The following is a 144,179-nucleotide window of genomic DNA, read 5'->3' as shown; positions in this document are numbered from 1 at the left end:
TCCATGTGTCCGCTGCAGCCTGTGATTGGCTGCAGCGGTCACATGGGCTGAACGTTCTCCCAGGAGGCCGGACTGGAGGAAGAAGCAGGGAGTTCTGGGTAAGTATTAACTTTTTTTTGTTATGGGTTTTTGAAGTAACCTTAGACATCTATATTGTGAGCGTCGCGCATGGTACTCACTGTCCAGGGTGCTGAAAGAGTTACTGCCAATCAGCGCAGCCCCTTCTCTCTGTCCCGCACTGATCGTTTAACTCTTTCAGCACCCTGGCCAGTGACTATTTCCTGACGTCGCCCAGCAACGCTCCCGTAATTACGGGTGCACACACGTAGCCACCCGTAATTGCGGGAGCCCCATAGACTAATATGCACCTGCCCGTGGCGTAATTACGGCCTGAAATAGGACATGTTCCATATTTTTTCAACGGCCCGGGCACATTCCCGTAAGCAAACGGGAAGGTAGTCGTGGCCAATAGAAGTCTATGGGCCCGTAATTATGGGCGTTTTTACGTTTATGTGCATGGGGCCTTAGAGGAAAGAACGGTAGAAAAACTGAAAAATTTACGTTCTCTTTATTAAAAGTGGTTGGGGCTTAACCGAAGGGACAGGGCCACTCATGGCCTGTCAAATTTGTTATAGTTTACATCAGGAATTGGCGTAAATGATAGTAAAAATCTACACCAGCTCGTAGCTGGCATAGATTTCCATTTTTGGTGCACGTACAGTCTAAAATGTAAGACGTTTGTTGCATCTTACTACAGCAGCCTCCAGTCTAAGGCTGACGTATGAAATTCCACTCTTAGTAAATCTGCTCCAAAGTGTATCTTACGACTCTTTCACAGCATACACTTAAAGGGTATGTCCACTTTTCATTTTTTCTCTTCATTTATTTATAGAATAGGAAGATATACAGATCTCTATTATGTATGCATTTAAAATATAGCTCACATACTTTCTTATATCAGTGCAGATGTCTCTGTCTACAAATAAAAAAAAATTGTATAGCCCACAGATTTGTCCACAAAAAAACACCCATACGATAACTAAATAGACAGTCATGTGACACACATCATCACATCATGCGACCACTGGCATTCAGGCAACACTATCCAGGTATATAACAGGTGAATAATAGGTTATTGAGGAGCAGAAGTTATAAAGATTTTCTACCTATAGCAACAGCTCATCATGTCGGTCAGTGTCTGTGAGGAGCAGCTCTTACATTCTTCTCCCTGTCCCCTCAGTGTGTTGTGTTTTTTGTTTTTTTTTATTCAACTTTATTAAGAACATGACAACATTCCCTAGAGAGAGGCCGTTATTTTATAAATCATCTACAGACCGTGAATACAGGCAGTGAATCCAATTGTTTATCATTATTCCACCATTAGTCCTATTCAGATAGCCCATGTTGCCCCAACTCATTGCGTGGTGGGTCGCATGACTGACGCCATGTTTGGTCGCATTCAGTTAGCCTGTGGATGCACTGCACAGGACTAATCCCTGGGTTGTACCATTCTACTGTGACAGGGGCCTCATTCACTATAATAAATGTATATTAGAAAACTGTATAAATAAAAACTGGACAACCCCTTTTAAGGTGATCCATCATCTGGTCCCTGGCGCAGCTATCACTCATTATTGTCCATGCAAAGTATTGCATCTCCAGCTGTTTTATAGAAACTAGTACCACCAAGTATGACAACACACATTTGAGAAGGATAGAGCACGGAGACGCAAGGACTGTTTTTTGTTTTTTTTTCCCCAACTGGTGGTAAGCGCTGAGTACCCACCAAAATCCTGAATAATACTCATAACTGAATTAAGGTTCTGATGTTATGCAGTTTTATTTCCAGGAATTGTGCTTGTCGCTTCTGCACATCGGAAGAATAATCCGCAAACAAGCTTGTGGCCATCCACTCTAAGATCCTGTCATTCCCTACCTTGACAGAGAAAATGTCCTTACCTCTGTAGTATAGCAATTTAATCAGCATGGAGGGCTGCCTGGAGGTAGATGTCTAGTGGGGGCACGATGCACCCTTTACGCCGCAAATAATGAAGTTCGCTTGTCAGAACCAACCGTAGCAATTTTCAAAGTATTTTTTTTTTCTTTTAAAGGTAATTTTTATTAAGACCTCCTAAAAAACAATGGTACAAATACAAAAGTGTAATATTCAGTGTTGCACATAGCAAGTAATATAGTAATAATACCAAGTATACAAGGTCCGTTATTAACAAAAACCACACGGATACATGTCTCACATATTGATATGCATAAGTTGACATACATAGTTACATAGTTACATAGTTAGTACGATGAAAAAAGACACATGTCCGTCAAGTTCAACCAAGGGAAGGGAAAAGGGAAGGAAAAATTTCTACACATAGGAGCTAATATTTTTTTGTTCTAGGAAATTATCTAACCCTTTATTAAAGCCATCTACTGTCCCTGCTGTGACCAGCTCCTGCGGTGACTATTCCATAGATTCACAGTTCTCACAGTAAAGAAGGCTTGTCGCCTCTACAGGTTGAACCTTTACCAAAACAAAACTCTAAGGCTATGTGCACACGATAACGACCATTACGTCTGAAATTACGGAGCCGTTTTCAGGAGAAAACGGCTCCGTAATTTCAGACGTAATTGCTCGTACTCTGCAATTACGGCCGTAATTTAGAGCTGTTCTTCCTTGGATTCAATGAAAAATGGCTCAAATGACATCCAAAGAAATGTCCTGCACTTCTTTGCCGAGGCTGTTATTTTACGCGCCGTCTTTTGACAGCGATGCGTAAAATTACAGGTCGTCGGCATAGTACGTCGGCAAACCCATTCAAATGAATGGGCAGATGTTTGCCGACGTATTGGAGCCGTATTTTCAGGTGTAAATCGAGGCATAATACGCCTCGTTTATGCCTGAAAATAGGTCGTGTGAACACAGCCTAACAAACAACCTTTCCTTATCAGCAGTATATATATATAAAATAAAATCTGGTGAGGATTAGTCAAAGGGAGAAGTTCGATGGAGGAATGGGAGACCAACCGGAGACGTCGGCACCTCCAGGTCCAGTTCAACTGTGCTATATCAAGCCTATGAGCTGGTATGAGGGTTGGCTATCCAGGAGCTCCACACCTTTTATAAATTTATCAGGACATCCACATAAGTAAGTTTTAAAGTGGCAGGGTAGAGATTACTAAGGTAATCCATGCTGAAAGTGTAGGAACCTTAGGGTGTTTCCAATGCAGGAGTATAGTTTTCTTGGCATAAAATAGGAGCATCATGAGAGACCTAACCGCCACAGTATGTATAAGGTCTTCCACAAGTAATAAAAGGCAAGTTCTGGGTTGAAGTATATGAGGGAGTCCTACTTTAAGCTCGAGAAATTCCAGTACTTCAGTCCAGAAGTTATTTATAAATGGACACTCCCAGAACATATGCAGAAAGGTGCCCTCAGTTCATTTACATTGTGGACAGACGGGAGTAGATATACGTCCCATCCTAAATAATTTGGAAGGTGTATAATAAATTTGGTTGAAAATTTTAATTGAATAAGTCCGGTCTCTTGTGGATAATAAAGGACCTGTTAGAGCGGATAGTATTTCTTTATGATCATCTGTACATACGGAAGAGTCTGAGACCAGCGGTCCAAGGCTCTGTCAAGTTTATTAGAAGATTAAGGGTATGTTCACACGTAGTCAACAAAAACGTCTGAAAATCCAGAGCTGTTTTCAAGGGAAAACAGACCCTGCTTTTCAGACGTTTTTTTACCAACTCGCATTTTTCGCGGTGTTTTCACGCCGTTTTCGCGGCGTTTTTTACGTCCGTTTTTGGAGCTGTTTTCATTGGAGTCTATGAGAAAACAGCTCCAAAAACGTCCAAAGAAGTGTCCTGCACTTCTTTTGACGAGGCTGTATTTTTACGCTTCGTCGTTTGACAGCTGTCAAACGACGACGCGTAAATAACAGGTCGTCTGCACAGTACGTCGGCAAACCCATTCAAATGAATGGGCAGATGTTTGCCGAGGTATTGTAGCCCTATTTTCAGACGTAAAACGAGGCAAAATACGCCTCGTATACGTCTGAAATTTGGCCGTGTGAACATACCCTTAGTTAACAGCTGTCTATAAAGTATGGGCAATGGTTTAGCAAACGTTTCCTGTGTCACACAATCCTCCTGTGCATAGTATGACATTATATCCAGCAATTTGTGACCAAAGAGCGTGTCTAAGCTGAAAAAAATGGAGCCTGAGATGGGTCGGGATCTGGTGTTTAGACCTAAGTTGTGTAAAAGTAGCTGCATTATCATCCACTACCACATCCTCCAAGGTCAATATACCCTGGGTTGCCCACTCACCGGGGTTAGGGAGTCTTCGGAACTGTGGCAGAAGCGGATTATACCAGAGCGGTGTCCTGGGCGACCAAGAGAGTTAAAGAGCAGCATTGATCTCTGCCAAACCTTCTGTTAGGGATCTGCCAGGTACTTCATCTAGGTATACTCCTGGGATTAATCAATCCACACCTGAGGCCAGACCTGTTCGACTGACACCATCTCCCACCAACCAGGGTGGCAGGCTCAGGAGTGGGAGAGCCTATCGCGGCCTGGTCTGTCGGAGTTAGCTCCGCCCCCTGTCCTTTATTACCTGCCCTGTTCTCTCCCTCAGTGCTTGTAATTCTTTTGGATTCCTGGCCCCACTGCTGCTTGCTCCAGCCTGCTTCTGCCGTGCTTCTGCCTTGCTGCAGTTCTGCTTGACCTGCCTTGCTTTGCCCCTGGCTTGCTTCTGTCTCCTTGCCCGCTTGGGTGTACTCACTTCGTCCTGGTCCTGACTGTCCGTTCGCCGTGGCGTTCCGTGGCTACTGCCCCTTCCCTTGCATGTTCCCTGTTTGTTTTCCTGTGCACTTAGACAGCGTAGGGACCGCCGCCCAGTTGTACCTCGTCGCCTAGGGCGGGTCGTTGCAAGTAGGCAGGGACAGGGCGGTGGGTAGATTAGGGCTCACTTTCCCTTCACCTCCTTCCGGCCATTACATAATTACAAGCCCTTACCTAGTCTACCATTTCTCCTACGCTGACGCTATCATGGACCCCCTTGAGACCCTGGCCCAGCAGATGCAGGGCCTCTCCCTACAGGTCCAGGCCCTGGCCCAAAGGGTCAATCAGGGTGACGCTGCTTTAGTAGTACCCCTCACCTCACCTCTAGAACCCGACCTCAAGTTACCTGACCGGTTCTCAGGGGACCGTAAGACGTTTCTCTCCTTCCGGGAGAGTTGCAGACTGTATTTCCGCCTAAGGCCCCACTCCTCAGGTTCCGAGAACCAGCGGGTGGGTATGATCATATCCCGACTCCAGGAAGGGCCCCAAGAGTGGGCCTTCTCCTTGGCTCCTGACGCCCCTGAACTTTCCTCTGTTGATCGTTTTTTCTCTGCCCTCGGACTCATTTACGACGAGACTGACAGGACTGCCTTAGCCGAGAGTCAGCTGGTGACCTTACGTCAGGGTAGGAGACCGGTTGAGGAATACTGTTCTGATTTTAGGAAGTGGTGCGTAGCTTCTCAGTGGAACGATCCGGCCCTAAGGTGCCAGTTTAGGTTAGGATTATCTGACGCCCTGAAGGATCTGCTGGTTAGCTACCCCTCGTCTGACTCCCTTGACCAGGTTATGGCCCTAGCAGTACGACTTGACCGACGTCTCAGGGAACGTCAGCTAGAACGCTTCAGTGTGCTCCCCTCTGACTTTTCTGCGATCCCCCCCGAGGTCCCGTCTCCTCGCCCCTCCACGGAGGACTCGGAGGTACCTATGCAACTCGGGGCCTCCATGTCCCCTCGACAACGTAGGGAGTTTCGCAGAATGAATGGTCTCTGCTTCTACTGTGGGGACGACAAGCATCTACTGAACACCTGTCCCAGGCGCAAGAATAAGAAGCCGGAAAACTTCCGCGCCTAAGTGATCATCGGGGAGGTCACTTGGGCGCACAGGTATTTCCCGTTAATGTGAAACGCAATAAAATTTTGCTTCCCTTTCAGGTCTCGTTTGCTGGCCGGGCTGCCACGGGCAGTGCTTTCGTGGATTCAGGGTCATCTGCTAATATCATGTCTGCGGATTTTGCTATGTCTCTAAAGATGCCTTGTATTGATTTACCTTATCCTATCCCTGTAGTAGGAATCGACTCAACTCCCCTTGCTAATGGTTATTTTACTCAGCATACTCCTGTTTTTGAACTCCTTGTTGGCTCCATGCATTTGGAGCAGTGCTCTGTACTGGTGATGCAGGGATTATCGTCTGATCTGGTTTTAGGCCTTCCCTGGTTGCAGTTGCATAATCCCACGTTTGATTGGAATACTGGGGATCTCACCAAATGGGGTAATGAATGTCTTATGTCATGTCTTTCTGTTAACTCTATTTCTCCCCGGGAGGAGGTAAACACGCTTCCTGAGTTTGTTCAGGACTTCGCCGATGTGTTTTCTAAGGAGGCCTCCGAGGTGTTGCCCCCCCATAGAGATTACGATTGCGCTATCGATTTGGTGCCTGGTGCCAAGCTTCCTAAGGGTAGGATATTTAATCTTTCATGTCCTGAACGTGAAGCCATGAGGGTGTATATCCAAGAATGCCTGGCCAAGGGTTTCATTCGCCCCTCGACTTCTCCTGTAGGTGCTGGCTTCTTCTTCGTGGGGAAGAAGGATGGTGGTCTTAGGCCGTGCATTGATTATCGTAACCTGAATAAGGTCACCGTAAGGAACCAGTACCCACTTCCTTTGATTCCGGATCTTTTTAATCAGGTTCAGGGAGCCCAATGGTTTTCTAAGTTCGATCTACGGGGGGCATATAACCTTATCCGCATCAAAGAGGGGGATGAGTGGAAAACTGCGTTCAACACACCCGAGGGTCATTTCGAATACCTGGTCATGCCCTTTGGGTTGTGTAATGCCCCTGCTGTCTTCCAGAATTTTATTAATGAAATCCTGAGAGAGTACCTGGGTAATTTTCTTGTTGTGTACCTTGATGACATACTGGTGTTTTCCAAGGACTGGTCCTCCCACGTGGAGCATGTCAGGAAGGTGCTCCAGGTCCTTCGGGAGAATAATCTGTTTGCTAAGACTGAAAAATGTGTCTTTGGGGTACAGGAGATACCATTTTTAGGGCAAATCCTCACTCCTCATGAATTCCGCATGGACCCTGCCAAGGTTCAGGCTGTGGCGGAATGGGTCCAACCTGCCTCCCTTAAGGCGTTACAGTGTTTTTTAGGGTTCGCCAACTATTACAGGAGATTTATTGCCAACTTCTCGGTCGTCGCTAAGCCTCTTACGGACCTTACCCGCAAGGGTGCTGATGTCCTCCATTGGCCCCCTGAGGCCGTCCAGGCCTTTGAGACCCTCAAGAAGTGCTTTATCTCGGCCCCCGTGCTGATTCAGCCCAACTAAGAGGAGCCATTTATTGTGGAGGTTGACGCTTCCGAGGTGGGAGTGGGGGCCGTCTTGTCCCAGGGTACCAGCTCCCTCACCCATCTCCGCCCCTGTGCTTCTCTAGGAAGTTTTCGCCCACGGAGAGTAACTATGATATTGGCAACCGCGAACTTCTAGCCATTAAATGGGCTTTTGAGGAGTGGCGGCACTTCCTGGAGGGGGCCAGACACCAGGTAACGGTCCTTACGGATCACAAGAATCTGGTTTTCCTAGAATCGGCCCGGAGGCTTAATCCTAGACAAGCTCGGTGGGCACTATTCTTTACCAGATTTAATTTCTTGGTTACCTATAGGGCTGGGTCCAAGAATATTAAGGCTGATGCTCTGTCACGTAGTTTCATGGCCAATCCTCCTTCTGAGAAGGATCCTGCTTGTATTTTACCCCCTGGTATAATCGTCTCTGCCACGGATTCTGATTTAGCTTCTGATATCGCGACTGATCAGGGTGCAGCTCCCGGGAACGTCCCTGGGGACAAACTGTTTGTTCCCCTGCAATACCGGCTGAGGGTACTCAGGGAAAACCATGACTCCGCTCTATCTGGTCATCCTGGCATCTTGGGCACCAAACACCTCATTACCAGAAACTATTGGTGGCCTGGGTTGCCTAAAGACGTTAGGGCTTACGTCGCCGCTTGTGAGGTTTGCGCTAGGTCCAAAACCCCTAGGTCCCGACCTGCGGGCCTACTACGTTCCTTGCCCATTCCCCAGAGACCTTGGACCCATATCTCCATGGATTTTATCACCGATTTGCCTCCATCTCAGGGCAAGTCGGTGGTGTGGGTGGTAGTCGACCGCTTCAGCAAGATGTGCCACTTTGTGCCCCTTAAGAAGCTACCTAACGCCAAGACGTTAGCTTCTTTGTTTTTGAAACACATCCTGCGTCTCCATAGGGCCCCAGTCAATATCGTTTCTGACAGAGGGGTACAATTTGTTTCCTTATTTTGGAGAGCTTTTTGTAAAAAGTTGGAGATTGATCTGTCCTTCTCCTCCGCCTTCCATCCCGAAACTAATGGCCAAACGGAAAGGACCAACCAATCCCTGGAACAATATTTAAGGTGTTTCATCTCTGACTGTCAATTCGATTGGGTCTCATTCCTTCCCCTTGCTGAATTTTCCTTGAATAACCGGATCAGTAACTCGTCAGGGGTCTCCCCGTTTTTCTGTAATTTCGGGTTTAACCCAAGATTCTCCTCCGTCTCCCCTGGTTGTTCCAATAATCCTGAGGTAGAGGATGTTCATCGGGAACTGTGCACTGTCTGGGCCCAGGTTCAGAAGAACCTAGAGGCGTCCCAGAGCGCACAAAAGATTCAGGCGGATAGTAGACGTTCTGCTAACCCCCGGTTTGTCGTCGGGGATTTGGTCTGGTTGTCGTCCAGGAACTTGCGCCTTAAGGTCCCGTCCAGGAAGTTTGCTCCCCGATTTATTGGACCTTATAAGATCATTGAAGTCCTCAACCCTGTATCCTTCCGTCTGGAGCTGCCCCCATCTTTTCGCATACATGACGTCTTCCATGCCTCCCTCCTTAAACGCTGCTCCCCGTCCTGGTCCCCCTCGAGGAAACCTCCTGTTCCCGTTCTCACCCCTGAGGGGGTGGAATTCGAGGTGGCCAAGATTATGGACAGTAGGATGGTCCAGGGCTCCCTCCAGTACCTGGTCCATTGGAGAGGATACGGGCCGGAGGAGAGGACTTGGGTACCTGCCCGTGATGTTCACGCTGGGGTATTGATCAGGAGGTTCCACCTTCTCTTCCCCACTAAACCGGGTCCCCTTAGTAAGGGTCCGGTGGCCCCTCATAAAAGGGGGAGTACTGTTAGGGATCTGCCAGGTACTTCATCTAGGTATACTCCTGGGATTAATCAATCCACACCTGAGGCCAGACCTGTTCGACTGACACCATCTCCCACCAACCAGGGTGGCAGGCTCAGGAGTGGGAGAGCCTATCGCGGCCTGGTCTGTCGGAGTTAGCTCCGCCCCCTGTCCTTTATTACCTGCCCTGTTCTCTCCCTCAGTGCTTGTAATTCTTTTGGATTCCTGGCCCCACTGCTGCTTGCTCCAGCCTGCTTCTGCCGTGCTTCTGCCTTGCTGCAGTTCTGCTTGACCTGCCTTGCTTTGCCCCTGGCTTGCTTCTGTCTCCTTGCTCGCTTGGGTGTACTCACTTCGTCCTGGTCCTGGCTGTCCGTTCGCCGTGGCGTTCCGTGGCTACTGCCCCTTCCCTTGCATGTTCCCTGTTTGTTTTCCTGTGCACTTAGACAGCGTAGGGACCGCCGCCCAGTTGTACCTCGTCGCCTAGGGCGGGTCGTTGCAAGTAGGCAGGGACAGGGCGGTGGGTAGATTAGGGCTCACTTTCCCTTCACCTCCTTCCGGCCATTACACCTTCAGAGTAGTCTGCATTGGGACTGTGCGTGTGTCCCGGGGGGTGGGGGCTGTCTATAAATACAGTTCACCAGGGCTTTATAGGAACAAAGAAGTGAAGCCTCCCGCTCAGTACAGGGGTTAAAGTGTCTATGGGTAAACCACCACCATACATATACCAGTTTGCTAGCAAGGAAGTAGAGATAAAGGTTCGGAAGGGCCAGTCCCCCCCTGGTCAGTGGGAAGCTGTAGTGTGCCCAGAACAATTCTATGAGTACCGCCTGCCCAAATAAAAGTTCTAAGGTCTTTGTCAATAGTAGAGTAGACGTGATAAGGGTAGCCATACTGGAGAATTGTGAAAGAGGTACAAAAATTTAGGAAGGGACTTCATTTTGAACAGATTAATTCTGCCTGTAACTGTGAGGGGGAGGTGTCTCCATCCATCAAGATCGATCTTGAGACGTTGTACCAGAGGAGTGACATTGTCCGGTATAAAAGTACAAGTATCTGAGCTAATCATTAAACCTAGATAAGTAATTTTGTCTGCCCATTGTATCGGGGAAGGCAGTATGACATTACTAGCTGCATTGTCTATCGCCATTACCAAAGATTTTGACCAGTTCACACGGAGCCCAGAGAAGGATGTAAATAAATCAAACAAAGACAATAGTGCCTGCAGAGATGGAACGGGATCATTGAGGAGTAGAAGTGTATCCTCTTCGTATAGAGAGACACCCACCTCCCTCTTCCCCCATCCTGAAGGCCTTTATATCAGGAGAGGCTCTTATAGCTATTGCTAGCCGCTCAATGGCCAGTGCAAAAAGGGTGGGAGACAGTGAGCAACCTTGCGTAGTCCCTCGGGCTAATGTAAATGAAGAGGAAATGTGACAATTGGTTTTAATACATGCTGTGGGTTCAATCCAAATTTGCCTAGAACAGACCAGAGGTAGGACCACTCCACCGAGTCGAATGCTTTCTCAAGGTCCAAAGAGACAACAACTCTGGTGCCATCTGACTCTATATTATGTTGGTAAAGAGCCTCCGAAGATTAACATCGGTGTCCTTCCCTGGCATGAAACCAGATTGGCCGGGATGAATGATATGCAATATGATCTTTTGCATACGTATCGCCAGAATTTTGGCTAATATTTTAATATCACAATTAAGGAGTGAAATAGGCCGGTAGGAGCTATAGTCTCTAGAATCCTTATGGGGCTTGGGGATCAACACCACAAGAGCCTCTCTCATAGAAGGGGGAGGGTAATAGCACCACTAGAGGAGTGAAAAATGGCAAGCAGATGAAGGGCAATTAAGTCAATATGTAATTTATACCGTTCTATTGGCAGACCGTCCAGACCCGGGGTTTTCCTGTTTGGAAAAGAGTTAATAGTCACAGTAATTTCCTCTAAGGTCAGATCAGCCTCCAAACTATCCAGGGTGGGGAACACAATAGTATCCAATTATGCCTCTAGTTCAGATGTATAATTTGCGACCTTAGAGGAGTATAGATCAGAATACAATTTTGCCAAAGACGTCATTGATGGCTATGGGGTTACTGACAGGCATCAAAGTAGACGAGGTGATTTCTAAAATAGGATTTGGTGTGGTGTCTTCTCTAGCAAATTTTAAAAGTATTTAGTGGGGCTTGACCGTTTCACTCGCTCAGGCATACAGATCAGCCATACATTATTGCGGTGATACCTGTTTTCCAGGTCATCTTCGTAGATTTTGTTTCAAGTATAAGAACTTGTACATATCCATGTGGCTGGTTTTTAACTTATTAAATTACTGGTGTGCTAATATATTGTGAGATTTGATAAATGAAGCGGCCTCTTTATTACGATACTGGAGAGGTCGCAAGTGATAAAAAAAAAAAAAATGGTAGTTGTGGTTCCCTAATCAGTATGAATCCCTTCTGTTTTTTTTTATATAATAAATCCTTTTTGAAAGTTTTTTTTTTTAAATCATATCGCTGAGTTTTATTTAGAATATTAAGGTGGGATCCTTTAATTAAATACTATAACAATGGGTGTCCGAAAGAATGCGGTTGGTTTCTGCTATATACGTCACCCTGTCTTTAATAACTGGTCTTTTTTTTTTTAATTCGTGGAAATCATTCGATACTAATGACATGAAAGTTTCTAATAGTGTCCTCTACTGGGTGTAGAAGAAGGATCCGGCTTTTACATCTATATGGCAGTATGTAATCTCAGGGTTAACTTCTGTTTCAGCAGATGTTTTATATTTTTGCAGTATGAAATGTCTTTCAAGTGTTTCCTAATGAAGTTGTTAAGATCCAGGAACAGTTTAAAGTCATTTTGGTTCAGATGTGGGACAAAATAACAATCCCCTGGATAAAACATCTATTTCTTTTTAGTGTCTCTTAAATTCCCTAATAAAGAGGTAAACTTTCAGATCACTCACATGGCCCTCGGCGTGGGTTTTGTTACTTTTTGTAAATCATGGTAAATCAAGGCAATATCAGACTTCATACTGCCCACCTGAACTTTCGCTTGTAGAAGTGTAGAATTGCACAGCATAACTGCTGCAAAAACATCAGCAATAGTGTGTTCAGGGTGAGCCTAGGGTGCAGGGGTGAGAGTAGGAGCACAGTCCAGGGAGGGTGACTAAAGTGAAACAGGGGAAATGAAGGTGGCATACCTATGTAATCCCAAGCCTCCATTCTCCGGCATAATGCTTTGGCTCCCTATAACTTACAGAGGACTCATGCAATCCCCCCTCCCCCCCCCCCCCCGACACCTCCGTTCTACCAGGAGAATGCAGGGCAAACTCATGCTGTCGGTCTAGGTGCTAGACGCCTGCCGCAACAAAAGTATCTTGGTCTTACCGATCCCCAGCACGCAGCCCTGGGTCTTCCTCGTCAAGGCCGCAGAGATAGATCTCAGCTTACAATAACAGTGGAGCGTGAAGAGCAGTACAGCAAACACCTTGGTTTGGATGAGTATAGTAGCAGGATGCAAGACTAACTAGCAAGATGTTAGATGTTACAAGAGTAACTAGCAAATGTTCATGGTTGGTACAAAAACTGTTTTGTTCTTCTATTATAGCCAATTGTGAGCTTCAAACACCTCCTCACAATCCATATGTACATACAGAAGAGATACATATGTTATTCAAATAATTAAAAATGAGCATTTATTATTTATACTGACAGGCAAATGTACATATGGTGTGATGATGCCTAAGGCCAGGTGTACAGTATATAACCTGGCATAACGTCAGAAGAGAAAGCCAGAGTGACAAGGGCACAATTTTCCCGGACATCACTCATTGTTCTACAAAAAAAAAAATAGACATTTAACAAATGGACTTTCTTTATTGCAACACAATTTCTGTGAATTAGAACCGTACACAAGTGACACTAAACTGGACATGGGACGTTGATCCAGGGATTTATTCTGATTGCATATTTGGAGTTGGGAAGAAAACTTTCCTTCTAATATGAGGAACTTGGAAACTGACTCATAGGAGTTTTTTTTGCCTTCCTCTGGACCAACACGGTAGGATTATGGGTTGAACTTGATGGACTTGTGTGTTTTTTTTCTATGTCCTCAACTATGTAACTATACGAGGACTTTAGTTTCAAAAACTAGTATATTGAGTGATCGTTGAGGGGCCATGTACTGATCACAGTCGGTAACTTGTAGGCCAAAGATATTCCATTCAGCACATTTTTGGTCATTCTTGGTTAAACTTTCTAGAAGCTGCACCTTTGTTATCCTATACCTATGTAACGTTGATAGTTTTTGACCACATTTAGCTTTACAAATTATAGAAAGCTCTGTAAATTCCAGTAAAACAAAATTGTAAAAGCCACCAGTAGAAGAGCCAAAACTGAAGAATCTGTCAGCCGTTGTTTTACTTGGTGCTCATTCCTGCATCAATATTATTTATTTAAAATATATTAATAAACCGTATATTAATTAAAAAATAAAAAAAACTGTCAGCCGTTGGAGAGTTTTTTTAAAGCCAGAACACATGAAAAGTATATTTTAGAATTGTGTCTATCTATTCGTTGTAATTTTAGCTAAGAAGTCTGTTTCATCCTTGGTATAAAATCACCCAGTTGCTGCCATTTCTCTGCAAAAGGTAAATGATGTAATTTGTGATCTCAATCTTCTAATCTCCAATACAGAATAAATTGACTGTCCATTAAACATGTTCAGCACGAAACAAAACAAGTGACACTGTCTTCTCTTTCAAACACAGGACCAGAACATTTCAGCTCCAAGAGCTTTGCGGTACAAGCTCAGAAGAAAATACTGAGCAAAATGGCAACAAAGACAATGGCAAACATGCTTATCGACGACATAAGCAGCGAAATTTTTGATGAGCTTTTCAAAGCAACTAAGGAACATGTGAGGAATAAGAAAGAGGCTCACAAAATCCTAAAAGACCTTATTAAGGTCGCTGTAAAAGTTGGTATTTTGTATAGGAATCACCAGTTCAGTCCTGAGGAACTGGTGATTGTGGAGAAATTCAGGAAAAAGCTCAACCAGACAGCTATGACAGCGGTTAGTTTCTATGAAGTGGAATATACATTTGAGAAAAGTGTTCTTTCTGGACTACTACACGAATGCAAAGCCCTACTTCATGAATTGGTACAGCGCCACTTGACGCCTAAATCCCATGGTCGAATCAACCGAGTCTTCAATCATTTTGCAGATGTTGAATTCCTTACTGCCATTTATAGCCTTGATGGAAGCTGCAGGCCGTACCTCAAAAGGATTTGTGAAGGCATCAATAAGCTGCTTGATGAAAGAGTTATTTAAACCCTTCTCTCCTTTTTGTTTCTTCTCTGGGTCTGATAATATGCTGAGAAATGCCTTTTTCGGGAACGCAGATTGCCAATGGCCAGCTTAAAGCACAGATGGCTGTATCAGGAATATTTATTTTGTTCTTGGGGACATGTTGTGTACTGTATACACTGAATGAGGCCTTCATTCACAACCAGTAAACTGTGTATCCTTACATGAATTCAGATAGATGGCATTCAATAAATCATTAACATTGAATTAGTGGAACTGCAACAAGACCGGAGAGGAGATAGAATTCTTACTTTGCTCTTCATTGATATTTGTCAGGTGTTGCCGGGCCTTTTTATTCTCGGAGATTTACTTGTGCTTCATACTATGGCCTCATTCATTGCTTTCATGCTCTTATGTTTTGGTTCACCGCCGTTTAATAGACAATGTAGAAGGCAGTCTGGCACTAGTTTATATGTAACGGTCTATTAAGGACTTCCAATGAAAACTGCATCAATAGCCTTAACTTAAAAGGAAAAATGATAGGGTACCTCTGATTTAAATCTACAGGACACCTAACACTCAACTATGTAGGCACCCCTTGATTTGACTCCATAAATAGCAAGTCACATCATGATGCCTATGACAGGTATTCCTTCAGCAGATCCAGCATGATGACACCCGCACAACTAGTAAGTCTTGTTAGGACCCAAAATTCTTCACTTACATGGCCCCTACGCAGACACGAGGTGTATAATCAATGTTGAGAGGACCCCTGCCCCCAGTATTTAAAGGTTTGAAAGGGGTTTTTATCAAACTTTAGCTATAACTAAATTTTCAGTCTTCGCATTCCTTTTTCAGTAAAATGTCTTAACCCCATTGTTGAGAGCAATTGTAAGTCACCTGCAAGGTCTCAAAAGCGTAGTGATAGATACTCCACCAATGCTGCCTATTCCCAAATTGCCGTTCTTGTCCTATTATCAAGAATCAAACTGTAAGGAGTTGGTAACTATCACCGAAATCACAAAGTGCTGCTGAATAGCTCCAGGTCCATCAACTATGACGGAAGAATGAAGGCTACACTCAAGTGGCCTTTGGAATTACCGGAGATTGCTATACAGCAGGCGTGCAAAGCCTGCTGCCTGCAGTGCCATTCTGTGCAGCCATGAAGACACAGACATGCTTGTACATGTCCTGATAGTTCCGAAAGACACAGCCGCATCCTACTGATAGCACAGTTATTGGCACGGTTAAGGCGGGCACTGTGGGGCCGTATGAAATCTATTTTAAGCAGCGTAAAAGGAGCAATCAGGTAAAACGCTTACCTTGTTTTGCCTTGTGCAGACCTTGATTATTAATGTCACCCAGATTTCTTATTTTATTCCTGTCTGAGACATTTATGGCATATCCACAAGCTATGCCATAAATGTCTGATAGGCTCAGCACTCCCGAGAGAAGGGGACAAGGTAGAGAGGTGACTATACATCATTTGTAGTTTTTGGGCGTAATGACATGGTCAGCTGTTTCCGTAATTACCATGAACTACAATAGAGACAGCCGCATGCATGTGCAGCCACATTGTCTTCTCTACTCTGAAGTGCAGATGACCTCCCTATTCTCCCGATACGTGAGAGTCCGAGAAGTCGATATGTCATAAGTGCGTCATCTGAGATTACTCCTTTGGATACGCTCACACGTAGCATAAACACTAAGGAAATTCTGGTGTATTACAGTAGCAGCAAAGTGGATGAGATTTATACAAAGTTTTGTGCAACTTTCTAAATACTTTAGTAAAAATAATTTTAACTTTTTGAGATACAGCTGCTTTGTATCCTGTATACAGAGCAACTGTATAGTTCGCTAAGACCTGTATTCGTCATGTCCGCGGTTCTGACGGGTTCCGTGTCAGCGGGTCCTGCGTGTCTCTGACATGCAGGATTCACCTGTTATCGATCACATCTAAGTTATGAACTTAGATGTGATTGGTAACAGTTCGATCCTGCGACCTGCTGACACTGAACCTGTCAGTGCTGCTGACCTGCTAGATTCAGATCTCCGCGCATGATACAGCTGCTCTGTATCCAGGATACAAAGCAGCTGTATCTCGAAAAGTAAAAATTATTTTTAATAAAAAGTATTTAGAAAGTTGCACAAAACTCTATATATATATATATATATATATATATATATATATATATATATATAAAGATTTCAAAGGTGTACATAGCCTTTAAGCTTTATTGCGGCCCTTGGGAGTGGTATAATCTTAAAATGTGGCCATCAGACCAATTCTAGGGACTTGATGAAAAAAAGACCTGTGGCCCCATTCATGGCAGATGGGGGGTTTTTAACTAGAGTGTGGGCCCGGAGCTGCCATAGAACTATTGACAAGTCACATGTTGTAATATGTTCCATTTCCAATTCAAAATAATTCATTAGAAAATCCAGTTCTTAGGCAATCAATACTCATTGTGAAAGAGGACTCGGTCATTTCACATATTTTTGTAACATGGTGTATATACTATTCCCAGTGCTGATATATATTTTGTATAGAGTATTTCTCGATTGTGTATTAACAATTGATATTCCTTTACTGTGCTTTAAAATGGACTTGTGAATTCTAAATGGAACCTATTTTCAGAACACGTGAACCCTATTTTATTTGTGTAGGATTTGTAAGAGAGAGAATATTTATGTTCGGGCTCATGCAAATGACCGCATGAAAAATACCATACAGAACGGTCTATGGTTGTGTAAAATGCACCACTGTAGCTCCGTGTAGTATCGTATTTGTTCAGTCTTATGACTCCCATTGACGCATCTGTAGTGCAGCACCTGTACAGGGATTTCTCACGGATTTGCCTAGATGGATCATATTTTTCAGACTTCATCTCCTTATAGGTCAATGAAGTACTGCCAATATGCCAACCAATATCACATGGAACGTTGTTGTTGTTGTTTTTATAATACACGTGGCATCACATTAACAATGTATTATGAATCCGTAACACACAGAACTGGTACGGATCCACAGTGCGTTTATGTGCATGATCTCTTGGGATGGAGCTTTGCGCTGTGAAAGTTCAAATAGAAGATGCAATTGTCGCACAAGAGTCATTTTCCATAGAAATATATTAATACTGTTACTGCAATGGGACGTATATTTAGGGCAAGAATTTTCTGTCACACAGCTTGATTTCCCTATACAATACCATTCATTTGCATACAAAGTTATATGAAAGTATTGCTATTTTCACTTTCTATGGAAAAAAAGAAATTAAACATCAATGATCTTAGGCTGAATATACAGAGATTTTTGGTTCAGCTGTCCATTTAATAATAAAAAATAAATCTAAAATAAAGTACAAATAGATTAAATAATATTTACACATAAGATACCCACACAAAAATAAATGTTGCCCAGGCCAATAATTGTCGTAATAATAGCCCTGACTCAATTATGCACCTGGTGCAGAAACCACTCCATTCACATATATGGAATGCAACAAATCTGCTGTGTGTAAACATATAGTAATGAAAGCCTTATCACCGTGGTGACGGAAGCTTCGCGTAAGCTGCTTTATCAGATAATACTATTAGAAAGGGCATAAAAACAACTTAAAGGGGTTGTCCACTTCAGAAAGCTACCACAGTGTAAGTGGCCTGTGTCTGTGCTTGTCTCCACAACGCACTGCATCCTCTATTGTAACAGAGTGACGTGTCTAGTCGCATGCTCCTCCATCCTCTGCCATATTATAGACAGTAGCCACGGCCATAAAGAAAATAACAAGGGGCGTGGCTTATGATCCCAAAAAAATGGTGCTTAACTGCAAATAAAATCAAAAAGTAAGTTTACCAAAAAATACTGTTTAGAATGCACTGCTCATAGATTTCAACTTTCTAAAGGCCCTATTACACCGGCCTGCAGCGAGCGCCGATCAACGAGACATCGTTGATCGGCGCTCGTTTGCACCTGTCACTTGGAGCTATGGATGGGGAGGAGTGGTCGTTACTCTGATCGTTCGTCCCCATACGTTATCGTGTCGGAACCATGTCTCCCTGTTTACACAGGGAGATGTGCTGCCGAAAACCATAATATTTGTAACTTTTTTAAAACTATACGATCAGCAGATGATAATGCTTTTGCTCGTTCATTTGCTGATCGCTGCCCTGTTTACACAGGGAAATTATCGGCAACGAGCGTACTATGCACACTCGACTGCCCGATAATCGTCCAGTGTAAAAACCCCGTAATATACATTAATTGAGTTAGTCTCCATTTTCACAACCTGTGTTTGCTATGAGTGGATGTAACACAAATGTTTCCATTCAGAGTCTGAAAACCTGTACTAATCCAAACAGCTAACAGTTTACTACAATTGTTTCTAGGCTAGACAATCCTATGTGCGCTAAATACATCAGCAGCACAAATCTGTAACCTGCCCTGATCGTTAGGCTGGGTTCACACAACCTATTTTCAGACGTAAACGAGGCGTATTATGCCTCGTTTTACGTCTGAAAATAGGGCTACAATACGTCGGCAAACATCTGCCCATTCATTTGAATGGGTTTGCCGACGTACTGTGCAGACGACCTGTCATTTACGCGTCAAAACTATGACGCATAAAAAAAAAAGCCTCGTCAAAAGAAGTGCAGGACACTTCTTTGGACGTTTTTGGAGCTGTTTTCGCATAGACTCCAATGAAAACAGCTCCAAAAACGGACGTGAAAAACGCCACGAAAAATACGAGTTGGTCAAAAAACGTCTGAAAAGCAGGGTCTGTTTTCCCTTGAAAACAGCTCTGGATTTTCAGACGTTTTTGGTCACTACGTGTGCACATACCCTTACATGTAGATAAAATGTATCAGTCTGCAGTCCATGCTGTTTGGCTCTCAGAGGATTGTTTAGAGCGGATTCAATTGTAGCAGACTATAGTTTTTTTGCCTTTGGGTGTAAACCGGAATGTCTCTGTTCATTCACAGCAACCAGAGATCGTGAAAATACTGAGAAATTGGAAGACAAGTTGATTTACTTTTCAGAGGACCTGTAACCTGTCCTCATATGTCCGTTTTAGTAAATATTTGTATTTCCCATAAACCAGCAATTGGAGCATCTTCTCTTAGGGTTTGTGCACACACAAAATCAAAAATGTCTGAAAACACGGAGCTGTTTTCAAGGGAAATCAGCTCCTGATGTTCAGGCGTTTTTTTTTAGCAACTCGCGTTTTTTACAGTCGTTTTTGGAGCTGTTTTTCTATAGAGTCAATGAAAAATGGCTCCAAAAATGTCCCAAGAAGTGACATGCACTTCTATTTCGCGGGCATCTTTTTACGTGCCATTTTTTGAAAATGAGGCGTTAAAAAACGGCCCCTCGTAACAGAACGCCGTATTTTCCATTGAAATCAATGGGAAGATGTCTGTAGGCGTTCTGCTTCCGATTTTTCAGCAGTTTTTCGAGACGTTTTGAAAAACGGCCGTGAAAAAGAAGTGCATGTCACACCTTGAGCCGTTTTTGGAGCAGTTTTTCATTGACTCTATAGAAAACAGCTCCAAAAACAGCCGTGAAAAACACGAATTGCTAAAAAGAAACGGCTGAAAATCAGGAGCTGTTTTCCCTTGAAAACAGCTCTGTATTTTCAGATGTTTTTGAGTTTGTCTCTGCACATACCCTAATACTCCATTACTACAGAGACACTTAATAAGGGGAACTGATCTGTCAACATAAGCTTGCTGATGGTTTCCCGATATTAAGGTTTGTTTTTTTATATGCTGTAAAAACGTAATACAACTTATTACCCTTTACAGTTTATACATAGAATTATTCTACATAACATTTTGAGTATCTTTGTGATAATGTTACATTACCTTTCCCATAACGATCACGAGTTACAGCCTGCCACGGTTCTGCTTACTTATACCTGAAATTTCCCAGCATTCTTGGTTGCGTCAATGTCTGTTAAGTGCCTGTATCTTTAAACAGAAATCTGACGTGTCAGACCACAGGCTTGTAGTCAGTTTCCAATGGCAATCAACAGAATTGTCCGTGCAGATCTGGATTAGAATACAGACTGTAACTTGAAAGCCATACAAGAGAATTAATGCAATTTATTGACACAGTTACTCCACTTTTTTATGTTGATTATTGCTATATATAAACTGGAAAATGGTGTTAACAAGTAGACATACTTTTTAGGGAGGCACAGTTTGTTAAAATACAAATATTCATAAGTTTCTTAAATGGATGACAAATATACATAGATATCTATGTACATGTGAAGTTTATATAATAAACAAACTTCTAATCACTACCCCTTACCCTAGTCATCACAGTCCTAAATCGCTCAAGTCTACTACCCTCCTGCAAAACCACTCACACCAAGTCTATGTCTAGTGATGTTTTGCCTACAGTAGCATTCTCCAACAGCGATTTAACCATGAGGCCACCAGAAGTCACTTCACTATGGCCACATCACTTGTGTATACAAGTCTGGTCTATTTCAGGTTTATGTCCATTTTTAGGACAACCCATTTAACATTGTTTACTAAAATTTTGGCCATATGTGCTCTGTAATTTTAGCTTTATTTACTTGAGCTTATAGAAACCCTTTAGTATAGGCTACTCTGTATAACTACAAATATACACACCTATAATTAATATGAAAATAATTCTAAGACTCAGAATTTGCATCTTTACAACCCAAGTATCTATGATCCAGGAAGCAAAATCACATGTCACATCATGTGAAGTCCTAAATCAACAAAGTTCTTTAAGGCATTAAAATCCTATAAAGACAACCCCTTTTTAAATGGAAGCAGGCACAGCAATAAGCTGATCACTGTGGGTCCTACTTTTTATCGCTGCATAAGCCTCCGTTCAACCACAATCAGCCCTGTTCGTTTTAGCAGCTGATATGCTAATACATAAACAAAATTGAAACGGATTAGGCTATTGCTTCCGGCAAAACGACGGATCCAGTGCACAAAAGAGATAAACGGAAACTACGGGCACCGGCTCCATCACCATTGAAATCAATGGTGATGGAAACTGAAACATCTGGTGTCCGTTCATGTCTGCTCAGGGTCCCGTTCTGACGGAAACCTCCAACGGAACGTCAGAACGGGACCCCAACGCAGATATGAACAGAGCCTTAGGCTCCGTTCCGTCTGAGCTTTCCATCGGAACTGAGCCCTGACAGACCCAAACGTCGACTACGCCAAAACAACGTAACCCTTCCACAAAGGAGACAAACGGAAACCATTTGCACCGGATCCGTCACCATTGAAATCAGTGTGACGGAAACCTATGGTTGCGTTTGTGTCAGTCAGGGTCCTGTTGTGATGGAAAGTTCTGTCGGAACGGGACCCTGGTGCAGATGTGAAGGAAGCCTTAGGCCGTATTCACATGACAGGGTTTCCCGGCCATTCAAAAAACGGCCGTCATACGGCTGCAGTAGGAACAATAGACCCCAAATGAGGCCATTCACACGACCGGCTTTCCCGGGCCGTCAAAAAAATCGGCCATCAAAAAAGGGGACATGCCCTATTTTCGGGCGGCCGCCAAGCTCCCATAGAAGTCTATGGGGCCGGGTAATACACAGCCATCACTGGTATGTGTCCCGAGTGACGCCGTGTCTTCCGTCGCTCTCTCTCCGCGAAGTGCATGTGAGGAGGATATTGTTTTGCTCCCTGTATGAGCGGAATCTCCAGCCACAGCTTCGGCAATGCCATTGCCGGGGATTCCGCTCCAGGAGAAGTCCGTGACTTCACTGTCCATATATGGACAGTGACATCAGGGACTTCTGAAGCGGAATTCCCGGCGCTGTGGCCTGTTTTTACGCTCCAGGAGAAGTCCCTGACTTCACTGTGCATATATGGACAGTGAAGGAAGGGACTTCTCATGGAACGGTGGCGCTCTCTAAAGAAAGGTAGGGGGGTGCCGTCTATGGGGGTGGGGTGCTGTGTAGAACTACAGGGGGCTGTGTGGCATTACCTACAGAGGGGCTGTGTGGCACTACCTACAGGGTGCTGTGGCAGTATCTACAGAGGGCCGTGTGTGGCAAAAAATTTACAAATGAAATTCATCCGTTTTTAAAACGGACAGGGAAAAAAACGGATGCAAAACGGGTCAAAATTGGCCGTTAAAAATGGAAACATGGAACGGAACCGGAACGGATGCAAAACAGATGAGAAAAATTTACCAAATTGGCCGTTTTACTCATATATTAGCATACCAGCCGCCCAAATGAACGAGACTGATTTCGGGGAAACGGGCTAAGGCTGGGTTCACACAACCTATTTTCAGACGTAAACGAGGCGTATTATGCCTCGTTTTACGTCTGAAAATAGGGCTAGAATACGTCGGCAAACATCTGCCCATTCATTTGAATGGGTTTGCCGACGTACTGTGCAGACGACCTGTCATTTACGCGTCGTCGTTTGACAGCTGTCAAACGACGACGCGTAAAAATACAGCCTCGTCAAAAGAAGTGCAGGACACTTCTTTGGACGTTTTTGGAGCTGTTTTCTCATAGACTCCAATGAAAACTGCTCCAAAAACGGACGTAAAAAACGCAGCGAAAAACGCGAGTTGCTCAAAAAACGTCTGAAAATCAGGGGCTGTTTTCCCTTGAAAACAGCTCTGTATTTTCAGACGTTTTTGGTCACTACGTGTGCACATACCCTAATAGAGCAGGAATAAAAGGTATGACTACGATTTAGCTTTTTTGGGGACCTGACAGGTCCTCTTTAAGGAAGCCTAAACAGTAACATATGTAAATCGCATGCAAACCATTGCCAAATGTTCTAATCTCTTTCAGATAAATACTGGATCTCTCTCCAGGTCTGTATGTGCAATGGTCAAAAATGGAGTCACGTGATAAATTATTTGCAAAGAACAAAACCTTTTCCCCAGATATTTCCCTTGTATGATTTGTATGTGACAATGTGTTTCTATTAAGTATAAATATTTATCATGTTGTTTGTTAAACACTGGCCATACAATGTTGTGATGTTGTCATTTTTGTTGCATAATGTAAACTTGTAGCTTCTACGCTGCAGATATCTTCGGAAGACCGGTGCTGGATGATGAGTTTGGCTACTTTAAAAGTAGCAAATTAACCCATCAACTATCACAACATCCTGAGAGGAGAGACCATCCTTCTTGGATCATGGCTACATTTACAGACCGGGCTATAGACAGAACTCTATTTGTCTTTGATATATGTGTACATTGTAGTTAGGTTTTATTATTTTTTTGTAATCACTCTATATAGTATAGTATTAATATGGCTTATGTAAGGAATGAGGTCATGTGACCTCTTAGATGTGATCCTCAAAGTAGAAACAGTGGAACAGCAGCACACATCTCTTGGTGTACAAAAAATATCTTTATTCGTCAAGCGTCACAAAGAATGACAACGTTTCAACCCGTAATACACAAAGGGTCTTTCTCAAGCCTAATACTAAGTCTAAAAACATCATCTTAAATAGGTAAGTACATAATATCACATGGTACAATTGCAATAATACCTCCCACAAGTAATCACTCCGGTGTCTTATCAATTAGTGGTTGTTACATAAGTTATCAATCCACTCTCCGTACAAAAGTGTACTGCTTCTGTAACTGCCATTCACTACTATGGGAGTTACGAAAACAGCGTAGCTCAGCCATGTATTGCGATGTATTGTACCAGCAATCTAATGATCGCTGGTTCAAGTCCCCTAGGGGAACTAGTAAAATGTGTAAAAAAAAAAAAAAAGCTCAGATAAATTTTCAGGAGTGTAAAAAATATTAAAAAAGTTTAAAAAAAACAAAACCACCTTTTCCCATTTTTCCCCAAGCACCAATGTAAAAATAAAAAAAATTGGTATCGCGGTGTCCGTAAAAGTCCGAAACTATTACAATATAGCATTATTTGAAATCGCACGGTGAACGGCATAAAAAAATATGTAAAACCCCAGAATTGTTTTTTCACCATAGCATTAAAAAGAATGAAATAAAAAAAGTGATAAAAAAAAAAATCGTATGTACCAAAAACTGGTGCTAATAAAAACTACAGGTCGTCCTGGAAAAAAATAAGCCCCGACACCGCAAAAACGATTTCAAAACATAAATGTTATGTCTCTCAGAATGTGATGAAACCGAACAAATTTTTTTTTTTTAACCAATAGTTTTTTCTTTGTAAAGGTAGGAAAAAAATTATCATATTTTACTATTTTCGGTTGTCTAAAACCCAGGTGAGTCTTATAGTTCGAAAAATACGATACCTATTTAAGATTATGTTTTTAGACTTTGTATTAGGCTTGAGAAAAACCCTTTGTATATTAAGGGTCGTAACGTTGCCATTCTTTACGTGATGCTTGACGAATAAAGATCTTTTTCTACACCGAGAGACGTGTGCTGCTGCTCCACTGTTTCTACTTTGAGGATTACATCATGTCAGACTGGGTTTATCTGACTTAACAGCGTGACACAGCTCTGGACACTGAGATCTGTGCTGCTTTAACACACTGAAATTTTGTACTTTTAGATGTGGTCACAAGGACAGCACAGTATGATGCTACCAGTGTTTACCACGGATGCAGTATTTGGACAGCAGTGAAAATAAAGAATCACAATTGGGGAGATATAATATTTTCCCAGAAAGCTCTGACTTGACACTGTTGAAATACAGTATTGTAAGCCTAATATATACATATATATATATATACACACATACGTATACACACACATACATACATATACACACACATACATACATACATACATACATAGACACATACATACATACATACGTGACCTATGGCAACCAGATGACTGCTTTAATTCTAGTCTGTACTGAAAAACCAACAGCTGGAATCTCATTGGTCCCAATGGACAAAACCTTTCTGCCGGCACTAGTTCTTATACACGAGAGCCGAGCTTCTATTGACCTTAGTGAAGATATAGAACACGTTTAGCTACTTTACAGGACCATTCTCTACAAGTTTTCTTTTTGTGAGTTCCGTTTTTAAAACCATTTCTTTTAATAATTGTCTTTTCATCAAAATTTGTAACGACTTTTAATTACATTTTTTTAATATTGAGTTTGACAAATAAGCAATGGTAGTGAACATGGGTGATCATATTACACTTTGTTTTTTTATTAACACTATAAACTTCAAGGAAAAAAGTTCTCAAACACTTCTATAGAATGATATACTCCTGTGTGCTCTGCCCCTCACCTTGAAGCACGTTAATTGATTGTTCCATGGCCTGTTCCCTCACTTTGTAAATAAAATACATTCACTTTTTTAGGGTTAGTGGCTTTCCGAATTATTTCTACACTGGCAAGTGGATTGCACACAGGTATGGAAATAAACAGCAAGTACTGTATGCGCCCATAGCTCTGATACATTTAATGAGGCGTGCACGTGTATCAGATCAAAACGGTCATTCAGCCGCTGGATGTGAAAAAAAACCAAAAAACTTTTCATGACAATAATTAAAGCAGAATTCCAGTTGAGGTGTAAAATGTAATCGAGTACGCCATGGGAGATGATCGCCTGCCATCTATTTTGTACAGTATTAGAGCAGTGCTGAAAACTATTAGGGCACCACAATGATCAGAAACTGTAGCTTGACTGTATCGTGCGCTTAACCACAAAGGAAGTCTGAGGTGGTCTCATCAGCGGCTGTGGCTTTGTCTCTCCCCCATACTTTACACTGCAGCGGTGTATAAGCACAACCCAACATCAGCTAACCAGAAAGTAACTGCATGTGGTGCAGACTTCCTTTACAAGGATAGAAAAACCAACCACTAAAGAGAAAAGATAAATCGGGTAACTGCTATACATACAGTGATATAAGTAATGGGGCAGCCTGGAGTTCCACTTTTATTATTTTCACAAAACCCCGTAAAAGTATGGTCACTTTTACGAAATTCCACCACATTGAAGATGATGGCATGCTACACCAATTAGAAAGCAGAGACTTGTATCGATCTACTTCCAACTCACCCACGTCCTCGCTTAGAAATTCTGGCTTCTGCCCACCACCACGGGTCTTCTCTGCTCATATTTTTGGTGCCTTCAGTCCACTCTCCTTTCCTGGTAAGTAGTCAGTTGTTGTCCCTCCACTATAGGCCATTAGCTGTTTGTATTCCACTCGCTCGCCTCTTCTTTCGGACTTCTATAATGCCAGGGTTATTCAAAGCCCTTCTTTCCCGTTTAGCCCCACTTTTTGTTTTATTTGCTAAAAACTTTCAATATTCATTGAATTTAAAAAAAAATACTTTTACGTGAACTTATTTAAGAAATACTCTCAACTACTCATCTTTACATCAATTCTCCCTATAAGTTACTTCATGGGTGGTTTTAACAAATAGAACAATTGTGATTAATACATGAACCTGCCCATTGGTGGATAGGGTATTTGCGGAAAGAAGCAAAACATGGTTAATAATTGATTATGTCGACAACATAGTTTTCAAATTTTACTTAGAATCTCATTTAAAAGCAAAGAAATGAGTAAAGAAGTTTCAAACAATTTAATAACATACAATTTGATATGCAGTCCAAGGAACTTATTTTATTGCTGGATGGAACCAATACTTCACTTAAACTACACCAGCCCCTTGTATATAAGCATTGTATTGTTTGTATTTTATGAAGCAGACAAGCATCATGCAGATTAAGTTGGATCTTGCGAATACGATCTACATTCATGTTTTTATTGGAAAATTTGTAAATCTTTGAAAGTTAAAATGCAGTAGAAGAGACACCATGCAAGCGTCAATAGAATGGAACCATGAGCTGGCGAGTTAGGCGTTCAGGATGCACCGGACATTGACCAGCATCAAACTGAGCTTCCAATCTAAAAGTACACAAAGTTATACATTAAGGAACTGAACAACATGAATTATATCAATTTCCTACTGTACTTTTAGAAGCTGAATACATTCTACTACTGATATCTTCAGTTAACCCTGGAACCATCAACATACTGTACACTGCCATTTGTGGCAGTCTATTTCTAGTCTATGGAATACAGGCTATAGACTGGCAAAGAGGCTAATCTGCCAAAAGTATTGGCATTGGCACTCCACCCATGTGCAGTAGTTCACAATGAACAGGAACGCTTGTGACTCATGCAGAACTTGCTCTGTACCATGTATTTTAAAGTTTGCGTTAAAGGGATTTTCCAGTTCTAAGAAATGGATGGCCTACCCTCAGGATAGGCCATCAATACCTGATTGGTGGGGGTCTGACTCTAGGCACCCCCAACCAGAAGGCTGTAATACGCTACAAATGTGTCGGCGACTCACAGTACGAGCAATAAAGGGAATGAAGGAGAAGCGGCGCCAGCATGAGCACTGCAGTCCCTTCAAAACAGCTGATCGGCGGGTTGTGCCTAGAGTCACCCCCTCCGATCAGCTATCAATGGCTTATCTGGAGGACACGCCATCAATTTCCTATGATTGGACAACCCCTTTAAATTGATACATTAATGTGCAGCTTGGACGTTTATGAACTTCAAATATTTTATGGGTTTCAGTATATAAAGTTTTATTCACAGAAAGAAGAAAACCTCAGAAAGCGACATGGTTTCGTCACTTGGCGGTTGCTTCTAAAAACTTTAAACAATGTGGTTTGGTAACCACGGGAGATGTTATTGCACGTAAGGTGGGCAGAACATCTTTGCTCTATTCTGGAAGCTTCTTTACTTGCTGATGTCTGTGAAAATATTATACAGTTCAGGGTGCATTACTCTCAACACAGAACTGGTAGACCAGGATCTCCTGACAAACCGGTCACTCACACGGCAGCAATCCCTCCCACATTCATCTGCTAAGCTCGTAAACACGGATGACTTCAATTGTACATTTGTGCTTTCATTATGCTATACTACTACATTTTTCATATTACATATTTCTGAATATATTATTCTCACACGGACATCTGCCATAGGGAGAATACACCAAAAAGAATATAAAAGTAACAAAGCTTGTGGAGCCAATAGATCAGCAATGTGATGAGCTAATGCAAATTTTACAATAATGGGGCAGAGCAAGTACAAGTTGGTGAGTTCTATAAATGATGGTCTGTAGCCCGGTGTGAAGGAAAGCATCCTCTAGCTGAAGGTCACTCCTTACCACAATTCCATATGAGCTTGTGTACCTTTAAATTCGAGGTGCACTTTAAAACAAAGTATAGCCGGATCTTTCATTGAGTTAAAAGAGCCGAGGTTAAAAAGAAAAATCAATCAGAATGTGATTGTTTATGCTGCAGACCTCAGATCCATTTCCTTCTGGATCACAAATTTCCAATCAATTAATAGAGGAGACCTTATAATACATATTGCATTACCTCATTTACTTATTATGGCTACTTGAGTTGATTTTCTTTAGATATAAGTAAACAGTGCATAGCTTTTTACACCACACTAAGGGCGCACAGTCATTTGTCATTTCAGTGAGACATCAAAATGTATAAACTTCATAGGAGGGGATAGAGATCAATATACAGGGCCTTTCGAAAGTATTTATTCCCTTGGCGTTTTCCTGTTTTGTTGCATTGCAAAAACTTAAATTAAAATAGGAGCTTAAATTAGATTTTATGTAATGGCCTGAAAAAATATAGTACAAATTGTTACAATGGAATAAGAAAAAAATACTTTGTTAAAAACTGAAAAGATTTGCGTGCATATGTATTCACCCCGTTTGCTATGAACCCCCTAAATAAGCTCTGGTTAAACCAATTAACTTGAAAAGTCACATAATTAGTTGAATTATTTTGTATACATTGAAAGTGTCACATGATCTGTCACATGGTGTCAGTATAAATACACCTGTTCTAAAAGGACACTGAGTCCGCAACACCACTAAGCAAGCAACATGAAGACCAAGGAGATCTCCAAACAGGTCAGAGACAAAGTTGTGGAGAAGTATAGATCAGGGTTGGGTTATAAAAATATCCCAAACTTTGAACATCCCACAAAGACACCATTAAATCCATTATTACAAAATGGAAAGAATATGTCACAACTACAAACCTGACAAGAGAAGGACGCCCACAAAAACGAACAGGCCGGGCGAAGACGGCATTAATCAGAGATTCAACACAGACACCAATGATAACACTGAAGGAGCTCCAAGATTTACAGCGGAGATGAAAGTATCTGTCCATAGGACCACCGTACACTCCACAGAGTGGGGCTTTATGGAAGAGTGGCCAGAAAAAAAGCCATTGCTTAAAGAAAAAAAAATAATAATTTTGAGTTCACCCAACAGCATATGGCAGACTCCCCAAACACATGGCAGAAAGTTATCTGGTTAGAGGAGACTAAAATGTAACTTTTTTGGCCATCATGAAGAACGCTATGTGTGGCACAAACATCACTTCCATCACCCTATAAACACCTTTCGCACAGTAACAGTGGTGGCAGCATCCTGCTGTGTGGATGCTTTTTATTGGCAGCAACTGGAAAACAGGTCAGGATTGAAGGAAAGATGGATGGCAGTAAATACAGGGCAATTCTTGAGGAAGGCTTGTTTTAGTCTGCCAGAGATTTAAGACTAGGATGGAGATTCACCTTCCATGTTTAGGACAATGACCCTAAGCATACTGCTAAAGCTACACTGGAGTGGTTTAAGGGGGAACATTGACTAGGCCATTCCGAGACATTTCAAAGTCCAGACCTCAATCCCATTGAGAAACTGCAGCATGACTTGAAGACCAATGCAACCCATCTAACTTCTGAATGAGATGGAGCAGTTTTGCCTGGAAGAATGGACACAAATCCCAGGAGTAGATTTATTACCATGGCTTTTCATACGGCAGTCTTAATAAATGATCTGTTGGAGTAGGATGTCTTTAAATGTGTCCCATCTTTCCACTGGCTGTGCGCATCCATCCCCTCCATCGAACATAACAAAGAATATGTATCCTTACCACACCTTCTCTCTCTGGGACCCCTCAGGCCGAGTAGCGTCAGGGCATGATATGCGACGCAGCACTCAACTTCCTGAGTAGTGACCCTGCCCCCTTTTGTTAAGGCCTCTTGTTTTCCAAAAGTGGCAACGGCGGCGTAAAATACGCAAAACTTTGGATCTTTTGCAACTTTTTTACGTCAGAAAACTGGCATAGAAAGGTTCATGAGTTCCCCCCTCCCAGTGTCTAGAGGTGCTAAGCTAATAGGGACGTACCCCAAGAGACTGGAATCTGTAATTGCAGCAAAAAGTGGCTCCACAGAGTACTGCATTTCAGGGGGTGAATACTTATGCACATTAAAAGTTCTCTGGTTTTTGTCTTCTTTATTGTTTTTTTTTCACAGTAAAAAATATTTTGCACCTTCCAAGTGGTAGAAATGCTGTGTAAATCAAAATGGTACAAAAAAAAAATAACAATTTGAATGCAAGGTTGTAATGCAACAAAACAGGAAAGGTGAATACTTTCGCAAGGCACTGTAAATTTAACATAAGCAAGTTTTGATTGAGGCCACACAAAGCCTGTATCTGCCGTCATATGTCCTTGGCGCAATCATTGTACCCTATTCACTAAATCTAACCATAGTCAGGAAGATCTGGCCTGATCTATCCAGTGTTCCAATAACTCGGGATGCTGGTTGTTAAAGGGGCATACACTGTTAGATATTTGTAATAATGGGATGATTTTCCAGGTGCAAAATTGTTCCCGCAGCTGCAGATATCGTTCATATTCTCGTCCACTAGACGATTATCATGATCATTCATGTGTTTAAAGGGTTTAGAGAATATAAAAAGAAAAAAAAAAAAGTCTGTTTTACTCGGAAACAGCGGTACTCTTGTTCATGGGCTCTGCTTGGTATTGCAGCTCAGTCCAATTCTCTGAATTGTGCAAGCGTTTTAATAAAGAACAGAAACATTTAAATAAAAAAAATAAGTTTCCTTCAGTTGAAATTGATCATTTTAATACCATAGGCACAAGAATTAGGGTATGTGCACACACACTAATTACGTCCTTATTTGACGGACGTATTTCGGCCGCAAGTCCCGGACCGAACACAGTGCAGGGAGCCGGGCTCCTAGCATCATACTTATGTACGATGCTAGGAGTCTCTGCCTCGCTGCAGGACAACTGTCCCGTACTGTAATCATGTTTTCAGTACGTGACAGTGGTCCTGCAGCGAGGCAGGGACTCCTAGCATCGTACATAAGTATGATGCTAGGAGCCCGGCTCCCTGCAGTGTGTTCGGTCCGGGACTTGCGGCCGAAATACGTCCGTCAATTACGGACGTAATTAGTGTGTGTGCACATACCCTTATTGTTAAGAATCATCATTTAAAGTAAAACTGCAACCTGCCCACAATATCATGGCCAGGAAGACCCAATTCAACGAGTGTACGACAGCTCCACCCACGGTCTCTGAACGCCACCAAGTAGATACTTGAGGCTCTGAGTCATGACCAGTATGCCGATTTTTATTTTTTTGTGGCTAGCCTTGACAGACTCCCATTGACAGCGCTGCAGACCGCACTATGGTGTCAAAATACCGGAAAGGGCGATGGAAACCAGTACGAAAGCTCGGAACGCAAATTTAAACAGAACCTTACAGTTCTCACTTCTGTGTAATGTCAAATATAACAAATATAATTCATCTTACTAGTAACCAGGAATATAAGAGAAATCCTGTAGCACTGAAAACCACCCATTGACGTTCTAGATGTTTGCAGAGATTTGTGAACAGTCCCACATTAATATTCCATCCAGCAACAGTTGCGGTCAGTAAGAGAATTGTACACTATACTGGATCTCTGGAAGACAGCAGCAGATAAATACTTTGCCGTATCCTCACACTCCTATGGTGTATACTGATGTCGCAGTGCAGCACATAAATAATAGACTTCTCTTCTGAAGGAAATAACAAAAATAAAACATCAAAGTGCAAGACAAATGATCAAGTATCAGCAACAAACTGTAGATATAAAAAGTTTATAATAAAATAAAGTAATATAAATCTGTTTCTCTCCAAAGTCCTTAGCGTCATGTCAGTCCTCTCTGATAGCATTGCTTTGGTACACAACAGATTGATACAACCATGTAAACCACAAGATCCGGAAGAGGAGGCACCACAATTCTCAGTGTTCTTTTAATGCGTTTTGGCAGAGGTGAAGTAAACAGTCTGATAGAGTAGATATAGACGATCGTATCCATACCACCAATATGCCCTTCTGAAGGCGGCAATGCAGCAGACATGGTTCAGAGGGCATCAGCTGGCATGCAGCAATCCCTTCATTACCTGAAAGATACAAGGACACCCTCATGATTAGAACAACACATACAGATATGACGACTATAAGGCTGGACTCACACGAGCATGTTCGGTCCGTAATGGACGGAACGTATTTCGGCCGCAAGTGCCGGACCGAACACACTGCAGGGAGCCGGGCTCCTAGCATCATAGTTATGTACGACGCTAGGAGTGAAAACATGATTACAGTACGGGACAGTTGTCCCACAGCGAGGCAGGGACTCCTAGTGTCATACATAACTATGATGCTAGGAGCCCGGCTCCCTGCAGTGTGTGGTTCGGGACTTGCGGCCGAAATACGTTCCGTCCTTTACGGACTGAACATGCTCGTGTGAATCCAGCCTAAGAGGCTAAAAAGCAAATTTACACTAATATATGAATTCTTTCATTCTGCACTTGTATTAGAAAGAATGAGAGAGCTAATACCATAGGAAACGTACACTACATGGACAAAGGTCTTGAGACACCTACACATAAGGGCCTGTTCACATCAGCGTTGGCTTTCCGTTTTGTAGGAGGTTTCCGTCGGATGAACCCCGCAACAGAAAGTCAAACTAAAACCACAGCTTCCGTTTCCGTCACCATATCAGTGGTGACGGAGACATTGCTAATGGTTTCATAGCGCAGTCGACTACACTATTGATTCCGTCATTAAAACGGAAACCTGCCGGAATGGTGAGGAACGAAAACCATTAGCAATGTTGCCGTCACCATTGATATCAATGGTGATGGAAACGGAAGCTGTTTCAGTTTGATTTTCCATTGCGGGGTTCACCTGACAGAAACCTCCTACAAAACGGAAAGCCAACGCTGATGTGAACAGGCCCTTACACCTACAGGAGCTTTTATGACATCCCATTCTAAATCCATAAGCATTAATATAGGAGTTCGTCCTCCCTCTACAGCTAAAACATCTTCCACTCTTCTGGGAAGGCTTTCTACATGATTTTGAAGTCTTTTTTATGTGGGATTTTTTGCCGAGATGAGAGGGCCTGGCTCACAATCTCAGCTCTAGTTCTCGGTTCAACCATGCCTTTATGGACCTCGCTTTGTGCACTGGGGCCCAGTCATGCTGGAACAGAAAAGGGCTTTCCCCAAGGTGTGCCCACAAATTTGGAATCATATAATTGTCCAAAATGTCTTGGTATGCTGAAGCATTAAGATTTCCCTTCACTGGAACTAAGGGGCCTAGGCTAACCCCTGAAAAACACCCATTATCCCTCCTCCACTCAACTTTACAGTTGGCACAATGCAGTCAGGCAGGTAATGTTCTCCTGGCATTTACCAAACCCAGACTCATCCCTCAGACTGCCAGATAGAGAAGCAGGATTGGTCACTCCACAGAACACGTTTTCACTTCTCCAGAGTCTAGTGGTGGCGGCTTTACACCACTCCATCCGACGCTTGGCATTGTGCTTGGTGATGTAAGGCTGGCATGCAGCTGCTCGGCCATGGAAACCCATGACATGAATCTTCCAGCGCACAGTTTTTGTGTAGATGTTAATTCCAAAAGAGGTTTGGAACTTTGCGGTTATTGAGTAAGGCTTAGTATGTGCTGCAAGAGTAGATTGGAAACTTATTTGTATTACATTTCGCTACTCTGAATAAGTAACTCAGCGAATGATTATATTGCATATTTCTATTCCTCTTAGTCTGGTGTGCTATTCTTTACACCCACACTCTCAATACCAAGCTACACATCCCATTTAGCCATCACTCATCTGAATTTTTTGGGGCCAATGACATAAGTGACACTGCAGCATGTGCAATATAGGGGAAGATTGGGCAGCAACCAAACAACTATTGTTACCCTTATGTAATAACCGCTATGTGTTTATGTCAGAATAGAAGAAACTCAGCAGCTTTCATTTACAACCAGACCACATACAGCTACCATAGCAACAACACTTACAACCTTTATTTTCTCCTGCAGAGCAACTGCCAGTATATTGCTGCACTATTCTGAAGGGATGGAGGACTAAGATAACAGTGTCTTCCCAGGGAGGAAGGCTCAAACAAAAGGTAGAAGTAACAACACACACACACACACACACACACACACACACACACACACACACACACACACACACACACACACACACACACACACACACACACTTTTTATTATTTCCACCTGTCAAGGGGTGAGATATATTAGGCAGCAAGTGAACAGTTGCTGAAAAAACTACAGCCGGCTACGATAGAAACACAGCAGTTCTGGCAGCATGAGGTGGTCCTAACACAATATTAGGAAGTATTTTCAATGTTATGGCTGAACGGTGTATTTATATACCATGATATATACACTATATGGACAAAAGTATTGAGACACCTACACATTACACCTAGAGGAGCTTTTATGACATCCCATTCTCAATCCAATAATATGGAGTTAATCCCCACAACTAAAACAACTTCCACCCTTCTTGGAAGGCCTTCTACAAGATTTTGGAGTGTGTCTGTGGGCATTTTTGACCATTCACCCAGAAGAGCATTTGTGAGGTCAGACACTGATGTTGGACAAGATGGCCCGGCTCAAACTCTGTTCCTGTTCATCCCAAAAGTATTCGATAGGGTTGAGGTCAGGGCTCTGTGCGGGCAAGTCGAGTCCTTCCACACCAAGTCTTTATGGACCTTGCTTTGTAACTTTATGTGGTCTGCCACCTCATGACTGAGTTGCTCTGGTTTCCAAACTCTTCCACTTTGCAATAATATCATTCATAGTTGATAGTGGAATATCTTGAACCAAAGACATTTCTCGAACAGACTTGTTGCACCTGTGACGTCCTATTACAGTACCAGGCTGGAATTCAGTGATCTCTTTAGAACGACCCATTCTTTCACAAATGTTTGTGCGGCAACTGCATGACTAGGTGCTGGTATTCATACACCTGTGGCAGGACGGACGAACTGAAACACCTAGATTCAATGATTAAGAGGTGTGTCCCAATACATATAGTGTGTGTGTATATAAATATATACACACATACTTGCTCGAACGGGCGAGATCGATATCAGTATCGATGCCGCTCGTTTAACCCCTCAGATTCGGCGCTCAATAGCGAGCACCACATCTGGTTGGTTTTGGAGGGAGGGGGCTCAATCTCTCACCCCACCAGTACCCTGCCATACGATCGCAGGGTGCCGCTGTCCTCTATGGCAGCCGGGGGAGTAATAAAGGCCCCCATATCTGCCTCTAATTAATGCCTGCTAGGCCATGCAAGATGCATGGCCCAGCAGATGCCTGTGTGTTTTACATGGACAGGCAGTAATACAATACAATACAGATGTATTGCAGAGTATTAGAAAAGCGATCAGGTAATGGCATAGTCAAGTCCCCTAGTGGGACTAATAAAAAAAAAAGTTAGAAAAAAAGTTTAATAAAAGTTTATAATAAATAAATATCTAAATTAAAAAAAATTGCTTTATTATGAAAAAAAAGTTACACATACACCGCAGCGGTCAGTTGTGTATTACAGGTGACACGCTGCTCTAACAGCCAGGAATAACGATCGCGCTGTTCCTGGCTGGTTAACTAGTTAAATGCTGCGGTCAATAGCGACTGCGACATTTAAACCGTTAGAAGAAGGAGGGGAGCGAAATGGTACGAATAAAAACTACAGCTTGTCCTGCAAGAAATAAGCCCTTACACCGCTCAATCGGCGGGAAAAAAAAAATATGGCTCCCAGAATGTGGTGAAACAGTTTTTTTTTTTTTTTTTAATAAATAGTTTTTTTCTTTGTAAAAGTAGTAAAATATAAAAAAAAACGAATTTGTTATCACCGTAATTGTATTGAGATGCGGAATAATTTTTAGTTCTTTTTACCGAGCGGTGAAAGCCGTAAAAACAAAAAGCAAAACACAATGGAGGAATTTAGTTTTTTTCCAATTGCACCCCACAAATAATTTTTTGCTGTTTCCCAGTACATTATATAGTACTTTAAATGGTGCCAATAGAAACTACATCTCCTTCCACAAAAAATAAGCCCTCACACCGCTCTATTGATGGAAAAAGAAAAACTTTATGGCTCTTGGAAGGCGGGGAGAGAAAAAGTAAAACGTAATAACTAAAAATGGCTGTGTCCTTAAGCGGTAATTCCTTCAGAACGCTGTAAGAGACTGATGAATTCCTACAGAAAACGACTACTTGAAGTTATTGCTGCCAATCCAAAATAGAAAATCTGCAGTCTATCCACCCAAGGTGGACATTGAATGAAAGGGGTTGAAATTCTCAGTAAAAGTTACGGTGTTTGTCAGAGATTTCTGCAGCAGCTGAATCTGACAGAGTATTTATTAAAAAGAGCCGTTGATTTTTATGGTGCGGTGTCCGATACTAATGCAGGAAGCTGCGGAAAGCGGTCATCTTCAGCCATCATCATGTATCACCCTTTCACTCTAACGTCCAGAAAAAGCCGTTAATAAGTAATTAACATGAGTGGCAGAGCAACGCCCACTGACAACATGTGGCAAGAAGCAGTCAGTGCCACCTATTTCTACTTACCTATTACTTCCACAGCATATACGTTTAGTTCTTGCTGTACGGCAAGCACTACTTCAGAAAGGGACTGCTGTGGACTGGGGATCTGGATTTTCTCCTTGACATCATTAGCCAACGTCAGCCATATTTTACCAAACTCTTCTGTGGAAATCATAAGCGGTCTGTATAAAAGAAGAAACAATCCTATTCAGACCACATGTACTGTAAACTGGATACGACTCACAGATATAAAATATTAAAGTGCCACTGTCTCTCCTTAAAATACCATATTTCACATTTAAGCTCAAGGATAATGCTGGCACAGTATTCTATAAATGGCACTGCCAGTTTTCTCCTCTCACCTCACCCAAGGATGGCTGGTTATCTCTTAGCCCAACTACTTTGCAAATAAATGTGAGTGAGGAATGTAACTATGCACACCCTGACATTTTATGGATATCAAAGAAAAATGACAGGAGTATGGCTTCCAAATTACATATATAGAAAGAGTATTTCCATCATTGAATGTTATGCCATATCGTTAAGATCTAGATCAGAAAGTGATGGCATATCCCAGCTATAACAGATAACAGTTTGCCAACATAGACATCTATATGCTTTAAAGCCACCATTGCACAGAAAGGTTGCACAGATACAGTGAAGGAAATAAGTATTTGATCCCTTGCTGATTTTGTAAGTTTGCCCACTGTCAAAGACATGAACAGACTAGAATTTTACCAGTGAGAGATAGATTATATATAAAAAAAAAAAGAAAATCACATTGTCAAAATTATATATATTTATTTGCATTGTGCACAGAGAAATAAGTATTTGATCCCCTACCAACCATTAAGAGTTTAGCCTCCTCCAGACCAGTTACACGCTCCAAATCAACTTGGTGCCTGCAGTAAAGACAGCTGTCTTACATGGTCCCCTGTATAAAAGACTCCTGTCCACAGACTCAATTAATCAGTCTGACTCTAACCTCTATAACATGGGCAAGACCAAAGAGCTTTCTAAGGATGTCAGAGACAAGATCATAGACCTGCACAAGGCTGGAATGGGCTACAAAACCATAAGTAAGACGCTGGGTGAGAAGGAGACAACTGTGGGTGCAATAGTAAGAAAATGGAAGACATACAAAATGACAGTCAATCGACATCGATCTGGGGCTCCATGCAAAATCTCACCTTGTGGGGTATCCTTGATCCTGAGGAAGGTGAGAGCTCAGCCAAAAACTACACGGGGGGAAACTTGTTAATGATCTCAAGGCAGCTGGGACCACAGTCACCAAGAAAACCATTGGTAACACATTACGCCGTAATGGATTAAAATCCTGCAGTGCCCGCAAGGTCCCCCTGCTCAAGAAGGCACATGTACAGGCCCGTCTGAAGTTTGCAAATGAACATCTGGATGATTCTGAGAGTGATTGGGAGAAGGTGCTGTGGTCAGATGAGACTAAAATTGAGCTATTTGGCATTAACTCAACTCGCCGTGTTTGGAGGAAGAGAAATGGTGCCTATGACCCAAAGAACACCATCCCCACTGTCAAGCATGGAGGTGGAAACATTATGTTTTGGGGGCGTTTCTCTGCTAAGGGCACAGGACTACTTCACTGCATCAATGGGTGAATGGATGGAGCCATGTACCGTCAAATCCTGAGTGACAACCTCCTTCCCTCCACCAGGACATTAAAAATGGCTCGTGGCTGGGTCTTCCAGCACGACAATGACCCGAAACATACAGCCAAGGCAACAAAGGAGTGGCTCAAAAAGAAGCACATTAAGGTTATGGAGTGGCCTAGCCAGTCTCCAGACCTTAATCCCATCGAAAACTTATGGAGGGAGCTGAAGATCTGAGTTGCCAAGCGACAGCCTCGAATTCTTAATGATTTACAGATTATCTGCAAAGAGGAGTGGGCCAAAATTCCATCTAACGTGTGCAAACCTCATCATCAACTACAAAAAACATCTGACTGCTGTGCTTGCCAACAAGGGTTTTGCCACCAAGTATTAAGTCTTGTTTGCCAAAGGGATCAAATACTTATTTCTCTGTGCACAATGCAAATAAATATATATAATTTTGACAATGTGATTTTCTGTGTTTTTTTTATATAATCTATCTCTCACTGGTAAAATTAACCTAGCCTAAAAATTCTAGACTGTTCATGTCTTTGACAGTGGGCAAACTTACAAAATCAGCAAGGGATCAAATACTTATTTCCTTCACTGTATATCTGAGGAGATCACATTGGTTGAATCTGATCTCAGACCACCACTGATCTCCAGAATAGAAACCTATTGGCATGGCTCAGAATATTTTGTCAGATTATGAGTAACAGAAATCTCTAAGGGTCCTATTGCACGACCGTGTAAACGAGCGCTTGATCAACGAGACAGCTCATTGATCGGCGCTCGTTTGCTCCTTTCACAAGGAGAAAGGATTGGTTATGTATGGACACAAGTGCTGATTTCTGCAATCGCATGTCCCCATACATTTCCATCATGTCGGCAGCGTATCTCCCAATTTACAATGCCGATTTTCAATTCTGTGACAATGATTTTAAATTCCGCATAAAAGATCAGTTCATCGGCTGATCATTGCCCTGTTTACACAGGGCTATAATCAGGAACGCTCGTTTGCCCACTCATTGCCCGTGTAATAGAGCCTTAAGACAAACGGGATTAAGCTCTCTATAAGGCCCTTTTATCTACAAATAAGTGGTTTTTCACTTTATTTAAAAAGACACCCAGGTAATTGTTTGTAAAATGAACCCTTCACTCTGGCACCCCTAAATATTGGTAACATGGTTCACAAAACAAGTGGCTCGTTAGAGAAAGTAGCAGAGATTATATATTTATTTTACCTGATAAAATCAGACAGCACAAACTGTAATGAAAATTCAAGCAGAGAAGGCACCTCGGACTCTGCCAGGTAAGTGACACAGCCATTGATTAACTCTTTCATGCATGGATGTCCCAGGTGAACACTGCCCCAGCACTGATGCACTCCATTTGCCTCCAGATGACTCTGGCAACCAAGACTCTCGGAAAACTAAAATACGTAAAAATGACAGCAATGTAACCATAGCAACCAAGCATTCAAACACGTCACTTATGAAATTGGGATCTTTTGTGTTTAGATATGATAAAGTCAGGAAATTTGTATTCATATCATCAAAACCCAAACAAGTATATTTCCATATAATAATTTGTTGATTCACAAAGACGACGTCTATCATTGTTATAAAATATTGTACGACACATTGACGACAGTTTTTGATGTCATCGCTATTGAATACTGACCATACTTCTAGACTGTATGTATATATATATATATATATATATATATATAGAGCGAGATATATATATATATATATATATATATGGCATGCATTATCTATATAATACAATATACATTTCATAGAGGTGAACTTACGGTTAGAGTCTCTGAGCCTTCCATTTGCAGATTAATATTTTTAATAGTTGAATTTATCGGATTAACAATTATCAATGCTAGTACCAAACCGTCATCTTTCCATACTTTACTAGCGTACAGAGTCAGAGTCCCACAACGTGCAAGCTCAGTCACTGCAGAATGTGAATACTGGGCAAGTTCAGGAAACAAGGATGGCACAGAGAGAATTGTGCTGGCACCTTGGGTGGGTAGAAACGTTTCCAGGTTAGGGTTTGCAAACAAAGAAGAGACTTTCCAATCTACAGACTTGTCTTCAAGTGTTTGTGAAGGTAACAACTTAGAAGCGACTGATGGGATGTCATTTGGTAAGGTCATTGCTATGTGATTCTGCTCTCCAGGGGAATAGAACAGTAGTGCATTGTCTGATACTTTCTTGCCAAGTTGAGATTTTCTTTTAAACTTGTGTGTGGTCTGGTCTGGTTTACCCATCTGTGAATACAATCAGGTCACATATTAATAATACACATCAACACGTTATTTATTAACCCATAGAAATAAATACAAGCTGGAAAATGTTTGCCCCATACTTTTTTATTTTCTTTAAACTAAAGCAAAAATAGGTACAGGCCCGCAGAAGAGGAAAAGATGGAAAAGCTTTTCTATGGGAATGATCTGTTGCAAATTTTGCTTAATACTAGGACCAACACTTATTCTTTCAGAGCCAGAGTAAAGTTCTATAAATCTATACTTCTATGCATTTGAGGGGAAAACATTTGGCCTTTTGCAATATTCTTTGCCTATTAAGAATCTCAGTGAAGACGACTCAACTAATGAAACACTCTCTGTAGACCAGGTTCACGGTCATGTGTTTTTGCTCCACAATTTGTCTCAATTTGGATCAGCTAAAATCCTTTTACACTGGCCAATTTGGGCCGTAAAAACGAGTGCTGATCAACGATACAGCTCATTGATCGGCGCTCATTTGCTCCTTTCACAAGGAGCTATGATCAGTAATGTAAGGGGACGTTACTACGATCGCCCGTCCCCATGTTTTTCTTTCACGTCGGCAGCACATCTCCCGGTATACACAGGGAGATGTGCTGCCAACAACGATAATATTTATTGCTGAATAAACCATACGATCAGCCGATGAACGAGCATTCATATAGTTTGCCCGATCATTGGCCCGTGTAAGAGGGTCTTAACCCAGTGACCTCAGGCCAATACAAATCAATATAATCTGTTGACAAATCGGACTACAGTACATAGTGTGAGCTTAGTCAGATTTCTGGATGATTATAAAACATGAAGGTATATGGGCTTACATTACATTTACACTTCTTACTAGGTCCAAATGATCTTTCTCCTGCACTAGATAACTATTATAGAATTACCAGCATATCCTGCCATGGAGCAATGAGAATAGAAGCGCGTTCTCCGAAAGATAAATCACCATATCCATGGCATGTCTTTTTTAACTTGAATTTTCTAAATACAAAGCTAAAGTATAATACGGCAGTTCCTTATTCTTCCCAACACCAAAGACTGACATCCGCTGCACCTCCTCTTAGCTTATGACACATTACCAACCCTCCAGTGTAAGTTTACCTTGCCTCGTATAGTAGGTTTTGAGAAAGAGAATATTGTAATATGACAGGCGACGTCACATATCAACTCTGCATTAGTCTCTGACTTCTTAACCTTCTGCTGAAATGACATCCCCCTCCCTTTACATTTTCCTGCTCATTATTACGGTTGTGGCCTTCCCTCTATTTATAGTCGGCTATTATGTTCATGCATAATTTATACGTCTGATGTTAGCTGTAGTTACTTTACAGCACGTAAAATAAAAACAATAAAAGCATAAAAGACCAAGACAGCGGCTATATCTAGTCTATGGAAATACGGTCCTAGAAAAATGCTCCTATATTCACCCCGGCAAATACAACATATTAGTGGAACCCATAAATACAATACTAAGTTTATTCTGTATACTTATTATGTGCACAATGTAAATGATGCCTAAATCAAAGGAATTTTTCAGAAAAGAAACCTTAGGATTGGACCCCTGTCAATGAGCAGAATGAAGGGGCAGCAGCCTAGGGATAGGTCGTCAAGGTTTTATTTACCCAGAAATCCACTTTAATAACTGATATGTCGTGCAAGTGTAAGAACCTCTTTATTGGGAAAAGTTTGATTTAAAATTTAGGGAGAGTTTTCTGTTTTTATTATTTTTCCTTACGGTTCATTTGGATTGACATCCACTGATTTTCTGAATAGTTGTCTGTACACTTAACAATACTGTGTTGTTATGTCATATAGGATGTTAAAAATCGAAAAGATTTATTTAGTTAAAAAAAAATGGAATTTAAAGGAGATTTACTTAGACTTTTGAAAAGTGTAGAGAAAACCGTAATACAGCAAAAAGTCTGAAATTATTGCGCAATTGTGGCATGTGCCATAATATGCAACTTGTCAATGCCAGAATTGTGGCACAAACGCAATAGTAAATTTCCCCCTTAGTGTTAAAGTGTAACTAAACATTCAAAAACTTCTGACATACCATAGTGACATGTTAGATGTTTTGATCGAAGGGGGTCCGAGCACAGAGACCCCCACCGATTGCTAAAATGAAGCGGCAGAAATGCTCGGGTGAGAGCTGAGCCGCTTTGTTTCTGATTGGCTTTTCTCGGAAAGTCGAGCAGTTGGTGTACGGGCTAATAGACTTTCTATTGAGTTCATACACCAACTGCTTGGCTTCCTGAACGCTTCTACAGTTTCGTTTTAGCGAACGGTGGTGGTCTCTGTGCTCGGACCTCCACTGATCAAAACTTCTGACATGTCAGTATAACCGGTCAGAAGTTTTTTGAAAGTTTAGTTACTCTTTAAGTGTATTCATCTATATTATGACATTTAAATCGGAGATCTAAGATAACAGAACACGCGGTACTTCTACAAAGCCTTCCCAGGGTCACCGTATTAAAAATGGGAGCACCCACTGCAAATTTGAGACATGCTGTGCTTTATAATCGGTTTGATGTTCTATTCATAAAAAAATTATTATACTTTAAATCAGGAATTGTATTGTACAGTTGTAGCCAAGTTTATCTTGACTTATAACTTGCTGTAGCGTGATTTCACACAACAAAAAAATGAACGTTTCTTGCCACTGTATTTAATGCGTTAAAAGTCAAGATAAAAAAGGCTGCATCTATACAAAAAGTTTTACTTTGGTGTTAGTTTTACAGATGTGGCATCTAATTTGCTTCTCTCTCATGAGTCAATTTTCAGCCGTCTCTTTTTGTGGAGTCATGAACAGTCCATAAAGTGAGCCTGTCATCTGACATGTCTAACTAGACCCAGAAGCTTCTTATTTTCTATGGAAACCAAAGTAATAAGACACAGTAAGTACACAATCTTTCCCTCTCCTATATCTGCCATAGCAAAACTAATAACCACAAGAAATTAATAGGGTATATCCTTTAGTATTGCATGTGATTTCATGGACCTTACTATAGTACCCCCGACACATCTAAAAGGTTACAAGATTACTTTTCATATTTGAATTCTAACACTTGCTGTTTTTTTCATTTGAGCCTCTTTCACACTGCGTTTATGGTCTCCGTTTGACATATACACTGAGAAAAGCTCCCGACATATACGTTAAATGGAGGCTGTGATGGATACCCAACATTGGCATGTACTCCACATAGACTACTGTGGGATCCTTTTCATGATGTATCAGTTAAAATGATCCCATAACAGTGTATGGGTGAAGGATGGCACACATCACAAGATTCCATCATCTATAGGCAATTTTGGCATTTGTGACATCTGTTCAACGGATAAGTCTTGAAAAGATCATAACGTATAAGTTAAAAAGATGATTTTACCAGATGTACAGTGGCATCCACCACCTATCTGAATAGAATAGTGTAGTCGCCTACTCTATTCTGACCGGTAAAAACCGGTATCCCTGACGTATACTGCATGACGGAGGCCAAAAGGACTTCATGGGATAATTGTAGCCTTTGTCGGTATAATGGGAGACTAAGGGTACGTTAATGTGTGCTGGGAGCTTTCCTAACACATACATCAAACGTGAAGATGAAACGCAGTGTGAAAGGGGCCTTACTAATAAACATCTAAACTTACCAAAGAGACAGCATAAGAGCCAAGGCCCACAAATAACGCGGAGGCCAACTGTTTCTTCTCTCGCTCTTCTTCTGAAATAAGCCCCACTGGCGGTTCTGCAGGAATGATAGCAGGTTCTTCATCTTCACCCATTGATATACCACTCTCCAATGGAGGTGACACCGACTCGGATTTGCTCATTTTACTTTCCTTTTTCAACAAGTAGCCTTCTTTTCCCCAAACTTTCCTAACACCTTCCATCTTTAAGCGATTTTCCCTACACAGAAGAAAAAAAAATCAAGGTATTGTATCTAGAAACGAAAAATGTGAAATTATTTTAACAAAGCTCTAGGCAGGAACCCATACACTGGTCCAGGCTCATTAAACCATTATCTGTTTTGTTAGATGTGGAACAAGGGGATGTGGTCAAAAAGGGAAAAATAACCGCTACCATTTAATTTGTTATTTGGCCATTTAACCCTTCAAACACTGCAATCAATAATGGGGTCCCATTGTTTGATCTCCCCCAGAGCCGGTCTATTGATACTTTAGGTATGCCCTAACAGATGCCTGTGCATAATACTATGTATAATTACTGCATGCCACCCTCGAATGCTGCAGCAGCTTAATGGCAGCGCATAGCATTGAATTAAACCTTAGCAGGTATAATAGTGTGCAAAGAGAACACAACTTTAGTCAAGTATGTATCACGGAGTGTCTAACAGACCCACAAGGACAACTAGAAATAAGAGTAAGTGACCATGCCTCCCTGACAAGTAGAACCAGGTACCTGCCTAGACAATTGAACTAATGCTGAATGTTTAGAGCATATACACTGTAATATACTGAAGCCACTGTCTGCAAACACAACGCATATTCCAAAAGTAGAACACGGATATGCTCTGCTCATTCAGCAATAGTTCCCCATTTAAGAGGTTGCCTGGTTTGGACAACCCCTTATAAGAGGGCAGGAACCACGAATTCAGCTGTTGCAGAACTTAATTTTCCCTGCAGCCAAGTAAGCATTACAAGGGCCAATCAAAATGATTAGTAAAGCAGACCAGCTACGTCATCCGAGGGGAGATCTGCTCTAGTTAATGGAGGTGGGTCCCGAGCCAGGGGACTTCTCTCTATTACATTCACATACCCTAACAAGGCATATGGATAAGTGTTGTCTGAAGCAGATCACCCTTCTCTAAATGAATATTCGTATACTTTTGAACATTTCATAGTCCTCTTTTCACTGTGAACATCCCTATTAAATGTACTTACTCTTTTTGACCAGTCCCACCACTGTTTCCAGAAACTTCAGATAAAACGGACACTGCAGAAGGTGAATGTCCATCAGCCAAACTGATAGAGGGTAGACTAGGGGAAAAGTGTAGTCCATATGGTTCTAGATTTAAAGCTGAGAAAAGAGTCTTTATAACCAACAGATAAAATACACCATTTTACTTATTTATATATATTTTTTTTAATCAAACTTCTATTACATTACTGAATTGATATAGAGACGTGGCAAATCACTTTTTAAACATTGATGAATCGCATCCCATCTGGTAAAAAGGGTTATCCTGCTCATGGAGAAATGTTTAGATATTTTGTCATACACTAGATCAGATGTAGAAGCCTCAACAGTGTCACTTCATCTCCATGATAAGGTAAGAAACACAAGGGTGAGCAGTAGGCAGAATGCTCCGAAATGTCCTAGTTCCATCTTTCCAAGAGATTCCCAGTTACCCAAGTTTTGTGTGGCCGAGTCAGGTAAAAGCAGCACACCGTTAGACAGCAATCCTAATACATTTACCCAACCATCACAAAATGTACTGCATTATTTCTGAACGTTGCCCTATCATAACATCAAAGCCATCTGTAGCTACAAGGTCACACTGAAGATCAGTAGGCACAATGCCGTTCACCCCCCCCCCCCAAAAAAAACCAACAGATCAGAGCTCTATAGTCCAATGCTAGACTGCCTGTATCAACAAGTGGCCTGAGTGTTAAGAGGTTGCTGCCATCTAGTGATAAAATATTAATCTACAGGACATTACAGTTGCGTCTAGCAACACATCCGCAGGAGCATACTAAAAAACTTTTTTTTTAATGAATTCCCCTCAATTTGTACATGATGATATAATAAAATAAGAACAACCTATCGATCCAATCAGTGCACGTTATATTATAATATAATATATAAAGGAAGAATTGGTTGTGTAGGTGTGTAAACGACTAAGAATATTCCATAAAAATGTTAGTCCTACAGCCCTGACTACTGTATATTATCAGTACTATAAGTAGAATACTAAATATTGGGACATAATGTGTGAAGATTTGCGGTCATGATGCAGACACAGTATATGTAACAGTAGGGACTAGAAAAGTGTCTTTAGGTAGAGGTTAGTGGCCGGAGAAGTGCTGTCCAGGAGGTCGCTGCAATGTTATAGCCGCCTTATTAAGACTCTATCCTCTTAAACACAAGTGGTTATTCGGATGAAATATCTGCTTTCCCATCTGGTCGTTCTGCGTGCCGTGGCGGTGAACCTCAAGTAAACTCCGGATTACATCAGAGCTGCCTCAGCTTAGATTTCATCCACTTTAATAGGTGAAGACACAATGTTTTTTACACACACAGCATCCTGCATCATGACCTATACACAGAATACAACCACATGTCTACTGCGCCCCCAGGATAAAAAAAAACAAACATTAAGGAATTTGTCAAAACTGGCGCAAAGGAAAAGTGAAGTAGTTGCCCATAGAAAGCCATCAGATTCCACCTCTTATTATTTAGAGGCCCTTTGGAAAAGATAAAAAGCAGGGACATGACACAATCTTTATAGACCACTGGACAAAAAAAATGGGACTAAACGTGTATTTTTAAGTGTCTGCATCTTGAAACATGGAGAAAAATGTCATTAACAAGGTTAGGAATAGTAATTCACAAACTCATCTACACCCCTGTATAGAAAAGAGTCCTCCAGATAAAAGAAGTAATAAGGAATAGTCAGGACCTGTAGTTTTCAGAATTTTTACCATTTCGGGGGGGGGGGGGGGGCAAGGTGACCAAAAAACAGCAATTCTGGCATAGGTTTTTAGTGGGTTTTTTACATAGCATTCACCAAGCGTTATAAATTACATGTTAACTTAATTCTGTCAGTCCGATTCCGCGGCAATACCTCATTTATAGCACTTTATGTTTTACAGCTTTTTGCACAATAAAATTACTCTTGTAAAAATAATGTATTTTTTCTGTCACCATATCGTAACAGCCATAACTTTTAAACTGCTTTGTAGACGGAGGTGTATGAGGGCTTGTTTTTTGCGAAACGAGCTATAGTTTTTATAGGTAGCATTTTTAGATACATGCGACTTTTTGATCACTTTTTATTCCAACTTTTGGAAGACAGTGACCAAAAAAACAGCAATTCTAGCATTGTTTTTGAGGTTTATTTTTAGGGCATTCACCACGCGGGATAAATAACATATTTTTATAGTTCAGGTAGTTATGGACGCGGCGATACCAAATATGTATGGTTTATTTTTTTTCAATAATAAATGACTTGATACTTGATAAGGGAAAAGGGGCGATTGTGTTTGATTCTATTACTTGACACTTATTTTTACACTTTTTTTTAGTCCCACCAGGGGACTTGAAGGTCAAATTGTTTGATTGTCGTTCAAATACATTGCACTACCTAAGGTACAGCGATTGCTGCATCTAAGGGGTTAATGGCAGGGATCGGAGCTAGCTCCGGTTCCTGCCATTATAGCAGGGTGTCCGCTGTAACATACAGCGGACACCCACTGCTGATGACGCCGGCTCAGATTCTGAGCCGGCGCCATCTTGCCGTTGGTACCAGAAGCCTTTTAGGACCTACCTCTGGGCGGGGCATAGGAGGCTTCCGTTGCTAGCAGACCGGGAGGCCGGTATTAGGCCTCTGGTTGCCATTGCAGCCAACGGCAACCCAGCGATCATGTTGCTGGCGTGCCGGTGGCTAAAAACTGCACTATCACCGCAACGTAATTGTACTGCGGTTTGCGGGAACTCCTGTTCAACAGCTCCGTATATATACGGTGGATCTCAGGAAGGTGTTAAAGAGTGATTCTCATCATGGACATGATATGCCACAATCGCCTCACAGGTACAGGTACAGGTCCCACTTTTGGGACCTAAATCTATCAGAAGAGGGCTCAAGTGACTCCGGTTTAATCTTTTCAGTGAGATCTGTCCGATTTTAAATATTACTTGATACAAAAAAACAATGCTAGGATGAAATAGGACATGTACCTTTTTCTCGAGACCGCTTTTCCTCTTGGCGCTGGTGGTGCGGCTTGTATGGGGATGCACCGTTACTTAGAGCTTCAGCCACAAATCCATCCATAAAAGACAAAGAAGCATCAACCTGCAACCAAACAGTTTAACACTCTCTGTGATATGACTGCAGAGTTTGACAACGTTACATTTATGGTACAAAGTATGATCCACAAGTTCTGCACACAGGTGAATATAGAGTATCAGAGGTACAAGCAAAAATTGTATGAAACATACTGACAAACTAGCATTTGGCTCCATCCTCTGTACTATGCACACAGCACTACCTTATCAACTGTCCTTTTTGGAAAACCAGCAGAAACTGATGAATAGGGCTCTGTTCACATCTGCGCTAGGAATTCAGTTTTTCTGTCCTGTCAAAGCAGCAGAAAAATGGAATTCAAGGCTGTGACGGATTTGATACATTAAGGACACCAACTGAGCCAGACGGACCCCAGTGACTATAATGGCATCCGTTGGGTTTACGACATGGTGTCCAGAATTATATCAGGGGAAAAAAATAAAAAAGAAGCATCCTACAGAGCCTCAAAAGCAGATGTGGATACAGCCTAAATGTTAAGGGGCATCACACAAGCAGACAACTCAGGGAGTTAAGGATCTTTTACACGGGCAAACACTCGTTCATCGGCTGATCGTATCGTTTATACAGAATTTCGTTTTTCGTTGTCGGCAGCACATCTCCCTGTGATGTGCTGCCGACTGGATGGAAATGTATGGGGACGAACGATCGCTCGTCCCCATACATAACCGAGCATTGCTCCTTGTGAAAGGTGCAAAAGAGCGCCAGTCTACGAGCGGTCTCATTGATCAGTGCTCGTTTTCACAGCCCATATTGGGCCGTGTAATAGGACCTTATGAATACCATTTTGAGGGAGGGGGAATGCTCTTTAGTGTAATTTTAATTAACTTTAGAAAACCAAGATTAAAGAGACTGACTGAGCATATTTAGTTCACGTTCCTCTAAATGACCTTGCAGAGGTTGTTAGCAGCGCTGAACATAATACGTTGTACTCATATTTACCAGTAAGTCTTCACAGCAGGAATTGAGTGGAAAAAGTCTGTGCATTAGCGGCCTGTCCTCCCACAGTGCTTTTAATTCGCAGGCCTGCTGCCGCATTCCCGTGTCCAGGCAGGTTGAGAATTCTTGGATTAGTTTATCTACTAATGCGGAATGTGGAGTGATTGCAGCCAGCTTTCTTATTGCAGCTATTATCCAGGCCCTTGTTTCACAAGTAACAGAGCTTAGCAGGAGAACATTGTGAAGCTTCGAGATCACGGATTCTGTAGGAATATGCTTTACCAAATAACAATATTCACCTAATACCTGAAAACACAAAATATTACATCTGTACATGAGAAATGTTAGCAGTGATGTACATTTAATGTCACCTCTGTGTAACTAAATACAGAAAAACCCATTAAATCCGTCATATTATTATTGTTATGGTCATAAAAAAAAAAAGTATAGAAAACTAACTTGTAAGGGTGCATTCACACTGCTGTATTTGACATCCGTATGTTTTTCTTGCCAAACACATGAGCAGAAACCATCATAGGAAAGTAGGAGGTTTCCAAAATATTAGTACCAAGGTTCTCATATTAGTAAGGCCCTGTTCACATCTGCTGAGGAGGCTCCGTACAAGGACCTCCATCACAGATTCCGTTGTTTAAAAATGTAGGTTAAAAATTGTTTAAAAATGTAGGTTAAAATTGGTGTAAATTATAGTAGAAATCTACGCCAGCTCCTAGGTGGTGTAGATTTCAGTCTGTTGGGTGTAGCAAGGCAGCTTCCTTGTCAACCCCCCTCCCTGATCTGACTACCCCTCTCCCCCCATCAGACACAAAAAAAAAGGAAAAATATTTATACTTACCTCACCGTTCCGCTTTTCTTCTTCCCACTGGGTCTCCTCCGGCTCTCCCTAATGCTTTGGCTCAACCAAGGTACTAATACCAGGCAGCATCATGACCTAACTTAACGTCATGGGTGCTGCATCGTAGCATAGTTACTGACACTGCATGGCGTCGGTACCTTGAATGAGCCGCGGCATAAGGAGGAAGCCTGAAGAGACCCAGTGGGGAGAAGAAAAGAAGGGTGAAGGTGAGTATTTTTTTTTTTTTTTTAGACGAGGCCTCTTAATAAATGTGCTGCATCTTACTCCAGGAGATAAGAAGTAAAGTAATTTTGCAAATACAATGCATTCTGTATTGCATTACGTATGGTGTACTGATCCGGAATAACACACTCCGATATAGGCCAGAGCTATAGTTACAGTCTTCAGAGCTGAAATCTCTCAGCATTCCTTGCTTTCTCCATGCCTGCACACAAAGCTTACTTTAAAAAAAAGTGATGTATTTACAACAGGCACTGTACAGTAATATACTGTTAAACAAACCACCCCACTTAAGAGGTCAGCTAAGTTGAACTTTGAAAAGTGTATTGACTGTTTCTAAATACTACTAGCAGAACTGTGAATGCAGCTCTGGATTACAATACAGACTGTAAATCAGGATCATATGAATATTCACCATGTCATGCTACATTTCCCCTGTCATTTTTAAATGATTTCAATGTGCCAAGAGAAAGTTGTAAATGTTTAGATATGCAGGTACAGTGATTTTATCTTCAAATTACTTATTTAATGTTGTGGATCATGAATGAGTACTGGTAGTTGTTTGCCTACTTATGTGGTGTCCATACAGGCGCTCTATGGACAAGGTATGTACATTATCCTCTTAGTGCACATCAGATTTACAAAGCCAACATAGGTACATAACAGAAATACATAATCAACAGTCCTCATAGTTGCCAGAATTATAGAAAGCCCCCAGAAATTACCCCACTTTGAAATCCAGACTTATCTAGGGGTGTAGTGAGTATTTTAACCCCACAGTTCTTATTCAGAAACAAATTCAAAGCAGGTGAAATGTGTAATTTTAAGACACGTTTTTTTCTGTACCGCGCAAAACCAAATATAGAAACGCATCCCAAAAGGGGGTAATGTGTCTAGAGCTGGATTGGTAAACGAGAGGATTTTTTTCTGGATTAATAAGGCTTTTAGTGGAATACAATTATATGTATTATGTATATTACCAGAATGGATTAATGTGCCTTTAAATATGGGTAAGTAGAAAGAAGTAGGTCATTAAATGCTATGAACGCCTTTGAAGTAAAACATTTTTAAAAATAAATCTATTAGGTGATTTTATGCAACTATTAAATTGTTTTTTGTTTAAAAAGAAAAAAAATTGACCTTTTGAGATACAGTTTTTATGTATCCTGTATACATAGAAGCCGTATCTTACCACCATAGCAAATTCCGTCGGGTCAGCTGAACTATATCCAGCTAATATATCATATCTAAGTTCATGAACTTAGATGTGATGGTTATTAGTGGGATCCCACGTGTCAGAGACCGCTTTCAGCTGACCTGAGGGAATCGGTTATGATGACAAGATACAGCTTCTATGTATACAGAGTACATAAAAGCTATATCTCAAAAAGTAAAACATTTTTTGAACAAAAAAAACACTTAGTTGCTTAAGATCCCCTAATACATTGTTTTATTAAAAAAACAAAAAAACAAAAATCAAAACACGGAGTTCAAAATGTGTACATAGCATTTAAGGAGGACCAGGCATGTTTGTTTGTTTTTCTTGATTGTTTTTTTTAAACAACATACCTCCCCTTATTCCTGCGCTGTAATTTTTTATTTATTTTTTTGCCTTTCCGTTATTCCGCTACGGCCCCTGCTCTGCTTGGAGCCTAATATGCTAATTTTGAGTAAAGGTACAGAGAGGAGGCGACCTCATCTCTCCTTGGAAGGCGTTGCCTCCTGCATCACTGTGACGCTGTCCAATCAGAGCTGACAGCCTCCCAGTCATGAACAACCTGCTCTGATTGGACAGCGTCACAGTGATGCAGGAGGCAGCGCCTATTAAGGAGAGATGAGGTCGCCTCCTCTCTGTACCTTTACTCAAAATTAGAATATTAGGCGCCAAGCAGGAGCCGTAGCAGGACAACGGGAGGGCCAAAAAAAATAAATCATGACAGGTTCTCCTTGGCCTCGTGCACACGTTTGTCGGCCGTTGTACGGCCACTAATGACTGTTCCGTGAAACACGGGCTGCACACTGATGGCTTCCGTGTGCAGTCCGTTGTTTCACGGACCAAATCAATGAAAAGGCCGAGACTGTTCCGTCAAAAACGGGCAGGAGTGGGACCTGTTCTATTTTTGACGGAACGGCCTCACGGTTCCGTTAAAACAACGGAAGGGTGCACGGCCCCATTGAAATGAATGTGTCAGGGTGCTATCCGTAAAAAAATCCGTTGCACCCTGACGAAAAAAAATTAAGTGGGCTAAAGGTTATTTAAAAGTACTGACTGGTAAGTATGAAATAGGCATAACTCCAGAACTAAAGTGTCGGTAAAGCAGAACAGTAAGATTTTAATCAAATAAATCCACAACTAATTAAAGTTACATTTTTTCCAAATATTTGCTGTAAGCAGATTTGAAACTTTTGCAATTTGGGAAATGTTAAATATTGTTGTACTTATTTTAAAATCCTCTGCTAGCAAGTACAGAGTATAATTAGAAGTTAGTCAGTGTGAAACAGCCAATTTACATGGCGGCTCAGAAGCGAACAGCCTAGCCTATGAATAGAAAATGCTAATGTCTGCTTCATGTATCCAAGCACAAAGACAGGCTTTTCACGAATATCTTCCTCACCCAGCTGATAACCTGTAGGAAGCGCTGGGGATAATGCACAGTCTCAATTTCCAGCAAGGCAAGATAAGACTGCACTGCATATAGCCTCAGCTGTCCATCTTCCTTTTCATCACCGAATCCTGGAGAGATGAAAAAAAAATGACATTTTAAACACAGAGAGCACAAGCTGGACAAAGGAACGCAAAAGAAGCTTTCCCCACCCGTACAAACTGCAAAACTGTCCGTCGTAGGATATTATACAGAACCGGTGTGTGGGCACAATGATCCCGGGAACATAGGGCTTATTGCAAACATTCAGCCTTATCATTTAGAAAGATAGCATAAATGCGGCTGGGGCTCAAGGAAAAATAAACTAATACAAAAAACACAAAATAAGCAAACCCAAAAGGAGAGGCGGGGGAAAGGAAGTCAAGTCTCCGTCAGCAAAGCGCAAAATAGATTTATTAACCGTCTTACTGCCAAAGGGAAATTCTAAATATTTAATTGTAAACTTCCAAGAGTCTTAACGTTTTATTTTTCGTCGACATGCCCGTATGAGGGTTTGTTTTTTGCGGAACACATTGAATTTTGCAATGGCACCATTTTTGGGTACATAAAATATACTGATTTACATATATTAACTTTCTTTGCGTGTGAAATTAAAAAAAAAAAACAGCTATTAAATTTTTTTGCATTTTCAATTTATGTCGTTCATTATGTGGCGTGAATAACTGGCATTTACGGCCGGGTTCCCACAGTGTTGGTTTGGGCACAACTTCTGTGCCCGTGCGTTCACCATCTCGTACATGCACATCTGAATGCGGAAAGGGAACCCTTCCCATGACATGCATGTAAGGGATAATGCAGCAAAGGGTTAAAGGTATTGTCTCAAAACTAACATTGATGGTATATTAATATATGCCATCAATGTCTGATCGGTAGGGGTCAGACCACGGGTGTCCCCCGCCTATTGGTAGAATTAAATGGCCGTGGCATTGGAAAAGCACCGTGGCACTTCTTGTGTCGGCTTTCGCTCAGCTTTTTCAGGCGGCCGCATTGGTTGGTACATTTTAGTCGGTGCACAGCCATGTGTACCCTGGAAAAAGCACAGCGGAGCAACCTGAAACAAAGCGGCATGGTGCTTTCCCGGAAACACCTCTACTTCGTTCTGCCAATCAGTAAGGTCTCACCAGTCAGACACTGATGGTATATCCAAGAGCTATCCCATCAATATTTGTGCTGAGAAGACCCCTTAGACTAGTTTGGGTAAAGATTAATATCTTTAACTCATGTTCACAATGTACTTACATTTACTTACAATAAGAACATGAGTGGTTCTTAAAATTGGATCGCAGCATGGACAATGACCAATGTAAGACCGAGACTATGCCATGACTTCTGCTATGCCCCTGTGCTGCCTCTCATTTATTAACCTTGAGGCGCACAATACACACGACAATGTGGCTATGAGAAAGTGATGCCGCCACCAGCACAGCCAGAATCAACATTCAGGGTTTGCTGTTGGCAAAACTCATCACCTGCTGCTGATTTAACATCACCGATGATGCAGACTGGATAGGCAAGAATGTCTAGTGAATTGACCAACCACATTGCATGAACCACATTAGATCAATCTCAATTTGACATCAGAAAAATTTCACATTGACGTTCAGATTATTTTTACTGTCCGAACGCTGCTGATATACAGGACATACAATGTATTTACAATATTCCAAATGATTCTGGAAAATTATTTAGATCATTGCAAATTTATGTGCATTCTCCAACATGCATTTTCATAAAATACCAGTAACATTCCCAACTTACTGTACCCTCAATATCCGTATTGTCTTTATACAAGTTGATGTCATTATGGCACAATTCATACATCTGCACTAATGGCTACACTCTAACTGAATACAGACAACCTGAAATAAAACTGTATAAAGCCCACGTTGTATTATTAATATAAATACATATACATTCATGAGAAAAACAAAAAGGACACCCTTTTTGATTTCTATGGTTTTTAATATCAGGACATAATAAAAAAAAGGTTGTCTTAAAATTAGGTAAATACAACCTCAGATGAACACCACCACATGATATATTACACTGTGTCATTATTTATTTAACAAAAAAATAGACCAAAATGGAAAAGTCATGTGTGAAAATCTAAGTACACCTTTACTGCTTCCATAGGAATGGAGAGGGTAAGTGGAAGTCAGGTTCTGCTCATCTAATGCCCTGGATTCATTGATCATCAGCGAGTGTGACCACCTCTATAGAAGCAGAAGTTCTGGCAGATTGCTGGTCTGGATCATTCAGGCGTGTGTGAACACCATGCCAAGACGGAAAGACATCAGTAATGATCGAAGAGAAGAAATTGTTGATGCCCATCAATCTGGGAAGGGTTATAAGGCCATATCCAAACAATTTGAAGTCCATCATTCTACAGTGAGAAAGATTATTCACAAGTGCAAAACATTCAAGACCTTTGACAATCTTCCCAGGAGTGGAAGTGCCAGCAAATTCACCCCAAGGTCAGACCGTGCAATGCGCAGAGAAAGTGCATAAAACACACGAGTTACATCTCAGACTCTACAGGCCTCAGTTAGCATGTTAAATGTTCAAGTTCACGACAGTACAATTAGGAAAAGACTGAACAAGTATGGCTTGCATGGAAGAGTTGCCAGGAGAAAGCCTCTTACTTCTAAAAAGGACATGACAGAATGGCTTAAGTTTGCAAAGTTGCATCTGAACAAACCACGAGACTTCTAGAACAATGTTCTTTGGACAGAGGAGACCAAAGTGGAGATGTTTGGCCATAATGCCCAGCGCCACGTTTAGATAAACCAACCACAGCAGATCAGCACAAACACCTCATACCAATGGTCCAGCACGGTGGTGGAGGGGTGATGATTTGTGCTGGTTTTGCAGCCACAGGACCTGGGCATCTTGCAGTCATTGAGTTGACCATGAACTTCTCTGTATACCAAAAGTATTCTAGCGTCAAATGTGCTGTATCCAACGGCTAAAGCTTGGCCAAAACTGGGTTCCTCCAGAACGATGTAAGAGACTGATAAAGTCATACAGAATATGATTACTTGAAGTTATTGCTGCTAATGGTGATTCACGGGGTGCACTTAGTTTTTCCACACATGGTTTTCCATTTTGGGCTAGTTTTTGTTAAATAAATGACACAGTGTAATATATCATGTGGTGTTGTTCATCTGAGGATGTATTTAGGACCTTCTAAGTACCAAATGTTTTCATTATATTCGGATAGGCCAAACCATAGAATACAGAGAGGATGTACTTTGTTTTTCTCATGATGATATATGATAAAAGTTAAGTAAACAAAACCGATGTGTCTCGCATACTGGTTAGTATAGTACTATATAGGTATATTAAAATCAGTAGTCCATCCCTACGTGTGATATTAAATAGGAGTCTCTTATTTATAAAGTGCACAGTGCGAATACAATTTATCCAGTCACTATCTAAGAACATGCAATTAAGACAGTAGTCTATACAAATTAAGAACTCCTTGCAACACAGGTATGGAAGATGCTAGACCCAACACACGAAAGGTCATTGAACTTTTAGAAAAAGACTTCGCACCAAAACGTATGTCAGAGTATGGCGTCCTTCACAAAAGCATACAGCATATAAGGGATGCTTACCTTCAGCCAGTAGACGTAGGAAGTTGTTAGGAATATCTGGGTGCACCAAATCTCCACCAATAGAAAACACTACATTCATAGTCTCAACAAACCACTGATTATTTGGTGAATATGTTATAATGTTGTCAAGGACAAAACTTTATTATAAAAAATAGAAATCTGAAATCAAAAAAGGAAAAAAATAAAAAGGAGTATAGGTCCAATTATCGACCATTCACTAGAAGTTAAATTTAAGGAAGCACTACAAAAGTCTTAAAAGAAGGTTGAAGGAGAAGCTTTTTGTAGTGCTTGCACTGAAATAGATGACTAGCTGCGTGCTTGTACAGTTCTGTGCTACCTCAGCCGTATGAGTAAACAAACGCAGGCAATAAACAACTACAGACCATCTGGAAGCTAAAAAATAGGCACGTAGCGCATTATACACTAAACAATATGTTACTCTACATCTAAGTATATTGCTTGCTACATTATTTAGCACTTATTTCATTCTTTATGTATTTCTTTTTGCCATTTGGTAACCAGTTTAGTTAGTCAAAATATTAGTTCAATAGAAATAATTTTTATTTTAACCTTATGGTATGTAATAAGAAATGTCACAATAGATTTTCTCTGAATAAATTATTCATTATGTAAAAAAAGGATATTTTTCAGCTAAGTCGGATATTTTTCCAACCAGTGCAATTACTGTATATTCATCTTTACTTCCTTTTAAGTATTCCAGCATTTTCTGAACAATAACTGTAACATTCTGCCCATTGGTGATTCGATAAAGAAGCTCCAGCGTCTATTAAAAAAAGAAATCAGAAATAGCATTTACTAATTATCAAAATCTGTAGTCAGATGTAAAAATAGGACCTGTCAACTCTCCCAAGATGTCTGTTCCATTGAACACTTTTTTTTTCCCCCATGAAATATTGGAGCATCAGTGATTTTATAATACGAATAAATCCTCTATTCTGTCACGGATTTGTTCCAGATTTGCCATGGGTTTCATCCATTGCTATGCAACTACAGCAAAGACAGCGCGCCGAGACACGCCGGGGACGGCGAGGGCACAGAGAAGGCGAGTGCAGAGAGGCAGGGGACCGAGAAGGCGAGTGCAGAGAGGCAGGGGACCGAGAAGGCGAGTGCAGAGAGGCAGGGGACCGAGAAGGCGAGTGCAGAGAGGCAGGGGACCGAGAAGGCGAGTGCAGAGAGGCAGGGGACCGAGAAGGCGAGTGCAGAGAGGCAGGGGACCGAGAAGGCGAGTGCAGAGAGGCAGGGGACCGAGAAGGCGAGTGGAGAGAGGCAGGGGACCGAGAAGGCGAGTGGAGAAACGCTGGGGACCGAGAAGGCGAGTGGAGACACGCTGGGGACCGAGAAGGCGAGTGGAGACACGCTGGGGACCGAGAAGGCGAGTGGAGACCGTGTTTACTGAACATCAGCTTAGGGGAGGGAGGCACATAGGAGCGAGAACAACCAGAGATTTCCTAGGTGGGGGGGACAATTATAGGAAAAAGAGCTGCCAGATATTTTGTTGGGGGGACGACGACAAAGAAGCTTGAAATCTTTGCCACTGTGGCATTCATTTCTAAAGTGACTTTAACTTACATTTACAAAGACACCAGTGATGGCGCCAGCGCTGTATACCAGGAGAGAGTGGCACTTTATTATACGTATGTTAGCGCTGAACACCAGTAAAAAGAGCATGGCTGCATTCTGTGCTTCCCAAGAACACAACACAGCACCGTCCAGTGTTCAGTGCCGAGAAACACCGAATGAAGCGCCGCTCTGCTCTTCTGTTTATTATTGATCGGTAACTAAGTTCAAACTGAAGCGCCGCTCTGATCACTCGCTATGTACATCGCCGCAGCATACGACGGCCCTGGACACCTGGAGAGGGGAGCGTGCCAGAGATCAAGGCCCTAAGTACCAGCTATAGCACGGGAGTACTGTATGCTATATGCAAACTTTGCCACGGATGACATAGTTTTGTAGTTTCATCAGTTTGGGTGTTTATTCACGTACTGTGCATGTTTGTTGATTTTATTAAACACTTATTAAGCCCGGCGTTTGCTGGCACAAGATGCGACACATTTATTAAGAGGTGAACGCCTCTTATAACTGTGTTGCATGTTTTGACTGGCCATGCGCCAGAATTGTGGCGTAGAAACAATCATGGTGGCAGGGAGTGCATACCTGGCTAGGCCCTATCCCTTGTCGCTCCCCGCCTCAATCAGGCATAACATTAAAAAAAAAAAACGGCACCTCACCACTCACAGCAGGCCGTGGCGCATTAAAGGTCCTGATGCTAAGAAGCGTCAGGGCCTTATATGCGAGAACTGAATGTTTGAGTGCTGCGTCACATACGACCTCTTGATTGTGCCATGCGCCAGTAGCTTGTATGCGCCGCGGCCTGTTGTGAGAGCCTGAGTTGATCCGGGGTAGGGAAACAAAGCGGTGAGTCCTTTTTTTTTTTTTTAACATCTATTTTACTGTCTGATTCAGGGTGGAGGGGCGTGGTGGGTATGCAGTCTGATGGGTGGGGGTTGGTACGGGGCCCAGCACCAGCCTCCAACTTGTTGCGCCCCAAAGTGAAATCTAGCGTAGAATAGGTATGTTATTTTAAGTGAAAAATGGGATATAAGTGTTCACAAAATATATCTGGTGCCAACTGGGGAAAAATAGGATTAGAAGACAATTAAAATCCAACCAATCCTAGCCCTTATGGCAAATGTCAGGAATAGGAACCACAATAAAAAATCTCATGCTTATGACCAGTTTAGCAGACTCTCTATAAATAATGCGGCAAGAATGGCATGCTCCATGATCAAGACTGATGTTTTATTTTTATAGAGACCAAGGTTTTGCTATATTGAAAAGCATTTTACTAATTTAATGAATGTTTTTAATATCAACAAACCTCTCTTTTAATGATGGGATCAGTGTGATCTAGGCACTCAATTATTGTCATTTGGTGTTGAAGAGCCAGGTTAGGATCTTGCTGGATAACATATGTAAGCGCCTTCAGTCCTAAAGGAGGAAATCATAATTTTCAGAACAAGATTCAAAATACCATTAGAAAGTTATAGGATTCCATAATACAATACTTAAACATGCAATGAGAAGGCAACATAGCTACACATCATTCACTTTTTAGGAAAGGGCCTTATAGATAACGGGTGGTAGCATATATCAACGTTGTTTGCTTGTACGAATTGGAAAATTATTTTAGTTGTCGCACGGCCTTGTTTCCACGTCCAAGGTATGGCTTCTTTGCCGCAATTCTTCCATGAAAACCACATCTGCCCAGACTTCTCTGAACAGTAGATGGGTGTACCTGGGTCCCACTGGTTTCTGACAGTTCTGAGCTGATGGCACTGTTGGACATCATTTCGAAGGGAAGTAAGCATGGCGTGTCTTTGATCTGCTGCATTAAGTTACCTTGGCCGACCACTGCGTTTACGGTCCTCAACATTGGCCGGTTCTTTGTGCTTCTTCAAAAGAGCTTGAACAGCACATCTTTAAACCGCAGTCTGCTTTGAAATCTTTGCCTGGGAGAGACCTTGCTGATGCAATAGAACTATCTTGTGTCTTGTTGCTGTGCTCAGTCTTGCCATAGTGGACCTGTGACATGAAACGGTCTTCCACAACCTCACCTTTGTAGCAGAGTTTAGCTGTTCCTCACCCAGTTTTAAGCCTCCTACACAGCAGTTTTTGTTACCGTTAATGACTGTTTTAACCTACATATGAAAATGATGATCATAATCACCCGTTTGGTATAATTGGTTAATCATACACCTGACTATAATCCTACAAAATCCATGACTTTGTGCAACTGAATCTAGAAGAATTTATGCTGTTTTGAAGGCAAAAGATAGTCACACCAAATATTGATTTGATTTAGATTTCTCTTCTGTTCTTTCACCTTGTATTTTGTGAATTGATAAAAAAAACAAGCATTAATACTTCTATTTTTGAAAGAATTCTTACTTTGCAGCATTTTTCCACAATTGCCTAAAACTTTTGCGTAGTACTGTACATAGATCGTAAATATGAACCAGGACTAGAACACCACAATACAATTTCAATGTTGTCGATTAGTACTGCCAAAAGACAATACATAGCATGTATAAAAGTTAATGGTCTGGCAACACTTGCTGCAAAATCTAACCCATGACTCTTTTTTCCTGCAATTACTACTACAGACCAATCAAATTATAAAACCTAAAGGATATTTTCTTCCATGTACATGTGTGTGTGTATTAGGGATGCACAATGCATCGAAACTTCGATACGGTTTCGATACCGTGCACCCTCAAACGGTTTGATACCGTTATTTCATGTATTTCGATACTAAGCTGTGCGGCCGCACGACTTAGTATAGTAACACATGAATGTATAAGAGCGGGGCTGCGGCTGTGTAACACAGCCATTGCCCCCTCCTGTGAATTGCGCGCTGTCAGCATGGGGTGATGCGACCAGCGCTGCACTAATGAGTGGCGGCACTGAAGACAGAACATGGTGGCCGCAGTGCAAAACACCCCCACGTTCTGTCTTCTGCACCTGCCCAGCCGCTCATTAGTGAGGCACCGCCGCATCACCTCATGCTGACCGCGCGCGCACTTGTTGTCAGGAGCGGGGCAATGGCTGTATTACAGAGCCACAGTCCCGCTATAACGGTGGAGATCAGAGAAACCTCTCATTTCCGCCATTATTCCCCTGAAGGCTGCGATCAAAGCTTACCACCACCGCAGCATTCAGTGGAAAATGAGATGGGGGATGCCCCTTTGGATCGCGTCACAGGGAATTCCTGTGACACGGTCGAGGGCCATACCATATATGGGCAGACAGCCCAGGGTCTATTGAAGGACCCCATGGCTGACTCACCATATGTCCAGTTAGGGCATACTGAGGTATGCCCCAACAACTGCCTGTGTACTATCAGTACACAGGCTAATTTACTGGCATATAGCTATAAGCCAGTACATTAAAGTTTAAAAATAAAAAAAAGTATAAAAAATAAATAAAAGTAATGTTAAATAAAACACACACACACACACACACACACACACACACACACACACTAAAAATTTAAATAAGTCTCGATAAATAAAATATAAACATTCGGTATCGTCGCGACCGTAATAACACATTTATAGCGTCATTCATGTTTACGCGGTTTAAAATTAAATAAAAACGGCTTTCACTTATTAATGTGGGGCACGAGGTATTATGAATTTTGAACCTCCATGTGCCTCACATTAATAGTAATTAACCCCATCATGTACCTCACACATTAACCCAATGTTGTCCATTATGACAAAGGAACATGATGAGGTTAATTACTATTAACGTGAGGCATGTGGAGGTTCAAAATTCATCGGGTGCCTCAGGTAATTCTGCTAAGGTAATGGATTGATCCTGGATCATTCTTTGGTATTCACATAGAGAGAAATATCTTGGGAATATTCTATTTGTCTCTCTAACTGTTCTTCATTGTATTGCTGTTCTGTTTTATATAGTTCAAAGAACACGAAAAATGTTTTACCTATTTCCTCTTGATCCCCAATCAAACACCCTTCTTTATCTCTAATAACAGAATTTTTGTGTAACTTTTTGATTTTTAATAATATTCATTAGCATTTTATTAGGTTTACCTGCTTCACAATACCTTTTCTGACCCATAAAAAACATTCTGGGCTTTAACCAGCATCCACTTTCTATAATCCTCCGTCGCATCTAGCCAGTAATTTTCCTTTTCTACTGTAGGGGTTTTAATATATTGTTCCTCTAGCTCCGATACACGCTTTTTCTTTCCCAATTCTCAATAAATTCTCTTTCTTTATTAGATATTCCAATTTATGCTTAACATATAGGTTAGTTGACTTTTAAGGTCGTCTAGGCTTTTAATTATATTGAGCCAATGAGGGTTTATTTTAGGTCATCACTTAGCATTTTTATCTAAAAATCTCAGCATATAAAAGACATGACTTGTCAGCATGTAGAGAGGATAGCATTGGGTCCCTGCTAAATTGCTTCACATTAAAGAAGCAAGACATATTCTTGAGCAAACATTCCCATTAAGTAAAGGAACATAAATCTTACATTTTAGAGTAACACTAAGAATTATATTTGAGACAACGAAAAAGGGTAACAAATAATGTCAAGACAGCACCACGTTTTGAATGTGTAGAATACTTCCCTAGCTGCAAAACAGCTGCCAGGGCATCCAAACCCCACATACACTATATGGACAAAAAAGTTTTGGGACACCTCTTAACCCTTTCATGCCGACAATCTGTATATACACGTCCTTTTCGCACATACCCCGTGCTGCCAGGACGTGTATATACAGATCTCTGTTCCAGCCGGCATAGCGCTGCGAAAAGCGCTCGAACGACGGCTGTGTCAGAGTCCGCGGCTCCCCAGCAACCTGTTCTCTGACAGTCGAACCGATAGGTTCGGCTGCAGAGAATATGATCACCGGTATTAACCGCTTCCTGACCACCCACAGTAAATTCACGTCGGCGCTTGCTGGGCTCTGTGCAGCGCCGACGTGAATTCACAGTGGGTGTTAAAAGCACGATCCGGGTGTCTCAGAGTAGTGCGGACACCCGGAATGCTCTGTTAACCCCTGCCTCTGGTCCCTGAGACATGACCGGGACCTGATTGGTTCAGGTCCCAATCATGTGATCGCAGGGAAAGTTTGTTGTAACTTTCCGGACCGCTTCAGATAGGTGTCCGTGCCGTAGAACCGTGCCGGGAATTATGGAGCATGTCCTGCATGAGGCCTAAGTCTCTGAATAAAGAAGTTTGCTCCCCATCAGTCATAGGGAACATGGATCCTATGACCACTACCCCTCATTATACGCAACGGCGAGCAAAGGGGAGGAGAGGACCAGAGAGTTAGCTGCAAAAATGCAGGCACTCACCATAATAGTCTAAAGGAGTTAAAAGAAGATCTTGCAGCACTCCAATAGATAAGAAAATGTCGTTTTATTCAGTCAACATCAGATAGTGCAATGTTTCAGTCAGGCTTGAGAAAAGTCCTATTGCAGGACGGAAACGTTGCAATGTCTGATGTTGCCTAACTAAAACGACATTTTCTCATCGTCTATTGGAGTGCTGCAAGATCTTTTGAATACTCAATTTTTTTTAATGATCAAATATGCTATGCGCATAAAGAAAAAAAAAAAAGAAGATATCCAACATACATGGAGTAGTTAGAAGGGATGCTGCGAATATCACATAGCCCATTGAGCTTTCCAAAATATAAAATCTCACCCACACTAAAAGCCCCATAAAAAAAAAAGAAAAGAAAGAATACTCTATTTCCATACAAGATGAAACTTGAATAAAAGAACTAATGCACTTCCTCTCTGAAGACGTGATTTTTTTTATTTTTTTTAAAAAGGCGACAGTTCTTACTATACAATAAGGCATCATTTACACGAACGCAATATACGCGCGTGCGACACGCGTGCTTTTCACGCGTATCGTACGCACCTATATTACTCTATGGGGCAGTGCAGACAGTCAGTGAGTTTTGCGCAGCGTGAGTCCGCTGCGTAAAACTCACAACATGTTCTATATTTCTGCGTTTTTCGCGCATCACTCACCCATTGAAGTTCCGTGCGAACTGCGTGATTCGCGCAACAGCTGTCAAACTCTGAATGTAAACAGAAAAGCACCACGTGCTTTTCTGTTTACAAACATCCAAACGGAGTGTCATAATGATGGCGGCTGCGCGAAAATCTCGCACACGCTCGTGTAAATCAGGCCTAAAAGTGACACTAACAGCCAAGCCTGGTGCGGGTTTTCGCTACTTTTCTTTTCTCCCTTTAACCATCTCCTTTCCTTATTTTGGACGAATACTATTAATAGTGCTGCTGCTCCATATTATATTTGCCATTGTACTCTATAAACCATAGATGTGATTTTTTTTTTCTAATTTTAACCCCTTAATGACCATCCTATTTTGGACCTTAATGACCAAGCTATTTTTTACGTCGCATTCCAAGAGCTATAACCTTTTTATTTTTGCGTCGACATAGCTGTATAAGGTCTTGTTTTTTGCGGGACAAGTTGTATTTTTTAATAGCACCATTTTTAGGTACATATTATTTATTGATTAACTTTTATTAACTTTTTTTTGGGGGGGGGGGAATAGAAAAAAATCAGAAATTTCACCACTCTTTTTTGCGTCTTAAATCTACGCCGTTTACCGTGTTATATAAATAACTTTATTCAGCGTGTTGTTACGATTGCAACGATACCAAATTTGTATCGTTTTTGTATGTTTTACTACTTTTGCACAGTAAAAACGCTTTTTTTTCTAAATTATTTGTTTTTGTGTCTCCATATTTGAAGAGCCGTAAAAATTTTATTTTTTCGCCGATGCGGTTGTATGAGGGCTTTTTTTTTGCGGGACGACTTGTAGTTTTTATTGGTACCATTTTGGAGTAGATGCGACTTTTTGATCACTTTTTATCACATTTTTTTAAAGTCAGTGTTCACAGAAAACAGCAATTTTTCCATAGTTTTTTATTACATTTTTTACAGCGTTCATCGTGCGGGTTAAATAATGTAACAGATTTATAGTCGGGGTCGTTACGGACGCGGCGATACCAAATATGTGTAACTTTTTAACTTTATTTTGGTTTTTTTAATAGTAAAGCAGTTTGTAAGGGGAAAAGCTGGGTTTTTCATTTTTTTTTCACATTTTCATTTTTTTTTCACATTTTTCACATTTTTTTTTTAAATTAACTTTATTCAACTTTTTTTTTCCCTTTTTTTCTAGTCCCATTAGGTGACTATAATATGCGATTCTGCGATCGCATTTATAATACACTGCAATACTTTTGTATTGCAGTGTATTACTGCCTGGCCGTTTAACACGGACAGGCATCTGCTAGGACATGCCTGCGGCATGATCTAGCAGGCATTCACTCCAGGCAGACCTGGGGGCCTTTATTAGACCCCCGGCTGCCATTAGAGACACAGACACTCGGCGATCGTATCGCCGGGTGTCGGTGGGAGAGAGAGGGAGCTCCCTCCCTCTCTCCAAAACCACTCAGATGCGGTGCTCGCTATTGAGCACCGCATCTGAGGGGTTAAACGTGAGAGATCGATACTAATATCGATCTCACACGGCAGAGCAGGGACGCCCCCAGCTGCCTCTAGCAGCTGAGAGCAGGGAGATTTGACAGCTCCCTGCTCTGTAAACTTATTCCGATGCCGCGATGTAAAAAGTCTATGGCATCGGAATAAGGCCCGTTAGTGACCGACGTAGAAACACGATGGGCCGGTCACTAACGGGTTAATGTTTCCGATTTAATGTTCTTATATCCGTTAAATATTTTAACAAGCAGAGAACGTCTCATGTAATAAAATTTTATGCTACTTACCTAAATACTTGAGGTTGATTTTCGGAGAGAGAACAAACTTGCCGATACATTTTGCAGCTTTCTCGAATAAATCAGACTTTGGGTAAATTGTATAAATAGTTTGTACACACTCAAAAAGGATAGCTGAAAGAGAAAGACGTAGCGGTCACATCAAACGTTCGATGACACGTTATAGAGGTCCGTATTGATTCAACATACGAGGGTGTTAAGGCCCTCTTAACCCCTTCGTGACCAGACCAGCCTAATTTAGGCCTTCATGACCACGCAATTTTTTTCATTTTTCCATCATCGCATTCAAAGACCTATAACTTTTTGATTTTTCTGTTGACATAGCGGTGTGAGGGCTTGTTTTTTGCGATATTCGTTGTATTTTTTACTGCCACCATTTTGGGGTACATATAATTTTTTGATTAACATTTATTAACTTTTTTTGGGTGGGTGAATAGCAATTCCGCCATTGTTGTATGTGTTTTAATTTTACGCCGTTCACTGTGCGGCGCAAATAGTATGTTACCTTTATTCTATGGGTCAGTGCGATTACGACGATACCACATATGTAGAGGTTTTTGATGTTTTATTACATTTCAACAATAAAAACACGTTTGAACTAAAATTATTTGTTTTTGCATCGTCTCTTTCCAAGAGCCGTAACTCCGTCAAAGTAGTGATATGAGGGCTTGTTTTTTGTGTGACGAGATGTAGTTTTCATTGGTACATGGGACTTATTGATTAATTTCTATTATTACTTTTTTTGGGGCAATGGAAAAAAATAGAAACTGTCAGTCTTTATTGTGGGTTGTTTTTTTGTTTGTTTTTAACGGCGTTCACCTTGCAGTTTAAATTATACGTTTTGGTCACTCCGATGGAGGCGATACCATGTGTGTATTTTTATTTCTTTTTTACACTTTTACTAAATAAAACCACTTTTTAACCCCTTGATGACCAGCCTATTTTAAACCTCAATGACCAAGATATGTTTTGCATTTTTTCATCGTCGCATTCCGAGAGCTATAACTTTTTTATTTTTGCATCAACACAGCTGTAAAAGGTCTTGTTTTTTGCAGGACAAGTTGTATTTTTTTGTAATAGCGCGATTTTGGGGTACATATAATTTATTGATTGACTTTTATTAACTTTTTTGGGGGTAATGGAAAAAAAAACCATAAATTTCGCCCTTTTTTCCGTCTTAGATTTACGCCGTTTACTGTGTGGTATAAAGAACATAATAACTTTATTCAGTGGGTCATTACGATTGGAGCGATACGAAATTTATACAGATTTTGTATGTTTTACTACTTTTACACAATAAAAACACCTTTTTTTCAAAATTATTTGTTTTTGTGTTGCCATGTTTTAAGAGCAATAATTGTTTTATTTTTACGCCGATGCAGTTGTATGAGGGCTTGTTTTTTGCGGGACGACTTCTAGTTTTTATTACTACCATTTTGGAGTACATGCGACTTTTTATCAAATTTTTTTGAAGGCAGGATGAACAGAAAACAGCAATTCCGACAGTTTTTTTTTATTTTATTTTTTACAGCGTTCACCTTGCGGGTTAAAAAACGTAATCGCTTTATAGGTGGGGTTGTTACGGACGCGGTGATACTAAGTATGTGTAATGTTTTAATTTATTTTTTCATATTAAAGTTTTTTTTAAGAGAAAGTGTTTTTTTCATTTTTTTTATTTGGGATTTTTACTTATTATTAACTTTATTAAACTTTTTGATAACTTTATTTTTAGTCCCACTAAGCGACTTCACTATCCAATGGCACCCTGCGATTGCAATTGCAGGGTGCCGATGGGGTGAGAGAGGGAGCACCCACCCTCCAAAACCACTTGGATGCGGCGCTCGCTATTGAGTGCCGTATCTAATGGGTTAAACGGGTGAGATCGATGTTGAAATCGATCCCGCCCGTTAGTGCAGGTGTCCGGCTGTCTTTAGACCGCCCGACACCCGTTTTAGCCGGCACAGGACACCTGTGCAAGGCTTATGTCAGAGCGCCGTGAAGAGGCGGCATTCTGGCATACGTACCCTTAATGGCCACCGTGAAAAGACGTATTGGCGGTCGTTAAGGGGTTAATGGAAAAATGTGTTGTTTTTTTACTCCATCTTTATTGATAATTTTTATCTAAAATTAATTCATTAAGTTTTTACTTCCACTAGGGGACTTCACTGTGCGATCTTTTGATCGCTGCTATAATGCTTTGGTATACTTCATATACCAAAGAATTATTGCCTGTCAGTGCAAAACAGAAATGCAATTTATTAGGTCATGCCTCTGGCACAGCCCAATAGGCATTTAGCCAGGACAGGTCTGGGGGTCTTTCTTAGGCCCCCGACTGCCATGGCACACCATTGGAGGCCCGCGATCGCATTTGCAGGCCGCCAATGGGTGACCGAGGTGAACCCCCCTCTGTAAACCGCTTAAATGCCAAAGTCGCTATTGACCGCAGCATTTAAGGGGTTAAGCGGCCACGATCTAAGGAAACTTCGATTGCTACCGTTAGAGCAGGAGGCCGGCTATCGTCAGACAGCCGAGCAACCGCTCCAGCCTGCACAGGACACTCGTGCAAGACTTAGACTAGGCTGCTGTGAAAAGGAGGCAACCTAGCCTAAGGCTCCTTAGTGATTGCCATGAAAAGGCGTATTGGTGGTAACGAAGGGGTTAACCCCTTTAGGACACAACCTGTTTTGGCCTTGTGGACACAGAGGATTTTTTCAAATCTAACATGTGTCACATTATGTGGTAATAACTTTCGGAATGCTTTTGCCTATCCAAGTGATTCTGAGATTGTTTTCTCGTGACATATTGTACTTTATGTTAGTGAAAAAATGTAGTCGATAAATTCAATATTTGTGAAAAACTTCAAATTTTAGCAAAAATTTTTCTAAATTTTAATGTATTTGCTTGTAAAACAGATCGTAATACCACACAAAATAGTTACTAGTTAACATCCCCCATATGTCTACTTTATGTTTGCATCGTTTTTTCTCATCCTTTTATTTTTCTAGGACGTTACAAGGCTTAGAACTTTAGCGGCAAATTCTCATATTTTAAAGAAAATTTCAATAGGCCATTTTTTGAGGGACCAGTTTAGTTCTGAAGTGAATTTGAGGGCCTTCTATATTAGAATGTCACCATAAGTCACCCCATTTTGAAAACTGCACCCCTCAAGGTATTCAAAACCACATTCAGAAAGCATTTTAACCCTTTAGGCGTTTCACAGGAATTAAGGCAATGTAGAGGTGAAATTTACAAATTTCATTTTTTTTGCCGAAATTCATTTGTAATAAAAAAAATCGCTAACACAGAAGGTTTTACCAGACAAATGCAACTCAATATTTATTGCCCAGATTCTGCACTTTTTAGAAATATCCAACATGTGGCCCTAGTGTGCTAATGGACTGAAACACAGGCCTCAGAAGCAAAGGAGCACGTAGTGGATTTTGGGGCCTCCTTTTTTTAGGAATATATTTTAGGCACCATGTCAGGTTTGAAGAGGTCTTGTGGTACCTAAACAGTCAAAAACCCCCAAAAGTGACCGCATTTTGGAAACTACACCCCTCAAGGCATTTTTCTAGGGGTATAGTTAGCATTTTGACCCCACAGTTTTTTTTGCAGAATTTAGTGGAATTAGTCTGTGAAGATGAAAATCACCTTTTTTTCTGTGGAAACAGAATTTTTTCATTTTTACAAGGAATAAAGGAGAAAAAGCACCCCAACATTTGTAAAGCAATTTCTCCCGATTACGGCAATACCCCATATGTGGTCATAAACTGATGTTTGGACCCACAGCAGGGCTCAGGAGGGAAGGAGCGCCTTTTGGATTTTGGAGCGCAGATTTTGCTGGATTTGTTTTCAGTGCCATGTCGGGTTTACAATGCCCCGGAGGGACCAAAACAGTGGAAACCCCCCCAAAAGTGACCCTATTTTGGAAACTACACCCCTCAAGAAATTTTTCTAGGGGTATAGTGAGCATTTTGACCCCACAGGATCTTTTTTAGAGCTAAGGTGACCAAAAAAACAGCGTTTTTGCACTTCAAATTTTTTATTTCTTACAGCGTTCACCGTGTGCAATAAATTACATTTTACTTTATTCTGCCGGTCGGTACGATTACGCCGATACCATATGTGTATAGTTTTTTTTTACGTTTTGCAGCGTTTGCACAATAAAATTCAGTTTCTATAAAATAATTTATTTTCTGAGACACCCTATTCTGAGCCGTAACTTTTTTATTTTTTAGTCAAAAAAGCTGTGGGTGGTCTTGTTTTTTGCGGGACGGGTTGTAGTTTTTATTGATACTATTTTGGGGTAAATGCGACTTTTTGATCACTTTTTATTCTGTATCTTGGGAGGGGTGGTGACCAAAAAATAGCGATGCTGACATAGTTTTCCATTTATTTTGTTTGCTGCGTTCACCGTGCGGAAAAAATAACATTATAGTTTCATAGTTTGAGTCGTTACGAACACGGTGATACCAAATATGTGTACTTTAACGGTTTAATTTTTTTCCTATAATAAATGACTTATTATAGGAAAACAAAAACTTTTATTTTTACACTTTTATTAACATTTTTTTTTTACTTTTTAAACTTTTTTTTTTTTACCTGCAGCTCTGATCGCTGCTAGAATACATTACACTACCTGGGTAGTGTAATGTATTCCAAGTGTCAGTGTGACGTCACAGTCACTCTGACAGTAAGTCTACCAGGACCAGCCAGAGGCTGGTCCTCATAGGCTTCCATACATGGCAGACACGGAGGCCGTTGCCTGGCCTGCGGATGCCATCACAAGCATCAGCAACCCCCACAATTGCATGGGGGCTGCTGATGTGCTGCAAACCCCCTAAATGTGGCGATCGCAATCGAGCACCACATTTAACAGGTTAATTGCCAAAATCAGCGGCGATGAGCCGCTGATCGGCAACACTGGAGTGTCAGCTGTCGCAGACAGCTGATCTCCCAGTTCCCGATGCACACCTTGTCGCCGACAGAGTGCATCGGGAACGACACAGTGACTTCCTGTCACTCTGACAGGAAGCCTATCAGGACCAGCCGAAAGTTGGTCCTGATAGGCTTCCGTCCATGGCAGACACGGAAGCCATTGTTTCAAATCGATCGCCGAATTTAAGGTGTTAATTCGCCAAAATCAGTGGCAAAGGACCATTGGCCGGCAAGAGTGGAGTGTCAGCTGTCGGTGACAGCTGACCTCCCGATTCCCGGTGCACACAGTCGCCGACAGTGTGCACCGGAAACAACTCATTAACTGTTCGTCCTCGTGCGGGAAGGGGTTAACCCCTTCAGGACACAGCCTGTTTTGGCCTAGTGGACACAGATGCTTTTTTCAAATCTGACAAGTGTCGCTTTATGTGGTAATTCGGAGACTGTTTTCTCGTAACAGATTATACTTTGTTAATGAAAAAATTTGGTCGATAAATTCAATATTTATTTGTGAAAAACTTCAAATTTTAGCGAAAATGTGCAAAGATTTGCATTTTTATCAATTTAAATGTATCTACTTGTAAAATAGATAGTAATACCACACAAAATAGCTGCTAATTAACATTTTCCGTATATGTCTAATTTATGTTTGCATCATTTTTTTCACGTCCTTTTATTTTTCGTTACAAGGACGTTACAAGGCTTAGAACTTTAGCAGCAATTTCTCATATTTTCAAGAAAGTTTCAAAAGGCTATTTTTTCAGGGACCAGCTCAGTTCTGAAGTGGCTTTGAGGGCCTTATATATTAGAAAGTCCCCATAAATCACCCCATTTTGGAAACTACACCCTCAAGGTTTTTTTCTAGTGATATAGTTAGCATTTTGACCCCACAGGTTTTTTATGCAGAATTTAGTGGATTTAGTCTGTGAAGATTAAAATCACCTTTTTTTTCTGCAAAAACTTAGAATTTTTTCATTTTTACAAGGAATAAAAGGAGAAATAGCACCCCAACATTTATAAAGCAATTTCTCCCGATTACGGCAATACCCCATATGTGGTAATAAACTGCTGTTTGGTCCCACGGCAGGGCTCAGAAGTCAAGGAGCGCCTTTTGGATTTTGGAGCGCAGATTTTGCTGGAATGGTTTTCGGTGCCATGTCGGGTTTGCAATGCACTGGAGGAACCAAAACAGTGGAAACCCCCCAAAAGTGACCCTTATATATTAGAAAGTCCCCATAAATCACCCCATTTTGGAAACGACACCCCTCAAGGAATTTTTCTAGAGGTATAGTTAGCATTTTGACCACACATATTTTTTGGAGAATTTAGTGGAATTAAGCCGTGAAAACGAATATCAACATTTTTGTCCACTAAAATGTTGAATTTTTTAATTTTCACAATGGATAAGAGGAAAAGCACCCCAACATTTGTAAAGCAATTTCTCCTGAGTATGGCAATACCCCATATGTGGTCACAAATGTTTTTTTATTAGAAATTAATTAACCCTTTCAGGACTGATGCTTTTTCATTTTCGCTTTTCACTCCTCGCGTTCCAAGAGCCATAACTTTTTTATTTTTCCATCAATAGAGCGGTGTGAGGGCATATTGTTTGCAGGAGGATTTGTAGTTTCCATTGACACCATTTAAAGTACCATATAATGTACTTGGAAACTGAACAAAAATAATTGCGGGCTGAAATTGTAAAAAACTGTGATTCCTCCATTGTTTTTGGGGTTTTGTTTTTACGTCTTTCACCATGCAGTAAAAAGGACAACTTTAGTTTTATTCTGCGTCTCAATACGATTACAGCGATACCAAATTGAGATCGTTTTTTTTTATATTTTACTACTTTTACAAAGAAAATACTATTTGTGAGAGCCATAACTTTTTTCTTTTTTGGTCGATTGAGAGGTGTGAAGGCTTATTTTTGGTGGGACGAGCTGTAACTTTTATTGGTACATACAACTTCTTGAGAATTTTTTATGCCATTTTTTTTTAGAGCTAAGGTGACCAAAAAACAGCGATTTTGGCGGTTTAAATTCTTTGTTTCTTACGGCGTTCACCATGCGCAATAAATTAAGTTTTACTTTATTCTGCGAGTCGGTACGGTGATACCATATGTATATATTTTTTTATGTTTTGCAGCGTTTGCACAATAAAATTACTTTTCTATAAAATAATTTAATTTCTGTGTCACCATATTCGGAGAGCCATAACTTTATTTTTTAGTCAAAAAAGCTGTGGGAGGTCTTGTTTTGTGCGGGACGGGTTGTAGTTTTTATTGGTACTATATTGGGGTACATGCGACTTTTTGATCACTTTTTATTCTATATCTTGGGAAGGGTGGGGACCAAAAAATAGCGATGCTGGCCATAGTTTTCATTTATTTTGTTTGCTGCGTTCACCGTGCGGGAAAAATAACATTATAGTTTTATAGTTTGGGTCATTACGAACGCAGTGTTACCAAATACGTGTACTTTACTTTTTACACCTTTCTTTTTTTACCTGCAGCTCTGATCGCTGCTAGAATACATTACACTACATAGGTAGTGTATTGTATTCCATCTGGCATAGTGACGTCACAGTCTAGGGGTGTCTTGGTGTGGTCTGTGGTTGACTCATTTAGGGGCAGACATGCAGAATATGGGTTGGTATTTGACATGGATCTGATCCTGACTTTATATATTTTTTATATCTTGGATCGGTCTCTGGACAGAAAATACAAATGACTGTCAGTGTGTACATATTTTGTATACCGCTAACTGTTGAGGTATTCTTGTACAGCATTGTCAATGCCTTGAAAATACACTGCTTGATTCCATGGATGAATAATATGATACATTTGTTGCTCCTGGATACCACTACCACATTTTTATTATGTGTTGTTTTATATTGTATGTGATGGTCTATGTAGGTTTTTAAATATTTTCCAAATAAAGATATTTTTTTGATATTGGTTAGTGCTTTACTTGTACTATGGTTATCTACACTTCTAGTATTGTTGTCTATATATGTCTTCATAGGTATTCTATATCCAGTATTCACGTATATGGATGTTATTGCTGAAACAGGTTTTCTGTCTGGCCTGGACTTTATAGGTTTTGATATACACTCTGACAGTAAGTCTACGAGGACAAGCCAGAGGCTGGTCCTCATAGTCTTCCACACATGGCAGACCCGGAAGCCGTTGCCTGGCCTCCAGATGCGATCACAAGAATCAGCAACCCCCACAATTGCATGGGGGCTGCCGATGTGCTACAAACCCCCTAAATGCGGCGATCGCAACATTTAAGGTGTTAAGTGCCAAAATCAGCGGCGATGAACCGCTGATCGGCAACACTGGAGTGTCAGCTGTCGGAAACAGCTGACCTCCCGGTCCCCGATGCACACCTTGTCGCCGACCGTGTGCATTGGGAACGACACAGTGACTTCCTGTCACTCTTACAGGAAGCCTATCAGGACCAGCCGGAGGCCATAGTTTGGCTTCCGTTTGCCATGCTAACTAGAACCCCCTAAAATCGGCACTCGCAACCGATCGGCGCATTTAAGGGGTTAATTAGCCAAAATCAGTGGCAAAGGATCGCTGGCCGGCAAGAGTGGAGTGTCAGCTGTCATCGACAGCTGACCTCCCGATTCCCGGTGCACACTGTCGCCGACAGTGTGCACCGGAAACAACTCAGTAACTATACGTCCTCGTGCGGGAAGTAACCTCACGCGATGACGTACAGTTACTGACTCGTGTGGGTAGGGGTTAAAAGGTTAAGTGAAAAAGACATGTAAACAGGCTTACCATAAGTGATATTGTGATTTATTTCTGCCCTTCGCAATGATTCATCCAGCACATTGTAAATAAGCTGACTGGTCCTTAGCAACAAAAAAAATACAAAAAAACGTGTAAAAATCGATGTCCATAGGATCAGACGTAAATATACACACACTAACATATACAAACATTTCCATATTGTAACGTACAAGTCATGTTACATATTTTAAAATATCTGGCTAAAACCAGCCAAATATGATCTTCTGGCATGACACAGTTGACAAGAAGTTCACATGGCTTTGATATCCACCAATTTCCACAACCAAGGGAATGCAGTGCTCTATTGCATTATTAACCCCAGTGGTTAGTTAGCGGGGGGGACAAGATGTTCCACCGCTCCCACCATCACCGTCACGGCCACGCTACAGTATTATTCAATCTAGCAGATGTGCCGCAAGCTAGTCCCGTCTGCTAGAGCACGCCTCTGACGCTGCCCTTCAGGAGTACAAGAAGCCTGCGTGTGAGGAGAGGGTGAGCAAGAACTCCTCCCCGATGAATAAAGTTATGATAGGGTTTGATATACAGGGATAATGGCTGGTATATACAGGGATGATGGGGATTAATACAGGGATATACCGGCCATCATCCCTGTATATAACCCCCATCATCCCTGTATATACCATCGGTCATTCCTGCATAGAACCTCCATTATCCCTGCATATAACCTCCATTATCCCTGCATATACCAGCCAGGCATATACAGGGATGATAGGGGTTATATACATGGGATGATGGCGGGGGGGGGGGGGTTACACAAGGGCACGACGGGGGCTACACACGGGCACGACGGGGATTATATACAGGGACGATGGTTGGTATATACAGGGATGATGGTTGGTATATACAGGGATGATGCGGGTTATATACTCTTTCATTCACTTTCAGTGAGGTCTGCAACACTTTCTAATGCAAACTCCTCTGTCAGAGAAAAGATTAAATGTGTTTTTGGAACTTTCTAATTAGTTTATTAAAAATTATTTTTACTTTTTGAAATACAGCTGCTCTGTATCCTGTATACAGAGCAGCTGCATCTAGCGCTTAGCCCTGAATCCGTCAGGTGAGCGAACTGACTAGTTTAGTGTCAGTGGGTCCTGCGTGTCTGACACGCAGGACCCACCTGTAATCGATCGGTTATGAACTTGGATGTGATCGGTAACAGCTCGAACCTGTGTGTTACATGCGTTTGGGCGGCTCACTGGGTTGAGGCCCACTCAGATATGTTTCACCCCCTGTGCTAAACCCCTAGATACTCCTCTGATTAACCCATTTGGCACCGCTCAGCGATTTTCATTGCTGGAAATCTCTAAAATAAAGCCAATTAAATTTAATGTGCATTTGTTTACACTGTTCTATCACACTGTATGTACATAGTGATAGATATCGGAGAGTGGCATTGAAGGGGTTTGGGCACTGTACGGATTTGAAAAGCAGCAGAGGGCTGCACTCAAGGACGATGTGATACACTACACTATATAGACAAAAGTATTGGGACATCTGAACATTATACCTACAGGAGCTTTTATCCCATTCTATCCATGGGCATCAATATGGAGTTTGTCCCCCCTTTGTATCTAAAACAGCTTCCACTCTTTTTGGAAGGCCTTCTACAAGATTTTGGAGGGTGTCTGTGGGAATTTTTACCCATATATCCAGAGGAGAATTTGTGAGGGGAGACACTGATGTTGGACAAGATGGCCCGGCTCTCAATCTCCGTTCTAGCTCATCCCAAAGGTGTTCGATGAGATTGAGATCAGGGATCTGTGCAGGCCACACCAAACTCACCCACTTTTCGTTATTCCACCATTAACTGTGAGTGGTATTATTGTAGACGATAATTTATTGTAGACCGTTACAACAGTGACATCCTATTACAGTACCTACCAGGCTCAAATTCAGTGATCTCTTCAGAACGACCCATTCTTTCACAAATGTTTGTAGGGGCGACTGCATGGCTAGGGACTGGTATCATACACCTGTGGCAGTGGGACTGAATGAAACACCTGAATTCAATGATTAAGAGGTGAGTCCCAATACTTTTGTCTATACAGTATAGTGTATATCACAAGGCCACTTTTAGGTGGATATCCCCTTTAAATCTTAGAAAGCAAAACCATGCACGTTACAGCCTAATAACATCATCATTACATACTCCTGTATGTACGTTTTTATAAGAAGCTTTTCACTGGTACCATCCAAATCATTTTACCCATGGTCATCTTTTCCCAGTAGTCTCAGGATCCTCAAGAGTTGGATTTGTAGCCAGGGTGCCGGTACACTATGATAGTTAAAGTCTACCGGAAGTTTTCCTCCAACCACTTGTTTCAAAATGGTCACAAATGATCCTGTTAGATCTTTGTACGCAGATGGGTTGTCCTGTACAGCAGAATAAAAAAAATGTAAAAAAGAATTAGCAATTACAACCCACAAATAAAGCATACTAAGAAAATACAGGTTAATGTGTTATCTAAATGACAATACCTTGATGACCTGCAGATAAATATGTAAAGAAGCCGCCATGACACCGACATCTCTGTCACATAGTGCCTTCCTGAACTTCTCATGTATGTGCTGTACTTGAGTGGGTGCAATAAGATAGAATTTATACAAGGCCAGGACCGCTTTCCTCCTCACAATTTCTCTAGAAGAGAATGAAAACATGTGCCGTTACTTTTACAATTCGCAGAACCGGTACCATTAGTATTATAATAAATATGTCATGTGCTCCGTAAAGCTGTTCCATTCATATTATTGGATGTATAAACGGAGGGGGAAAACACAAGTAAACCCATCTCTTTCCCGCCCCAGAAGTCATCAGGTATTTAAAGAGGCTCTGTCACCAGATTTTGCAACCCCTATCTGCTATTGCAGCAGATCGGCGCTGCAATGGAGATAACAGTAACGTTTTTATTTTTAAAAAACGAGCATTTTTGGCCAAGTTATGACCATTTTTGTATTTATGCAAATGAGGCTTGCTAAAGTCCAACTGGGCGTGTTTAAAGTAAAAGTCCAACTGGGCGTGTATTATGTGCGTACATCGGGGCGTGTTTACTACTTTTACTAGCTGGGCTTTCTGATGAGAAGTATCATCCACTTCTCTTCAGAACGCCCAGCTTCTGGCAGTGCAGACACAGCCGTGTTCTCGAGAGATCACGCTGTGTCGTCACTCACAGGTCCTGCATCGTGTCGGCCACATAGGCACCAGAGGCTACAGTTGATTCTGCAGCAGCATCGGCGTTTGCAGGTAAGTCGATGTAGCTACTTACCTGCAAACGATGATGCTGCTGCAGAATCAACTGTAGCCTCTGGTGCCGATGTGTCCTCGCTCGTCCGACACGATGCAGGACCTGGGGCAGGAAGTGAGTGACGTCACAGCGTGATCTCTCGAGAACACGCTGTGTGTCTGCACTGCCAGAAGCTGGGTGTTAACGAACAGAAGTGGATGATGCTGATTCGTCAGCATCATACACTCCCATTCCTAACGCCCAGCTAGTAAAAGTAGTAAAAACGCCCCGATGTACACACACAATACACGCCCAGTTGTACTTTTACTGTAAACACGCCCAGTTGTACTTTTGCAAGCCTCATTTGCATAAATACAAAAATGGTCATAACTTGGCCAAAAATGCTCGTTTTTTAAAAATAAAAACGTTACTGTAATCTACATTGCAGCGCCGATCTGCTGCAATAGCAGATAGGGGCTGCAAAATCTGGTGACAGAGCCTCTTTAAGGTGCAGCCCTTTCTCAGCTTCATAGGCAAAAGCGCAACAATTTTACTTCTCAAGGTCGGAATCCATCTTGGACATTTTTTTCTTTTTTCGCTGCATTCCGAGCCATAAAACTTTTTATTTCTACATTAATATAGCTGTATGAGGGTTTTTTTGTGGGACAAGTTGTATTTTTTAATGGCACCATTTTGGGGTACATATAACGTATTGTATAACATTTCTAAAAAAAAAAAATACAAAAAAATTCCGCCATTGCTTTTTGGATGTTATTTTTGTGGTTTTATTTTACAAGTGTTTGATCGCTTCTTTTTTCGTTTTTTTAAGACAGGTCCGTCACGGAAACGGCGATGCCAATTATGTGTAAATTTTGATATATTAAAAGAAAAAAATTACATAATAAAGCATTTTTTTTTATTGGGAAAAGTTGTTTTTTCGCAGGGCAAACCTGGGCAATCGTGTTGAGTGGAGGGAAGATGTGTCATGGGATCTGAGATTTCTCCAATCTCGGCCGCTAGAGCGAGGTATCCGCTGCATAATAAAGCCAGAAGTGATGGCATGGGCACAGCTCCTGTGCCATCACTATGACGTCGTGCACTTATATAATTTCATGGGAACTGTATAGGTCACATGATGTATAATTTACAACGATATCGAAGGTCAAGTGCATATTTGTAAACATGAAATAAGATATTTAATAACAATACATATGTGTTTGGCTTCATTGTCAACATAAAGTGATGTCTTCAAAGGGTAACACATAAATTAGCTTATCGATTATGAGCTGATTGCCAGAGATTCGACAACGAGCATATTGACAGGATCTTGATAGGGTGTGCGGCTTTAAATACAAAATTTGACAAATAAAACCACTTCTAAACAGCGAACAGTAAAACTTTGCTCTACAGGTTAAACATTTTTAAAGTTTGGCAGGTAAGTGTTTTGATCGACGGGGAAGATTTTCAGTTCTCAGAACTAATTGTTTTTTGTACGATAGACAAGGATTATCTCAAAATCGAATGGATTGTTAATAATCTTTAGGTCTGAGTCCAGCCTTAGAATCCAATTATGTGTTGAACAGTAAAAGCAGATGGGTGTTTATACATGTCTTCCAAACAGAAAGTCTTAATGTGTTAAAACACCATAGTGAAGGGGCTAAAAGATGCTGCTTTCACTAAAGTCCTGGTGACCCTGCATGCAAAACGCCCACCACTCGCTGTGCTCCATGGTCCTACAGTCGAGACGGTTCTGAGAAAGGATCACACTTGAGTAGTGTCTATAGATGGAGCTACGGAGTGTTGTAACTATACACACCAACAAAACACAGACAGAATGATATTTTTTCTTACTTTGAATGTTGCAGCTTGTCTTCGATGAGTGGTAAAGCAGCAGGAATCATTTCCCGGGGAAATATCTGGCTCACCACAGTCAGGGCCATGCACACCTCCACAAGGTTGGTGCTCTGCAGATCCTGTTAGGTGGGAGGTCATCAGTGTATTACATCATTGTAAACATTACATATCATCCGGAGATTGTCAGAACTACGGTTACTTCTTTAATGTATGACAAGGATAATTAGGGGCATGGAGAATCTAAATTATGAGGAAAGATTAAAAGAATTAAACCTATTTAGCCTTGAAAAAAGACAACTAAGGGAGGACATGATTAACTTATATAAATATATTAATGGCACATACAAAAAATATGGTGAAATCCTGTTCCATGTAAAACCCCCTCAAAAAACAGGGTTAGATAATTTCCTAGAACAAAAAAATATTAGCTCCTATGTGTAGAAATTTCTACCTTCCCTTTTCCCGTCCCTTGGTTGAACTTGATGGACATGTGTCTTTTTTCAACCGTACTAACTATGTAACAAAGATTATTTTGACGCGGAAACCGCGTCGGAATCAGTGCCAAAAAATGTCCAAAACCACCTCCGAATGATTTACATTTTTTTCCGTGACGGCTTTTAGCTGATCATGGGGAGAAAAAAGCAGCATGTTCTTTCTTGCCACGGTTTCGCCTCTGACATCCCACAGAAGATTTTTTTCTGCCTCCAAATTCCTCCGTGTGAACTAGGACTTCGTGCTAAACATTGATCATAGCAAAGTTTATGTGCACCTGCACATTTCCAGCGTTTTTTACTGCGTTTCCGATGCCTAAACGCTGTAAAAATCGAAACAAAACAAATCTGTTGCAGAATTTATGTTCCCCATTGAAGTCTATGGACCAAACATGCAGCATCTCCGCACAGAACCCACAGCATAAATGAAAATGCTGCGGAATTGAAAGTCGCACCGCACAACACTTTCCGCACTACTTTTCTGTGTTCAGAGTAATATATAAAGGAAGGCCTAATAGTTCTGCTCTCATGGATCCAATTCTGGTTTTGGCTTAAAAAATGAATGAAAAATCAGCAGCAAATATGCACTGTGTGAACAAAGCCTGACGTAATAAGACATGTCCTATCTTTTTGCGGTCCAGGCTCTGCGGCAATGCATGGACCGTTTCCACGAACCACGGTCGTGTGCATGGGCCCATAGAAATGAATGGGACCTAAATTCACGCGTGGATTTTTGGGGGAATTGCGGCCGCAAAAGCACGTTCGTGTGCATGGGGCCTAAGCGTAGACAAGTTTAGTGAGAAGAACTAACGGGCTCAACTTTAATATGTACAATAGCCCATTAACTGGAAATCACAGAATTAGCCAATAGGCAAAGGGCTTATGGACAGGGTTGTCTTCATGAGACAACCCCTTTAATATAAATGGTCACCCTATTTTTGCATGCATATATAAATATCATACAAAATACCATATATCTACATTTATATTATTTATTTTGTATTTATTTGAATTCTTATTGAAGTCAATTTGGTTTGATTGAAATTCAGTGTTACAGATTATTTATAAACAATCCTGTTTTCTATTTACTGTCAAATGTATTTCACAGATTTCAATAACTAAATCAAATTAATCAGAATGTGTTTGATTCGTTTTTAACGACATATATATGATGAATAATAAAACAAGTAAAATCGCTTTGGTACCTAGGCGAAAAGATTTTCCCAGTTATGTAACTATGTAAGGCTGGAGAAAATATTGTAGACTTTGCCCTGCCATGATAACTTTTTATAGACATCAATAGAAAGCCACCCATATATACAGTGAATTCGGAAAGTCTTCAGACCCTTTTCCTTTTGTCACATTTTGTTATGTTGAGGCATTATGTTTAAAAAAAAAAAAAAAAAGAAGGTTTTCCCCATCATTCTGCACTCAATACCCCATATTGACAAAATGAAAACAGAATTTTAGACATTTTTTAAAATTTCGCATGGACATAAGTTTTCAGACCCTTTGCTATGACACTTGAAATTTAGCTCTGGGTGCAACCCATTTTCCCTGTAGAGCTCAGACAGGATTGTGTGGAGGCACAGATCTAGAGAAGGGTACAAAAAACATTTCTGCTGCACTGAAAGTTCCCAAGAGCACAGTGGCTTCTATAATTCTTAAATGGAAGAAGTTTGGAACAACATCAGTTTCTTTCTAGAGCCCCACCAAACTAAGTAATCAGGGGAGAAGGGCCTTAGTAGGAGAGGTGACCAAGAACCCAATGGTCACACTGTCTGAGCTCCAAATATCCTGTGTGCAGATGGGAGAAACTTCCAGAAGGTCCACTATCCCTGACGCACACAACCAATCAGGGCTTTATGGCAGAGTGGCAAGAAAGAAACCTCTCCTTAGTAAAAAAGACACATGAAAGCCCACGTGGAGTTTACAAAAAAAAAAAAAAAGCACCTAAAGGACTCTCAGACTGTGAGAAACAAGATTCTGTGGGCTGATAAAAACAAGATTAAAGTTTTTGGGCTCAATTCTAAGCATCATGTCTGGAGGAAACCAGGCACTGCTCATCACCTGCCCAATACCATCCCTACAGTGAGGCGTGGTGGTGGCAGCGTCATGCTGTGGGGGTGTATTTCAGCAGCTGGGACAGGGAGACTAGTCAGGGTTGAGGAAAAGATGAATGGAGAAATACAGAGAAATTATTAATGAAAACCTGATCGGAGTGCTCTGGACCTCAGACTGGGTCAAAGGTTCACCTTCCAACAAGACAATGACCCTAAGCACACAGCCAAGACAACACAGCAGTGGCTTAGGGACAACTCTGTGAATGTCCTTGAGTGGCCCAGCCAGAGCTCTGACTTGAACCCAATAGGACATTTCTGGAGACCTGAAAATAGCTGTCGACCAATGGCGCCCATCTAACCTGACACAGCTTTAGTTCTGAAGTGGTTTTGAGGGCCTTATATATTAGAATCCCCCAATAAATCACTCCATTTTAAAAACTGCACCCCTTCAAAGTATTCAAAACAGCATTCAGAACATTTCTTAACCCTTTAGGCATTTCACAGGAAATAAAGCAAAGTAGAGGGGAAATGTACACATTTCTTTTTTTTTTGCCGAAATTAATTTGTCATAAAAAAATTTCTGTAACACAGAAGGTTTTACCAGAGAAACGCAACTCAATATTTATTGCCCATATATCCCACATGTGGCCCTAGTGTCCTAATGGACCGAAACACCGGCCTCAAAACAAAAGAGCACCTACAGTATTTTGGGGCCTGCTTATTTTTAGATTATATTCAAGGCACCATGTCGGGTTTGAAGAGTTCTTGTGGTGCCAAAACAGTGGAAACCCCCCAAAAGTGACCCCATTTTGGAAAATAGACCCCTCAAGGAATTTATCTAGGGGTATAGTTAGCACTTTGACTCCGCAGGTATTTTGCTATATCTATTGGAGTTAGACTGTGAAATTGAAAATCGACTTTTTTTCTGAAAAAACTGAAATTTGTAATATTTACAAGGAATAAAGAAGAAAATGCACCCCAACATTTGTAAAGCATCTTCTCCCAATTACGTAAATACCCCATATGTGGTAATAAACTGCTGTTTGGACCCACGTCAGCGCTCAGAAGGGAGGGAGTGTCATTTGGATTTTGGAGCACAGATTTTGCTGGATTGGTTTTTAGTGCCATGTTGCGATTGCAATGCCCTGGAGGGAATAAAACAGTGGAAACACCCCAAAAGTGACCCCATTTGGGAAACAACACCCCTCAAGGAATTTTTCTAGGGGTATAGTAAGCATTTATACCACACAGGTTTTTTGCAGAATCTAGTAGAATTAGGCTGTGAAAATGAATATAAACATTTTTTGTCCACTAAAATGTTGCATTTTTACATTTTCACAAGGGATAAAGGAGAAAAAGTCACCCTAAATTTGTAACGCAATCTCTCCCGAGTACGACAATACCCCACATGTGGTAGCAATTTATTTTTTTAATAGAAATTAATTAGCCTTTGCAGGACTGATCCTTTTTTGCTTTTCCATTTTAGTTTTTCACTCCACGCTTTTCAAACGCTATAACTTTTTTATTTTTCCATGAATTGAGCGGTGTCAGGGCTTATTTTTGGCAGGACGAGCTGTAGTTTTTATTGGTACCATTTTTTGATCACCTTTTTATTTAGAGCTTTGGTGACCAAAAAACAGTGATTTTGCCATTTTAAATTCTTTATTTCTTACGGCGTTCATAATGCGCTATAAATGACAATTTAACTTTATTCTGCGGGTTGGTATGATTACGGCGATACCATATGTATATACACCGTGTTCCAAATTATTATGCACATTGGATTTAAGTGTCAAACATTTAATTATTAGTTTTTCAATGAAACTCATGGATGGTATTGTGTCTTAGGGCTCTTTGGATCATTGTAATTAATCTCAGACACCTGTGATAATTAGTTTGCCAGGTGTGCCCAATCAAAGGAAAACTACTTAAGAAGGACGTTCCACATTATTAAGCAGGCCACAGGTTTCAAGCAATATGGGAAAGAAAAAGGATTTCTCTGCTGCCGAAAAGCGTGAAATAGTGCAATACCTTGGACAAGGTATGAAAACATTGGATATTTCAAGAAAACTTAAGCGTGATCATCGTACTGTGAAAAGATATGTGGCTGATTCAGAGCAGACGGGTTCGTTCAGATAAATGCATAATGAGGAAGGTTTCTGCCAGACAAATTAATAGGATTAGGAGAGTAGCTGCTACAATGCCATTGCAAAGCAGCAAACAGGTATTTGAAGCCGCTGGTGCCTCTGGAGTCCCGCGAACCTCAAGGTGTAGGATCCTCCAGAGGTTTGCAAGTGTGCATAAAGCTATTATTCGGCCACCCCTAAACAATGCTCACAAGCAGAAACGGTTGTAGTGGGCTCAGAAATACATGAAGACTAATTTTCAAACCGTGTTGTTTACTCATGAGTGCCGTGCAACCCTGGATGGTCCAGATGGATGGAGTAGTGGATGGTTGGTGAATGGCCACCATGTCCCATCAAGGCTGCGACGTCAGCAAGGAGGTGGCGGAGTCATGTTTTTGGCAGGAATCATGGGGAGAGAGCTGGTAGGCCCCTTTAGGGTCCCTGACAGTGTGAAAATGACCTCTGCAAAGTACGTAGAGTTTATGACTGACCACTTTCTTCCGTAGTACAAAAAGAACCGTGCCTTCCGTAGCAAAATTATCTTCATGCATGACAATGCACCATCTCATGCTGCAAAGAATACCTCTGTGTCATTGGCGGCTATGGGCATAAAAAAAGAGAAACTCATGGTGTGACCCCCATGTTCCCCTGACCTCAACCCTATTGAGAACCTTTGGAGCATCTTCAAGCAAAATATCTATGAGGGTGGGAGGCAGTTCACATCAAAACAGAAGCTCTGGGAGGTTATTCTGACATCCTGCAAAGATATTCAAGCAGAAACTGTCCAAATACTCACAAATTCAACGGATGCAAGAATTGTGAAGGTTATATCAAAGAAGGGGTCCTATGTTAACATGTAACTTGGCCTGTTAAGTTTTTTTTGATTGAAAGAGCTTTTGATTTCTGTAAATATGACCTCCTGATGCTGCAAATTCAACAAATTACCATTTTAGTTCTCTTTACAACCTTTAACCCCTTCCCTCTTTGGCCAATTTTGACCTTCCTGACAGAGCCTCATTTTTCAAATCTGACATGTTTCACTTTATGTGGTAATAACTCCGGAATGCTTTTACCTATCCAAGCGATTCTGAGATTGTTTTCTGGTGACACATTGGACTTTATGTTACTGGCAAAATTAAGTGAAAAATTGCAAAAATTAAAATTTTTCTCAATTTAAATGTATTTGCTTGTAAGACAGGCAGTTATAACACACAAAAATGTTGCTAACTAACATCCCCATATGTCTACTTTAGATTGGCATCGTTTTTTGAACATCATTTTATTTTTCTAGGACGTTACAAGCCTTAGAACTTTAGCAGCAATTTCTCAAATTTTCAAGAAAATGTCAAAATGCTATTTTTACAGGGGCCAGTTCAGTTGTGAAGTGGCTTTGAGGTCCTTAGATATTAGAAACCGCCAATAAGTCACCCCATCTTAAAAACTGCACCCCTCAAAGTATTCAAAACAGCATTTAGAAAGTTTCTTAACCCTTTAGACATTGCGCAGGAATTAAGGCAAAGTAGAGGTGAAATTTACAAAGTTCATTATTTTTTTCCAGAAATTCATTTTGAATCCATTTTTTTTGTACCACAGAAGGTTTTACCCAAGAAATGCAACTCAATATTTATTGCCCAGGTTCTTCAGTTTTAGGAAATATCCCACATGTGGCTCTAGTGTGCTACTGGACTGAAGCACCGGCCTCAGAAGCAAAGGAGCACCTAGTGGATTTTGGGCCTCCTTTTTACTAGAATATATTTTAGGCACCATGTCAGCTTTGAACAGGTCTTGTGGAAATAAAACAGTGGAAACCCCCCAAAAGTACCCCATTTGGGAAACTACACCCCTCGAGGAATTTATTTAGGGGTGTACCAAGCATTTTGACCAGCCAGTTTTTTTGCAAAAAAATTTGGAACTAGGCCATGAAAATCTACATTTTTTCAAATAAAATGTAGGTTTAGCTAATTTTTTTTCATTTCCACAAGGACTAAAGGAGAAAAAGAACCATAAAATTTGTAAAGAAATTTCTCCCGAGTAAAACAATACCCCACATGTGGTCATAAACGGCTGTTTGGACACACGGCGAGGCTGAGAAGGGAAAGAGCGCCATTTGGCTTCTGGAACTCAAATTTAGCAGGAATGGTTTGCGGAGGCCATGTCACATTTGCAAAGCCCGAGGGGACAAAACAGTGGAAACCCCCAACAAGTGACCCCATTTTGGAAACTACACCCCATGAGGAAATTATCTAGGGGTATAGTGAGCAGTTTGACCCCACAGGTGTTTTGCAGAACTTATTGGAAGTAGGCCGTAAAAATGAAAATCTACATTTTTTCAAAGAAAATGGAGGTTTAGGTATTTTTTTTTTCATTTCCACAAGGACTGAAGGAGAAAAAGCACCGCAACATTTGTAAAGCAACTTCTCCCGAGTAAAACAATACCCCACATGTGGTCACAAACATCTGTTTGGACACACGGTAGGGCTCAGAATGGAACTAGCAACATTTGGATTTTGGAATGGTTTCTGGGCGCCATGTCACATTTGCTGAGCCCCTGTAGTACTAGTACAGTGGAAACACCCCAAAAGTGACTCCATTTGGGAAACTGCACCCCCTGAGGAATCATCTAGGGGAATAGTGAAAATTTTGATCCCAAAGGTTTTTTGCTGAATTAATTAGAATTAAGCCATGAAAATGAAAAATATTTTTTTTTTCCAACAAGATTTAGTTTTAGATCAACATTTTTAATTTTTACAAGGAATAGAGAAGAAAAAGCACCCCAACATTTGTAAAGTAATTTCTCCTGAGTACAGTAACACCCCATATGTGGTTATAATCAGCTGTTTACGTATATGGGAGCATTCAGAAGAAAAGGAGCGGTATTTATCTTTTGGAGCGTAGATTTTGCTGGAATGGTTTGCGGACGCCATGTTGCATTTGCAAAACCACTGATGTACCAAACAAAAGTGACCCCGTTTTAGAAACTACACCCCTAAAGGCATTTATCATGGGGTGTAGTGAGAATTTAGATTCTACAGGTGTTTTTCAGAAATGAATACGCAGTGGATTGTGCAAAGTGAAAATTGCAATTTTTCCACTGATCTGCCCATTCACCGCACAATATGTTGTGCCCCTAAAGAATCTTACCCCATAAATTGTTAAGCGGGTTCTCCCGGGTATGGTAATGCCTTACTTGTGAACATAAATTGCTGTTTGGGCACACTGTAGGGCTAAGAAGGGAAAGACCGCCATTTTGAGCATGGATTTTGCTTGGAATAGTTCTGTTTGGGATTTTGCTGGTATTTCCGTTTATAATGTGGTGGCATATGTAATCTGTGCGGAGTATATCAGGGGTATATGTAATCTGTGCGGAGTACATCAGGGTATATGTAATATGTGAGGAGTACATCAGGCTATATGTAATCTGTGCGGAGTACATCAGTGTATATGTAATCTGTGCGGAGTACATCAGTGTATATGTAATCTGTGCGGAGTACATCAGGGTATATGTAATATGTGAGGAGTACATCAGGCTATATGTAATCTGTGCGGAGTACATCAGTGTATATGTAATCTGTGCGGAGTACATCAGTGTATATGTAATCTGTGCGGAGTATATCAGGGTATATGTAATCTGTGCGGAGTATATCAGGGGTATATGTAATCTGTGCGGAGTACATCAGGATATATGTAATCTGTGCGGAGTACATCAGTGTATATGTAATCTGTGCGGAGTATATCAGGGTATATGTAATCTGTGCGGAGTATATCAGGGGTATATGTAATCTGTGCGGAGTACATCAGTGTATATGTAATCTGTGCAGAGTACATCATGGCATAATAAGAGGGTATAATAATGGGGTAAATAATACAATTATCCATAGATGTGTGTTACGATGTGAAGCAATCCGTTATGCGCAGGCCGGCGTCACACTGATAAACGGTTTTCTTTCTTATCCCCCTTTTGTAACACTCTGCACCTTTTGGGGACTTTTTCTCCTTCGTAGTTTGGGAAATATTACTGGGAAAGTTTTGCGCTGGTATAATACGGGCGCCCTCGCTTCCAGCGGATGTGCTATGTCCCTGCCCTTTCCTAGTTCCTAAATACTAAGGCCCTGAAACTGAAGGAATGTTCCCCTCCGGCCTGCGCATTGAGATGTTTTTCATCACCGCATTACTAGGGCCGTAACTTTTTTGTTTTTCAGTTGATTGAGCGGTGTGCGGGCTTGTTTTTTGCGAGACGGGCTGTAGATTTTATTGGTACCATTTTAGAACACATGCGACTTTTTGATCACTTTTTATTTCATTTTTTGGTAAAGGAAATTACCAAAAACAAGCAATTCTGGAATAGTTATTTATTGTTTGTTTTTTTTCGGCATCTACAGTGTGCCCTAAATTACATGTTAGCTTTATTCTGTGGGTCGATACGATTACGGCGATACCAAATTTATATAGTTTTTTTTATGTATTGCGGCTTTTGCACAATAAAATCACTTTTTTTTATAAAATCATTTGTTTTCTGTGTCGCCATATTCTAAGACCCATAACTTTTTTATTTTTGCGTGCACAAAGCGGTGTCAGGGATTATTTTTTGCAGGACGGATTGTCGTTTTTATTAGTACTATTTTGGAGTAAATGTGACTTTTTGATCACTTTTTATAGCATTTTTTGGAAGGAAATGTGACCTAAAAACAAAGATTCTGGCGTTGTTTTTCATGTTTTTTTTTTTTAATGCGTTCACCGTGCGGGATAAATTACATAATAGTTTTGTAGTTTGGGTCGTAACGGACACGGCGATACCAATTATGTCTAGTTTTTTTTTTTTTTACGGTTTTTCCCATAATAAAAGACTTACTATGGGAAAAAAGTCAGTTTAGCTTTATTTTTATTTGAAATGTGTGTGTTTTTATTGTTTTACCACATTTTTATTTACTTTTTTTTACTTTTTTTACTTGTCCCACTAGGGGACATGAGGGCCTGATGCCCCGATCGCTACTCTAATACACTGCACTACATACGTAGTGCAGTGTATTAGCGCTGTCAGTTATTCACTGACAGCAAGCCTATGAGGACGCGCCGCAGGCGCGTCCTCATTGGCTCCCGTACAAGGCAGACTCGGACGCCATTTTCTGGCCACAGCAACCCAGCGATTGCATTACTGGGTTGCCGGACGGGTGAAAATTGAGCGCAGCATCTGAGGGGTTAATCAGCCGGATCGGAGAATAGCTCCGGTCCTGGCAGTTACAGGAGGGTGCCAGCTGTATAATACAGCTGTCACCCCGCGGTGATGGTGCCGGCTCTGCTTCTGAGCCCGCACCATCACTGCGACGTAACTGTACTGCGCTTTGCGGGATGCAGCTCCCGACAGCGCCGTACATGTACGGCGGATGTCGGGAAGGGGTTAAAATGTTTTGATCTCTGTTGTGCACAATAATTTGAAACAGTGCATTTTGAGTTTTTTACTTCTAAAAAAAAATCTGTTATCATTAGTTTTGTTCAATAAAATTCGCATTATACTCCAACGGTTGATGGCTTGAAGATTATACTGACTGTCATTTGCATCGACTATTTAGGAAAATCAGCAAAAAATAACACTTGCATAATAATTTGGAACGCGGTGTAGTTTTTTTTATGTTTTGTGGCGTTTGCACAATAAAATCACTTCTTTATAAAATAATTTATTTTCTGTCACCATATTCTGAGCTGTAACTTTTTTATTTTTCAGTCAAAAAAGCTGTGCAAGGGCTTGTTTTTTGCGGGACGGGTTGTAGTTTTTATTGGTACTATTTTGGCGTACATGCGACTTTTTGATCACTTTTTTATTCTATATTTTGGGAGGGGTGGTGACCAAAAAATTGTGATTCTGGCATTGTTTTTAGTTCTTTTGCGGCGTTCACCGTGCGGTAAAAATAACATTATAGTTTTATAGATTGGATCGTTACGAATGCGGTGATACCAAATATGTGTACTGTTTTTAAAAAGTTTTCATTTTTTTCCTATAATAAGAGACTTATTATAGGAAAAAAAAAATCTTTTCTTTTTACACTTTTGTAAAGCATTTTTATTAACTTTTTTCACTTTCTTTTTTTACCTGCAGCTCTGATCACTGCTAGAGTACATTACACTACCTAGGTAAGTGTAATGTACAACTGTCAGTGTGACGTCACAGTCACTCTGACAGTTAGTCTATGAGGACCAGCCAGAAGTTGGTTGTCTGGCCCCCGGGTGCCATCACAAGCATCAGCAGCCCCCACAATTGCAGGGGGCTGCTGATGTGCTAGAAACCCCCTACATGCGGAGATCGCAATCGAGCTCCGCATTTAACGGGTTAATTGCCGAAATCAGTGGCAACAGTGGAGTGTCAGCTGTGTGAGACAGCTGACATCCCGGTTCCCGATGCACGCTGTCACAGACACTGTCGCCGACAGTGTGCATTGGGAACGGCAGTGACGTCCTGTGACTGACAGGAAGTCTATCAGGAGGCCGTACACGCAGGCCATTACTTGGCCTCCGGTCGCCATGCTAGCCATCTGCAAACCTCACGATTTCATTGTGAGGTCTGCCGATGTGCTAGAAACCCCTAAATTGCGGGGATTGCAATCGATCACCGCAATTAAGGGGTTAATTGCCGAAATAAGCCGCTGATCGGCATACAATGGAGTGTCAGCTGTCAGGGACAGCTGGCCTCCCGGTTCACACTAATCGCCGACAGTGTGCACCAGGAACTGCGCAGTAACTGTACGTCCCCGTGCGCCAAGACACTGGCCACCCGGACGTAGTGTTGCGTTGTGGTGCGCTTAGGGGTTAAGTGTGTTGATCAGTAATTCTCTTTTATCTACAATAAATATAAAATTATGACATAAAAATTCCAGGCTACAGATGTCATCTGAAGGAGCCTAAATAATGTATATAGAAGAATGATCTAAAAAAACAAACAAACAGTAGAACGGTTTATATTACCTTTAAAACAGTATTTACTAGCAAAAGCAGCAACTCATGGTTTTCATGTAGGAATAATGACACTGCCAAGTAGCCTGCAAGAAACAAAGAAGAAAACTTGTATCAAGTGATAAAGATATAACATAGCACAATATTAAAAGCATTTACCCTATGTCTCCTGCCAGATGTCTATGTACCCTCTAACACTTAAATTGAATGCCCACCACTGACATTAGATGGAGTATGGAATGAATTTTACTACAGCACTTAGTACATTAGACATATTCGCATCCACTTGTGTGTAACAGAATCGTTTTAGCCCTAGGTACTATCTAGCCCTGATAGAGGAGAGTATAGATGAAAGGCTGAGAGAGAGATATTAACGTACGTTCCCTCAATTCTCTAATAACTAGACTGTAATCACCATATTATCCTTCCTCTATGACAGAAAATAATTGTCTGGAGGCATTTCACCCACTAGGGTTTCAATAACGGGCACATTAAAACGTTAAAATAATAATATGTACCAGAGTATAGATGGTCGACTCTGGAGGCTGAGATGAATTGCCTGTCTTGGCAGAGTCTACCATAAAAACGCTGGTACATATTATTCTGGTCTTCTGATGTGCCCACTATTGAAGCCATAGTCGGTGGCAATTTGTTTCTTGGCCAAGAGCATTAAAAAGGTTCTAAACTTTTACCACTTTAGGTCCCGCTATTCATCGGATACATAAGTAGAGACAAACCTGCATGTTTCTTAGGGACACATCCCCACAAGTTGTATCAGTATTAAATGTCCTCACACAACTGGAGGATTATTAATAGAAGAATGGTACATACCGACGCGTTTCTCAAGTAGGTTTCCTTGTTGAGCTAATTTGATAGCGTGAATGTAACCAAATGAAGCTTCGTATCCCAGCATTTCACAGTAAATCAGTCTCACCATACATTCCTTCATCTGTCTCTACCATGTAAATACAAGATAAGCGGTAAGATGTGGCTGATCAATAACTGGTCCATCGTACAGAGCAACTCTACTATTAATAAAAGATTTTAACCAAGTCATGTGCACCATATATTTATTTGACTGAAATATTAAATGGATAAATACATTTTACTGTTTATGGCTGTGGGTAAGCAGGATTTATGCAATAATGTAACCACAGAGTTTCATGACCACATGAAAGCATGAGGCCATAGGCCAAGTGCATTTACACAGAACACCAAGTATTCTTTATCATTTATAGTAGGGGTAGATTATTCCTTACAATACAAATATCAGCTGCTGCAGAACTTCTTGTGAAGAGTAAGCTTCCTGTGCACTATTGATTAATTGATATGAAACACCCTAATGATTTTCACAATTTGCAGAAATGAGCTATATAATAATAATAATAATAATAATAATAATAGAGTAGTGACGTTATGGGCTGCTATTCCACAGACAAGAAATTATACCAACCTGGATTCTGTTGCCAGGCTTGCAGGGCAAGGATGCAGCATTTAATATGCCCATGGCCCTTGTATAAATCAAAACGCTCCCACAGATAAAAAGAAAATTTCCAATAACAGAATTTTATTTTGGAAATACAAGTAACATGATAATGGGATGGTTCACTTTGACACATTTGCAGATCTATGTAGCGCCTATTCTGAATAGTTCATATTGATGAAAAACTCTATCTGACTATGGATCACCCGGTGTTACCAGATTGAAAAAAGAGGCATTTGACTTGGTGCCGACAATCTAATGTGTATGGGGACCTCCCAACCTTACCCCAATGATCAGGCATGTTGTATCTACCGGTCTACTGCTAGCAGAAGGATTCCATGAGCAGCTTGCCTCTCTCTCCCTAGGGCTGCTTTAACCCACTAGTGGCTCAGTGCAAAGATGTCAGGAGTGCACCCGCCTCCTTTCCAGCAAGAGGTAAAATAATGGCTCTATAGTCCACTACATACAGTATCATGCCTCTTTAGTGCCTCCCCACCTATAATAATGCCCCCATCGTTTCTCCCTACACAGTATACTGCCCCCATAGTGTCTCCACACACAGTATCTCGCCCCTATATTGCCTCCCTACACAGTACAATGCCCCACATAGTGCCTCCTACACAGTATAATGCCCCACGTAGTGCCTCCTACTCAGTATAATGCCCCACGTAGTGCCTCCTACTCAGTATAATGCCCCACGTAGTGCCTCCTACACAGTATACTGCCCCCATAGTGTTTCCACACACAGTATCTCGCCCCTATAATGCCTCCCTACACAGTACAATGCCCCACGTAGTGCCTCCTACACAGTATAATGCCCCACGTAGTGCCTCCTACTCAGTATAATGCCCCACGTAGTGCCTCCTACACAGTATAATGCCCCCATAATGCAACCATAGTACCTCCCCATGCGGTACCTCACCCCAATAGTGCATCCCCACACAGTATAATCCCCCTATAGTGTCTCACACACACGCATTATATATGACCCAATAGTGCCTCATAAAAATAATAAATACTCACCAAGTCCTGTTCCCACCATGAATGGAGGAGACCCCTTTTATGGTCTCCTCCACTCTGTGCTAGGTGTGGCTCGGCACAGACAGGCGAAATGACGGCACTGCATCGAGCCTATCTGCGTCAAGCTGTTCATGGCAGACGGACAGCTCCAACATTGTATTCCCAGCGCCGCCTGCATCTCATTGAGAATTGCAGTGAAGGAAACTGATGGCTCCGTGCTCCACCATAGCTTTCAACTGTATCCGCGTCCTGAGGACATAGATATAATTGAAAATGGTGCTGATGCCAGTGGGCCCGGCTGATAGGGGGTACAGTTCACCCTATGGTTAAAGCGGCTTTGCCTATCTCCATCGAAAACATGCACACTTGGCCAAGCGGAATGTTTATGTTTATGGGAAGGTCTGGTGAGATAACCGTTGGCCGAATAGAGTGCTTGACCGATAGCAGTCATATGTGTATGCCCATCATTTGCTTTAAGCGGAATGTTTGCTCAAGAGTGTCAGCTCTTACTAAACAGTAGTGGTCAAAGCAATGAAGGACAGAAAAGACAAGAAAATAGTAGATGCAATGAAATACTAGGGAAGATTGTATAGGAAATAATGTGATATATATGAATAAAATGTCATGTTACCAGGGTGGTATTAGGTGAAGAAACGGTTGTTTTCAAGTTGGCAATTTCTTGCTGGATAAGTTTTTCTTCCTCCTAAAAATATAGACCGATATATTCAGTATTATTGGTCTTCATCGAATATGAATAAATAAACAGTGAGAAAAATGATGTGCTCATAACATGAGGTGGCTACCTTACTAGTAAATCATGGTCATAGAATTCTGGCCTGCATGCTTACGCTCTTCTGGCAATGAATACTCTGGAAGAACATGATATACATATAAAGGGGTCGTCCGGGATTACATTTTTCACAATATCACATGGTTTGGCTAATAGAGCCTTACAAAGAATACAGCGGACTGCTACTTAGGAGTCCACTGTATTCATAAAGGGCACGGCTCAGGATCTACATGATTAAACAGGAAAGAAGCGGGATTCTTTGTTAGGCTCTATTAGCCAAACCGCAATACTGTTTTGTACCATTTGGACTAATAGTACAGCGGAACTGTCCCTGTAAAATGCTGCCCTAAAACAGGTCATGATATTCAGGTGATGGATCTGCTTGAAAATTATGACACTTATGTAATGTTTCTATTAAAAAGCAAAAAATAATGACATTATGGACAATCCCTTTAAATCCAAAACACAGACATTTCAAGGAGAGTCACCAGAAGAAATATAAAAGAGACCAATAGCATACTTCTAGTCTAGGTGTGCTCTAATCCTATGCCCTCATGTTTAGAATGTGTCTTGCTTCAGCCTGGTCACAGGGACACAATCATACCTCTCAACTGATGGAGATGAGAAAAACAGGCACATGCAGCAAAATACCGTTCTCATCCATGAAAATGTCGGATTTGGATCCATATTATAACACTAAACTTGAGAGAAACCAGAACATGAGATCATCACAGCAGAGCAGCCACAGCTTTTGGGCCTTTAAATCCAACAATCAAAAAAGTATAAATTTTTTATTTTTTAAAAAAATGCAGATTTTAGTGCATGCTGGTGTTTAAAGGGGTTTTCAGAGTTAAAACTTTTATGTGTTCGTGCTTTTAACTTTGGAATGTGCTTTCATTTGTAATGTACTTACAGTTCCAAAATTGGCCCCATTTCCCGATGCTGCTGTGGGGCACGTGACTAGTGACGTCACTCTTTGCCCACTGTGTTTATCACCCGTATGCCTGTTATGCTGTAAAATTATTCACATTTTCTTCCTGGTATACGACACGTCACTAGTGACGCGCCGTGTATGGGCTGTTCTGTTACAGCCAAAACTCCTATTGTTGCTCTGATTCACGCTCGTCTTGATTACTGTAACTCATTACTAATTAGGGATGTCACAGAACCAGAATTTGGACTTCGGTACCGATACTTCATGTAGTATTGCGATACTCGATACCAAAACGATACTTTGCCAACAGTAATAAAAAAAAGTTCTTCCGTTTTCTGATGTGGGGCGCGTGGTTTGATGAATTTTGAACCTCCATGTGCCTCACATTAATAGTAATTAACCCCATCATGTTCCTCAGTCATAATGGACAACATTGGGTTAATGTATAAGGTACATGATGGGGTTAATTACTATTAATGTGAGGAACATAAGGGTTCAAAATTCATAATACCTTGTGCCCCACATTAGTGAAAGAAAGCAGTTTTTTTTATATTATAACAGCGTAAATATGAATGACGTTATAAATTTGTTATTGCGGTCGAGACAATACTGAATATGTGTATATTTTATGTATTGAGACTATGTTTATTGCAAAAAAAATGTGTTTTTTTATTTAACATGACCTATAATTTTTTAAACTTTAATGTACTGGTATATATATACCAGTACATTAAAGTTTAAAAAATTAAAAAGTAAAAAAAAATAGGTCATGTTAAATAAAAAAAAAACACATTATTTATATATATATATATATATATATATATATATATATATATACACACGCCAGTACATTAGCCTATGTACTGATAGTGCACAGGCAGTTGTTAGGACACACCTAAGTATGCCCTAACAGGAAATATGGTCAGACAGCCCTGGGGTCCTTCAATGGACCCTGGGCTGTTTGCCCATATATGGTACGTCCCTCGATCACGTCACAGGTATTCCCTGTGACGCGATCCAAAGGGCATCCCCCCTTCTCATTTACCCCTTGAATGCTGCGGTTAGCTTTGATCGCAGAATTCAGGGGAATAGCAGCGGAGATAAGAGGTTTCTCTGATCTCCATCGTTATAGAGCGGGGCTGCGGCTGTGTAATACAGCCATTGCCCCGCTCCTGACAAGTGCGCGGACGATCAGCATGAGGTGATGCGGCCGGCGCTGCACTAATGAGCGGCGGTTCAGGCACTGAAAACAGAACATGGGCGTGTTTTGCAGTGCGCCCGCCCGCCATGTTCTGTCTTCTGTGCCGTTCAGCTCATTAGTGCAGCGCTGATCGCATCACATTATGCTGACCCCGTGCGCACTTGTCAGGACTCCGGAGTGGGGCAATGGCTGGATTACACAGCCGCAGCCCCGCTCTCATACATTCACGTGTTACACAGCTGCAGCCCCGCTCATACATTCACGTGTTACACAGCCGCAGCCCCGCTCTCATACATTCACGTGTTACACAGCCGCAGCCCCGCTCTCATACATTCACGTGTTACACAGCCGCAGCCCCGCTCTCATACATTCACGTGTTACACAGCCGCAGCCCCGCTCTCATACATTCACGTGTTACACAGCTGCAGCCCCGCTCATACATTCACGTGTTACACAGCCGCAGCCCCGCTCTCATACATTCACGTGTTACACAGCCGCAGCCCCGCTCTCATACATTCACGTGTTACACAGCCGCAGCCCCGCTCTCATACATTCACGTGTTACACAGCCGCAGCCCCGCTCTCATACATTCACGTGTTACACAGCCGCAGCCCCGCTCTCATACATTCATGTGTTACACAGCCGCAGCCCCGCTCTCATACATTCACGTTACACAGCCGCAGCCCCGCTCTCATACATTCACGTGTTACACAGCCGCAGCCCCGCTCTCATACATTCATGTGTTACACAGCCGCAGCCCCGCTCTCATACATTCACGTTACACAGCCGCAGCCCCGCTCTCATACATTCATGTGTTACACAGCCGCAGCCCCGATCTCATACTTCACGTATTACACAGCCGCAGCCCCGATCTCATACATTCATGTGTTACACAGCCGCAGCCCCGATCTCATACTTCACGTTACACAGCCGCAGCCACGCTCTCATACATTCACGTGTTACACAGCCGCAGCCCCGCTCTCATACATTCACGTGTTACAAAGGCCCGCAGCCACGCTCTCATACATTCATGTGTTACACAGCCGCAGCCCCGCTCTCATACATTCATGTGTCACACAGCCGCAGCCCCGATCTCATACTTCACGTATTACACAGCCGCAGCCCCGATCTCATACATTCACGTGTTACACAGCCGCAGCCCCGATCTCATACATTCATGTGATACACAGCCGCAGCCCCGCTCTCATACATTCATGTGTTACACAGCCGCAGCCCCGATCTCATACTTCACGTATTACACAGCCGCAGCCCCGCTCTCATACATTCACGTTACACAGCCGCAGCCCCGCTCTCATACATTCATGTGTTACACAGCCGCAGCCCCGCTCTCATACATTCATGTGTTACACAGCCGCAGCCCCGCTCTCATACATTCATGTGTCACACAGCCGCAGCCCCGATCTCATACATTCATGTGTTACACAGCCGCAGCCCCGTTCTCATACATTCACGTTACACAGCCGCAGCCCCGCTCTCATACATTCATGTGTTACACAGCCGCAGCCCCGCTCTCATACATTCATGTGTTACAATGCTAAGCTGTGTGGCCGCACAGCTTAGTATCGAAATACATGAAATAACGGTATCGAATGGTTTCAGGGTGCACGGCATCGAAACAGTATCGAAGTTTCGGTGCAACCCCATTATTAATCGGTCTTCCATTCACTAAGCTCTCCAATCAATCCTTAATGCAGCAGCCAGGCTCATCTTTCTGTCCAACCGCTACACTAACGTCTCTACCCTCTGCCAAATAAAGAGTAGGAAAACCGCAGCACTCCAGCGGAAAAATGGGTCATTAATGCACCAACACATCACCTGCTGGGGATGTGTTGGTGAATTAAAGACAAATTTTTCCACTGGAGTCCTGCGGTTTCCTTTTCTTTATTTGGATCTGCTATTTCCTCTGGACTGGGACTATCTTCTGCGAGCACCCCCCTGAAGTTGGGATTTCTATGTGGTCCATATGGTCTGGTTGTGCTGCTATTTATTTTCCTTGTCTACTCTCTGCCAATCACTGTACTGGTTGCCCACGCCATTCAGAATTCAATGTAAACTTATTACTCTCACCCACAAAGCTCTCCACAGTGCTGCACCTCCTTACATCTCCTCCCTCATCTCTGTCCACCACCCTACTCGGGCTCTACGTTCTGCCAACGACCTCAGATTAAAATCCTCCATAATCCGAACCTCCCCCTCCCGTCTCCAGAATTTTTCTCGCGCTGCACCCGTCCTCTGGAATGCGCTACCCCAGACAATCAGATTAATTCCCAATAGCCACAGTTTTAAACGTGCCCTGAAAACACATCTATTTAGACAGGCCTATAACATTCCCTAATCTGACTCCTTCACAGTGCTTTTTATTTAGAAAAACGATCTGTTTTCACCACTTTATTAGCAATTTTAGCTTTATGCTAATTAGTTTCTTAATGTCCAAGTGGGCGTTGTACAGAGGAGTGTATGATGCGGACCAATCAGCGTCCTGCACTTCTCTCCATTCATTTACTCAGCGCATAGGGATCCTTTTAGATCACTATGTGCGGTCTTATACTAACACATTAACAAAACTGAAGTGTTTAGACAGTGAATACACATTACTTCCAGACAGGACGGGATGTCTATTCACAATCCTGGCACTTCGTTAACTTTTGTTTGGTACTTACAGCAGAGCAAAGCGTAATCTCGCGAGATCACGCTCTAAATGACAGGTTACAGCGAGATTACGCTTTGCTCTGCTGTAAGTACCACAGAAACGTTACCGAAGTGTCGAGATTGTGAATAGACATCCCGTCCTGGATGGAAGGAATGTCTATTCACTGTCTAAACACTTCAGTAATGTTAATATGTCATTATAAGACAGCACATAGCGAACAACGCAGTGTCACTATGCGCTGATTAAATGAATGGAGAGAAGTGCATGCCGCTGATTGTCAGCGTCACACTCTCCTCTGTACAACGCCCACTTGGTCGAAAGTAAAAACACACCCACTTGGGCATTAAGAAACTCATTAGCATAAAGCTAAAAATCGCTAATAAAGTGGTTTAAAATAGATAGTTTTTCTAAATAAAAAGCATTACGGTCACCTACATTACAGCGCCGATCAAATTATGTAGGAGATAGGGCACTCATAATGTGCTTGAGAAAGGCTCCATGTAAAGAGCCGAAACGTCGCACAGGGGCTAATAAAAAGCCGTTTTTTCTATCACAAATTGGAGTGCTGTCTCTTATTGGATGAATAGTGAGGATTTGGGAGCAGTGATCGGGCTCCTGGGATGTGCACCCACCTGTATTCCTGACTGGTGCTGCTGGATGGTGGACATTCTGCACTTATAATGTGGTGACAGAGCCTATTTAAGAATTTTTTACACTTTGTTCTCCCTTATTTCCTTATAGATTGTAAGCTATTGCGAGCGGGGTCCTCACTCCTCTTGTTTGAATTGTAAATTAGTTTTGTCAATATGTAATGTCTGATTTTGTCTGTACAATGTACCCCCTGAACTGTAAAGCGCTGCAGAATCTGTTGGCGCTATATAAATAAAAATTATTCTTATTATTACAGCCAGGAACGCGCATGGGCAGTCCCTGGTGTTCTCTCATTTGACAAACGAGAGAACAGCAGGAACCGCGCATGTGCGTTCCTGGCTGTATAAACAGAACAGCCCATACACGAGACGTCACTAGTGACGTGTCGTTTACGAGGAAGAAAATGTGAATAATTTGACCACGTAAGGGTATGTTCACACGGCCTATTTCCGGACGTAAATCGGGCGTTTTTGCCCCGAATTACGTCCGAAAATAGCGCCTCAATAGCGCTGACAAACATCTGCCCATTGAAAGCAATGGGCAGACGTTTGTCTGTTCACACGAGGCGTAATTTACGCGCCGCTGTCAAAAGACGGCGCGTAAATAGACGCCCGCGTCAAAGGAGTGACATGTCACTTCTTTGCCCGTAATTGGAGCCGTTATTCATTGACTCCAATGAATAGCAGCGCCAATTATGCCCGTAATTGACGCGGCGTTCAAGCGCCTGCACATGCCGTTACGGCTGATATTACGGGGATGTTTTCAGGCTGAAACATCCCCGTAATTTCAGCCGTAACGGACGCCCTCGTGTGAACATACCCTAACAGGTACACGGCTGATAAACACAGCGGGCAAAGAGTGACGTCACCAGTCACATGCCCCACGGCAGCATCGGGAAATGGGGCCAATTTTCGAACTGTAAGTACATTACAAATATAAGCACATTCCCAAGTTAAAAGCACGAACGCAAGTTTTAACTGGGAAAACCCCTTTAAGCTGAGGTGGGTGACAAAGCTGGATGACAACCCCATTGATGACCATACGGCCCTGTTCACACTGTGCAGGTTTTGCATGTATTTTTTTTAAGCCAAAACCAGGAATGGAACCTAATCAGAAGAAATAAAAAAAGGAAGGCCTTATAGGTCTCCTCTCCTGTTTGAATTCTGGTTTTGGCTTCAAAAATGTATGCAAAATCTGCATTGTGTGAACGAAGCCTTACAGCACCAAGTATACCTGTTAGGCATCTTGTTTGTAACAACTTTCATGAAAAACTGCTGACAGCTGCGTTACTACAGACGGTGACAATTGCATTTGAGGTTTCTATATCTTGGTCACCTATGGAATCCCATGCACCCCAGTTCTGTGTTTACTAACAATGTGGTCAGCAACCTGTGGAACTACAACTCCAAGCATACCCCCACATGCTAGGAGGAGTAGTTCACAACAGCTAGAGAGCGGGTGTGTTACTATATAAGGGAATTCAATTGTCTGCAAGGATTCAATATTTCCACAAACCAAGCGCACGAATAGTTGTTATCAATGTTTCGATCAATACACTTTATAACAATTACTTCCCATCCAAACCCCTTCTAATAACAAATAAGACACAGAATGGAGCTGCCTAGAGGAGTCCTAAAACATGACAGAGTAGAGCGCCACACATTGATACATGTGCCACACTGCTAAATATATAGAACAGTCATCTCCAACCAACCTAGTGCAAAACTACAACTTCCAGCATGCACCTGGGAGTGGTAGTTCCGCAACAGCTGGAGAGACACAGGTTATAGAATATACTCTATATGTCAGTGCTGTCAGATTGTACAACCTCACTATGAATTATCTAACTGATCCCAAATACTGCCAGATCTATCAGCAGACATTATCTGACGACTGACTGACTACACCCACACCAGCAGTGACAGTACAGCCAGCAGACCGATGTACCTGTCTGGAGCTGAGGGCTGTTATACTCCGGATCAGGCTCCCTAATTTAGAGCTAGGCCCGGGCGCTGGGTCCTGCAGGAGTAGCCCGGGCAGAGCGCTCAGGGTCCGCTCCACAATCTCACTCATCTTCCAGCTCTACACACAACAACAACCGGCATCATCCAGCACTTCCGCTTCTATTCAACAAAACATAACTTTATTCAGGTCTACTTTACTACATGCAATGCGCGCTGTGCTGACACTAGGGGGCGCTGGTCGATCATTCACATCACTGACAGGATGGCTGCACAAGGCTCCTTGCTCAATTCTCCTACCTATTTAATATCTGGAGTCGGTTTATTATTCTGTTTTCTGTGAATAAGAAATTGAGTAAATAAGAACTGTGGATAAGAAAGAGGAAGAGTAAGAAACCAGCTCACAACTGGCAGGGTTGGCTATCGCCTTTTGTGTTGCTGTCTGTGGACCACATTTCCAAAAATCACAAAAAGCCCAAATCCTTACAGACAAATTAGAAAACAAAAATGAAGGATGTCTGCAACTGACTTAGAACAGCGCATCTGCCTATTTATTATTTTCTTCTCATGCACTATACCACGAGCAGTGGTCCGCAGCTAATAGCTCGCAGCCCTCAGTTGTGTGGCCCCAAAATAGGACCACATGCATTGGCTACAATACGTCCGTGTGACAGCTGTAACGGCCGTCACACGGACCTATGCAATTCAATGGGGCCTTTCAGACATGCAGTGCTTTTCACGCAGCGTTTCCGTTGCGTGAAACTCACTGCATGTCCTGTGGTGCGTTATTTGTAGATCACGCACCCATTGAAGTCAATGGGAGCGTGAAAATCACGGACGCACATCCGTGTGCTGTCCGCGATTCACGCACCAGTTCCTTGAAATGCAGAGAAAGAAAAATAAAAAGAGAAATGCGCGCCAACACTGACAACAACCGATGCCACACGGAACAAACACTGATGGCACACGGAACTGCAACGCATGAAAAACGTGTCCGTTTTTTGCGGAGGCAAAACAGAACAGTTGTGTGAATAAGGCCTAAAGATGTGTTTCTATTGTACTCCATGTGCTAAAAGTCATTAAAAGTTCAGCTTTGTTAGTCCAGACACAAAACGAAGTAGTAAAATCTAGTTTTGGCTGGTACATAAAAATGGGTGCATAGGGAGCAGTGTTTGTCCACTTTGAGAGACACATCCGGGTGTATCCGACTAGTAATGTATGAATGCTTTCTTATCTCTTAACCCTTCCCGCCGCAGACATTTTTCAGATTTTCTATTTCATATTTTCCTCCCACTATCCAAAAGCCATAAATTTTTTATTATTCCGTCGATATAGTCCTATGAGGGCTTGATTTTTGCGAGACGAGTTGTAGTTTTTCATGGCAGCATTTATTGTACCATATAATGTACTAGGAAATGGGGGAAAATTATTTGTGGGGTAGAAAATGAAAAAAAAAGTGATTTCTCCATTGTTTTTTACGCTTAGTTTTTACGGAATTTACCATGCAATTAAAATGACATGTTATGTTTATTCTACGGGTCAACATGATTACGGCGATACCAAACTTATATAGTTTTTTCTATATTGTACTACTTTTACAAGGAAAAAACGAACGGAAAAATAAAATGTATTTTGTGTCGCCAAATCTGAGAGCCATAACTTTTTATTTTTCTGTCGATTAAGCGGCGTGAGGGCTTATTTTCTGTGGGATAAGCTGTAGTTCTTAACCCCTTTCCGCACACGGGCGTGACTGTACGTCCAAATAGAAAGTGCTTTCCCGCACACGGGCGTACAGTCACGCCCTGTAGATAAAGCGTGCACAGGAGCTGTGCGCGCTTTATCTTCAGCGGCTGTCAGCTGTTATACACAGCTGACATGCCGCTGCGATGGCTGTTACCGCCGATCGCAGCCATTTAACCCCTTCAATGCAGCTGTCAATAACGTCCGCCGCATTGAAGTGGTTCACAGAGGGAGGGAGCTCCCTCTGTACCCCCCAGCGCCCCCCCCCCCGCGATGGATCGTGCGTGGCGATTGTTGCTATGGCAACCAGGAAGCCGTTACTAGGCTGCCTGGTTGCCCAGGTACGGTAGCCTATTAGGTCCTGCCCGAGGCAGGACGTAATAGGCTAACTGTCAAATGAAGAATGACAGTAAGGGCGGGTTCACACATGGCGGAATTTCACTTAAATTCCGCTGCGGACACTCCGCAGCGTTAATCCGCAGCGGAGCCGTTTCTCCATTGACTTTCACTTTAATTTAGCAGTGTTCGTTTACACGATGCGTACAATTCCGCTGCGGAGCATAGGCTGCGGAGCGGAATTTGGTGTCCGCAGCATGCTCTGTCTGTTGCGGAGCAGTGGCGGACTGGTTGCGGACTCATGGCGGAATTTCTCCATTGACTTCAATGGAGAGTCAAAATTCCGCAATGAAGTCCGCAGATCTTATGTGTGCTGCGGAGCGTATTGTTTTTACTACCATGACATTTCTTCATTCTGGCTGGACCTATGTATTTCTAGGTCTACAGCCAGACTGAGGAAGTCAATGGGGCTCCCGTAATGACGGGAGCGTTGCTAGGAGACGTCTGTAAATAGTCACTGTCCAGGGTGCTGAAAGAGTTACGCGATCGGCAGTAACTGTTTCTGCACCCGGGACAGTGACTACCGATCTCAATATACATGTATCTGTAAAAAAAAATATAAGTTCATACTTACCGAGAACTCCCTGCGTCTGTCTCCAGTCCGGCCTCCCAGGATGACGTTTCAGTGTAAGTGACGGCTGCAGCCAATCACAGGCCAAGCACAGGCTGCAGCGGTCACATGGACTGGAGCGTCATCCAGAGAGGTCGGGCCGGATGCCGAAAGAGGGACGCGTCACCAAGACAACGGGCGGTAAGTATGAATTTCTTTGACTTTCACTAGGGAAAGTGCTGTCCCTTCTCTCTATCCTGCACTGAATAGGGAGAAGAGAAGCACTTTTCCTGCAGTCCGCAGCGGCCAGTCCGCATCAATTTTCTGCACATTTTGTGCAGATCCGCTGCAGAATCTGCAACGCAGATTCTGTGCGGCATTGATGCGGACAGTTGCGGAGGAATTCCGCCATGTGTGGTCATGCCCTAAGGGTATGTTCACACGCCAGCCTCCGTTACGGCTGGAATTTCAGACGTAATGGCAAGTGCAGGCGCTTTTCGCTACGTCCATTACGGACGTAATTGGAGCTGTTTTTCCATGGAGTCAATGGAAAACGGCTCCAATTACGTTTAAAGAAGTGACAGGCACTTCTTTGACGCGGACGTCTTTTTAAAAAAAAATGACCGTCGGCACGGAACATCGTAAAACCCATTCAAATGAATGGGCAGATGTTTGCTGGCGCTTTGGAGCCGTATTTTCAGACGTAATTCGGGGCTAAAACGCCCGAATTACAGCCGTAAATAGGGTGTGTGAACCCAGCCTAACGATACACTGCACTACATAAGTAGTGCAGTGCATCGTACCGGGGATCAGAAGACCAGATCTTCAAGTCCCCAGGTCAGCGTAAAAAAGAAAGTTAAAAAAGTAAATAAAATGTTTATTACCACATATCGGGTATTTCCGTACACTGGAGAAGTTGCTTTACAAATGTTACAGTGTTTTTTCTCCTTTATTTGATGAGAAAATGAAACATTTTGACCTAAAGCTACGTCTTAGTGGAAAATAATGTAATTTCTCATTCTCACTACCCAATTCTAATGAAATCTATGAAATACCTGTGTGGACAAAATAATCACTACACCCCTAGATGAATTCCTCTAGGGGTGTAGTTTCCCAAATGGAGTCACTTTTTGGGGGTTTCCTTTGTTTTTGCACCACAAGACCTCTTCTAACCTGACATGGTGCCTGAAATATAATTTAATAAAAGGAAGGCAGAAAAATCCACTAGGCGCTCCTTTGATTCTGGGGCTTTTGTTTCAGGCCCATAGCGCACTAGGGCCACATGTGGGGTATTTCTAAAAACTGCAGAATCAGGGCAATAAATATTCAGTTGTGTTTCTCTTGTAAAAACCTTCAGTATTACAGGAAAAATGGATCAAAATGGAATTTCTGCAAAAAAAATGAAATTTGCAAATTTCCCTTCCACTTTGCTTTAATTCCTGTGACACGCATAAAGGGTTAAGAAACGTTTTAAATGCTGTTTTGAATACTTTAAGGGGTGCAGTTTTTAAAATACGGTGATTTGTGGGGGTTCCTAATATATAAGGCCCTCAAAGTCACTTCAGAACTGAACTGGTCCTTGACAAAATAGCCTTTTGAAATTTTCTTGAAAATATGAGAAATTGCTGCTTAACTTATAAGCCTTGTAACGTCCTAGAAAAATAAAAGGATGTTCAAAAAATGATGCAAACATAAAGTAGACATATGGGAAATGTTAACAAGTCACTATTTTGTGTGGTATAACTATCTGTCTTACAAGCAGATACATTTGAATTTAGAAAAATGCTAATTTTTGCAAAATTTCTCTACATTTTGGTGTTTTTCACAAATAAATATTGAATTTATCGACCACATTTTTTTTCACTAAAATAAAGTACAATATGTCACGAGAAAACAATCTCAGAATCGCTCGGATAGGTAACAGAATTCTGGAGTTATTACCAAATAAAGTGACACATGTCGGATTTGAAAAACTCTGCTGTGCTACAAGGCCAAAAAATGAGGCTGTGTCATATGGTCCAAAAGTGGCTGGGTCCTTAAGGGGTTAAGGGTACCATTTTGGGGTACATTCAAGGTGAGGTGACCAAAAAACAGTGCTTCTAGATTTTTAACTTTCTTTATTCTTCCAGCGTTCACTGTGCGGGTTAAATAATGATATATTGCAATAGTTCAGACTTTTACGGACGCGGCGATACCAATTATGTTTATTTTTTTTATTTTTTACAGTGCTTTAGGGGGGAAATGGGAAAAGGGGGCTTTTATGAATTTTTTATATATTTTTTTGTACATAAACAAAAACTTTCACTTTTTTTTAGTAGTCCCCCTAGTGAACTTGAACCAGCGATCGTTGGATCGCTTGCACTATATACTGCAATACTAATGTATATTAGTAATGTATTGCAGTATAAGTGTATTTACATCAGCGTTCGGTTTCCGTTGATGGGTTCCATCAGACCTTTCCGTCGGAGGAACCCATCAATGGAAAGGCAAATGGAAACCATAGTTTCCGTTTGCATTACTATTGATTTCAACTGAAAGCTATGGTTTCCGTTTGCCTTTCCGTTGATGGGTTCCTCCGATGGAAATGTCTGACGTAATCCACCAACAGAAACTGAACGCTGATGTGAACAGGCCCTAAATTGTCTCTCTGAATAGAATGGAAGGAAAAACTGGAATCCGATCTTGGCGCTGTCCCTCTTCTATAGCAGTGCTTGCTTGAAATAATCGAGTGGTAGAAATCCCATGAATCATGATATGCTTTTAGCCTGAGGAGGAGACTAGTCCAGTCTGGAAACGCGCTGCTATCTGAACATTGTAATAAATTCTTGGACCAGTAACTGAAATAGTATCCTATCTTGTCCATGGGATTTTTATCACCCGATTATTTCAAGCAAGCACTGCTATAGAGAGGGCCGGCCTTAGGATAGATGACGCCCCACCCCATCATAAAAAATATATATAATAAGTATAATGCCCCCCACAGTATAATGCCCTATATAGTACCCCCACACAGTATAATACCCCTTTAGTGCCCCCATACAGTATAATAATAATATTTTATAACCCCTTCAAGGACAGTATTTTGTCCTCTAATTATGCCCACACAGTATTATGCCCCCTAAGTGCCACACACAGTATATTGCCCCCTGTAGTACCCTTACACTGTATAATGTTCGCTTATTGGCTCCCATATAGTATAATTGTAAAGGATCTGCCAGACACAGCTTCTGTGTCGACGCCCGTGGTTAGTCAGTCTGCACCTGCTCCTAAGTCTGATCGAGTGACCCCTTCTTCTACCAATCAGGCTGGGAGGCTGAGGAGTGGGAGAGCCTATCACAGCCTGGCCAGATGGAGCTAGCTCCCGTACTCTGTCTATTTATACCTTCACTACCTGCTCCTACTTTGCCTGTGATTCTGTCTGTTTCCTGGCTCTGCTGCTGCTTGTACTTTGTCCTTTGCTCCATATTGACCCTGGCTTACTGACTACTCTCCTGCTCTGCGTTTTTTGTACCTCGTACACTCCTGGTTTGACTCGGCTCGTTCACTACTCTCCTGCTCTGCGTTTGGTACCTTGTACACTCCTGGTTTGACTCGGCTCGTTCACTACTCTCCTGCTCTGCGTTAGAGAGTTCCGCAGGAAGAATGGTCTCTGCTTCTACTGTGGGGATGACAAGCATCAAGTGAACAACTGTCCTAGGTGTAAGAATAAGCAGCCGGAAAACTTCAGCGCCTAAGTGACCATCAGGGAGGTCACTTGGGTGCACAGGTATTTCCCGTAAATATGAAACCTAATTAGATCTTGCTTCCCTTTCAGGTCCCTTTTGGTGGTAGGTCTGCTACCGGCAGTGCCTTCGTGGATTCAGGGTCTTCTGCTAATATTATGTCTGTGGAATTTGCTATGTCTCTAGCTATGCCATTGATTGATTTGCCTAAACCTGTCCCGGTAGTGGGTATCGACTCCACTCCTCTTGCTAATGGTTATTTTACGCAGCATACCCCTGTTTTTGAATTCCTTGTTGGCTCCATGCATTTGGAGCAGTGCTCTGTACTGGTGATGCAGGGATTATCGTCCGATTTGGTTTTAGGCCTTCCCTGGTTGCAGATGCATAATCCCACGTTTAACTGGAATACTGGGGATCTTACCAAATGGGGTAATGAATGCATGACGTCATGTTTTTCTGTTAATTTTATTTCTCTCCCTGAGGAGGTGAACACTCTATCTGAGTTTATTCAGGACTTCGCTGATGTTTTTTCTAAAAAGGCCTCCGAAGTGTTACCTCCTCATAGAGAACACGATTGCGCAATCGATTTGGTACCAGGAGCTAAGCTCCCTAAGGGTAGGATATTTAATCTCTCTTGTCCCGAACGTGAAGCCATGAGAGAGTATATCCAGGAATGCCTGGCCAAGGGTTACATTCGCCCCTCTACTTCTCCGGTAGGTGCTGGCTTCTTCTTCGTAGGGAAGAAGGATGGTGGTCTTAGGCCGTGCATCGATTACCGAAACTTGAATAAGGTCACTGTAAGGAACCAGTATCCCCTTCCTTTGATTCCTGATCTCTTCAATCAGGTTCAGGGGGCCCAATGGTTCTCTAAGTTTGATCTACGGGGGGCTTATAACCTTATCCGCATCAAAGAGGGGGATGAGTGGAAGACTGCGATTAACACGCCCGAAGGTCATTTCGAATATCTCGTCATGCCCTTTGGGTTGTGTAATGCTCCCGCGGTCTTCCAGAATTTCATAAATGAGATCTTAAGAGACTACCTGGGGGTATTTCTTGTAGTGTACCTTGATGACATACTTGTGTTTTCCAAGGACTGGTCCTCCCACATTGAGCATGTCAGGAAGGTGCTCCAGGCCCTTCAGGAAAACAAACTGTTTGCTAAAACCAAAAAATGTGTGTTTGGGGTGCAGGAGATACAATTTTTGGGTCAAATCCTCACTCCTCATGAATTCCGCATGGACCCTGCCAAGGTTCAGGCTGTGGCTGAATGGGTCCAACCTGCCTCCCTGAAGGCGTTACAGTGCTTCCTGGGGTTTGATAATTATTACAGGAGATTTATTGCTAACTTCTCGGTTATCGCTAAGCCTCTTACGGATCTCATTCGCAAAGGTGCTGATCTCCTCCACTGGCCTCCTGAGGCAGTCCAGGCTTTTGAGGTCCTTAAGAAGTGCTTTATCTCAGCCCCAGTGCCGATTCAGCCTAACCAAATGGAGCCATTCATCGTGGAGGTTGACGCCTCCGAGGTGGGAGTGGGTGCTGTCTTGTCCCAGGGTACCAGGTCCCTCACCCATCTCCGTCCCTGTGCCTACTTCTCCAGGAAGTTCTCACCCACTGAGAGTAACTATGACATTGGCAACCGCGAACTCTTAGCCATTAAATGGGCATTTGAAGAGTGGCGCCACTTCCTGGAGGGGGCTAGGCACCAGGTTACGGTCCTTACCGACCACAAGAATCTGGTTTTCCTATAATCTGCCCGGAGGCTAAACCCGAGACAAGCTCGATGGGCGTTATTTTTTACTAGATTCAACTTTTTGTTCACCTATAGGGCTGGGTCTAAAAATATTAAAGCTGGTGCACTGTCGCGTAGCTTCATGGCCAGCCCTCCTGCGGAGGAAGATCCTGCTTGTGTTTTGCCCCCAGGTATAATCATTTCCTCTATTGATTCTGACTTAGTCTCCGAAATTGTGGCTGATCAAGGTTCAGCTCCCGGGAACCTTCCTGAGAACAAGCTGTTTGTTCCCCTGCAATTCCGGCTAAGGGTACTCAGGGAAAATCATGACTCTGCACTATCTGGCCATCCAGGCATCCTGGGTACCAAGCACCTCATTGCCAGAAACGATTGGTGGCCTGGGTTGCTTAAAGGCGTTAAGGCCTACGTCGCCGCTTGTGAAATTTGTGCTAGGTCCAAGACTCCCAGGTCCCGACCAGCGGGCTTACTATGTTCTTTGCCCATTCCCCAGAGACCTTGGACCCATATCTCCATGGATTTTATCACTGATCTGCCTCCATCTCAAGGCAAGTCGGTGGTGTGGGTTGTAGTAGACCGCTTCAGTAAGGTGTGCCACTTTGTGCCCCTCAATAAACTACCCAATGCTAAGACGTTAGCTACCTTGTTTGTCAAACACATCCTGCGTCTCCATGGGGTTCCTGTCAATATTGTTTCTGACAGAGGGGTACAATTTGTTTCATTGTTTTGGGGAGCCTTCTGTAAAAAGTTGGAGATTGATCTGTCCTTCTCTTCAGCCTTCCATCCTGAAACTAATGGCCAAACCGAGAGGACTAATCAGTCTCTAGAACAATATTTAAGGTGTTTTATCTCTGACTGTCAATATGATTGGGTCTCCTTCATTTCCCTCGCTGAATTTTCCCTTAATAACCGGGTCAGTAACTTGTCAGGGGTCTCCCCCTTTTTCTGTCATTTTAGGTTTAATCCACGGTTCTCCTCCGTTTCACCTGGTGGTTCCAACAATCCTGAGGTAGATGTCGTTCATCGGGAACTGTGCACAGTCTGGGCCCAGGTTCAGAAGAACCTAGAGGCGTCCCAGAGCATACAAAAGACTCAGGCAGATAGAAGACGTTCTGCTAACCCCTTGTTTGTGGTCGGGGATCTGGTGTGGCTGTCTTTAAAAAATTTGCGCCTTAAAGTCCCGTCCAAAAAATTTGCTCCCCGGTATATAGGGCCGTACAAGGTCATTGAAGTCCTTAACCCTGTCTCCTTCTGACTGGAGTTACCCCCGTCTTTTCAAATACACGACGTGTTTCATGCCTCCCCCCTGAAACGCTGCTTCCCGTCCTTGGCTCTCTCGAGGAAACCTCCGGTCCCTGTTCTCACCCCTGAAGGGGTAGAATTCGAGGTGGCCAAGATTGTGGACAGCAGGATGGTCCAAGGCTCTCTCCAGTACCTGGTCCATTGGAGAGGATACGGGCCTGAGGAGAGGACTTGGGTACCCGACTGGGATGTTCACGCTGCAGTATTGCTCAGGAGGTTCCACCTTCGATTCCCCAATAAGCCAGGTCCACCTAGAAAGGGTCCAGTGGCCCCTCATAAAAGGGGGGGGGTACTGTAAAGGATCTGCCAGACACAGCTTCTGTGTCGACGCCCATGGTTAATCAGTCTGCACCTGCTCCTAAGTCTGATCGAGTGACCCCTTCTTCTACCAATCAGGCTGGGAGGCTGAGGAGTGGGAGAGCCTATCACAGCCTGGCCAGACGGAGCGAGCTTCCGCCCTCTGTCTATTTATACCTTCACTTCCTGCTCCTCCTTTGCCTGTGATTATGTCTGTTTCCTGGCTCTGCTGCTGCTGCTGCTTGTACTTTGTCCTCTGCTCCATATTGACCCTGGCTTACTGACTACTCTCCTGCTCTGCGTTTGACTCGGCTCGTTCACTACTCTCCTGCTCTTCGTTTGGTACCTCGTACACTCCTGGTTTGACTCGGCTCGTTCACTACTCTCCTGCTCTGCGTTTGGTACCTCGTACACTCCTGGTTTGACTCGGCTCGTTCACTACTCTGTTGCTCACGGTGTTGCCGTGGGCAACTGCCCCATTTCCCTGAGCTTCTGTGTACCCTTGTCTGTTTGTCTGTCGTGCACATAGTGAGCGTAGGGACCGTCGCCCAGTTGTACGCCGTCGCCTAGGACGGGCCATTGCAAGTAGGCAGGGACTGAGTGGCGGGTAGATTAGGGCTCACCTGTCTGTCTCCCTACCCCGGCATTACAATAATGCCCCCCTCCCCTGGCTGCCACACAAAGACCCCCTTGTAGATAGTGCCCCCTGTAGATTGGGCCATACAGCCTCCCTGTAGACAGTGCCATAATCCCCCACCTCCTCCTTGTAGATTATGCCATACAGCCCCCCACCTCCCTCTTGTAGACAGTGCCCCCAAACAAACAAAAATTGTACTTACCCACGACTAACTGAGCTGCTCCACGACAGGACCCTTGCGTAGGCCGGGGTGATCCTGTAGCCTAGTACAGAGTTTCCCAACCTTTTCGGACTCGAGGAACCACTGGAAAACTTCCTCAGGGCACCCCTACCAAATTTTTTTTTGACAAAGACAGAAAACGGCTAAAAACAAATACTAAACTCGTAGGGTATGTTGACACAGCGTTTTTTGTAAGGCAAAAAAAATCTGTCTCAAAATTCCTTCAGGAAGTTTGAAGCAGATTTTGAATTGACAGCATTGTTTGACCTTTATTTTGCGTTTTTTTTTAAGCAGTTGAGGCTAATGCAAAAGACGCAGGAAAAAAGCACCAAACGAGCGCCACAGGTATTTTCTGCCTCCTATTCATTTAAATTGGGGCTCAGAGGTGGAAACCACTTGAAGACTATCAGCCCTTCACTCACAGTAAAATATCCAACAGCCCGCCACTCACAGTAAAACGACCATCAGCCCTCCACTCACAGTTAAATAACCATCAGCCCCCCACTCACAGAAAAATGACCATCAGGCCCCCACGCACAGTAAAATGACCAACAGCCCCGCACTTACAGTAAAATGAAATCATGGGCTGGGCTTAATAGGAGCACAGAGTCGGCAGACCTGGGGGCCTTCATTAGGCCCCCAGACTGCCATAGCAAACATCGGCACACCGCGATCGGCCCCCCCTCTTTCTATCGATTTAAATGCCGTAATCCCTATTGACCGTGGTATTTAAAGGGTTAAACTAGCAGGATCACATTTGAGCAGGCTCAGCTTCTGAGTCCGCTCCATACTTCCCCTACCCGACATACGTCGGGAAGTGTTTAAGTTGTTATTCCATACTAGTTATGTGATCGACGCCCGACTGATGACGAATGATAGGTGTTATGATGCTCTAAAATGTACTCCCATTTTGCTATACAATAAGGGCAAAGCCACACGTGGCGGAATTGCTCTTGAATTCCGCTGCGGACACTCCGCAGCGTTAATCCGCAGCGGAGCCGTTTCTCCATTGCCTTCCACTTCTTTTTAGTAGGCTTCGTTTAGACGAGGCTTAAAATTCCGCTGCGGAGCATAGGCTGCGGAGCGGAATTTGGTGTCCGCAGCATGCAATGGCTGTTGCGGAGTTGTGGCGGACTGGTTGCGGACTCATGGCGGAATTTCTCCATTGACTTCAATGGAGAGTCAAAATTCCGCAATGAAGTCCGCAGATGTTATGTGTGCTGCGGAGCGTATTGGTTTTACTAACATGACATTTCTTCATTCTGGCTGGACCTATGTATTTCTAGGTCTACAGCCAGACTGAGGAAGTCAATGGGGCTCCCGTAATTACGGGAGCGTTGCTAGGCGACGTCAGTAAATAGTCACTGTCCAGGGTGCTGAAAGAGTTAAGCGATCGGCAGTAACTGTTTCTGCACCCTGGACAGTGACTACCGATCCCAATATACAGCAACCTGTAAAAAAAATAGAAGTTCATACTTACCGAGAACTCCCTGCTTCTGTCTCCAGTCCGGCTTCCCAGGATGACGTTTCAGTCTAAGTGACGGCTGCAGCCAATCACAGGCTGCAGCGGTCACATGGACTGCCGCGTCATCCAGGGAGGTCGGGCTGGATGCCGAAAGAGGGACGCGTCACCAAGACAACGGCCGGTAAGTATGAAATTCATTTACTTTCACTAGGGAAAGTGCTGTCCCTTCTCTCTATCCTGCACTGATAGAGAGAAGGGAAGCACTTTTACCGCAGTCCGCAGCAGCTAGTCCGCATCAATTTACTGCACATTTTGGGCAGATCCGCCGCAGAATCTGCAACGCAGATTCTGTGCGGCATTGATGCGGACAGTTGCGGAGGAAATCCGCCACGTGTGGGCATGCCCTAAAAGAAGGAGCCTGAGGGAATGTCCTGAGTGACTCCATAATACAGCCCTGTGTGTCTGTGTCTACTCTCCAACAGCTGTCGTCGATTACATTCAGGAACACAGTGAACTGATCTGATAGCATTACTCTATCACCTAACTATTGGATTACTCAAACAATAATATTGGACACATATCCTAGTCCCTAAATCTTGCCAATTTGAATGGTATTATCCCTATTTTCTTCTGTATGTACCAATTAAAACATGCAATGCCACTTGTACATTTGTTTTCACTTTCGCTAATCTGTGATTGAAGAGATAAATACTGAAGCCTGAGGCTTCCTCACACTCAAATATTTATCTGCAAATGTTTACAATGTTGTGTTTTATTGTATCTCCATGTTCAATTGTAGAAATTTTCTTAACCCTTTAGCTGTTTCACAGGAACAAAAGCAAAGCAGAGGTGAAAATAAATTTTTTTTTTTTGCAGAAATTCATATTTAATTTAAAAAAAATTGTAACACAGAAAGTTTTACCAGAGAAACGCAACTCAATATTTATTGCCCAGATTGTGCATCTGGCCCTAGTGCGCTAAGAGACTGAAACACAGGCCTCAGAAGCAAAGGAGCACCTACTGGATTTGTGGGCCTTCTTTATATTAGAATATATTTTAGGCACCATGTCAGGTTTGAAGGGCTCTTGCGGTGCTAAAACAGTGGAAATCCCCCAAAATGACCCCATTTGGGAAAATACACCCCTCAAGGAAATTATCTAGGGGTATAGTGAGCATTTTGACCCCACAAGTTTATTGCAGAAATTATTGGTAGTAGGGCGTGAAAATAAATTAACATTTTTTCAAAGAAAATGTAGGTTTAGCAAATTTTTTCTAATTTCCACAGGGACTTAAAGGAAAAAAAACACCACAACATTTGTAAAGCAATTTCTCCTGAGTAAAAAAAATACTCCACATGTGGTCATAAACAGCGGTTTGGACATACAGCAGGGCTAAGAAGGGAAAGAGCGACATTTGGCTTTTGGAGCTCAAATTTAGCAGGCATGGTTTGCGGAGGCCATATCTCATTTGAGAAGCCCCTGAGTGGCTAAAACACTGGTAAAAACCCCCCCACAAGTGACCCCATTTTGGAATCTACACCCCTTGAGGAAATTATCTAGGGGTAGAGTGAGCATTTTGACCCCACAGATTTTTTGCAGAAATTACTGGAAATAGGCTGTGAAAATGAAAATCTACATTCTGTCAAAGAAAATGTAGACAAAACTAGGAAGAACGAGGTTGGATCCAGCATGGAAAATGCGATAAAATGGAACTAGTTTCCAAGTTTAATGGGCCAATGGGTTTGGCTAGTTAAAATCAGGACTTGGGTGCACAGTGTGCAATCCTGGTAGTGTAAGGAAAATTGTAGTAGTTTTTAGAGAGCCTACGCGTTTCAGACGCTGCAAGCGTCCTTAATCATGGCTGAAGCTCATGATTAAGGACGCTTGCAGCGTCTGAAACGCGTAGGCTCTCTAAAAACTACTACAATTTTCCTTACACTACCAGGATTGCACGCTGTGCACCCAAGTCCTGATTTTAACTAGCCAAACCCATTGGCCCATTAAACTTGGAAACTAGTTCCATTTAATCGCATTTTCCATGCTGGATCCAACCTCGTTCTTCCTAGTTTTGTCTACTCATCGTGTGCCGACACGAGGATCCGTGCAGGATTATCCAAAGTTACATATGCAGCAAAGGTGAGCTGGAGGTCGTTCTTTCTATCCTTGTTTACAAAGAAAATGTAGGTTTAGCTCATTTTTTCTTATTTCCACAAGGACTAAAGGAGAAAAAGCCCACAACATTTGTGAAGCAATTTCTCCCAAGTAAAACAGTACCCCACATGTGGTCATAAACGGCTGTTTGGACTCACAGCAGGGCCTAGAAGGGAAAGAGCGCCATTTGGCTTTTGGAGCTCAAATTTAGCAGGAATGGTTTGCGGAGACCACGTCGTATTTGCAAAGCCCCTGAAGGACCAAAACAGAGAAAACGCCCAAAAAGTGACTCCATTTAGGAAGCTACACCCTTTGAGGAATTCATCTAGGGGTGTAGTGAGCATTTTGACCCCACAGGTGTTTCATCTATTTTATTAGAATTGGGCAGTGAAAATAAAAACAATCCTTTTTCTTCAATAAGATGTAGCTTTAGCTACAAAAAATAATTTTCTTAACAAATAAAGTAAAAAAAAGAATCCCAACATTTGTAAAGCAACTTTTCTGGAGTACGTAAATACCTCATATGTGGTCATAAACGGCTGTTTGGGCACACGGCAATGATCTGAAGAGAAGGAGCGCCATTTGGATTTTGGAGCACAGATTTTCTAGATTGGTTTCTTTACACCATGTCGCTTTTGCAAAGCCACTATGGTACCAGTGCATTGGAAACTACCCAAAAGTGACTCCATTCACGAAACTACACCCTTTGAAGAATTCACCTAGGGGTGTAGTGAGCATTTTGACCCCACAGGTGTTTCATAGATTTTATTAGAATTAGGCAGTGAAAATAAAAAAAATCCTTTTTCTTCAAAAAGTTTATTCTTCAAAATTTTTCATTTTCTCAACAAATAAAGAAAAAAAAGAACCACAATATTTGTAAAGCAATTTCTCACGAGTACGGCAATGACCCATATGTGGTAATAAACTGCTGTTCGGGCACAAAGTAGGGCTCAGAAGTGAAGGAGCGCTATTTGGCTTTTGGAGTGCAGATTTTGCTGGATTGGTTTTTGGTCGCTATATCGCACTTGCAAAGCCCCTGTGGGACCAAAACAGTGGAAACCCCCCCCCCCAGAAGTGACCACATTTTGGAAACTACACCCCTCAAGTTATTCATCTAGGGGTGTAGTGAGCATGGCAAGGTGTTTTGCAGAAATTAGTGTGCACCCGATGTTGCAGAGTGAAAATTGGATTTTTTCCATAGATATGCCAATATGCGGTGCCCAGCTTGTGCCACCATGAACAGACAGCTCTTTAATTATTATGCTGTGTTTCCCGATTTTAGAAACACCCTAATCTTTTGCCTGGACATTTGACCAGGCTCAGGAGTGAAATAGTACCATGTGAAGTTGAGGCCTAATTTGGCAACTTACACAGTATTGGTTCACAATTGCAGAGGCTCTGATGTGAAGTAATAAAAGAAACCCCTTTCCCTTTTTTCTTGACACTTTTTTTTCACTTTTCTTTAGTCCGACTAGGGGACTTGAAGGTTTAACTGTCAGATTTTTTTTCTAATACTGTAATGACCGGGGGGTAGGGAAACGGACAAGTGAGCCCTAATCTACCCGCCACTCTGTCCCTGCCTACTTGCAACGACCCGCCCTAGGCGACGGGGTACAACTGGGCGGCGGTCCCTGCACTCAGTAAGTGCACGACAAACATACAAGGGAATACAAGCAAGGGAAAGGGGCAGTTGCCCACGGCAACACCGTGAGCAACCAGAGTGGTGAACGAGCCGAGTCAAGCCAGGAGTGTGCGAGGTACCAAACGAAGAGCAGAAGAGTAGTCAGTAAGCCAGGGTCTGTATGGAGCAGGAACAAAATAGAAGGAGCTGTAGCTGGGCCAGGAAACCACACGAAAAAGAAATAACAAGCAAGGAGGAACAGGAAATGCAGGTATAAATAGACAGAGGGCGGGAGCTAGCTGAGTCTGGCCAGGCAGCGATAGGCTCTCCCACTCCTAAGCCTGCCAGCCTGAGTGGTGGAAGCTGGAGTCAGTCTCAGGGATGTAGATTCAGGTGCTGACTGATTAATTAAGGGAGTTAACCCCGAAGCTGTGCCTGGCAGATCCTTTACAAATACATTGCACTACCTATGTAGTGCAATGTATTAGATCTGTCAGTCATTCACTGACAGCAAGCCGATTAGGCTTCGCCTCCGGGCGGGGCCTAATCGGCTTCCATAATGGCATTGCAGGAGGCCATTGTTAGGTCTCCTGTTGCCATAGCAGCAGTTGGCAGCCCTGCGAGTTATGCTGTTTCCGTAATTCATGGTCGGGAAACACGCGCTTCAGCCACAACACAGAGCAGTAGAATGGGGTTTGGGAGGCCACGTTCTAGAGATAGGTACGGCTCTCAGAGGTGGGACCCGCATCTATCTGACATATCCTGTGGATATGTCATAAATGTCTCTAATGGGAAAAACCACGATGTACATTTTCGTCATAGGTCATTAAGGGGTTTATTTTTCTCTCCATTTATTTGTGAAATGTGGCTATTCACCATCATTCATCAAGTTGAATGTGTCACAAGTTCCAAAAGGTTGGGGACCTTTGCTATAAAGGGAAATTATAGCTGTCTCCCATGTGAGCACTGTATTTGTTAGGGTATGTTCACACGGCCAAATTACGGACGTAATTCGGGCGTTTTACGCCTGGAATTACGTCCAAAATTACGGCTTGAAAGCGTTGACAAACATCTGCCCATTGAAAGCAATGGGCTGATGTTTGTCTGTTCACACGAGGCGTATATTTACGCGTCGCTGTCAAAAGACGGCGCATAAATAGACGCCCGCGCCAAAGAAGTGTCATGTCACTTCTTCAGACGTAAATGGAGCCGTTTTCCATGGACTCCATGGAAAACCAGCTCCAGTTACCTCCGTAATGGACGCGGCGTTCAAGTGCCTGCACATGCCGTTACGGCTGAAATGACGGGGCTGTTTTCTCCTGAAAACAGCCCTGTCATTTCGGCCGTTACGGACGCTGCCATGTGAACGTACCCTTATTGTTATGAGGGCATTGTTATTGTCACCTTTATGGTGCACTGAGGCTGTTTCTTATTCAAGCACTTTGGTTATCTTTTCGGAGACACATTGATTGGCTTTCTATCTGTTTTTGGCGGTCTATTATGGTACACTGCTACAGGGGAACTGTGGCAAATGAAGAACTTCCTGTTTTGCAAGGTATGACAATGTCCTTAAAACAAGGTTGAATAACAACAGAATACAGGCAAGAAGTGTTGTCATGAGGGCATAGAAATAAAGGAGCAGACTTCAGCGCAGCTCACAGTAGTGCGTTACGTTAGCTATTGAATAATTGCCTCAGCTAACCTTATATAATAGACAATGTGTTCAGACATCCTGATTTTCTAGCACACACACAATCCATTATGCTCAGTGAACATTTATAACATGAATTCTGCCAGAGTGTTCGCTATAAGAGTGGCAGATATTGTTCAAGTTCCCATTATAATAGTGCCCTTATGCAGGAACAGCATGTTCCACAGCTCTTTACTATCGAATGGAGACTATATGCATACACAAATATAAGTTGTTTTTTTTTTCATGTAGGCATAGGGGGTACAAAAGTTGCAGCTGCTCCATCGCCTTGATTGCTCAGGTGCCCAATTGCCTCTCTGCCACATAAGAAGACGACACTACTATAAATGGAACATGATCATTGGGGGTGCCCAGGCACAGAAGTGAAATGATAGCACAAACTACAATATATACCAGGTACTGCCTAAAACAACTACAAACAATTAAAGAAAAAGATACATTCTTGCCAATCAGGGTATGTGCACACGATGAGAGGCTTTTACGTCTGAAAAGACAGACTGTTTTCAGGAGAAAACAGCTGCCTCGTTTCACACGTAAAAGCTCCTCCTCGTAAGGCTGGGTTCACACGACCTATTTTCAGATGTAAACGAGGCGTATTATGCCTCGTTTTACATCTGAAAATAAGGCTACAATACGTCGGCAAACATCTGCCCATTCATTTGAATGCTTTTGCCGACGTACTGTGCAGACAACCTGTCATTTACGCATTGTCGGTTGACAGCTGTCAAACGACGACGCGTAAAAATACAGCCTCGTCAAAAGAAGTGCAGGACACTTCTTTCAGACGTAATTTGAGCCGTTCTTCATTGAACTCAATGAAGCACAGCTCAAAATTTACGGCTGTCAGAGAAGCCTCGCAAAATGCGAGGAGGAGCATTTACGACTGAAACGAGGCAGCTGTTTTCTCCTGAAAAAAATCTGTCTTTTCAGACGTAAATGCCTGCTATCGTGTGCACATACCCTTATATGCGAGGGGTCTGTGACGCTCGTAAATCTTGAGATGCTCTTCATCTTCATTGACTTCAATGAAGAACGGCTCAAATTACGTTGCAAAGAAGTGTCCTGCACTTTTTTGCCGAGGCAGTCAATTTACGCGTCATCGTTTGACAGCTGTCAAACGACGACGCGTAAATGACAGGTCGTCTGCACAGTACGTCGGCAAACCCATTCAAATGAATGGGCAGATGTTTGCCGACGTACTGTAGCCCTATTTTCAGGCGTAAATCGAGGCATAATACGCCTCGTTTACGCCTGAAAATAGGTCGTGTGAACCCAGCCTTAGAGCCTACAGTCTAAAGGAATGACTGTATAGGTTATATAGCAGTATATAAGGGAATTTATAAATAATGTTTTTTGAGCCAGTCGCTGTCATCATCTGTGCAAGTACTACTTGTCTACCAGAAGGTGGCGAGCTAGTACCGTGTACACTTCAGCTGTCTTAGGCTGCATAGACTTTGCATTAGGCCAGGTTAGGCTATGTTCACATCTGCGTCGGAGGCTTTATTAGGGGCCTCCATCGCAGATCCGGCAGGGTTTGCCGGAGTTTACAGGAGGCAATAACGCAGCATGCTGCGCTATTGTGTCCGGTAAAATAACGGACACCCTGACGGATAGCTGACGGAAGACATTAAAGTCAATGGGTTCCATCGGCAACCAGCGGTTACCGTTGTGCAAAGAAACCGTTGGTTCCGTTATTCCCTTGTTCTGCTCTTCTGACGGAGTAGAACAACGGAACACACTAACGCAGGTGAACCCAGCCTCACACACAGTTTTTGGTGCAGTTTTTGGATCCGTTTTTTTGAGCCAAAGCCGGAAGTGGATCGAAAAGGTAGGCAAGGTATAAAAAAAAAAAAACTGATGAATTTCTTTTCTTTTGTGTTAACTTCTGTGTTTGGCTCAAAAAACTAAGCCAAAAACGGCATTAAAACTGTGTGTGTGATCCTGGGCAAAATGGGTTTTCCGGTTTTAGGTTAATAAATCTCTTTCACTGTATAAACGAAAAATTATACAACTTTCTAATATACTTTGTGATAATATTTCTTCCATTTTAATGGTATTAGTTTGCTGGGAGTGAATGAGAACGCTCTTCTTTACATTCAGTGGCTGCAAAATGAACACCCCTAGTCCGACTCTCAGTTGAGAAGTAGATACAATAGTATTAAGTCTAGGAGAGGGGTCTCAAACACGCGGCCCGGGGGCCTCATGCGGCCCCTGAGGCTGTCATCTGTGGCCGCTAGTATAGGCTCTGCTCCGGGACTCTGTGGAATCCCCTGACATTGCTGTCCATATATGGACAGTGATTTCTGGGGCTTCCCAGAGCCGGAGTCCCGGGCAGAGTGCTAGAATAGGCTCTGCTCCGGGACTCTGTGGAATCCCCTGACATTGCTGTCCATATATGGACAGCGATGTCTGGGGCTTCCTCAAAGCCAGAGTCCCGGGCAGAGCGCTAGCGTCACGGTCACAGGGTATGTGGAACCACTAGGCTGCTCCGCCTTAGCGGAGAGGCAGCTGACCAGGTCTCAGTCTATACGAAAGTCTACAGCAGTTCGTAAAACTCGGGTATCTGAACTAGTCCAGACAGTGGCTGTGGCTTCAGCACGGATGGAAGTCGGTGCAGCAGGTTGTGCCAGACGTGGCGGGCAATACAAGACGTGGCAGAAGACACTGGACGTGGCAGAAGACACAGGACATGGCAGAAAACACTGGACGTGGCAGAAGACACTGGACATGGCAAACGATAGCAGGTGCAGTAGGACACGACTCCAACACTAGTAGGCAAAGGAACATGAACACAGCACGGGATACAGGAACAGGTAACAGGGCACGGGTAACAACTGGAACGGGAAACACTAAGGGACCATTTGCAAAACTGACTTGGGATAAACTAACAACGCTCAGGCATGAATCAGAAGTGATGGGGCCTTCTTATAGACCAGGAAATCATGTGGGTTGATGATGATGATTATTTTCATGTGCGCGCTGGCCCTTTAAGAGCGGGCATGAGCGGGCGCACGCACCCTACGGGACACAGCGGACTGGAGCGGAAGTGAGCACTGGCGTCTCCTAGGAAGGAGATGGGGACCAGTGCTCACAGATCCATGGTTGCGGGCGTCAGGAGGTGAGTGAACCCGACGGCCCACGACCATGGACGCTACAGCTAGTATAGATGGACAGTGATGTCAGGTGTGTGTGTGTGTGTGTGCGTGCATGCGTGCGTGCGTGCGTTAGCCACTATCTACAAAGGGTGTGTGGCATTATCTACAGAGGTCGCTGTTGTAGTATGTACAGAGGGCACTGTGGCAGTATCTACAGAGGGTACTATGGCAGTATCTAAAGAGGGCACTGTAGCATTATCTAGGGGGTGGCATCTACAGAGGGCACTGTGGCATTATCTACAGAGGGCACTTTGTCATTATCAACGGGTGTGTGTGTGTGTGCCAGTATCTACAGAGGGCAATGTGTCATTATCTACAGATGGAACTGTGGCATTATCTACGGATGAGTGTGAGGCAGTATCTACAGAGGGCACTGTGGCAGTATCAACAGAGGGCACTGTGGCAGTATCTACAGTGGGCACTGTGGCATTATCTACAGAGGGCACTGTGGCATTATCTACAGAGGGCACTGTGGCATTATCTACAGAGGGAACTGTGGCATTATCTACGCGCGGGTGTGTGGCAATATCTACAGAGGGCACTCTGGCAGTATCTACAAAGGGGCTGCCCAATCATGACATTCGTGTGTCTGCCAAACGCTGCCAACTGAGCTGCCGGACTGCATTTAGCGACACTTAAACTAGAAAACTGTATTGTTAAAATAAGCACGTGGAGTAAACTCTCAAATTTTCAGTAAGTTTAAACCTAGCGGTATTATTATAGTAATGTAGTATTGTTATAGTAATGTAGTATTATTATGGTAATGTAGTATTGTTATAGTAATGTAGTATTATAGTATTGTAGTATTATTATAGTAATGTAGTATTATTATAGTAATGTATTATTATTATAGTAATGTAGTAGTATTGTTATAGTAATGTAGTATTATTATAGTAATGTAGTATTGTTATAGTAATGTAGTATTTTAGTATTGTAGTATTATTATAGTAATGTAGTATTATTATAGTAATGTATTATTATTATAGTAATGTAGTAGTATTGTTATAGTAATGTAGTATTATTATAGTAATGTAGTATTGTTATAGTAATGTAGTATTATAGTAATGTAGTATTGTTATAGTAATGTAGCATTGTTATAGTAATGTAGTATTATAGTAATGTAGTATTGTTATAGTAATGTAGTATTATTATAGTAATGTAGTATTGTTATAGTAATGTAGTATTATAGTAATGTAGTATTGTTATAGTAATGTAGCATTGTTATAGTAATGTAGTATTATTATAGTAAGGTAGTATTGTTATAGTAATGTAGTATTATTATAGTAATGTAGTATTGTTATAGTAATGTAGTATTATTATAGTAATGTAGTATTGTTATAGTAATGTAGTATTATAGTATTGTAGTATTATTATAGTAATGTAGTATTATTATAGTAATGTATTATTATTATAGTAATGTAGTAGTATTGTTATAGTAATGTAGTATTATTATAGTAATGTAGTATTGTTATAGTAATGTAGTATTATAGTAATGTAGTATTGTTATAGTAATGTAGCATTGTTATAGTAATGTAGTATTATAGTAATGTAGTATTATTATAGTAATGTAGTATTGTTATAGTAATGTAGTATTATAGTAATGTAGTATTGTTATAGTAATGTAGCATTGTTATAGTAAGGTAGTATTATTATAGTAAGGTAGTATTGTTATAGTAATGTAGTATTAATATAGTAATGTTGTACTGTAATAGTAATGTAGTAGTATTGTTATAGTAATGTAGTATTATTATAGTAATGTAGTACTGTTATAGTAAAGTATTATTATTATTATTTTTATTATTATAGTAATGTAGTAGTGTCAGGGTAAACTTCCTTTTCCCTGTTTTTCCACACCGAATAGCCACCTCTGTAAATTGGAAACTGAGTGCATGCATGGAAGAAATATACCAGGCAGACAAGTTGGTAGACATCCTCCCTCAGTGAAGTAGGAGGTAAAATTAAATTTTATTGAACAAAGAACCTACAGATCTCCTCCCTAAAGATGTGGGACGTGCTTAAGCCCTATTGACTCTATTCAGCTGTAAGTTCATCTGTACACTCTTCTTGCATTCCAGGGGCGGTGTCTCCATAGACATGTTCCTGATACAGGTTCCATTTTGTTTCATTCAAAATCTTTGTGGAATATACTGATATAAAGCAATAATGTTTTTGCAAACAATATGCAGGCTAATCATCCCTGACAGTAGTACTGTTATAGTGATGTAGTATTATTATGGTAATGTAGTATTATTATAGTAATGTAGTATTGTTATAGTAATATAGTATTATAGTAATGTAGTATTGTTATAGTAATATAGTATTATAGTAATGTAGTAATGTTATAGCAGTTCAAATAACTAATTGATTAACAATCATTTTGTAATTTCGTATCCAATTTGAAAGTAATGTGGCCCGTCAACTTCACATTTTTTCTATATGTGGCCCACTTACCCGGCCGAGTGTGAGACCCCTGTCTAGGTAATGCTCTGCGAGCTAGTCTGCACAAATCTCACTAGCAGTTTGCTACATTGTATCAGTCTGGAGTCCAGGTTGTTTAGCTCAAACTATTATACATTGCATTAAGGGAAGCTGCCATTTTCGTTATGCTGCATAAATTAGTGACAGTCACGCTGAATTCAGAGTGTTAATGTTAAGTAATTTTGGAGAACATACACTTTAATCATTGGCAGTGCGTGGCCAGCGCAGCTAGAGAAGTCACCCTTATTTATTAACCCACGTGCCGCTGATTGACAGATTTCCCCCTATTACTGTGCACAAGAAAAAATCTGTCACTCAGCGGCTGCTGGGCAGGGGTTGTAGCAGCTCATGAATAAGTGTGACTTTTCTCTAGCTATGCTGGCCAATGTAAAATCACTTTAAGTCCTGCAGCATAAGCCATTCTGTTTCTATACCTGTACATTTGACAATATGTTCACTCACTTACTGCCTGTTCACATCAGCATTGTCTTTCATGCTGGAACGTGTGAGATTGATATAAGTATCGATCTCACCCGTTTAACCCCTCAGGTGCAGTTCTCAATAGCGTGCACTGCATCTGAGTTGTATTTTGAGAGAGGGAGGGAGCACCCTCTCATCCCACTGACATCCAGCGATAAGATCTCTGAGTGTCTGTGTCTCCGATGGCAGCCGGGGGCCTAATAAAGGCCCCCAGGTCTGCCTGTAGTGAATGCCTGCTAGGTCATGCCAGAGGCATGTCCTAGCAGATGCCTGTCCATTTTAAACGGAAGGGCAGTAATACACTGCAATACAAAAGTATTGCAGTGTATTATAATAGCGATCGGATGATTGCATATTAAAGTCCCCTAGTGGAAATAGTAAAAAAGTAAAAATAAAGTTTAATAAAGTTAATTTAAAAAAAATGTGAAAAAAAAATGTGAAAAAAAAAATGAAAAAAAAACTTTTTCCCCTTACAAACTGCTTTACTATTAAAAACCCAAAATAAAGTAAAAAAGTTATACATATTTGGTATCGCCGCATCCGTAACGACCCCGACTACAAACCGTAAAAAAATTAATAAAAAACGATGGAAAAATTGCTGTTTTCTGTGAATCCTGACTTTAAAAAAATGTGATAAAAAGTGATCAAAAATTCGCACCTACTCCAAAATGGTACCAATAAAAACTACAAGTCTTCCTGCAAAAAAAAAGCCCTCATACAACTGCATCGGCGGAACAATAAAAAAGTTATGGCTCTTCAAATATGGAGACACAATACAAATAATTTTGAAAGAAAAGTGTTTTTACTGTGTAAAAGTAGTAAAACATACAAAAACTATACAAATTTGGTATAGTTGCAATCGTAACAACCCGCTGAATAAAGATATTGTGTTATTTATACCACACGGTAAACGGCGTAGATTTAGAATGTGAAAAAGAGTGGCGAAATTTCCGTTTTTTTTTGTATTCCCCCCCAAAAAAAAGTTAATAAAAGTTAATCAATAAATAATATGTACCTCAAAATGGTGCTATTAAAAAATACAACTTGTCCTGCAAAAAAACAAGACCTTATACAGCTATGTAGACGCAAAAATAAAAAAGTTATAGGTCTTGGAATGCGACGATGGAAAAACGTAAAATATGGCTTGGTCATTAAGGTTTAAAATAGGCTGGTCATTAAGGGGTTAAGCTGTTTAGAGGGTCAGGGAGGTGATAGGTCAAGCCTAGAGCAGCATCTGCTTGTCTGTCTACTCTATACGCGCAGAGAGATGTGTCAACCATACAATGAGCTACATCAATGGAGCCTACATACTACCTGTGGCTCATAGGCTTTATCCAGGATTAGAAAAACATAGCTGCTTTTTTTCCAAAAACAGTGCCACACTTGTTTATTGGTTTTATCTGGTATTGTCGGTCAGCTCTATTAAAGATTAATGAGACTGAGTTTCAATACCACACACAACTTGTGGACAGATGTTGCATTGTTTTTGGAAGAAAGCTGCAATGTTTTTTATACCTGGACAACCCCTTAAAATTGCTTGTCTGCCTTACCAAGAGTTTTTCTGTTCACTTTCTTGGAGCTAAGGAAATACCCAAGCTCTATGATTATCAGAGTAGCCTGGGTTTGGGAGAGTTAAAGGTACTCTAAGAATCCAGCCTCGGAGTCCAAATCAGGCTATTGATGCATCGGAGAGAAGACATAGACAAGTGCTTCAGTATCTCAAGTGGCATTCTCTGTAGAACCTCGGCCCGTCGGTTTATTTATTCAGGACAAGATGCCAAAGAGAGATAAGATACAAAAGCCAATAGAAAACACACACGATTACAAGTATAGCTCCTTTGCAGTGTTAGCTTAACCAATTAGGTTTAAGATCACTTATGATACATACAATACATACATGTTAGATAAAGACATAGCCTGTCGGAAACTCCCTGAGCCCCCACCTTTGGAAAAAACAAGTTAAACTGAATTCTAAACTTTCCTGGGGGTTTTACAGCCCACGTACACACATCTAACAATTGTTAACTCTTTATCTCATTCCCATAGCCTGATTATACAGGATGAACTACTAAGGCCCCATGCCCACTTCCGTGTTTTCCTTCAGCGTGCTAGCCGTTTTTTTGACGGCTAGCACCCTGACCCATTCATTTCAATGCGGCCATGCACACTTCAGTTTTTTTGACGGTCCCGTTGTTTCGTTCCGACAAAAGTAGAGCATGTCCTACTTTGGTCCGAGATTCCGTGACCGTGGGTCCCATACAAGTCAATGGGTCCGTCAAAAAACTTGTGCCGTGTGCTGTGTGACTGAGCCATTGCCTAGCAACGGCCGGGCGGGGAGAAGTACACGTAGAGAGATATATTGCACTGCACTAATCGGCAACCCCTTCTCTCTATCCAGCACTGATAGAGAGAAGAGGCTGCTGATTAGTGCTGGATAGATAGCGATAGAAAGAAGTTCATACGTACCCCGGCCATTGTCTTGGTGACGTTTCCCTCTTTTGACATCCAGTCCGACCTCCCTGGATGACGCGGCATTCCATGTGACCCCTTCAGCCTGTGATTGACTGCATCGGTCACATGGGATGAAACGACATCCCAGGAGGCTGGACTGGAGGAAGAAGCAGGGAGTTCTTGGTAAGTATAAACTTATTTTTTTCAGAGTTAGGGATTTTTAAAGAAAACATTGGAAATCTATATTGTGAGTGCCGCGCATCGTACTCACGGTCCGGTGGTAGTCACTGTCCAGGGTGCTGAAAGAGTTACTGCCGATCAGTGCAGCCTCTTCTCTCTATCCATCACTGATTGTAACTCTTTCAGCACCCTGGACAGTGACTACCGCTGGACAGTGAGTACCATGCGCGGCATTCGGAAACGGACACACGGATCTGTGAAAAATGGCCGTGAAAACGGTGATGGAAGTGTGCATGAGGCCTTAACCCTATATGCATAGGTTTCTAAAACCTGCTTATAGCGTTACTTCATATACTGCTCAATATATGGAGTAAAGCAATTTTAATGATCTAGTATTTACAGTTTGTAGAAAATTATTTTGCATGAATCACAAGTAAGCCAGCCAGCAGGCGAGACAGGAACAGTAGCAGGACACAAAGAGTATGCTTTGGTGGCTTGTTGGTAGGTTAAGATTCCACCCTCCCAATTTGTGCAAAACATGTGCCCTTTTTCCATCAAAGATATTCAAATATTTTTTTGATTAATTAATAAGTAAACATTTTTTTTGTGTTGTTTACTTTATTGACTACTTTTTTATTGACCACATTAGGTCAAATATAGAATTTATCAAACTCTAACAGGTTAACAAGTTTTCTATGATCCCTGCAGTTATATAGCGTATGGTCTCATACACATTGCTGTATTCAGTATCTCCTATCCAGTGTTCGAATATGTTTCCTTGCGTCCACCAGAGCAAATGATTCTGAGGGTTCACCCTTTTTAATCACATCGTAGACTTCGTTGTTATCATTGTACATGCAGGAAATATCATTAATAAGGTCAAATCAATTATTGGTGAATGAATCCATAAGAAAGAGGCCCTATGGGCAAGTGATCATCTCCAAACTCAGCTTTAAATGTGGTTGTCCTTCTGCTTTATGTCTGGGGCTGCAGCATGAGGGGGCCCGTACCGCCCGCCGACATGTCCCTCCCCATATGCCTGGTGGCGCCGCTAGCAGCCGTTACGGCTGCTACAGCGGTAGTGACGCTACTATGGGGCCCGTGCCGCCGAGCCTCTAAAATTTATGGGCTGGGCGGCACGGGCCCTCTCATGCCCTGTGGCGTCGCTAGCGACAGCCACCCCCTCTTGCAGTAATTGTTCCTGCATCTATAGCACTCAGGTACGAATACATGCATTAGCGCTGAATGGCCAGGGACATTCCGTGCCTGACCACTCAGTGCCTTACAATAATGCTGATTGGCGGGGGGAAATGACATGCACCGCCAATCAGTGCCTGCTAGCGGCGCGACAACGTCATCGCGCCACTTCCGTAGTTGAAAGGCGCTGATTGATGGGGCAAGTCATTCTGCCCTGCCAATTAGAACCTTTCAACAACGCGCCGCTTGCGTAGTTCAGCTCCAGCGGACCTGCTCAGAAGAGAGCAGATCTGCATTTCCACCGGCCGGCGCGGGAATGGGATCAGGGTGAGTATGTAAAGTTTAGTTTTTTTTCTACTAAAACTGTGAGTGGCATTATCTACAGTGGGGGCTCTATCTACAGGGGGGGGTATATATGTGAGGATGTGGAGCACTATATACAGGGGGAGCTATATGTAGGGCACTATCTACAGGGGTGGGCTATATGTGGAACACTATATATAGGGGGAGCTATATGTGAGGCACTATCTACAGAAGTGGGATATATGTGGAGCACTATCTATAGGGGGAGCTATTTGTAGGGCACTATCTACAGGGGTGGGCAATATGTGGGACACTATATACAGGGGTGGGTTACCTGTGGGGCACTATCTACAGGGGGCTATATGTAGGGCACGTCTACAGGGGTGGGCTATATGTGGAGCACTATCTATAGCAGAAGCTATATGTAGGGCAGCACAGTGGCTCAATGGTTAGTACTATTGCCACTGGAGTCCATATGTGGGCACTATCTACAGGGGGCTGTATGTGGGACACTATCTACAGGGGCTTCTATGTAAGGCACTGTCTACAGAGGCTCCATGGGGGTCACTATCTACAGTGGGGCTATGGGGCACTATCTACAGGGGGCACGTTGTGTGTGTGTGTGTGTGTGTGTGTGTGTGTGTGTGTGTGTGTGTGTGTGTGTGTGTGTGTGTGTGGGACAGTGTATGGTACTATTATAATCATGGACACAGTGTTTGGCGCTATTATAGTTAGAGGTGCAGTTATATGGTTCTATTATATTTAGAGGTGTTGAGAATTTTATCTTCGTTTATAGGTGCAGAAATGTTTTAAAAGTGGGAAGCTGAAGACATCTGAGCGGAAAACTGCGGAAATGGGCCGTGGCCGGGAGAAATCCATCATAGATGTCTGGACCGGAGGGAGAAGAAAAGAGAAAAAGAACTAGAATCCGAGATGTCACCGGTGAGTCACTTAATGTAAGTGTTTATTCTGCCTCTAATTAGTACTGTAGTGACTGTATAATCTGCAGCGAGATGATGGGTGGTATGATTTTTTTTTTGTGAAACATCATCTCCCAGCATATCCTTATCATTGTTCGGGCCATGCTGGGAGCTGTAGTTTTATGTCGTACAAACCTATACGACAGGGGTTGCACTAAACTGAGCTTGGCTCTGATGCTGTATTTAGCCCCTTGCCCCTGCATGCATTCTGGGCCCTAATGACCAAGCAATTTTTTTAGTTTTTCCATCGTTGCATTCGAAGAGCTATAACTTTTTTATTTTCACATGGACATGGCTGTATGAGGACTTGTTTTTTGCGGGATGAGTTTTATTTTTCAAAGGCACCATTTTGGGGTATGTAGAATTTTTTTATTAACTTTTCTAAACTTTTTGTTTTGGGGGGATATTTAAAAAACAGCAATTTAGCCATACTTCTATGCGTTTTACATTTACGCTGATAACTGTGCAGCGTAAATAACATGCTACCTTTATTCTATGGGTCGGTACGATTACGGCAATACCAAATATGCATCTTTTTTTATGTTTTACTACTTTTGCAGAATAAAAACACTTTTGAACTAAAATAATTTTATTTTGCATCGCTGCTTTTCCAAGAGCCATAACTTTTTTATTTTTCCATCAATGTCACCATATGAGGGCTTTTTTTTTGCGGGACTTCATTGCTACCATTTTGGGGTACATGGGACTTATTGATTAACCTTTTATTTTTATTATTTTGGGGGGAAATGGGAAAAAATAGCAACTTTGGCGTTGTTTTTTTGCGGTTTAAATAATATGATAACTTTAGTTTTTTGGGTCATTACGATTGTGGGGATACTATATATGTGTAGTTTGTTTTTTGTTTTTTACACTTTTACTAAGTAAAACCATTTTTTTAGGGCAAAAAAAATCATTTTATTTTTTTTAATGTGTACCTTATTCATTTTTATTTCACATTAATTCTTTTTTCAGTCTCACTAGGAGAATTCACTATGCAACTCAAATGACCACGGCATTTGAGGGTTAAACGGCCGCGATCTAAGTAAACTTTCGATCGCTAACATTGGAGCAGGAGCCCGGCTGTCATCAGGTGGCGGCCTAGAATAAAGCCCACTAATGACGGCTGTGAAAAGGCCGCTCGGTTCAAACTTAGGGTTCGGGCAACTTCGGGATCCCTGTTCTCTTAAACGGTGGGGGTCCGAGTTGTCGGACACCCACCGATCAGCAAGTTAGGGGGTAACTTGTTGTAACCGGAATACCCCTTTAACAAGGAGTACTAATATCTTCTCAAAGATAAAGAACATGTTAGACATACATCATAAGCCTGTTCGATCTTAATCTAACAAACTGAGTTATAAATAGTTCTGTATGAATGAAGCCAATCCATAATAGATGTCAAGTATTAGCCATGACTGCAAGCACTGCTCGATAATACATTTATCAGAAATGTTAACCATTCCAGTGTCAGAACAGAATGTAACCTACTGCAGGATGTAACCTACTGTAAGACACTGAAATTGAAAGTGTACTTTATGTAAATAAATTTGCCAAAAGATTTTATAATTTAAAATAATGAAGATTTAACCCCTTGCAACTCTATGATGTAATAGTATGTCACATTCAGGGGATCGTTCACACTAACAACCGTACTGTTACATCATGTTTATAAAGCCGGCATAGGAGCTGTGCTCGCACCATTACTAGCCAGTGGCGGTTGTAACTAACAGCCGATGTCCCGCTGTAACAGCCTGGTTCGGAGATAAAGCTGATCCTGGCAAACTAGCCCCTTAGATGCTGCGACCATGGCATCTAAGTGGTTAGACAGATGAATTTAGCTCCCTCTGTTCAGGTTTGCAAACCTCCACTTGAGTAATTTCTGGACAACTGAGCTAAAAATCACAGACAGACCAAAATTTTTACAGACACATTACAAAATCAAGCGCTAATGATAAACCTGATGTACCTCATCATCCCTGTATATAACCGCCATCATCCCTTTACATAACCGCCATTATCCCGGTATATTACCCCCATCTTCCCTGTATATAACCACCATCATCCCTGTATATAACCCTCATGATCCCAGTATATAACACACATCATCCCTGTATATAACCCTTATCATCCCTGTATATAACCCCATCATCCCTGTATTTAACCCACATCATCCCTCTATATCACCCCATCAGCCCTCTATATCACCCCATCATCCCTGTATATAACCGCCATTATCCCTGTATATAACCCCCATCATCCCTGTATATAACACCCATCATTCCTGTATATACCCCCTCATCACCCCTGTATATAACCCCCCATCATCCCTGTATACAGGAGTGATGGGGTTTTATACAGGAATGATGGGGTTTATATACAGGGATGATGGCAGTTATATACAGGGATGATGGCAGTTATATACAGGGGTGATGGCAGTTATATACAGGGATGATGGTTGTTATATATAGGAATGATGGGGGTTATATACAAGGACCCCCATCATCCCTGTATATAACCCCCATCATCCCTCTATATAACCTCCATCATTCCAGTATATAAATTCCATTATCCCTGAATATAACCCCCATCATTTCAATATATAGCCCCCATCATCCCTGTATATTACCCCCATCAACCCTGTATACAGGGATGATGGGAGTTATATACAGGGATGATGGGGGTTCTACACCGGGTTGATGGCTGTTATATACAGGCATGATGAGGGTTATATACAGGGATGATTTATATAGCCCCCATCATTGCTGTATATAGCCCCATCATCCCTATATACAGGGATGATGGGGGTTATATACAGCAATGATGGGAGTTATATACAGGGTTGATGGGGGTCATATACAGGGATCCCCATCATCCTTGTATATAACCCTCATCCCCATATATTACCCCTTCAACCCTGTATATAACCCCATAATCCGTGTATTTAACCCACTCAGCATCTCTGTATATTCCCTCCATCATCCGTGGACACTGTCCTTCGGCATGGCGCGCGGGCAGTGAGGACACAGGAAGCTTTGGACCAATAGGATATGCAGTAGGCAGAGCGTGACTCTTAGCAGTGGTGGGGGTGGAGTCTGAGCTCTGCCTTCTAGTGTAGTGGCGTCACTTACTTATTGTTTGCACTGCACATATAAGTTTGGCGCATGCACAGTGCAAACTTTCAGGGAAAATAAATAATAATTCACAGACGGTTTTTTTTCTGCCGGACACGTCTGTCACTCCATCCACTAGTAGTCAAATCATGTCCCTGGATCAAATAAAACATCATTCTCTTACCTTAACTATACTCTACTAGAAAATGTCTAGCCCTTTTCTAAATATTAAAGATGAGGTTTAACAAAGAGTTTATAGAGGGTTACTATTATATTTGAATCATGTGTTATTTTTTTTAGCTCTCATTATGCACCCTAAAATGTTACCTGCTTTTGCTGCTGCTGCATAGCATTGACTGTTACTTAGCCTATTGGTAACCAGTAAACCCAAGTCCTCTTGTTCAGTTACCCCAGTTATATTTAATTTAATGAATACACAACCATACTATTACAGCAGCTTAGGTGCATTCATTTACATTTATCAATGTTAAATTTCATCTGCTATTTACCCCCAAAGTGTGCCTGCTTATCAAGCTCTTTCAGTTACATTTTACAAACTTATTGAGCATCTATGTGCACAAGCAACTTCCATAGTAGCTTGTGAGATATAGTATCAAATGCTTTGTAAAATGCAGATACTGTATATCAAATCAACAACATTATCGACATCCAGATTTAGAGGTAGAGGAGTACTTCGAACAGCCTGTCATAAAAAAAGCATTTACAGATAAGGACAGAAGCAGTCTTCACCACACCTCCTCTAGATAACCAAGAATTATACTGTAGTAGTGGGTTAAACTAAACTAAACGTGCCAAAAAGGGGTATCGGAGTCCTAGAAGACCCCAGATTGTCATACACGACTTTTCAGGGCAATCGGGCACTTTTGGTTTTTGACCAATTTATTCTGACTGAATTGAATCTGACGGCCGGTCAGATTTTCGTTAATTCTCTCATCTCTACATTCACCCGTCCAATTTTAACAACATTAATGCTCATACAGCACTGCAAACTGATACTACAGAAAGATGCAACTGTCAAAATACAGCTGCATATTTCTGAAACAGAGAATGGAGTGCCATGAAATGATCAACACATGAACACCCACTGGATGCTCACATCTAACATCGTCTCAGTGACTGAGAGCAGTGTGGAAGGTGCAGACTGGGTCAGTCTATGGCTGGCACTCCTGGGGTATTGTGGCTGGTAATCATGAGTGCATTTTGGTTGGCATATTATGGGAAGCAGGGTTGCCAAACTCCTCAACATTTTTTTCTGGACAACTGAACTAAAAATCACGAATGGCCCAAAATTTCTATGGATATATACCCCACCCCTTTATAAAGACCATATTCTCAAAACACTCCCAACATAATCCACTTCAATTACAAAGACTCCAAAATTAAAGAAATTGTCCAGGAATTTCAAAAAATGTGGAAGCAGCACGTAAAAAAAAAAACCTGCAATAATCACTTGTTATATCCCCCTTATACAGATAACACCAGGCAGGTGTATTCTCAACCTGGCCGAACCTGCATGTTTTTTTATACGTGGGAGAGAGACAAGTTACTGCAAGACACTTCTAAAAGGGCTTATCTCCTGCAGTCAAGAGACAGTAGGGTACCCCAATACATATTAAGGATCCACCAATATTTATCTGTGCTTAGAACTCACTGTGCCACACGATAAGCACCTTATTATAGTATGTAGCTGGTGAAAGATTAAATATGTGACTGTTAAATGCTGGCACCCTAACAGATTTCTATGTCTACAAAAATACAAATATAGCTTTCATTTCTAATGCAATATTTGTAAACAAAACAACTCATTTTTGCACTTTACACAGCCATCTAATTGGCGGTCAGTGACCCTTCTACTTCTTCGAGATATTAACCCTTTGTGTTCCGGCAGTGCCACCCACTGTAGGCATCAGCAATTGGTTCCTCATTATTGACAAGTGAACTAAAACATGCCACTGTACTTAACCCCTTAATGACCAGCCTATTTTGGACCTTAATGACCAAGCTATTTGTTACGTTTTTCAATCGTCGCATTCCAAGAGCTATAACCTTTTTATTTTTGCGTCGACATAGCTGTATAAGGTCTTGTTTTTTTGCGGGACAAGTTGTATTTTTTAATAGCACCATTTTTAGGTACATATTATTTATTGATTAACTTTTATAAACTTTTTTTTGGGGGGGAATAGAAAAAAATCTGAAATTTCGCCACTCTTTTTTGCGTCCTAAATCTACGCAGTTTACCGTGTGGTATAAATAACACAATAACTTTATTCAGTGGATTGTTACGATTGCAACGATACCAAATTTGTATAGTTTTTGTATGTTTTACTACTTTTACACAGTAAAAACACTTTTTTTTCTAAATTATTTGTTTTTGTGTCTCCATATTTGAAGAGCCATAATGTTTTTATTTTTTTGCCGATGCGGTTGTATGAGGGCTTTTTTTTTGCGGGACGACTTGTAGTTTTTATTGGTACTATTTTGGAGTAGATCATTTTTTTAAAGTCAGTATTCACAGAAAACAGCAATTTTTCCATAGTTTTTTATTTATTTTTTTACGGCGTTCACCGTGCGGGTTAAATAATGTAATAGATTTATAGTCGGGGTCGTTACGGACGCGGCGATACCAAATATGTGTAACTTTTTAACTTAATTTTTTTTTTTTAATAGTAAAGCAGTTTGTAAGGGGAAAAGCTGGGTTTTTCACATTTTTTTTAAAATTAACTTTTATTAAACTTTTTTTTCACTTTTTTACTAGTCCCATTAGGGGACTATAATATGCGATTCTCCGATCGCTATTATAATACACTGCAATACTTTTGTATTGCAGTGTATTACTGCCTGTCCGTTTAACACGGACAGGCATCTGCTAGGTCATGCCTGCGGCATGATCTAGCAGGCATTCACTCCAGGCAGACCTGGGGGCCTTTATTAGACCCCCGGCTGCTATTAGAGACACAGACACTCGGCGATCGTATCGCCGGGTGTCGGTGGGAGAGAGAGGGAGCTCCCTCCCTCTCTCCAAAACCACTCAGATGCGGTACTCGCTATTGAGCACCGCATCTGAGGGGTTAAACGTGTGAGATCGATACTAATATCGATCTCACACGGCAGAGCAGGGACGCTCCCAGCCCTCAGCTGCCTCTAGCAGCTGAGAGCAGGGAGATCTGACAGCTCCCTGCTCTGTTTACTTATTCAGATGCCGCGACGTAAAAAGTCTATGGCATCGGAATAAGGCCCGTTAGTGACCGACGTAGAAACACGATGGGCCGGTCACTAACGGGTTAAAGAAAAACACAAACACAATCTTGACGCAGCTCTTCAGTGAGATGCCTTCTAAGCTTACATTTTTAGTCCACTCATAATACGGTCCTGCCATTGCTGCCCTGAGTATTTTGTTATACTCAGCAGTGCCGGAGGAGGTGTCACCTGGCTTAGGGTATGTTCACACGGCGGGGGTCCGTAACGGCTGAAATTACGGGGATGTTTCAGCCTGAAAACATCCCCGTAATTTCAGCCGTACCGGCATGTGCAGGCGCTTGAACGCCGCGTCAATTACGGCCGTAATTAGCGCTGCTATTCATTGGAGTCAATGAATAGCGGCTCCAATTACGGCCAAAGAAGTGACAGGTCACTTCTTTGACGCGGGCGTCTAGTTACGCGCCGTCATTTGACAGCGGCGCGTAAATATACGCCTCGTGTGAACAGACAAACGTCTGGCCATTGCTTTCAATGGGCAGATGTTTGTCAGCGCTATTGAGGCGCTATTTTCAGACGTAATTCGGGGCCAAAACGCCCGAATTACGTCCGTAAATAGGCCGTGTGAACATACCCTTAGACTAGTTTGCACGTTCAGGAAACAGCCCTATTTTTCAAATCTGACGTGTCACTTTATGTGGTGATTTTACCTATCCAAGCGATTCTGAGAATGTTTTCTTGTGACACATTATACTTTAAGTTAGTGGTAACATTTTGTCGATACATTCAGTATTGTATTGTGAAAAACACCAAAATTTGGCGAAAAACTGCAAAAATTTGAATTTTTAAAAATTTAAATGTATCTGCTTGTAAGGCAAATAGTAATACCACACAAAATAAATGCTAATTAACATTTCCCACATGTCTACTTTAGATTGGCATAGTTTTTTTTGTACATCCTTTTGTTTTTCTAGGACATTACAAGGCTTAGAACTATAGCCGAAATCTCTCACATTTTCAAAAAAAATTCAAAACGCTATATTTACAGGGACGAGTTCAGTTTTGAAGTGGTTTTGAGGGGCCCATACAATGCAAACCCCCATAAATCCCCCTATTTTAAAAACTGAACCCCTCAAAGTATTCAAAACAGCATTTAGCAAGTTTATTAACCCTTTAGGCGTTTCACAAGAATTACAGCAAAGTAGGGATGAAATTTACAAATTAAATTTTTTTTATCGCAGAAATTCATGTTTAATACTTTTTTTTCTATAACACAGAAGGTTTTACCAGAAAAACGCAACTCAATATTTATTGCCCAGATTCTGCAGTTTTTAGAAATATAACACATATGGCCCTAGTGTGCTAATTCACTGAAACACAGACCTCCGAAGCAGAGGAGCACCTAGAGGATTTTGTGGCCTCCTTTTTATTAGAATATATTTTAGAAACTATGTCAGGTTTGAAGAGGTCTTGTGATGCCAATACAGTGGAAAGACCCCCAAAGAGACACCCATTTGGCAAACTACACCCCTCAAGGAATTTATCAAGGGGTATAGTGGGCATTTTGACCCCACGTTTTTTCTTTGCTGAATTTAGTGGAATGAAGCCGTGAAAATGAAAATCTAAATTTTTTCCAATAAAACGTATACATTTTCAATTTTTTCAACATTTGAAAAGCAATTTCTCCCGATTACGTCAATACCCAATATGTGGTGATAAACTGCTGTTTGGTCACACGGCAGAACTCAGAAGGGAAGGAGCACCATTTGGCTTTTTGAGCTCAAGTTTTGCCACAATGATTTTTGGGTGTCATGTCGCATTAGCAAAGCCCCTGAGGAACCAAATCAGTGGAAACCCCCCAAAAGTGACCCCATTTGGGAAACTACACCCCTCAAGGAATTTAAAAAGGAGTATAGTGAGCATTTTGACCCCACAGGGTTTTAGCTGACTTTAGTGAAATTAGGTCGTGCAAATGAAAACTTTTCTAATAAAGGCATAAAGGAGAAAAAGCACCCCAACATTTGAAAATAAATTTATCCCGATTACGGCAATACCCCATAAGTGGTCATAAACTGCTGTTTGGACACATGGCAGGGATCAAAAGGGAAGGGTCACCATTTGGAGCTAAAATTTAGCTGGAATGGTTTTCGGGTGCCATGTCACATTTGCAAAGTGCCTGCGGGACCAAAACAGTAGGAACCCCCCAAAAGTGACCCCATTTGGGAAACTACACCCCTTAAGGAATCTATCACAAAAGTTGCATTTTTTCATTTTCACAAGGGATAAAGTAGAAAAAGCACCCCAACATTTGTAAAGCAATTTCTCCAGAGGACAAAAATACCCCACATGTGGTCATAAACTGCTGTTTGGACACACGGCAGGGCTCAGAAAGGCAGGAGCGCTATTTGGCATGCAGATTTTGCTGGATTGGTTTTTGGCTGCCATGTCGCATTTGCAAAACCCTAAGGTACCAGAGTATAGTGGAAGCCCCCAATAAGTGACCCCATTTTGAAAACTACACCCCTCAAGGCATTTAACATTTGCCTGGACATATGACAGAGCTCAGAAGTGAAGAGCAACATGCGCATTTGAGGGCCATTTTGGTGATTTTCACACCATTGGCCCAAAACTGCAGGGCTCTGAGGTCAAATAGCAAAACAAACCCTCAGGTAGTGACCCCTATTTTGGAAACTACACCCCCTAAGGCATTTTAAGGGGGGTAGTGAGCATTTTGCTCCCACAGGTGTTTTTCTATTAGTAATTAATGCACAGCGGATGGTGCAAAGTGAAAATTGCAATTTTCCTCTGATATGCCATTTTAGTGCACAATATGTTGTGCCCAGTTTGTGCCACCGAAGACACACATCTCGTAAACTGCTAAGCTGGCACCCCCAGGTATGGTGATGCCATATATGTGGCGGTAAACTGCTGTTTGGGCATGCTGTAGGGTTCAAAAGGGAAGGAGCGCCATTTGGCTTTTGGAGCGCAGATTTAGCTTGGTAGTGGTTCTGTTTGGGGTTTTGCTGGTATTTCACTTTACAGCGTGGGGGCATATGTAAGCTGTGCGGGATACATCAGAGCATAATAAGAGGGTATAATAATGCGGTAAATAATATTTCAGAGATATGTGGCCAGTTTCGCCCTGATAAATGGTGCCCGATCTTATCTGCTTTTGTACACTTTATGATCATCTTTTTATTAAATGTTTTGTGAGGGGTGGTTATAAAAAAATAGTGATTCTGGCATTTTTTTTTGCGGAGTTCACCGTGTGGGAAAAATAATATTATAGTTTTATAGTTTGGGTCGTTACGGATGCGGCGATACCAAATATGTCTACTTTTTTAACATTTTTATTTTTTTCCAATAATAAAAGTCTTATTATAGACTGAGCAGAGCGTTACTAGCACTCTGCCTGGGACTCCTGCTGTGCTCCTGATATCGCTGTCCATATATGGATAGTGATGTCAGGGGCAATACCAGAGCCAAAGTCCGGAGCAGAGCGTTACTAGCACTCTGCCTGGGAAACTGCTATGCTCCCGACATCACTGTCCATATATGGACAGTCATTTCAGAGGCTTCCCCGGAGACGGAGTGACAGTGGACAGTGATGTCAGGGGCAAACCCAGAGCCCGAGTACTGGGCAGAGCGCTATTAGCACTCTGCCTGGGAGTCTGTAGCCTAGTAAATGGCAGAGTAGGGACATACCTCCCTGCTCTTCCATAGCATTCAATACAGATTAGGAAGAAAAAGCTGCTCCTCTGAACGGGCGCTCAGGTGTGGATTGTACTGATATCTTCACAAAAATCGTCAGGGTGTATTTTCAACGATTTAATTAAAAAAGAACAATATAAAATTTGATTGCTGCAACGCGTTTCAACCACGCACTGTGGTCTCCATCAGATCAATATGAAAAAGAATTCTCAGATTTTATAAAAATTAACTTCGAAGAGGGCATTATAAATAAAAAAGAAAAATCATTTTTAATGACAGCAAATCCGGAAACACCTTTTTTTTACCATCTACCTAAAATTCATAAAAATCAAACGAATCCTCCAGGTAGACCAATAATATCTGGTATCAATTCCCTGACAAGTCAGCTTTCACATTATATAGATTTACATTTGCAAAATCTAGTGAAAAAATTACCATCGTATCTGAAAGACTCTACGAGTCTGATCAGAGAATTACAAGGATACAGCTGGAATGAAAATTACGTATTGATAACATTGGATGTCACTTCCTTATATTCGAATATCGATCATACCCTTGGATTAAAGGCCATAAATTTTTTTTTAGAACATGGAGGTATACTCCCGAAAAAACAAATTGATTTTCCATTAGAAGGATTACATTTTATTCTCACCCACAATATTTTTAAACATAATTCTAAATTATATAAACAGATAAGGGGCACAGCTATGGGGACACAAGTTGCCCCTAGCTATGCCAACCTATTCATGGGGCATTTTGAATCAACACATATAGAGAATGCTCATATATATCGGAATAAAATTGTCTATTATAAAAGGTATATTGACGATCTTTTTTTAATCTGGTCTGGTACTAGGGAGGAAGCGAACAGCTTCATAAATATTTTAAATAAGAATACCTGGGGAATACAATTTACACAAAATATATCAAAAGAAAAAATAATATTTTTCGATTTAGAAATCAGTCATTCTGATAATAAATTTTTAACAAAAACACATTTTAAAGACACAGATAAAAATAGTTTTTTAAATTTCAAAAGTGCACACTATAAAAAAATGGATAACAAATATCCCACACAGTCAGTATAGGAGAATAAGAAAAAAATTGCTCCTCAGTTAATGGATACAAAGAACAATCCAAAATCCTTAAAGCAAAGTTTGAGGAGAAAAAATATCCTCAAGATCTCCTTAAACATGCGTATCAAAAAAATTTAGATACATCTCAAGAAGCATGCCTTGTAGAAAAAGTACATATAGCACATAACAAATATCTTTTAAAGAAAAGACATTCAAACAATTTTATTACAACATTTAATAAAGATCATAATGTTATTAGAAGTGCATTGCAAAAACACTGGAATGTACTTTTAAACGATCCGATTTTAAATAAAATTATCCCTATAAAACCAGGGATAACATTCCGTCGGGGGAGAACTATTAAAAATATATTAGCACCTAGTAGGTTGAAAACGAATATCCCCAACTCTATCCAAGATCATTATTATAAACCAGCAGGGATCCATAAATGTGGGAAAAGAAACTGTTTGTGTTGTTTTAATATTAACAAAGGAAAAACTCAAGTTACATCAAACGTAACACAAGAAATATTTGAAATTGATACTTATATGAACTGTGAAACTGATTATGTAATTTATATGATTGAATGTGAGTGCGGATTGCAATATATTGGAAGAACAACCCAAACACTAAGAAAGAGAGTTCATATATACACCGCATTCCAAATTATTATGCAAATGTTATTTTTCGCTGATTTTCAAAATAGTCGATGCAAATGACAGTCAGTATAATCTTCAAGCCATCAACCGTTGGAGTATAATGCAAATTTTATTGAACAAATCTCCTAATGATTTTTTTTTTAGAAGTAAAAAACTCAAAATGCACAAATGTTGGTTGTAAAGAGAACTAAAATGGTAATTTGTTGAATTTGCAGCATCAGGAGGTCATATTTACAGAAATCAAAAGCTCTTTCAATCAAAAAAAACTTAACAGGCCAAGTTACATGTTAACATAGGACCCCTTCTTTGATATCACCTTCACAATTCTTGCATCCATTGAATTTGTGAGTATTTGAACAGTTTCTGCTTGAATATCTTTGCAGAATGTCAGAATAGCCTCCCAAAGCTTCTGTTTTGATGTGAACTGCCTCCCACCCTCATAGATATTTTGCTTGAGGATGCTCCAAAGGTTCTCAATAGGGTTG

The 144,179-nt window shown here is 41.8% G+C and overlaps 2 protein-coding genes across 3 annotated transcripts in view; one reads left to right on the top strand and one right to left on the bottom strand.

Moving 5' to 3' along the window:
- The window catches only part of TNFAIP8L3 (TNF alpha induced protein 8 like 3), a 109,458-nt gene extending 91,075 nt beyond the window's left edge, over nucleotides 1–18,383 (top strand). For both annotated transcript variants that reach the window (XM_075858004.1, XM_075858005.1), the window contains one exon: nucleotides 14,025–18,383. In XM_075858004.1, coding sequence (XP_075714119.1) covers nucleotides 14,025–14,587 — 563 coding nt within the window. In that variant the 3' untranslated portion in view covers nucleotides 14,588–18,383. The remainder of the gene's footprint in view (nucleotides 1–14,024) is intronic.
- Nucleotides 18,384–31,815: 13,432 nt separating this feature from the next.
- Nucleotides 31,816–103,298, bottom strand: AP4E1 (adaptor related protein complex 4 subunit epsilon 1). Its single transcript, XM_075858003.1, has 21 exons — nucleotides 103,130–103,298; nucleotides 95,567–95,638; nucleotides 93,264–93,387; nucleotides 92,445–92,518; nucleotides 80,808–80,929; nucleotides 78,214–78,373; nucleotides 77,942–78,108; nucleotides 75,703–75,776; nucleotides 66,969–67,091; nucleotides 60,482–60,591; nucleotides 58,224–58,363; nucleotides 57,580–57,692; nucleotides 53,915–54,033; nucleotides 50,210–50,512; nucleotides 49,144–49,258; nucleotides 46,128–46,263; nucleotides 44,877–45,132; nucleotides 40,743–41,210; nucleotides 40,171–40,358; nucleotides 37,329–37,486; nucleotides 31,816–32,815 (listed from the first exon to the last, which is right to left on the bottom strand). The coding sequence occupies exons 1-21, from the start codon at nucleotides 103,253–103,255 to the stop codon at nucleotides 32,655–32,657; spliced, it is 3,309 nt and encodes a 1,102-aa protein (XP_075714118.1). The 5' UTR covers nucleotides 103,256–103,298; the 3' UTR covers nucleotides 31,816–32,654.
- Between the last annotated feature and the right edge of the window lie 40,881 nt (nucleotides 103,299–144,179).

The sequence above is a fragment of the Rhinoderma darwinii genome, chromosome 3 (assembly GCF_050947455.1).
Source record: "Rhinoderma darwinii isolate aRhiDar2 chromosome 3, aRhiDar2.hap1, whole genome shotgun sequence".
Taxonomy (NCBI): domain Eukaryota; kingdom Metazoa; phylum Chordata; class Amphibia; order Anura; family Rhinodermatidae; genus Rhinoderma; species Rhinoderma darwinii.
Note: the sequence above shows the minus strand (reverse complement) of the source record. Positions and strands in the feature narration are given on the sequence as shown.

Bases quoted from the DNA above. Each gene is read 5' to 3' on its own strand.
- AP4E1 (XM_075858003.1), bottom strand. From the start codon at position 103,255: ATGAGTGAGATTGTGGAGCGGACCCTGAGCGCTCTGCCCGGGCTACTC. The intron at 57,693-58,223 runs ATATCCTTTTTT...CAACATTATAAC, and splicing joins ATATCCGACTTAGCTGAAAA to ATATTCACCAAATAATCAGT. The intron at 32,816-37,328 runs GTAAGTAGAAAT...TGTATCTTTCAG, and splicing joins ATATGCTGTGGAAGTAATAG to GTAATGAAGGGATTGCTGCA.